The 122,500-nt window shown below is 34.5% G+C and overlaps 1 protein-coding gene and 1 long non-coding RNA gene across 2 annotated transcripts; one reads left to right on the top strand and one right to left on the bottom strand.

Moving 5' to 3' along the window:
• Window positions 1–44,544: 44,544 nt before the first annotated feature.
• On the bottom strand, window positions 44,545–102,005 carry LOC115230369. Its single transcript, XM_029800575.2, has 3 exons — window positions 101,752–102,005; window positions 76,030–76,194; window positions 44,545–45,657 (listed from the first exon to the last, which is right to left on the bottom strand). Exons 1-3 carry the CDS (start codon window positions 101,810–101,812, stop codon window positions 45,437–45,439), a joined length of 447 nt encoding a protein of 148 aa, XP_029656435.1. The 5' UTR covers window positions 101,813–102,005; the 3' UTR covers window positions 44,545–45,436.
• Window positions 102,006–106,352: 4,347 nt separating this feature from the next.
• On the top strand, window positions 106,353–106,649 carry LOC118767929. Its single transcript, XR_005003844.1, has 2 exons — window positions 106,353–106,523; window positions 106,590–106,649. It is a non-coding gene; the product is annotated as an uncharacterized LOC118767929 (long non-coding RNA).
• Window positions 106,650–122,500: the final 15,851 nt, after the last annotated feature.

Here is a 122,500-nt window from a genome sequence, read left to right as displayed (position 1 = left end):
TTTAGTGTTGGAGAAAGCTATCCTAACTTTAGTGAGTTAACCGTGGAGTAATATTTGGAATTTCTGGGAAGTTATTGGCGATGGCTTGTCTAAACATGAGGGGAGGTTAGTTCTAATCTGCTTACCAAAGGGGATTAACAACCATATAGTTATTCCTATCAGTGTGATGGGTCGGGACGCCAGCTCTCGCATTCGGGTGGGTGATTCTCGGATTAATACGGGTCTTGGGTTAGTGTAAGACCTCCCGGACCGATAATTATCCTTGTTCGCTAAATTAAATGCGGGAGCGACTACCCCGGCATCCGCCGCGCTCCCGTCCTTACTTAAAATGTTAATGTTATTATATACGGCCCTATCCTGATGACCGAATAACTTCCCCAGAAATTCCAAATATTACTCCACGGTTAACTCACATAAAGTTAGGATAGCTTTCTCCAACACTAAAAACCTCGACCAGATAATCGCCTCCCATAATAATAGGCTACTTACTAAGACCCTATCACCTTTTTCCGGAGGCACAGCCTCTTCCGCTCCCGGTTTAATGCTCAGTAGGAATAATTATAGTAGTAATAATGATATAAGAGCCAGTAGTGACACATAATCTCAGCTCCAGCCAGGGAGTACCCACTAGGGGTATAGTTATAAATAGGGGTGTTGTGGTTGACGGTAACAATGGGAGTAGGGTAGAGAGCCCCATTAGCATCCCCAGCATCATTTCCCGCAATAGCAGTACCACGGGCAGTAGCAATGACAGCACTCTGATAGATAGTGGAGAATCAGGGGTTATTCCTATAGTTAAAAGTGACGTAGTGGAAAATAGAGTAGTAAGCGGCTGCAGGTCTCGGAACGAATATAGTGACACAGGAACGCAGTTCTAATTTCAGAAACCAATCCTAGCAGATTAAGATTCACGTCGGCGAACTCCAAGATCAAAAACGCCGTCTACCAATGCAAGGTTTACACGGACTCAGATGCCTTCACTTATGTAGGGGCATCATCCTCAAGATTGTCTTTGCGTGTCTCCAACCATTACGCAACTTTTCGGGACGTGAACAAGCGCCAGACCACGGGACTCAGTAAGCTAATATGGCGACTGAAGGATGCGAACTTAAGCTATAGGCTGGAATGGTCAATTTTGTCGGTGGCCCTCCCATTTGATAGGGGCAGAAGACAGTGCAACCTTTGTGTCTCCGAACTCTTCCATATTTTGTTTGCCAGAGGCCGGATGGTAAACGGGCTCTTACAGTCGGCTTTTCGATGCCCCCATTGGCGGCGTTACACTTATCTGGCCTTTAAATAGCGTTTATAAATAAACCGGCACCCATAGCCCTTGGTAACAATTCTGAAATAGCCTTTAAGATATCTACGATTGACCACTGCAAGGGAATTACTCCTGTAAGACAAACGGGGCTTGGTTTTTTCACAGCGGGGGTTTCCTTGACAGGTAGGCTTAGATGAACACACACACACATAAACATAATATATAATATAATTTTTTTATTTTTTTCTTTCTGCCACCCAACGGTTATCACGGCAGTAGCCACTGACAGCCGAACGATCAAACGCACACACGTACACAAAAAATGTTTTCTACCCCTACGCCAACACACACATATATAGAACAGTATACACACACACACGTCTCTAAGTAGATTTTTTCTCGCCACTTATAAAACATCCAATATTCTTTAAATAGTCAGAACTTATTCTCGGTCACAAAGAACATCTATAACACCCTCACCCACATGATTGACCGATGCCTGACCCGTTGAATTCTTCAGCCACCGGTTCTCAACATACACTGATAAACAGTTTCGCATGGGCTCTTAGGAGCACAGTTCGATTTGTTTTTTGCTCCGCCTCTGTTCTGTTTTGTTTTTCCAACGGATTTCCTTTTTTCTTCCTGAAGAGAAAGACACAATATGGTCCCATTATTCAATCGGATTTTGGTAATTTGTGCCTTTCGAAACACGTGTAGAATGAAATAAAACGATTTCTGTTCAATCTGCGTTCAGCTCCATTTCTTCAATTCACCAATAATGTTATACATATATATATATATATACGTATATATATGCATACACACACACGCATATGTATATACACACATATATATATATATATATATTCATACATCCATATATTGACAGGGATTCCTAGAGATTCTTTCTGCATATTTTCCTTGTAATATCGAACGCATAACCACTTTAAGAATAGACTTGATAAACAGAAAATTTTAAAGGGCCCTTACACATATGTAAAAACGGTGCATTACGAGTGAATTGAATTTTCGTGGTAGTGGCATTGATAAATTAACTGCAAAATAATGCAAAATATGATAATGCATAGCAAAGGAGACACAATTCTCCTAATCAGGCACTTTACAAGATTCGCGATGTTGTTAGATATGAAACCTATCATGTATCCAAATTAGGGAACATTTTTAACAATTTCGAACACACCACCAACAATTATGATTATATAATCGATATTTTAGAAGTATAACAAAACAAGAAAATACTTCTTATAAAGATTTCATTGAACACGAAGCTAATGTAACCAGAAATATCTTGTCCATTTTATATATTCAACTGATTTTTATCTTATGTAATATATATTAAACAGATTTAATCAAGTCAAATTTTAGCTATATGCTATATTCTGTTGAGAGCCAGTGAACGTTTCCATAGAGCTAAAAGAGAGAAAATTGTTTGTTTTGTTTTGTTTCAGTAGATAGAAATATATGGATCACCATAGGATTCTAGATGATTTACGTCAAGAAAGTATGGTTTGTGTGTATATTATCATTTGCGCGGTCCTGAAAAAGAAATCGTGAAATTTTGATAAGGATTATAAAGTATCTCTTTCTTGAAATAGAAGTATCAAAATAACCAAAACACACACACACACACACACACACACACACACACACACACCACACACACACACACACACACAAACACACACACACACACACACAAACACACACACGCGCGCGCGCACGCACATCAATTTTATCTAATACTACTTTCAGATTGAAACTACTGGCTTAAATATATGAGGCAATGTGATGCATAGCATTTATGTAAGATACTCTAGAGGAATGTTCTCTGTTAAATATCTTTTAAATTATAGATTCTTTCAAACGTAAATAGACATCCATAATTTAAAAGGAGAAAAATGTTTAAAATGTTTCTAAATCTGTTGCTGAAATCATAATTCTGACTTTATTTTTAAACAAAGTTAATGATTAGTTTATAAAATATATCTTACAGAAACGTCAGTCTCAGCGTTAAAAGTATAAAAGTATTTATCAAATTTCTATCGAATTTCGAATTTTATTGGTTTTTCAGTGTTATATACTTCGTGGTTATCTCCATTGCCTGATTTAACATGGAATTTTACTGAGAGTCTCCCATTTTGATACCATTATCTGATAATTGAAAGTATTTAGCAAACACCTCACTGACGCAAGCATTCGTGTAGTTTCTTGATTGCGACCGCACCTGGTCCTACGTAGAACAGAATCCCCCATCAGTGAATAAAGTAATAAGTCACACGTATTTCGGTGTTGTCTTTTCCACAGTACAGATTTTGGAAACCTCTACCGGCTACAAATGACTTCCAGATGGGATATTTGGGGGAATCAAAGCATTGATTAGTAGTAACCCGCTCTGCCTTCACCCGAAAAAAAAATCCATTATAAAATTATAGAAACAGTTAAACACCAAGAGGGATCTATCCACGGTATATTTATTCTCTCTCTAATACCAACATCCACGGACACCGGCACCTAACGCCTACCTCCTACTAAAACTCAAACCACTCATTTTATTTTCTATCATCAACTCATCATTGCAGAGCATAATCCACTACTTTCTGTATCATAAAGTCAGTGCTAAGATAGCCTCAACCTGGATATCAGTCTCGTTTCCTCGGACATGTAACTTTATTTGTTGTCCCTATTATTTTCCCAGTTCCCAGCCACCTCAATTCACATCTCTTGTATTCTGTGACTGCAATACACGCAACCGTTTTGACTCTCATACTCATTCAACAAATTACGTTATTGGCACCAGGTTGAAACCGCTAAGTATTCTGGACTGTATGCATTAGTTAATATCCACATCTTTCTCTGTCTCTATCGCACAAATTCTCGAAATATCCCGAACTTGTATCCCCCTTCCAAACTCAGTTATTACACCTCCATCACTTTTTATCTACTCATCAGATGCTCTAACCACTCCTTAATCAAGGTAATATACTTAAAATCTTAATTCACAGTACAAATCAACCCTTGAATACGTTAGTAGTTGAAGTCATCAATCGGTCAAGGTTTCACAGCCCAATGTGACTACTACTAACAATACATGTGCTTTTCCCCGCTTCATTTGTAACAACACACCTACCTATCTAAACTATTCTCTTGGGTATGCCCCTCCATATCACTGATACAAAGCCCATAACTCTAAGATTTCCAAACAGTTCGTTTATAACAGCAGTAAACAGACTCCTTCAAGGTCATTACCAAGAGGGTGTCTTCCACCATTTCAGATTTCCCCGAGCAGTTACTGATTTAAAAAAAAATCTGTTTTGCTTCCAACTTCTCGCTGCACAACACAATTTCTCCCAAAATTCATTTTTACTCACAACAACACTTACTAAGTGTGGAATCTGTTTTATTTACTCCAATTCAACGAGGTGACTCACTGATTCTTTTCATCTATGGCCTCCCATCCTCACTTCCAGCTTCTCAGAAAATGAAACATCGGTAAGAGCAAGATTTCTGGTTTTAATACCAACAAACCTTTCGTCTATATCCGGCATGAAAACATCAAAGCTAAATTTCCCTTCTATGGGTTCTCTCCTATTCTCATCTTTGGAGTCGAGAAATTCCTGTCACACAATTTCATTACGCATAATTCTGTCTTAGCTTGTGTTTATTGTTTTTATTTATTTTTTTTTTTTTTTGCGAGTAACTCACCTATAATCAAGCTGAATAGCGACTGCATCAACTTCATTAAACTCGGAGAGACTTCAATCAAAGATCACGATCACTTTCCCACTAACTAAAAGAAGAAAAAATAAAGAAAACGAAAACGATATTCTAATGAAAATAAATGAGGTATTTATATTCGTGAAAACCACAATCAGACAAAACAGTTGATTTTATTTGAACTATTTTATTTTCATTGTTGTTTAGTTGTTTATTTTATATCAACAGAATGGTTAGTTTACAGGATTTCAACGAGCCAATTACTGGTTCATTGCATTGCTTACGACGAAGGAGACCAAGGAATGCCTGTGACCGAACTTAATTCACAGAGAATACCAAAATCAGTTCAATAATTCTATTTCCATGCTCATTAGCCCTTAGGGATTATTATATGTTCAGAAGAATGGCATTTCAGAAGAACCAGTTTCGAGTACAGGTGATATTTTCCGACCTCGACTCTGTTTTTATACCATCAGATCAAGTGACCCACAATCATTCAAATCTCGAATTAGATTGGAGCGCTGTCTCCTTGACTCCTAAATCGGGCTCCATCAAAGTACATATACATCAATGTAACCAGAATCAGATAAAAAAAGTTAATAATAATAACTTTTCCCTTTTTTCTTTTTTTTTTTTTCGCATAACTTGACTTTGTAAATGAACAATCGGGTGTGCTTATTTTAATAGCCTATCAATGTATACAGTGAATTTCTTTGTCCTAGGGTGTCGAGAAGACATTCAGCAAGAAATGGAAACAAAATTGAAAGAAAAGCTCATAATAATAACAATCCGTTCTACTATAGGCACAAGGCCTGGATTTTGTGGGAATGGGGATAGTCAATGACATCAACCCCAGTGCTCAACTGGTGCCTAACTTATCGACCTCGAAAGGCTGAAACGCAAAGCGGAATTTGAGCTCAGAACGTAGCGGCAGACGAATACCTATTCCTTTACTACCCACAAGGGGCTAAACGCAGAGAGGACAAACAAGGACAGACAAACGGATTAAGTCGATTATATCGACCCCAGTGCGTAACTGGTACTTATTTAATCGACCCCGAAAGGATGAAAGGCAAAGTCTACCTCGGCGGAATTTGAACTCAGAACGTAGCGGCAGACGAAATACCGCTAAGCATTTCACCCGGCATACTTATAATAATAATGATGATGGTGGTGATGATGATGGTAATGATGATGATGATGATGATGATGATGATGTTGAGGATGATGATGATGATGAAAGAAATGAGGGGAAACTGCTGATCTGTTATATATAGATAGTATGAGGTACGAGTAAGTAAAGGAGAATTTAGTGGTTGGATGGATAGATTACAGAAAGGCTACGACAATGTCCCACGCAGCAGGCTTTTAAAGTGTCTTAGGACTCTCGGAGTCAGTGAGAAAATAAACAACTTTTTGGAAAAAGCAATGAGAGTGTGAGACGACGAACACACGTACAGATGAACCACTTGCTAACGGGAGGATACACAGGGGCATTTTCCAGAGGGACTCGTTTTCTCCTTTGCTCTTTGTTATTGCGTTAATCACTCTGACAAGTATACTGAGAAACTCCTACCTAAAAGTTTACCAAAACGAAGATGGAAATAAATCACCTACTTTGTACGGATAATCTCATGATATATACACAAGTAAGAAAGACCTAGATTCTTTAATCCAAACAGTGAGAGTATTCAAGTATTCAGTACAGGAATGCAGTTTGGGATATATAAGTGTGTAGTGCTAATTATGAAGAGATGCTAGAAGATAAAGACTATAGGTGTAAAATTACTGCAAGACAACATCATTAGATCACTGTGGAATAAAGAGGAATACAAATACCTAGGTGTGTTGCAAGACGATCGGATAACGGAAAGAGAAATGAGACAGAAAATCATTAGAGAATACAAGAGGAGAATTAGGACGGTGCTCGAAACGAAATTAAATAAAGGGAGTATCATTAAAGATCTAAATACAGGGGTTATGCTAATATTGAGATACTCTGCTCCCTTTCTGAAATGACGGGCAATGTCCAAGCTACAGAACTTCTAAAGAAGTATTAGAAAGCTCACTATACACGGGGCGCTCCACTCTGAAAGTAGTACCGACAGACTCTACCTACGAAGAAAGGAACTTGGTAGAAGTTTACTAAACGCAGAAGACGCTGTTAATGCTACTATAATGGGTCTGAAAAATTGTTGTGTAGAGCAAAGAAAAATTACTATCGGCAACCAGAAACTCAAAAACGGTCTGAAACAGTTGGTGAATTCAACTCAAAGAAAAAGAAAAAATAATAGAACGAGAAAATGGAAAGAAATGGGATTGCATAGTCAATTCTCACTCAACAACAACAACAACACAACAACAATAATAATAATAGTAATAATAATAATAATAGTAATAATAATAATAATAGTAATAATAATAATAATAATAATAATAATAATAATAAATGTGTCGATTCTCTGGGACTTCCCCGTACAAACCGACAAAACTATAAAAGCTAATAAACCGGATATTATTACAAAAGATCAGACAAAAAAGGGGTGTTTATTAATTGACATGAGTATTCCTCGCGATCACAATATAGCGGCGAAAGAATTTGACAAGATCAATAATTATAAAGACTTGCTAATAGAAATTGAAAAAATGTGGCATCTCAAGGCGACTACTGTACCAGTGATTGTAGGATCTCTAGGAATGATAAAAAAAAAAAGGTACTGAAACCTATTTGAAAATAATACCAGGCTTACCATCCCTACAAGAAGTGCAAACAATCGTGTTAACTGGAACGACTCATGTATTGAGAAGAGCATTATCACTGTGAAAACAACATCCATTCATGAATTTATTTATTTATTTATTTATTTTTTAATACATATTTTACCTGTGAATTTGCGTGTGTAATCTAGGAAAGCATACAATGAGCTTCTCTGCCCTAGGTGTACGGAAAACACCTGGCGAGAAATGGAAGAAAATTTGAAGAAAGAAGGAAAAATAAAATAATCAATATCATGCGCGAATAGCTGCGCAACTCAACACCTTGTTAAATGCCGACCAAGTAACACCACAGTGGTTTACATAGGGTAGGACAGTGCTGTGCCTGAAAAATATCGAAAACGGCAATACGGTAGACAATTACAGGCCGATATCCTGTTTGCCATTCATATGGAAGTAATTGACTGGAATACTCGCAGAGTTAATATACAAACATCTGGGAAAAAGATGAAGTCCTGCCACATGAGTAGAAGGGTTGCAAGTGTAAATCCTGAGGTACCAAGGATCAACTCCTGATAGATAAAACTGTACTTAGAGACTGGAAGAGGAGGAAAAGTAACTCAGCCATGTCATGGATGGACTATCGTAAAGGTGTACGATATGATCCCACATTCTTGGATTATGGAGTGTATGAAACTATTTGGTATTGCATCGAATGTTGAGCGATTGCTTGGAAAAAGTATGGCGAATCGGAGGACGGACCTGACAGCATACGGAAGAAGTTTAGGGATAATAGAAATTAGAAGGGGCATCTTCCAAGGGGACTGCCTGTCCCCACTGATCCTTGTACTGTGCTTGATACCACTAACACTGATTCTGAAGAAAGCAAAAGCTGGGTATGTATTTAAAAGCCGCCAACAAAAAGTCAACCATTTGTTATTCATGGATGACCTCAAACTTTATGGTAAAGATGAAGCCCAAGTGAGTTCCCTCGTTGATACGGTGTATACCTTCAGTGCTGATATCAGAATGGCATTCGGACTGAGAAAGTGTAGTGTGTTAGTCTTGAAGAGAGGCAAAATCAAATGTATGGACAGGCTAACGATATCGTCGTAGGAGGTTATGAAGCAGATAGACGAGACGGGCTATAAGTACTTGAGGATTTTGGAAATGGATAAATCGATGGAGAAAGAAATGACAGAGAAACTTGAGGTGGGGTACTTGCGCAGACTGAGACTGATCCCTAAGTCGAAATTAAATGGACGGAATAAGATCGAAGCTATCAACACCTGGGCGGTTTCACTCCTTAGATATGGAGCAGGAGTAATCACATGGACAGTAGACGAACTAAACAGCTTAGACAGAAAGACAAGAAAGTTGCTAACTAGATATGGGTCACTCCACCCAAAAAGTGACACAGACAGACTGTATGTACCAAGAAAACAGAGGAGGAAGAGGACTTATTGGATGCGAACACAGCATTAAAGCAGAAGAAAACGACATAGCATGGTATGTAAAAAAATGCCACAAAATCGCTAGTAAGAAGGTCAGGCTTGTGTAGGATGAAAGATTTCAAAGATAAAGCACTATACAAGAAATTGAAAACGAGTGAAACTGAAAATAGGCGGGTAAAGAAAAGAATGCATGGTCAATTTCATAGGGATGTTGAAGAGAAGACAGATAGAGAAAAAAGATAGCTGTGGATGGCTAAAAGTGATTTAAAATCGGAAACGGAGGCTCTAATCTGTACTGCCCAAAAGCAAGCACTAAGAACAAACTACACAAAATACAGAATAGACAACACAGCCTAAAGTGATAAGTGCAGAATCTCTGGACAAAACGGTGAAACCGTATGGCATATTACCAGCCAATGTACGCCACTTACCCAGAAGGAATATAAGAGACGCCACGACAATATAGCCAGGCTTGTCCATTGGACACTTTGCAATAAGTATAGACTTGACAGAGAAAAAATTGGTAAGACCACAAACCTGAAGGTATCGTCGAAAATAGAAATGCAAAGATCCTATGGAATTTTATGATTCGGTGTGACCATGAGATAGAGAATATGAAGCCGGACATAGTCTTAATTGAGAAAGAAAACAAACTATGCTGGATCATAGATATAGCATGCCCAGCTGACAACAAGGTATGCGATAAGGAAGAAAGAAACGTCGAGTGATATGACAGGTTAGCTTGAGAACTTAAGCAGTTGTGGTCGATGAAAAAGGCAGCAGTAGTACCAATAATTGTCGGAGCCCTGGGAACAGTGAGCAAAAATCTCGAGAAGTACGCGGAACAAATAAAGACTGCAATAAGGGTGGAGCACTTGCAGAAAACAGCATTGCTTGGAACCGCTCGAATACCCCGGAAGGTGCTCTAAAAATAAGAGGTGTTACCTTAGTTCACCGGTAGTGAACAGCTGACACTGTAGTACATCTCCAGCGTTAGAAGCTGGGCAAAGGCAATAATAATAATAATAATAATAATAATAATAATAATAATAATAATAATAATAATAATAAGAGTAACCATAATAATAATAATAATAATAAAAGTAACCATGAAAAGAGGAAAACTAGTTAAGAGTAACAACATCACACTAGATAAAACCAATGAAATAAAAGAATTAGACCAAAGCCAAACTTACAAATACTTAGGAATCCATGAACTAGATAAGACACAACACACACAAATGAAAGAGAAAATAAAAAAAGAATATTATAGACGAGTTAGATCAATACTAAAAACAGAGCTCAATGCTAAAAACAAGATAATAGGTATCAACACTTTAGCTGTCCCAGTTATAAGTTACAGCTACAATATCCTTAACTGGACACGAAATGAACTGTCCAAAATAGATAGGAAAACAAGAAAAATACTGACAGGATCTAGGATGCATCACCCAAATCTGACATAGAAAGACTATATATACAACGTATAGAAGGTGGTAGAGGCCTTATACAGCTGGAAAATTACTATAAAATAACCACCATAGGACTGCAAAAATACCTACTTCAGAAGGAAGGAAAACTGATCCAGATAGCAGCAAACACGAGCAAAACAAAAAACTGTTCTCAGTATTTAAGGAAGCTGACAAATACAAACAAGAAATCATACCACCTAATAAACACAAAGAAGAAGAAGAAGATGATGAAGAAAAACAACAAAAGCTATAAAACAAATGAAATCCAAACTAAAAATAGAACAGCAACGAGCCATGATAAAACGATGGCAAGAAAAACCCCTTCATGGTAAATACTGCACTAAACTAAACGCAAAAGAAATAGACAAAGAAAAATCCCAGCAATGGTTGAGAAGCTCAGGACTCAAAGCAGAAACAGAGGGATTTTTAATTGCAGCACAAGACCAAAGCCTCCCCACCAGAAATTACCAAAAACATGTAATGAAAAGAAATATTACAAGTAACTGCAGAATATGTGGAGATGGACAAGAAACAATAAATCACATTATCTCTAGCTGCCCAGTCCTGGCTAAGAAGGAATATATTCACAGACATGACAGAGTTGGAACCTACATACATTGGAAGCTATGCCAACATTATGGAATAACAACAGAAAAAAGATGGTATAGGCACACACCAGAAAAGGTCACAGAAAACGAGAAAGCAACCATACTCTGGGATATGCCGATACACACAGATAGAGAAATTAAGGCCAACAGACCAGATATAGTTGTCAGAGATCATGAAGAAAAAAAATGCTTTCTAATTGATGTATCAATACCGGCAGATGACAACGTGTCTCTAAAAGAAATGGAGAAACTCTCAAAATACAAAGACCTGGAAATAGAGGTAACTAGAATGTGGAACCTGAAAACAGAAACAATTCCTATCATAGTAGGTGCATTAGGCATGATAAAAAAATATTCAGACAAATACATAACAAAAACACCAGGACTTACAAACACATATAACATACAGAAAATTGCACTACTAGGCACTGCACACATCCTACGCAGAACACTTTCCATACAATAACCATCAGAGCATCACAACAAATCACAGCACATACCCAAGGCACACAGAGCTGCGCTCGGTTATGAAGTGAAAGCACGCTATAAAAATAAAACTACTGAAGAAGAAGAAGAAGAAGAGAAGAAGAAGAAGAAGAAGAAGAAGAAGAAGAAGAAGAAGAATAAGGGAGCATCATAGCCGTGCGTTGAGAGGGATTTTTTGGGGTCTGAATAATTCACCTTTGGAAACATGGGTGTTTCGTTCCACATCCTTAAACAACCCTTATTCAGGGACCTTTCGAGTGGCATGGGTTACTCGACCTGAAGAAAATTCTAACTGGGCCCCCCCCCTGCAAGGTCATGTGCTGTTTACCTTGATATGAGATCACCATATCGCACACACATAGTTGTGATGCATGTGCCTAGTGTACCCTTATCAGACGGGTAGTCATGATGGGTATACTGGGCTTCGTATATTTTACCCCAGTGTCACTTTGATGGCATGCACTTCTCTCTCACTCAATAATAATAATAATAATAATGATAAAAGGGATTTCTAAAATAAGCATTCGGGAGGGAGAGAGAGTAAATTCGATCAATTCGATCTGAGTATTTGTCTGGTACTTTATTTTAAGGAGCCCCCGTCCGCGTAATGATAGATGACAAACTTGACATCGGTGAGTCAAAATTGAACTCAGAACGTAAAGCAAGCCGTCTAGTGCGGAACGCTGCTGTCTCTGACACTCATTAACAACAACAACTACTACAAGTAGTAGTAGTACCAAAACGACCATGACTACCACGCTTTAACCACCAACATCACAAAAACCACCACCACCACAACCATCACCGCCACGTCCACCCCACTACTACAACCATCACTGCCACCACTACCACCACCTCTACTACTACCACCGCCGCCGCTGCTGCTGCTGCTACTACTACTACTACAGCAGTAACAACAAAAACAACCACCACAACACGCTTTTTAGGCTTCAGAAAGAGAGGGAGAGAGTGGGGCAGAGAGAGAGAGAGAGAAGGGGGAAAGGAAGAGAGAGAGGGAAAGTGGGGGAGACAGAGAGGAGAGAGATGGGCAGGAGAGAGAGATTGGTAGGAGAGAGAGATGGGTTGGAGAGAGAGATGGGCAGGAGAGAGAAGGAGAGAGGAGGAAGAGAGTGATGGGCGGTGGGGGATTGAACCAACCCTTAAAACAAATAAAGGGTATCCAACTTGACAAAGGAAACTCTGTTTAGCTACATATGGTCAAACAGACGGTCAAAGCTACGACTAAAGTTTCGTTATGACTTAACAGATGTCAATTCAGATATTCTAGAATAACAAAATTATTTGGCAGCGAATTTCAAAATTAGCTTTACAATAACATTTTTCAGTCTGGAAGTCGTCTTGTCGATAATAAGACATTTTTCAAGCTGAGTAATTCCAGCGGATGTTGGACCTAAAGCGAGTCTGACTGGCCGTTGTGACACTATATATTTACATCCGAAGCGGATTAACCCAGAGATGAGTTGACCTTTGAAGTGGCTTATATAAACAAGAAACCAACAGGACACACTGACATATCGCTAGAACATATAACGATTACCAGATGTGCCCCTGTCCTTTCCCTAAATCTGAATGGATGTATGGATAAACGGATAATGTGCGTAGTCATTGAAGCGTGAGCTCAAAGTGTATATATTCAGGTTTAGAACATTTTTGTTTCAGCAGGTTTAGTGTTTACGTTTCATCAGAGCATGACAAATGAAGAAACGTAGCAGCCTTAAGTGATGTGTACATATAGCATAGCACATATCTATCTATCCGTCTGTTCTCTCTCTCCCTCCCTCTTTCCCCCTCTCTCCCTGTCCCTCCCTCTTTCTCTCTCTTTTCATATATATATATATATATATATATATATATTAACCACATACATATATATACATGTTTAATAAGTGTCTATGAATGAGACTCTCGGTCCGTGAGTCACTGTAACTTCTGTTGGTTAATAATTATATATATATATATATATATATATATATATTAACCACATACATATATATACATGTTTAATAAGTGTCTATGAATGAGACTCTCGGTCCGTGAGTCACTGTAACTTCTGTTGGTTAATAATTATATATATATATATATATATATATATATGTATCTATGTATGTATATGTATACATACATACATGCATACATACATACACACACACACAAACACACACATATATATATTATATTCAGCAACGTCAGCGCCAAGAAGCGTTTAGGCATAAGGGAACTTTAGGTTAATTAAAATATGTTGTGAGCTTTATTTCGACGAAACAATATTTTATCGAAAAATTTCAGTGAAATAAGTTCCCTGTTCAATACTCGCTGGCAGTGTTTAAATTAAGTAAAAAAATGATGAAAATTTCGTTACCTTTGCCGGAGTGGTTCACAGAGAGTGTGAGAAACTCAAATTGAACATGTGTTTAATTTTTGTTCAAGGGTTTACTTCAAACAAAGATGCAGATATAAGATCCCGGATATTAACAAAATTAGAACAGGATCAAAATTTTACTGTACAGACAGTAGCAGAAAAAAGTCAGAGGATTATAAATCTACGACATGACACATAAAATTGAAGAGAAAGATTGCTCTCATGTTCAGCCGTGTCAACCGGTAACGGATAAGAAAAAATATCAAGACCAAATCCATGTTACGAGTGCGGTGGTCTACATTTTAAAAATAACTGTTCCTTTAAAAATATAAAATGCTCAAATGTCGTAAAAAAATGGCCATAAAAAGTTGCATTGTGGGATAGAACCTAAAAGAACGGTTCAACAGAAAAAATCAAGTAAATGGGTTATCGGTGACAAGAATATGAACGAGTCTCAAAGGAGTGCCACCAAACGTGGAGGCTGAATGGATTGTGGCGGCTGTGATCAGCGGCCACGAGGAGAAAGTTGATATTCTCCATGCCTCGGTCAGGACCGAGGGCTGGAGAGGAGTAACAGTGGAGCTGAACGTGCAGGCGGAGAGTGAGGTGCTGGCGGACCTGGCGGAGAGCATTAAATTGGGAGACGTGATTATGAGAGTGTGGGTGGAGGGCAGAGCTCCACGTTGTTACAAGTGTGGCCTGAGGGCCACATAAGAGCCTTCTGCCCTCCCCCACCGGGAGAAAAGGAAATTGTTGAGGAAACTCCAAAAGAGGAAGCCCCAAAAGAAGAAGAAATCAAAGAGAAGCAGATGGAAAGGGAAACGACAGATGAGAAGAGACGCAAAAAGAGTATGAAGAGGTCAGAAAGAAGAGAAAAGGAAAGAAAAGGAAAATCTGTGTGAAGCCCCAACCCACCCAAACACCACCCACACCTTTGGAGACCCATCCTGCCCCCGCAAACAGCAATCCCACCCACTCCCCGCCTACAAGAAAAAACGAAATCAGACATACAAAACATACAAAAGCCCCAGTCCTACTTTTTGTGTGTTGTGAGGAAGGGAGATACAGAGAATGCAAGAAGGCTTTTTGAAGACAATGTATGGCAGGAGTATGAGGACGGAAGTTATGCGGTATTCGATTTCGAACTCATGGGCTCTTTGATGAGCAAGTGCAATGAACTACGTATAAATTGTTTGTCAGAATATATGAGAAATGATATGATAGAGAGGTTTGAGAGAGAAATGAAAGGTGAGGTGAAAGACTTTGGAATCGTGATAGGAAACGGAAAGGTAAGTGATGCTGGCGGAGGGGGCCGTTAGCATTGCTTTCATGTTATCATTTTTTCATTTTTAACATTCATTTAATCATAATTTAACCGCATTGTTTTATGTCCCTCATGTTTTGTAATGTCCCCTCTTCGTGGCCCCTAGTGGGTAATAAAGAAATAGAACGAGTCTCAAAGGAAATTTGTGGATGTAAAAATGAGTAACACAAACGTAAAGTTACAATTGGATACAGGCAGTGATATCTCAATAATAAACACAGATACATGGAGAAAAAAAATCGTGAGACCTAGATTGAATGAAGCTCCGAAAATTACTCGTTGTGTTTAAGGAAAAACATTATATCTTAACGGTGAAATGATAAGTAACATTACATTTCGTTAAAAAAGCCTTAAAAGCTAAAGTTTTTGTGTTAAATAATACCGCAAATTTATTCGGTACTGACAAGATGGGATTATTTAAGTTATGAAACCTCCCCATAAATCTTTGTCAATGGTTTTTTCCTCCAATCGTCATTCGAATTGAAAAGAAATTTTTTGATATTTTTCCTGATAAATTAAGTCTGTGTACCTAAATGAAGGTGCGGTTTCAAATAAAAGAAAACGCCACACCAGTATTTAACCAAAAAACGAACTGCACCGTTCGCAGCATTAGAACAGATAAACTTAGAGTTACAGAGACTAGAAAAAATTAGAATATAGTCAACGAGCATCATCAACTATGTTCGTTAAGGAAAAGAATACTGAAATCAGAATGTGTGCTAATTTTTCCACGGGTTTAAACGAATTCTTAAAACATGCCACCATCCGCTACCTACTCCAGAAGATATTTTTGTGAATTAAACGGGGACAAGATCTCTCGGATGCTTATTTACAAATTAGAGCAAACGATGAATGCTCTAAATGCCTAATAATTAACACACATAAAGGACTGCATAAATACAGTAGGTTACCATTTGACTTAAAAGTTGCACTGGCGATTTTTCAACAGATTATGGATGCAATGGTAGCGGACTGTAAATTCGCAATTCTATATCTCGATGGTATACTCATTAAAAGCGAAGCCAGGGAGCAACTCGCAGAGCACGTAAAATATGAGTTCGAAAAAAAATCAAGGATTATGGCTTAGTTTGAGTTAATAAAAGTGATTTTTTTCTTACCGAAAATAAGATATTTAGGACAAATAATTGACAGGAATGGACGTCGACGGCAGACGCAATTAAAGATGTGCCCCCTCCGACAAATATAACGACCTGACAAGCATTTTAGGACTGGCAAATTATTACCAAAATTATATTCCAAATATGCATAAAGTGAAGGTTCCACTGAGTAATCTACTGAAAAAAGATATATAATGTTATTGGCCGGAAAATTATCAAAAGGCCTTTGACGAAATAAAAGAAATATTAACATCTGATTTGTCGTTAGCACACTTCGATCCTGCAGCGGAGACAGTTGTAGATTCAGACGCTTCTGAGTACGGTATAGGAGCAGTAATGCTACATAAGCATAAAGACGAAGACCGTGGTTCATGCCTCACGTTCTCTGATATCAGCAGAGAAAGATTATAGTCAAATCGAAAAAGAGGCTCTAGTGATTATTTTTGTCGTGAGAATTTTCACAGATTTTTACACGGTAGAAGTTTTCGTCTATAGATTGATCATCATCTATTATTATCAATATTTGGGTCAAAGAAAGAAATTCCTACCCATACTGCTAATAGGTTGCAACGCTGGGGTACGATATTATTAAAATATGATTTCAAGATGAAGCATATACCATCCAAGAGATTAGGTCATGATGACTGTCTATCAAGACGATTTCGAAAAATGCAGAACCATTTGAAGATACCGTGATTGCTGCTTTGCGAGTAGAAAATGAAATTTAAAATATTTTGTGTAACGTCATTCGTGAACTGCCAGTTACTTTACAAGGCACAAAATTAAAATCGGAAAGCTATAAATTTATTATAAAACTGAAAGAAATACTAGAGGCTAAAAGCGATAAAAATTTGCGCAAAACAACAGCGATCCATTTCTCACTGTCTGACAATGTGTTGAAGCATGCACAAAGAGTCGTAATGACAAAAGCGATTATTAAAGGAATTTCATATTAGTTACCCAGGTATTTCGAGAATGAAATCGTTAATGAGAAGTTATTTATACTCGCCCACAATGGACCGTGACATTGAAGAATCGGTGAAAACATGCAGAAGAAAACATGCCTTAGCTGCAAAAGCACCTACCACTAAATGACAACCGTAGCCAAAAACAAGTTCTATGGGCCAGATTACGCAGGTCCACTTAAGGGTTCATATTACCTTGTTGTGGTGGATAGTTTTTCAAAGTGACCGGAAATGCATGAATGTAAAAAGCCAGCATCTGCGGTTACACTAAATGTTTTACATGAATTGTTTACCAGGTATGGTTTTTACGGATCCCATTGTGTCTGATAACAGAGTACTCAATTTACGTCAGACGAGTTCATAAAATTTCGTAAAATGTTCGTCATCGAATATGTCACTACCCCGCCCAATCATCCTAAGTCAAATGCACAAGCGGAGCGTTTTGTTGACACTTTCAAGAGGGCATTGAAAAGGGCGAACAATAAAGTGATGGGCAATTTTGCCCTTCAGTAATTTCTAAGAGTGTATCGAGTAACACCCAATCCGAATACACCGTCGGGAATGTCATCTGCAGAATTGATGTTTGCTAGAAATGTCAGATCCGTCTTTGATAAACTGATATCTAGTGAAAAAAAAAACGCGAACAACAAAAAGACTTCAAAATTCTTCAAGTTAGGTAACAAAGTTTTTTTTTAAACCTAAAGATACGGTAAAGAAAGCTGGGAGGGCGGTGTAATTATTAAACAAATTGGAAGAATGATATACTTGGTAAAAGAAAAAGTGTCGAATATAATAAAAGACATATTAACAAACTTTAAAAAAGATTGACGGAAAAGACAGTCACGAGAAATTAATTCTCCTTGAAAGTATTGTACGACACGTTTGAAGTACCAACACTTAAACAATTCGAAACTACACTTCTAGCAGCAGAAAACGGAAAAGAATGGAAACACTGGAATTGAACCTTAAGTGTAAGAGATATTAAAACTCTAGGCGGAGTTCAATTCTCAAAAAGGGAGAAGATAGGGGAGACTGATTCTAAAAAGGGGGAGATGTTGTGGAAGGATTCCGACCACCCACCAAGTGGCTAAATGTAAACTGACTCATTGTTATAAAACAAAGAACTGTGAGCGATTGGCACTTTGGGTTGGTAAGCAGTTCACTGTGAGCCGTGGCAGAGAGCGTTGAGTCTCATGTAATAGTAATAGTAGTGCGTCGTGTAAACACTTTTTCCCTGCTCCATTATATTATATATCCAATACAAAGATAAAAATTTATCGAGCAAATACTCCTGAAAACCACGAGGAAAACTAATTCCTATTTAAGTTGTGTCTTAATTCAGATATAACATTCGAAATTCATAATAGTGATTCTCACAGTGTCATAAGGCCACCAAATTAAGAAGTGTGAGGTTGAGTCTATCAAATGCTACTGGCATTTAATTTATTGTTTTTCAGGGAGGAAAGATAAAGTTCATAATGGTGGATTTTAAAATGAAAACTTAAACGAACGTAACGAAAGTACCTTTCCGAATTTTATCAATTTTATCAAATTTTACTTACTGGAACGATTGTAGAGATGCCGTTTTATTCACACTGAACTGCTTTCCGGATATAACTTACATAAATATCTACTCGAGAGTAGGGATATGGCCTCCACACTCACCCTCGGTTAAGTTTGGAGACATTACTTTGACAAAAGCTGATGGGAAAGAAAAAGCATTACCTCCGTGCTTTCGGTCCTGTCTACAATATTACTGCATCTCTTCGACCCACCATCATTAATGGATGGATGGATGGATGGGTGTATAACTACCATCTTGTCTGTCTATACTTTTTCTTCACTGGGCATACTTACGCATCGATTCTCAGATCAATATATACGCTCGCACATATATATGTTTAGAGATGATTATTGAAATGTTCATTAGTTACTAAAGCAAAAATAGATACGAAAAATATCGATATTGATCATGATTAAATACACGATCAGGAAAACTGCCATGTACCTCCGTGTTCTATCCTCACAAAAAGAAAAATAAACGTAATAGAGTGGCCTTCGAAATTGATTCTGCTGAAAACAGGATCCATCTACACATGATAACATCCATTGGTTTTCATTTCACAAGTAAACAACAACAAAATCATTGAAGGGAAGAAACACTGGTCTTAAACGTGTACATGGAAGCTGGTTTGTCATCTTCTTCACAGATACTTCTAGATGGTTTCATTACCATACCTATACAGCTTATCCTAAACTAAGAGTGATCCTCAACGTTAGCATAAGCCAAGTGTACTTTGCCAATTATTCTGAAAAATATTCAAGAAAAATATGCTCACACTATCCTCGTCAATCCCCGAAGGAACCTCTAGTATATCGTCACTTATGCTCTACGCTAACTTTCTATAAAATACAACCAACCATATTATTATCAAGATAGTAGTGGTATTTAAATGTTTTACCACAAACCAGATACCAAGTGCTCATTATTGATCTACAGCGGTTGAATCAGTCAAATAAATCGTGAGGAACAAACCAAATCTAGTAAAGTACAAGTAGACTTAATCACCTTCCAGAAATGTCTGGATTTTGTAACCTCATTACATACTTTCTCATCATCAGCTTTGGTATTCTAAGGCTCCCATGAAATCAGTGTTACAGCAAATGAACTTTCTGACCAAACCTGTTCTTTTATTGCAACCAATGCGGTAGGTATTTGGATCTCGTCAGATATTTCATTGGGTAAGAGGGATATGGGGTCCAGAGAGTATCACACCACTAAATTAATGGAGAGGTTAATCATCTTAACGTGTCATTCCAGAAGCAACAGCTTCATTTTAGTCCATTTCTAAGAATAACCATCCTGCTCATCCCTTCGTCATCGTTCCTATCCATCTGGTGGAGTTTTAGCATGCAAGAGCAAAATGCTTAGCGGCATTTCGTCCGTCTTTACGTTCTAAACTCAAATGCCGCTAGGGTCGACTTTGCCTTTCATCTTTTCGAGAATGATCTAAGTAGCAGTTGAGCACTGGGATCGATGTAATCGACTTAGCCCCTCCCACGAAAGAAACCAATATTGTTTTAAAATATGAACAGTTTTACTAAGTCATCTGCCTGGCGACAAATATTATTGTATAGTAAAGTGAATCACTCAATTCCTATCCAAGAAGAAAAGAAATATCTAGGTTGCTAGTCAAAAATAATATTTATACAAATATAAAGGCGGCGAGCTGGCAAAATCGTTAGCATGCCGGGCAAAATGCTTAGCGGCATTTCGCCCGTCTTTACGTTCTGAGTTCAAATTCTGCCGAGGTCGACTTTGCCTTTCATCCTTTCGATAAATTAATGGTCGATAAATTAAGTACCACTGAAACATTGGGATCAATGTAATCGATTAGTCCCCTCTCCCAAAATTTCAGGCCTTGTGCCTATAGTAGAAAAGATTATTATTATTATTATTATTATTATTATTATTATTATTATTATTATTATATTATTATTATTATTAAGGCAGTCAGCTGGCAGAATCGTTATCGAAGCGGGCACAATGTTTAGCGGCATTTCGTCCGTCTTTACGTCCTGAGTTCAAATTCCGCCGAAGTCCATTTTGCCTTCCATCCTTTCGGGATCGATAAAATAAATACCAGTTGAGCACTGGGGTAGATTTAACTGACTTACCCACTCCACCGAAATTGCTGGCCTTCTGTCAAAATTTGAAATTAGTTGAGATGCGATCCTTTTTCTCTCAATCTCTGAAGATCTAAATTTGAAAAGCATATCGTGAAATCAACGTGAATAATATTCGAGTCCTTTTACGTTGGTCAATGAACACTTATTCATTGTACTCTTTACATTACTTATGCAGCCAAATATAGTCAGACTTAATGTTGGTAATAGCTCTAATACATTGCATACGAATACGAGTTGGAAAGAAATAAACACGACTTTGCACTCTCAGTAAATTAGCTTAAATCTTACATTGGTATTTACGAATTATTTCGATAAAACTGTAAATTAAACAAAAAGAAGTCTAGCTTTTAATTCTTTCAATTCGATATTTGCATTTCTATTTTCTGCTGAGTTAGTTACTCCATAAACTTCTTTTTTCACTAAGGATATGTCGTCAAATAATTTCCTTAATAGATTATATAAAAGTTTCTATTTCTTTTTTCTACTTTGTTTTAGAGAAGCTTTAAGTGCGAATATTTACGTCACTAATTTCGTATGAAAAGTGATGGAAAAAGTCTAAAGAATTTAACTGATTTTTCAATGACTTTTAATCATGTTATTTCAGAAACTTTTCTCCTTTCTCAAAACAAACTACGACCCAAAGTAAATAAAATAAAGAAATAGAAGTGTAGTAAAATACTAAGTAAAAAGAAGATAGAAAAACAAAATAACTAAAGACATTCATACTTTTAAAAGTAAAAGTAAATATGTCTAGATTTGTAAAATAAATAAATAATGAAGAATAAAGTCTCCGAGAAAGCAATTTGTGACTACATTCAATTAGATATGTTCAGAAAGTATTCATATATCTACGCACATCATATGTAACTACTCTTTTAAAGAATAATGCATAAACGCAAGCACACGCATACTCACAAACAAAATGTAAATGCTAAAATAATTTTATAAAGAACATTTCAGTACCGGTTTCAGTCATTTTGAGACCTTTTCAACTGTAACGATTATATAATTAAATTTAGAAAAATTAAAAGTAAAGTCTTTTTAAAAGAATATTTGTATAGTGTTCAAGTATAAGTGGCATTTTCCTTGTTTCTGCCTTTCTCTGTCTCTCTTGTTTACACTTGTTGGTTCCAGGTGGTTGTGAATTCTTCGTAGGGAAGAAGAAGAAGAAGGATAAGGAGAAAGGGGTGGGGGTAGAATTTGGGAGTGCCTTGATTGTCGTATTTTGAGTGGTCAGTGGCGGCTAGCAGTTTCAGTTCAATTCATGAGAATATTTCTATTGAAAGGTTTGTTTATAGAATTTGCGTAGGTGTTATACTAAAAAGCATTAGTGATAAAGTTAGGAAGTAGAAGAGGGAGAAGAAGAAGAAGAAGAAGAAGAAGATGATGATGATGATAGCGATAATGATGAGGATGACGATGATATATATATATATATATATATATATATATATATATTGGTAAATATATATATATTGGTAAATATATGTGTGTGCATATATATGCACACGCATAAACATACATATATACATATATGTATGTATGTACGTGTATATGTATGAGTATATATATATATAAGATTTATATAGTTTATGCTTACGTATCTACAATATACACGTAAGCATGTGTGTACGTGTGCGTGTAATTAACGCACATCTTTTCGTTATGCGTCTGGTTAAAAAGCTTGTTGGAAATCTGTTAACCAATTTCATGCTGAGCCGTTTGAATCTAATTTCGGGTACCACTTATTAGTTTAAGAAGAGTATGTATGCATGGAAAACGAGTCAGAAAAATGACATTTGCGACATTAGTAAAACGTCATACAATACAAACTGCAAAGTCGCTCTAATCAGTTCTCTACTTTAAGGAGACTTATGCGCATTATTTCCTCAGCGAACATTCAGCTTCTGAGTTAAATGCAATATATATGTGTATATATATATATAAATACTAAATTGAGCCCTACGCTGTTGTTTCATGAAAGAGTTCAGCTACATAATTTTTCATTACCTATATATATATATAAGTAGTTGAATGAATTATCTTATTATGGATAATTCGGTTAACCGATACCTGGGTAGCAAATTCACGTCAGAAAAACATGGTTGAAGCTACATGCCTAGGGCAGAGATCACGTGCTTTCGTGTGGAAATTTGTGTGTTTTTTAAATACAAATAAATGAAAGAATGGAGTTGAACGACGAATTAACAAAATTCCTTTATTATCGCTATGGGCTCCGTGTGGGCAGTCATCTAAAAGTTTTTGTGCATCTTGATGCTGACATAAGTTCCTTGTTTTTCCCGATGAGAAGGCGACATAATGCACCCCTTATTCCTTCGAAATTATATATATATATATTTAATGTAGGATAAAATTTTATCAATGGCCAGCATATTAAAAAATACCTTTAAAGGTTAAAATTATAAACAACTTATAAATAAGGGCAAACGAAAAAATTTCTAATGCCAAATATGCTGAAAATTGGACATATTGTCCATTACCATATAATTTATCACAATACGCACACTACTCGAAAAAAAGCCGACAGAAATTTCTAAAAGATTCCATTATTACCATATCGGACCGATTTCAGGGTTAGTTCGTAAGAACCCTCCCTTCGTCAGTGATAAATGTGGTAAAGAAATAAATATTTATTTCATTTATTTCTTTACCACATTTATCACTTACGAACTAACCCTGAAATCGGTCCGATATGGTAATAATGGAATTTTTTAGAAATTTCTGTCGACTTATTTTCCAGTAGCGTGCGTATTGTGATAAATTATATGGTAATGGACAATATGTCCAATTTTCGGCACATTTGGCATTAGAAATTTTTTCGTTTGCCCTTATTTATAAGTTGTTTATATATATATTTATATGTGTATGTGTGTGTGTGTGTGTGTGTGTGTGTGTGTGTGTGCAGGTGTGGCTTTGTGGTAAGAAGCTTGCTTTTCAACCACATGGTTTCACATTCGGTCCCACTGCGCGGCACTTTGGGCTATTGCCTTTTACTATAGCTTCGGGCCGACCAAAGCTTTGTGAGTGGATTTGACAGATAGAAACTGAAAGAAGCCCGTCATATGTATGTGTGTGTGTCTTTGTGTCTTTTTCCACCACCGCATGGTGTTGGTGTGTCAGCAAAAGAAACCGATAGAATAAGTACCATATATATATATATATATATATATATATATATATATATATATATATATATTCAAATATGAATTATGAATACGTACATACAAGTATATATATACATATATATATATATATATATATATATATTCAAATATGAATTATGAATACATACATACAAGTATATATATATATATATAATATATATATATATATATATAATATATATATATATATATATATATATATGGGTGCGTGCTTTGTGCTTGTCCCCGATCTGATATTGCTTAACAACTGGTGTTGGTTTGTTTATGTTGTTGTAATATAGCAGTTCGGCCAGAGAGGTTGATATAAATACCAAACTTTAAAAAATGAAAAATAAAAAATAAAAATATATCGAGGTCAATTTGTTCAACTGAACCCTTCGAGGAGGTTCGTAGCATGGTTGCATTCCAAAGCTCGAAACAAATGAATGCCAATAATTTAATACCTTTTAATTCACATTTTGTGCTAGTATTTCCAATTTTCTTTATACGATTTCAGTACTCATATCTATAAGCTCACCACCGACAATCGACCAACTTTTCTCTCGCTCAACTTCATCCCACAATTCCACTTACTAGTAAGTCTTCAAATATGTGGATCTCCGTTGGTTTCTAAGATGAATTAACGTATCCGTGGGTGAATTTTCCACAGACATGTCAACCCTTATCGTGGGGGTCACAAATTTTGGCTTTGCCCTAGGCGCCATTTGCCCTGGCTACGCCATTGGTGGGTACTCATTTACCAGGAATAGCAGTAATTTAACCTCGCTTGCAATATATAGAAAATACAGTGTTACACAATCACTAATTTTGTAACAAGGAAACTAGTCCATTACATATATATATACGACTAGCTTATTTCGGTTTCCGTCTGCCAAATTCATTCACAAAGCTTTGGTAGACCCGAGGTTATAGTAGAAGTCACTTGCCCAAGGTGTCCTGCAGTGGGACTGAACACGGAACCATGTGGTTGGGAAGTAAACTTCTTACCACACAGCCACATCTGCCTGTGCTAAAGTTCTTAAAAATTCTAATCCCCAAATTTTTCTCAACAAAAAGTATGTGCTGAATTTAATAGCCAATAACTCCATTTAAACTATTTTCCATTTCAATATAAAACCTATTTTATGTTTCACTGCCCTATCCCCACCTTTGAAATCATCCAGCTCTTTAAACACACCTCCCACTACTACCAACCAAATTCTCTCTGATTTTTTATTTTATTTTATTTTTTATTTACCAACCAAATTCTCTCTCACACAGCTTAGCGTCATAATTTCAGTTGTCATTCTTTCCCTGGTTAGTAAATCCTTAAGTAGCTCAATAAATAACTCGCAAATTCTTGCATATAACTAATTTTAACATGTATAATTATCATTCCAATTTCAATTTACCTCTAATCCAAAACTTCTTTCTCTAAGAAGTTGACAGCGTACTGCCCTTGAACGTCACCTTCGTTCTTTGCTTCGTTAATACACGATTCCTTTTCCAGTCTCGTTTACTTTGCTCGCATTAAATTTTTACTTCAGTTATTATTATCATTATTATTATTATTATTATTATTATTATTATTATTATTATTATTATTATTATTATTGTATTTATTATTATTATTATTATTATTATTATTATTATCATTGAGTGAGAGAGCAGTGCATGCCATCAAAGTGACACTGGGGTAAAATATACGAAGCCCAATATACCCATCATGACTACCCGTCTGATAAGGGTACACCAGGCATATGCATCACAACCATACGTGCGCGACATGGTGATCTCATATCAAGATAAACAGCGCATGACCTTGCAGGTGGGGCCCAGTTAGAATTTTCTTCTTCTCCTTCTTCTTCTTCTTCTTCTTCTTCTTCTTCTTCTTATTATTATTATTATTATTATTATTATTATTATTATTAATATAATTATTATTATTATTATTATTATTATTATCATTGAGTGAGAGAGCAGTGCATGCCATCAAAGTGACACTGGGGTAAAATATACGAAGCCCAGTATACCCATCATGACTACCCGTCTGATAAGGGTACACTAGGTACATGCATCACAACCATATGTGCGCGACATGGTGATCTCATATCAAGGTAAACAGTGCATGACCTTGCAGGTGGGGCTCAGTTAGAATGTTCTTCAGGTCGAGTAACCCATCCCACTCAAAAGGTCCCTGAATAAGGATTGTTTAATGATGTTGAACGAAACACCCATTTTTCCAGAGGTGAATTTTTCAAACCCCAAAGAATCCCTCTCAACACATGGCTATGATGCTCCCCCACTACTTCTGCTTGTGATCAGAGATGCACATAACTCCAGCCACTAAAAGACATGCTCAACTGGTTAAGGTCAAACAACTGACAAGCAAATCTGTGGTATTGAGCAGAATATTTGCTGTAGCCCATCTTTTATACCAAGACAAAACAATGTACATGATGACACTTCCATTATTATTGTTATTATTATTATTATTATTATTATTATTATTATTATTATTGTTATTATAAAAGTATTTCGTCTGTCTTTATGTTCCAATTCCGCCTAGGTTGATATTTACTTTTCATCCTTTCGGGGTCAATAAAATAAGTACCTGTCGAGCTCTCGGGTGGATGTAATAGATTAGCCTCCACCCCCAAAATTTCAGGCTTTTGCGCCAACTGTAGAAAAGACTGTCAGTATTGTCAAGATTGTAAAATGGCAGAATCGTTAATACGCCGGACAAAAAGCATTGCAGCATTTTCTTCGGCTCTCTATGTTCTGAGTGAAAATCCCACCGATGTCGACTTTGCCTTTCATCCTTTTGGGGTGGATAAAATAAGTACCAGTTGAGTACTGGAGTCGATGTAATCAACTAATTACCTCCTCCTTAAATAGCTGGCCTTGTGCAAAAATTTGAAGCATTACTATCAATTTCTTTATTTACTCCACTTTCTATTTGTACATTATTTTATTTATATTTTTTTAATAAATATTAATAAAGACTTCAAGTTTATTAATACCAAATTAATTGGACAGTTCTCCCTACCTCTACTCTGTTTTAATTTTCTTTAATCTCTCTCTCTCTCCCCAAATGCATATATATATACGCATACATATATTCAGCAGTGTCAGCGCCAAGCAACGATTAGGCATAAGCGAACTTTAGGTTAATTAAAATATGGTTGTGACATATTTCAGCTTCTGAAGACAAATTCACTGCATTTGCCGTGGAGAACAAAATTCTCTCTTATGATAAAAAGGTGTAAAATCACCATATCTACCAAGTGTTGCCCCTTGGCGGTTACCAGACGAAGCTCTTTAGCCTTCTTCAATGGGAAATACCGAATAGAGATAACTCTGGGCAGATTCAAAACCGTAACTTTAACTAAAACATAGTCAGCAATCTTGACTGAATCGCTCTACTAGACCGCTAGGTTTAGAGAAAACCAGCTGTATCAATGCCAAACAGCTTTTAGGCATAAGCGAACTCTGGGTTAGGTAATATATGTTCGTGACATATTTTAAATTCTAAAGGCAAATTCACTGCAGTTACTGCAAAGAAAAATATTCCCTTTTATGGTAAGAATTGCCGTTGTTTGCGTTTGTCACTATGCCCACAAACTAACGGTCTGAAAGCATTCTTCTTATACATTATAGCATAATATGAATGTGATTAAATTCGTTGAATTCACTAACCGTTTTTCTCTTCTTCATATAGAATTTTTCTTTGCCATTTTCATCTTGAACAGACCGGTCTCATCACCATTAAATATTTGTTTTAAAAATAGAAAACCTATTATTTTAGCAAATTTAGTTAATTTTGGTTCAGGTTTCATATCACTTCATCAACTTCTGTCAAGCAATTTCATATTTCATGTAGAAAGCTTCAGTTTTTAAAATGATCAAATTTTCCGTTACTGCGGGAAAAACCAAGTTGGATTTGATTGAATGTTTCACTTTAATGACGATTTGGCTTAAAATTAATATCGTACTTTGTCCTATAGCAGAAGCTGTCGATAGAAGAGCCTTTTTTTTTTGGTGTTATCTTCTATCCGAAGTAACAGAGCATTAGAAAAATGATTCAGCTTTCGTATCACTTCATCAACTTCTGTCAAGCAATTTGATATTTCATGTAGAGAGCTTCGGTTTTTAAAATGATCAAATTGTCCGTTACTGCTGGAAAAGCCAAGTTGGAGTTGATTAAATGCTTAACTGTAATGACGATTTGGCTTAAAATTAATATCGTACTTTGTCCTATAGCGGAAGCTGTCGATAGGTGATCCTTTTTTGGTGTTATCTTCTATCCGAAGTAACAGAGCATTAGAAAAATGACTGAAATAAGAAATAATGAAAGCTTTTAGCAATACAGAAAGTTTTTAAAACCTTTATATTTCGGCTGCAAAGGCCTATCTTCGGAAGTATAGCCAAAGAAATGTGTTTTTACATATAATCTGCCATTTTGGATAGTCCGGTATTTGAGTTAGCAGCAGTGACTTTCCAAATGTTGGTGTATATTTTTACCTTTTATATTTTACTTGTTTCAGTCAATAGACTGCGGCCATGCTGGAACACCTCCTTCGAGAATTTTTAGTCGAATAAATCGCCCCCAGTACTTATTATTATTATTATTATTATTATTATTATTATTATTATTATTATTATTATTAACTTTTTTAGCCTGGCATTTATTCTATCGGTCTCTTGTGCCGAACTACTAAGTTACGGGGACGTAAACACACCAACACCGGTTGTCATGCGGTGAAGGGGGCAAACACAAATACACACATATATACAACGGGCTTCATCATCGTAGGTGATGGAAGTTACAGTTCGCCATTTTCCACTTCGGTTTGGAATTGTTGCAATGTTTCCTACGTTCATAAAGTTATCTGAGCACAATATCATTATTCGTCTTACGTTATAATAACGAGGCGGTCGGAATCACATGAAATGGAGAGAATGTAAGAATTTCGTAGCTTAATTCTTTTTCATTTTCCTTTCTTCTTTCCTTTCTTTTTCCTTTTTGTTTCGCTGGACATACACTATGTAGAAATAACACAACTCTCTTGAAGCGTCCCAACCAAGAAGCCTTATTAAGTGCACTCGATCTCCAGTTATTCAGAAGGTGAGTATCAGTAACGGTGTACAACCACTGAGCTGTTACTAGTCTGGCTTATAATTTTCCCCCTTTTCACACACATATGTATGTATGTATGTATGTATGTATGTATGTATGTATGTATGTATGTATGTATGTATGTATGTATGTATGTGTGTATGTATGTATGTATGTATGTGAAGACCATAGAGAAATAACTTAAAAACTTGATTTTAGATAATTGAATTAATTAAAGAGTGTGTTCTGAACTTCGTATGCAATATATTAAGTATATCTTAGCTTTTTCTTCTCAGTAAGAGACATCAAATTAAAACCAATTGTTAGAGACTCCCAAGGAGAAAGAGGGTGATAATTTCAAGAAATTAATTAACTTTTCGAATTAATTTGCATACTGAGAAAAGAGTTTGATCTTTGCTACAGGAAAGGCCTGTCAGTCTATCTTAATAAAAATATATGTATGAAATTATTTTAATTATAGTTGTGACACTAGACGACAGATAATCTTCATTCAAGTACCGGTATTCTAACATAACTTTTTAATTTCACTTTATCATTAAATTCATTCGGTACAATGTCTTGTATGTATGTTTGTGTACGAGTATGTGTGTGTGTGTGTGGAGTGTATGAACACCGATTCACAAATAAACACACACACACACATGCACACACACATACATACATACTACATACATACATACATACATACATACATACATACATACATACATACCCTGTTGCTGCAGTTGAAATTCCAATGAAAGAACTTTAGCTTTAGGTTAGAGACCGGTTTTTTCTCTATTGGCAAAAAATCTTGAAATAAACTGAATAATAACATACATACATACATACATACATACATACATACATACATACATACATACATACATACAAAATAACCATGTTGTTGATGTTGAAATTCCAATGAAGGAACCTTAGATCTAGGTTAGAAACCGATTCTTTCCCTGTTGGCATGAAATCTCGAAGTAAACTGAATAACAACATACATACATACAACCATACATATGATCTTTTTCTGTATCAGTCGAGACGAAATTTGTCTGAGCATGAAGTATAAGGTGTATTGTGGATACTTGCTAGAGACGACCCGTAGAGACGCTGAAATCTGGATTTAGAAAGTCCAACAATGCTGTGGAGGTTTTTCGTCTACTACTGATATACTTCTGTGCCTTTTAGGACATTAAGTCTGTAAGAAATATTTTCTTAAGACGAATACCACAATGTTGTGGATTTGTTCAGCATATCCAATTTCATTAAAATTTACAAAATAATATTCTGAATTAAACTGCTTGCGTCGCTAATAACGGATGTGTGTGTGTGTTTATGCGTATGTATATATATATATATATGTATATATATATATATATATATATATATATATATATATATATATATATATATATATATATATATATATATAGAGAGAGAGAGAGAGAGAGAGATATGGATATATATATATATATACATACATATATATATGTATGTACATATGTATGTATGTGTCTGTGTGTATATATATATATATATATATATATATACATATATATGCATATATATACACATATATATATGTGTGTACAAGTGTAGAGACTATACTAAACAACATTGGCCCAATATTAATTATACCACAAGAGCGGTGAGCTAGCAGAACCGTTAGCACGTCACACTAAATGCTTAGCGGCATTTCTTCCGGATCTTAGTTTTGAGTTCAAATCCTACCGCGGTCTGCTTTACCTTTCATCTTTTGGGGAGCCGATAAAATAAATGCCAGTTAAGCACAGGGGTCGAATATAACTGACTAGCCTCCATCCCCGAAATTTCAGACCTTGTGCCAATATTAGAAAATAATATTTTTTAGGGGTGATATCAATCCCCACTTAAACCTGGATGGTTTCTTAGAACAAACTATACTGCGGTAGTTACCACGAGAGAAACTCTCATATTGGATTTTGACATAAAATCCATTCTTGTTCATATTGCTAGTGGGGAGATAAATCCCCGCAGCCTCCAGCGCCGAGACCATCAGAGCACATGATTTCGACCTTCCTTGGTCTTCTCAATGATAGACGCTCGACCGTTAGAGATAGCAATGATTCATCTCCCCGCCAGCGATAATTAGAATAATCGTGCCAGAACAGGCGCTGGTGTCACAGTGAGCAGGTGAGCTTGTTATTAGCAAGATGGGGTAGTATTAATAGCGAAGGATCGAAATCACATGATCTGGTAGTCTCGGAGCTGGAGGTGGCAGGGATTTGTCTGCCTGCAAGCGATATAAATATGAGTGTATTTTGCACCAAAAGTCAATGTGAGAGTTTCTCTCGGGGTCTCTACCGCAGTATAGTTTGTTCTAACAGAACATCCACGTTTCAGTGGAGATAAATATTACCTCTCATTATTAATACTACCTCTGTCGCTAAGAAAAGGAGGGAATATTATATATACCACTGCAATAGTGATGACGATGAATAAACACCCCCACCTCAAAACTACCACTTCCACGCTAGCCCATACTACCACTATAACTACCACGATCATCAGTTACTCTCAATGTTATCACTTCCATCGCCGTCATCTTCATTATCTTGCATTCTATCCACCACTTCTTCCACCACTATGTACACCTCCATTACACCACCACCACCAATATTACTACCAGTGCTTTCATTACAATCCTCAACACCATCAGTAATATCACTGTCATAACAACAGTGCTACACAGGTAAACAACATGTGTCTAAAGATGAAAAAGTGCTCTCTGTAATATAAGTAACCTCAAACTTGAACTATTTTGAGAAGGTTGACGTACACTCAATATCTCTTTAACTGGCGCGCTCTTCTTCCTTTATCTTTCATTGATTTTTTTTCTTTTTTCTTGAATTTCTTTTTTCTTCTTCTTCTTCTTCTTCTCACTGCACAGATGGTCTCAACGTGCTTTCTGAAAAGTATTGAAGGGTGAGTAATGCTAAAGTGTGTGCGGGTAGTTTGGGTTAAGAACTTGGTTCTTAAAAGGGAACGATGTCAAAGAGTATGAGTGGATGGCATAGGTTAAGGGCTGGATTCTTTAAACTAATTTCGAAACTTCTCGTCTTCTGTTTACATAACTTTGCTGTGAAGAATTTTCAACAAGCAGAGGCGTGTATGAGAGCAAATAACGATGATTATTATGAAGACCTATGTGTGTACAAGGGCGGGAAAAATATACGAAACCTACTGTTTATTAAGTGGGTGTAATGGTGTTAAAAACTTTGCGGTGTGGTGAGTTTTATTACACCATTCTGATTGGACGTGAGGCTCGGGCGTATTGCTGCCTTTGTTAAATTTGATTGTATACACGGATCAACAGGGTTAAGATTGTTCGTTTACAAGATAAAGCACAGATGTACAGTCCATTTGCTCATACAGCAGCCATGTTGACGATGATAAATACACTAAGTGCATATATAAGGAAAGAACAAAGAATGAATTAATAATCTTGGTGAAACAGCACTTTTTTTTTGCATATCACCACTAAATCCCTTAATAGCAGGTTTCAATAATTTTCTTTATATGATTAAATTACATATACAATAAAAATATATAATCATGGCAATTTAAGAGCAGTTTCTTTTCTCCACATTTGGATTGCTTACAGTAATAGAAAGAATCCCTGATTTCATAATTATGTAACAAAGATCGTTATACAACAATCTTCTATAGGAGAAGGAGCAGAATTAATAAGATTTACTGAATTTTTTTCATTTAAAGAAAAAATATACCTTTTACAAATGTTCACTACCTTGCAAAAACTATATCAGCGAAGCAAATGATCTTCTCTAAACGCATTAAAAGCATTATAAAATATTCAGAAAACATTTTCAGAAAATTATCACCGTTCTCTTTGAGCATATAAAAGACAAATTTAGTTGGGGCAGAATGAGTAAAAAAAAGATAGATAAATTTGCCCTTTCAATTCTCCAGAATTATATTTGAAAAAAAGACTCATGCACATCATTATCCGTCCTAAGACATCAGGAAGATCATAGAAAAATGGCATATGATATGAAATTAATGAAACTGGACTAAATCTACTTCACGATCTGCTGGAGTGGCTCTCTTCATGATATATTTACACACCATGCAGTTAAAGAAAGGAAATTATTGAAATTAATCATTACTCATTTTATTCCAATTTAGACATTTTTTTAAAGATTAAAAATGATCAAAATAGATTTTAGTGTGAAAGAAATTGACTTAAAATCCAACAGCGAAAAGAATATTAATCGTTAAACACCAAAGATTATCCAGATAGCTATCTCAATTATAATCGCGTCAAACTGGACGAAAAAATTCTCGAAAATAAAAGGACCTGTCATTTGAATATGTTTCAAACTTTCTCATCTCCAACAACTATGCTGACCAATTTTTATTCCCAAAGATGATGCAACAATACAAAATGACGATGCAGTATTTGCAATGTATTGGTTTCAATTATACAAAAAAGGAATTACAAGAAATCAGAAATTACTCATTTTGCCCCGTTTACAATCCCTCATTTCCTTCTTATATATTTTTATGATGGTAGATCGACTGACTGAATAATATGATGAGAATATTTAGTCACGTTCCTCTTCATTTTTATATAATGTACTCTCGAACATATGTCTACATGTGTTAGCCAACACTTTATTGCGACAAATGTAAACAACGTATCTTTATAATTATGCTTGTAAACAGAGAAAGGAACAGTCGTATATAAGTTTCGACTCTGATTTAGAATCGTTCTCAGCAACAGTAAAACCACTTTTAACTATCCACAAATGCATTGTTTCAAAACTAATTAATATTAGGGTTTAAGGGAAACTTGGTTCACCAATATGTATTTTTAATACAATTAAATTAGGATTTCCTTAAGAGCCAACTTTGCATTTCCTGTCTCCGAGGTCGATGAAATAAAATATGCTTAGTACTCGGTGAATTAAATCTATTGCAATCCTTCCAATAGGCTCTGGAATAGGGAATGCCAGCGCACCCGCTAAGACTTTCGAGGGGCAGTGAAAACACTTTGATCATCTTACCTGAAGAACTGGGTTTGCCACCCACTAATCGAATTTCGTTCCGCACTTAAGATCCTTGCTCTAATGTAATTGTTGGTTGGTAGTAATGTTAGAAGCATATCATTTCCTTCGAATTTACGAAAATTACTTCTATATTAATAAACGCGAAATTCTGTCTGTCCGGGACTACTGTATCTGAGTCTACATTTCTTCTACATAGACATATTATACCATTTTGGAATCAGGATGATCCGGGTTTTGAAAAGCTGTCCTTCATTTGGTTCTTGAACATCCAGCATTACGATCTGACTCAAAAGCATTTAGGTTGCTATTTCTAGCAGGTAAAACTTAACTGATTCACACCATCTTGGTTAACGTTTCTCAGATAACGTCAGAGAACAAGGAGGAAATAAATGACATTCGCTTCGTAAATTTTACGTCGAGCTATGAACTTAGGGGCAAATTGGCCAACAGCTGGAATTCAACTTGGGACTGGAGCAATAGAATGATTGCACTACAGGATTAATTCTCATCCGTCCTTAGCCTCTGATCAAATACCACCGGGGTATAGTCAGTCATTATAGACGTATTAGAGTCATGCTATTTAGCTCTCTTTAGTTTTAGGTCCAGTTAGCCCTGTGCAGGAGCCGACTTAAAAATGCGCACTTTTAAGGAGCCAACTTAAAAATCTTGCCGTAAGGTAATAAGAGAGAGCTTGTTTTAATAGTATTACACACAATCACAGAAAATTTTTAACTCTGACATGGTACTAAATTTCTTTTATGAAGAGAAGTGGCTATTTTGATGGGTGTAAGGGCAGCAGTTGATTGATCTGATCCCTCTCTTTAACACCATTGTCTGTTTTAACAGTATCCTTAGATACCTGAAAAGCAAAGTCAATTAGGGTAGGATTTCAATTCAGAATACACAGGAACAAAACTAAATACTGTAATGCGTTTAGTCTGCTGTTAAGCAGTACCTGCCAGTTTTGTCCTTCTTTTCATTCATTGATTGTTGGTGTTAATTCTTTCTAGTATAATTTGCGAAATTATTTATGACGAGAAAAGAAACAGCAACAAGATGAATTTATGCTCAAACAGGTAAGATTTGAAAATGGGATGTAAACATCGCATGATACTGATAATTATCTCAGGATCGTAGCTGTATACAAGAAATAAAACATAGTGATACAAAAGGAGCTGATTACTTTGATAAATTTGTATTATAGAATCGATTGTTCAACCACCCTAGAGATGTGATGAATCTTTGAATCTTTAGTATTATTGCAGTCCTTCAGCGATTCATTGTTCCCTTGTTGATTCAAACAATTATTCTCAAAATAGACTGAATCTAGTGTGTATTGTCGATGAAATGAAATCATCAGTAGCCTGCAATTAAGAATTGCACAATACAATCTTCATTCATTCTGTAGCCAATATATTCCAATAAATCCAATCTTTGTATAGAATAGTCAGATTAAGGATTATAGACAGTTTGCAGAAGTCCTTGGCGTTGAAATGCAACCAGTTCGAAATAAGCTTTGCAGGTACAGTTGGATTGTCAACAGGACCTATCCAAAATGTAGGGAAAATGCCAAAACTTTCCAATGTACAAGAGATCCTCAACCAGCTAGCCGCGGACTAGTACCGGACCATGGGTCCTTTGGTACCGAGTGTCACACAAAGAATAAATTGTAAAATCTCGTTTTATGACTATCGCAGTCTGCTCGGGTGTTTTTGCATTATGCATGCAATAATCAAATTATATATTATGCACTTTGGGTTTTGTTATGCGCCTGATCCCTGATGCGCGAAAAAACTTTCTTCGTGGTGCAAAAAAGTTGGGTTCTGCTGCTCATTCAGTGGCTTTGACTATGTCCAACATATGTTTTTGAGAACAGGACAGATTTAGCTGTAATTCTAGTCCTCTATAAAGATAGTACACAAGTGCCTTCTTTTTGAAAGAAGAGAAGGCTGTTTTATTCTGTCAAACAGCTATAGTAAAATAATCAATGAAGTCTATATCGTCTTTTATAAAATAGTTCGGAGAAGAGGACACTATGATCAAAATAGTCCTTCCTGGATTGAAAAGATTGATATGAACTTTCGAAATTTTATTAAAAGTTACAAAAATAAGAAAAAGTAAAATGAGCTGAGTGAATAAATCCACCTAGCTGATCTTACTTTTTAATAGACCAATGACATTCGTCGTCATCATCATCATTTTAACACCCGCATGGGTTGGACAGAACTTGTTGAGGCAGATTTTCTATGACTGGATGCCCTTCTTGTCACCAACCCACAGATTACCAAGTAAAGTGATGTTTCTCCATGGCTGGACATATTATCACGAAAGACTGGTAAACGTGGGCAATACATGATGACAGTGACACTTCGCTAATAACAATTACCTAGTATCAGGGGAGACACAAACTCACATGCACACTTATACATACAGACAGTCAGTAGGTGAAAGTAAGATAAGCTCAGTGTAGAGAATGCATAGTAGCGGTCAAATGATTTTGAACTTATATTTCGAATTCTTCCTCCAGAACTAGGTCCAAGACATCAAGAGTAGCTATAACAGAAATCCAAGGCAAGCTCAAATATATGTGTGTCTGTGTATCCAACTATCTATCTCTTTATATATACATACATATATATATACATACATATATATATACATATATACACGCACGCACGCACACACACACACACACACACACACACACACACACACACACATACATAGAGGGGTTGGACAAAATAATGGAAACAGCTTAAAATTTCAAACAAATTTATTTTAATATCGGGTAGGACCGCTTTTGGCAGTAATTACAGCCTGAAATTCTACGAGGCATGGACTCGTACTAAGTTTGAATTGTTTCCAAACGAATTTTTGTCTATTCTTCAGCTAAAACAGTCTCCAGTTCTTGTAGTGATGATGGTGGAGGATATCGACTCCTTACTTCTTTTTCTTTTTTTAAATGTTCAATAATATTGAAATCTGGAGTATGTGGTGGCCAGATGAGATGTTCAACTTCACTAGAAAGTTCCTCGTGCCATTCAGTAACAACTTTAGCTGAGCGAATTGCTGCATTATCATCCTGAAAGATTGCGTTTCCCTCCGGAAACAGTTCTGTAACCATAGGATAAATTTGATCAGATAAAATGCTTAGTCTTGACTACTAATTCTCCCATGAAGTTCCATTGGGTTGGCGGATTTACAAGATATAGCCTCACAAATCCTCCTCCATGTTTAACAGTTGGAAGAAGGTAGTCTGGGTCAAATGCTTCTTTTGGCCGTCTGCACACGTATACTCGGCCGGTGGTTGGAAATAAGGTAAAGGATAACTCATCCGAGAAAACAGTATTCTTCCACTGCTCTAAGGACCAATTCTGTAGGTTTTTACTCCACTCTAAACGCTTTGCAATGTTTGTTTTTGAACGTAGTGGTTTTCTGATTGCAGTCCTCCCATGGAATCTGGCTTTGTGCAGCTCCAAGCGAACAGTGTTTGAGGAAACTGGGTTCTCGAGGGGGTCATTAAGATCTGCAGTAATTTTGGGAGCTGTATTTTTGTGATCCTTTCTAACAATTCGCGTAAGAGTCCGACGGTCCCTATCTGAAAGTCTTGGTTTTCTTCCGGAGATTTGTTTCGACGAGGAGGGTTATCCCTCTTTCTCAAAGGCTGTCATTACTTTTCGAGACAGTACTTCTTGACACAACAAGCATTTCGACTGTTTTCGTTACGCTAGGGTCTACCATAAGTGCACCTACAATTTGACCTCTTTGAAAGTGCGATAGATATGCCATTTTAATAAATTTTATATGTATACATATAAACAAATATGCATATAAACAAATACATATATACATATATATACATGCACACACACATACATATATATATATATACATAAATATATACATATATATAAAATTTTACTTGGAAGAAACGCCTCGCGTCGTTTCGTTTCCTCCAAGTAAGTTTTTATATATAATTATGACGCGAAACTCTATAACCCTTTGCTTGACCTTCCCTTCCTTCCTTGTCTTCCTCTTTGCCTGTCTCTCTTTTTCACCCTTTCTGGTTTCCTTTCCTCTCTATCTCTCTCTCTCACCCCTCCTCATCTCTCTCACAGCCGGGCGACCACTTCCTTTTGCTTGCGGCCTCCTACAAGTGAACACTCTTTTTTCCTTAAAAATCTTTCCTCGTCTAGGCCAAAAAAGGCCCTCGTTGTTTGTTTTCTTGTTTGTTTTTATTTCTTGTACTGTATTTTTTTGTAATTGTATTTTTATTTTGTATTTTATTTTGTAATTTTATTTGTATCGTTTTTACGTCCTGTTTTCGTCACATTTTTTTCTTTCCTTGTTTTTACCCCTCTGCAAAGGAATTTTATTTAATTCTTTCGCAGGAAGGGCTAGTTCGACGAGTCGTGTTCTGTCCTCATCTTCGAAACACGCATGGAGTCGAACTAGGGACAGCTGATGAAGGGGAATTTTCCTTGTGTTGTTTGCCTTGTACTCTGTTTTTTCGTTGTTAAAAAAGGTCCGTTTTCATGTTTGTTTTTACGTTTTCGTTTCTCGTTGAGTTCTACGTCTATTTGTGGTGTCCTGTACTCACGTATATATATTTATATATGCATGTATATATACATGTAGATGGAAGTACGTACATATATATGTATGCATATATTTTATTTATTAAATTATTATATACATATATATATACACACATATGCATATATGGGTAAAGGACGTCACAAAACGTAAACAGCATGAAAAACAAAATACGAAAGCAACATGAAATACGAAGATAAATTTGGGTATGCGAACAACGAAACAAATGGAAAACAAGACAAGTAACATAAATGACGACCCTTCATTGGTTGTCGGTTGTCCATCTAGAGAGAATAAAGGAGAAAGAGGGCGAGAGAATGGTGAAGAGCAGAAAGACTGGATTGGTACTATATATTATAGATCTTGGAGAGTTGAAAGGCAAAACTGATTCTAACAGGAAATGAATTCAGAATGTAAAGAACTGGAAAAAATACTGCAATGCAGTTTTTCTGATTGTCTAAGGATCCAATCCACCACCCTTCAATGCCTTATTAGTATTAAAAATAGCTTCCTCTTGTTAGATAATAGATGCCCAATATAAGACATCTCTGGACTACAGTGATATACAGCAGATTCAAAATTCATTATATAATAGTTTTTATTTAGCACTGCCAACCAACCAAGGCTATTAAATAACTATGGATTAAATTACTAATTTTCTTCTGAAGATCTTGTGTTTCAATGTGATTCTGTAATCATCTACATAATGATTATTGCACAGCACACTATTATTCATTATTGAAACACATGTAAAAATTATGTAATTTATGACATTTTAATAAAAAGATAAACTAAATCTGTTTTATTCTGCTTTTGAATGCTACACATATTCTTCTTTAGCTCTTACAGACACATAGTCACAAGGAAACAAAAAATGCTAATTTTTGAATTTTCAATCAGAATCTAACATAAAAAGACAAACACATAAAAAAATGAAATTTAAAAGTGAAAAAAAGAACCAAATTTCTAAAAGAATAATTTTTATTTATTTTTTTTTAAGGAAAACATTTTTATTTTATGCATTTAAGTACCAAAAATAACATTATAGCACTTTATATATGTATATATATATATATAAATCCCTTTTAACTGGGGTTAATTGTTTCATTACTTATATACAGTTTGGAATGTCTTGAAGATGTTCAGTTTGTTTTGGTTTCAGATACAATATTATAGAGAATAAAATTTTTTTAAAAAGATACAATTTTACAATATCATATTGTAAAACATACATATATATTTGTATGTATGTATATAATGGAAAGAATTGATATAAGAATTAATATGTATATATGTATAAATACAAAAGATGTTTCCACAATTATTAAAAGCTGTCTATTTGATATATAAGCGTGTAGTTATATTATGTACATTTGTGAGTGAGAAAATATATGATTGATATATATATATATATATATATATATATATATATATATCAATGCATATACATACATATGGTAGAAATCATTGTACTGATAGCTTTATAGCTACAAAATGCAAATAGTTTTACAATTATTAAAGTAATATAAAAGTAATCTTCAAAGTTTAAAGGAAAATTTTCAGCAAATGCACTGATAATTACAATAATCTTAAAACAATATATTTTACAGAGGTACAAGAGAAAAATTTTGGGAGAAGTGTATAACCAATTACATCAACTTGAGTGCTTGTTTTATCAACCCCTGAAGGACGATTAAAGGATTAAGCAACTCCAACGTCATTCTGACTCTAGAAATAACTGAAAACTGCATGAAAGATTTTGATGGGTGATCTACCGATTCTACCATCCACAACATAAACAACAATAATAATTATAATTGCTTCTAACATAGGAACAAGGTCTGAAATTTAGGGGACGGGAATAATCAGTTATGCTGATCTCAATACTTGACTGTATGGTATTTCACTGATACCCACAGGGGCAAAAGCTAACCTCAGCAGGATTTGAACTTAGAACAGCAAGAGCAGGAAGAAATCCTACTGCAAGAGTTTTTCTTCAATGCTCTTATGATTCTACTAATCTGCCTAATAATAAATACAATAATTAAAATACAATAAGATCTAATAATTACAATAATTATAACACTAACCATTATTTCATATTTAACAATCCTTTAATTTTTTGTGCTTAGGTTCTATGTAAAATAAAAATAATTTTTAAGCTTTAGCCCATTATATTCATATACTATGCATGGTTCAGTGGTTAGAGTGTCAGGCTCACAATCATGAAGTAGTGAGTTCGATTCCTGGACCAGGGTGTGTGTTGTGTTCTTGAGCAAGACACTTTATTTCATGTTGCTCCAGTTCACTCAGCTGTAGAAATGAAGTACAACATCACTAGCATCAAGCTGCATCAGCCTTTCCCTTGGATAACATTGGTGGTATAGAGAGGGGAAGCTGGTATGCATGGGCAACTGCTGGCCTTCCATAAATAACCATGCCCAGACTTATGCATAGGAGGGTTATTTTGTAGGTGCAATCTCATGGTCATTCATGACCGAAGTGGGTCTTTACTCTTCTACCTTATTACTACCAAAAATATTAATAAAGTTGCAAGTGACAATGGTGCTGCATTTATAAATCACATATTTCTAATGACAGGCATTTATCAAAATAGTGATATTGGTTTCAAATTTTGGCACAAAACCAGCATTTTCGGGGTGTGTAGTTAGTCAATTACATCGACCCCTGGTACTTATTTTATCAATCCCAAATGAAAGAAAAGCAAAGTTGACCTCAGTGATATTTGAACTCAGAATATAATGTTGGAAGAAATGTTGCTAAAAATTTTGTCTGATGTGGCAATACAATGTTCACTTCTTTCATTGTTTGAAGAGATGTAATGACAAAACCAATTCAGATTCTAATTGGGTAAGTTGATTGTTTAAAACCCTAACCAAATCATTAACTTTGTAATGACATAAAAAAATTAGAAGCACAATAAGCCAGACCTTCAAGGGAGGATACTGAAACCCAAACTCATGGCTTGGTACAAAAGTTTGTAAAAAATATTGGATTGAGTTCCTGGGTGAGGCACAAAAAAACCATTTGCCCAGTTACTTCGAGTAGATATGTGGCAGAGGTACCATGGACATCCAGCAGCAAAAATAATTCTATCTCTGCCAACATTAAAAAAAATGGATGTTTCATATATATATATGCATATATAGGTATGTGCATGTATATTTATATATATATATATATGTATGTATATATTCATATATAGATAAGTGTGGATGTGTGGATGCATATATAAATATATATATATATGTGTTTTTTTATATATATGTATATGTATATATGTGTGTATGTATATATGTGTGTATGTATATATGTGTTTGTGTGTGTATATATATACATGTCTGTGTGTAAATATGTGTGTGTGTATGTATATGTATATACATATATGTGTGTGTATGTATATATATATACATATATGTGTGTGTATCTATCTATATATATATATATATATACAAACAATATCTGTACACTACTTCTAACACTCTATACATATATGTGTGTGTATATATATATATATATATATATACTAAGTAATTAAGGGTTTAGCAACGAATTGCTTCACCAACACACCGAATTTAGAAATAGCAGTCAAGAGATATAGCTATTCCTTCTACTAAAAGGGGGATCTCTTATTGTATTTTAATTTTAATTTTTGCTGAGATCCCCCTTTTAGTAGAAGGAATAGCTATATCTCTTTGACTGCTATTTCTAAATTCGGTGTGTTGGTGAGGCAATTCGTTGCTAAACCCTTAATTACTTAGTATTACTTAAATTTTCCTCGAATGGGGCTTTTACATGCTGAAATCTACTTGGTGTAATTGATAATTATCCCTAATTAATTAATTTCACCTTTTATTATTACTGATATATATATATATATGTGTGTGTGTGTACATATATATATATATGCATGTATAAATATATATATATCTCTGCATGTATATATATATATGTGTGTGTGTGTGTGTGCATGTGTGCGTGTGTATATAATGCATTTGAAAAAAAATTAATAGAAATGACTTTTCTGATAACTTTTTTCACTTCAATAATTATGTTTATAAGTTATTAACATCTAATTATTAAAGTGGAAAAATTATCAGAAAACCCATTTCTATTCATTTTTTCAAATATATAGCACTGTACGAAGGATTTTGTATTTCTTATTCTATTATATGTGTGTGTGCACATGCACGTGCATGTATGCGTGTTTGCACACATATGCCTCTGAGTGTGTGTGTGTGTGCATGCATGTGTTTGTATATAACAATTACATTGCAGAACAGTTCACTTAATCATTTAAGAACACACAAAATTTGCTTTCATTTAATTCTTCATAGCACAATCAATTATAAAGCTATCATAATTCCACTACATCTTAATGAAGTCAGATACCAGATTGCAGAATTGTGATGAAATTTTTTAACATGTCATAATAAGCTGTGCAACTGAGAAATAATTAAAGTGAGGATGTAATAGATCCTGTGTGATTTTAAAGGTTAAAGTGGCTCTTACACAACGTAACTGTTTCAGAATTCAGTGCATAATCTTCCACCAAGTCACCTACCAAACAACTCATATATATATATATATAATATATATATATATATATATATATATATATTATATATATATATATATATATATATAATATATATATATGTATGTATGTATGTATATGTATGTATGTATATGTGTGTGTGTGTATATGTGTATGGAGAGAGAGGGTTGAGTAAGTGTGAAGAAAAATGTCATAGAACTTGCAAGAAAATTAACAAAAATTATGCAAAAACAAATGCTTAAGTTCTATAAATCTTTTCTAAGACTTAAGATCACTCAATGAAAAACAATGAAGATTTACACAAACTTTTCAAGACAATTTTTATCCACAATCAGTGTATTGATAATTGTAATAATAATAATAAAAAATGGGATATAAACAACTTGAGAAAAAGAACATTCAACTAACACCATATTTTGGTGCAATATTAAGGCAAATATGTGAATGCATTAATATATTTATTTTGTTGGTCACATATCTCACTCTATAAAAAATAGTCATAGTATATGATATCCTATGTTATAACACTAATTTTCAAAATGTAAACACAAGCATACATAATAACATGTGTTGATGTAATTTACAAAGGTTTAGCAAAAATGGAAGTCCTTGATTCATAGACAGATGTAAGACAGCATTATTCATTGGCTAAAATCATTGTTTCCCAACTAGGGTACTTAGGAGCCCTAAGGTTCCATTAAAGAATACTAGGGGTTCTGTGAGAGGATTCTAGGGGCTTCATCAGAAATGGTGATAATAAATGGCTAATAATAATCAAATATATTTCTGAATCATCATTGCATTTAATTTTACTTCTTGTTTGTAGTATTATTATATGGACATATAAGATTATTCCCTAAAACAGGAAAATCCTGGCTGCTGTATGTTGTAAGGTAACTTGATGAAGAAAATAACCTCATAATGGAGAATTTTTAAGGTATTCTAACCAAGCACTTAATTAAAATGGAATTTCTAATATTTTTGTAATAACTGATAGGTTTCACAGTGCAAAATCTATCAAAAACAGTTTTATAACTTGCTTAATCTCCCATGAAATTTTACTTTATGAAAGAGGGGGAAAAAAACCATTAATAAAGATTGATACTAATTATATGTAGGGGTTCCCTGCGATAAAGAATTATTTCAAGGGTTCCCGAGAGAAGGTTTGGGAAACACTGATCCAGATCATTGGAATTACTATGTCTCGTACACACACACACACACACAATATTCAGTCTCACTCATGTATTAACATTGAAACTATGAATTATTTCTGAAAGTTTCACTACCATCTTTGAAAGTAGCAAAACTGTCTACAAATTAATTGACTTGATTAATTATCATTTAATATTTGATAGGAACTGCTTCTCTGAAATGATTCTAATGAAGAGAGCAAAGTATAAAACATATGTATTGTTAAAGAAAAAGAAGACATATATAATAAACTATACAAAAAATATATATATGAAATCTCTCTTAATGCTTCTTAATGATTTAGTTACACATAGGTGTATCTAAATCATTTATTGATGTTATATGCTCACACTTTATCTTTACATTTACAAAAAGAGACAATAGTATATCAGAAATTGATATACTAAAATACATTTTTACCTCACAATTTATGGTAATATGAAATCAATAGAAGAGTTCAAATATACAGTTATAAAATATGAAAAATGTTCACAAACACTAATGTAAATTTGAAGTGAAAAGCATACAGGTAAGACTCAAAATCATTCCTGCAGATATATGGTACCATTTTGTTGAAAGTGTTTCTGCGGCATTACAGGCGTCACCAGTACAAGTGAATATGCAGGATCTGTACATACGCTCATGATCGGCATACCAAATGTCTTGACATTGTTTGCCCATATCACGGGAACTGCAAAATCGATGAGTGCCAACCACACCTAGATAAGAAGAAGAATGAAAGGAAATATTATACTGGAGAGAAAACCAAAGATAAATAGATAAGGCTTAAGCAGAAGAAAGAAAAAAAAAATGAAATAATCTTCTATTCAAGATGTGAACGATACTAGCAAAACAAAATCACCAAACCCATGCTGGTATCATTAATTTGATTTCCTCAACATAATTTGGGACACTGCTTCACAAGAAAATATTTTTGATTAGAAAAATATAGGTGCAGAACACACACAAGGTTGAAAACAGATGGAAACCAGATACACCTAAGTATTTGTATAGGTGTGTGCATGAATTTGTGAAGATGTGTATATGTGTGTGTCTGCATGTATAATGATGTGTTGTGGTATACACACATATACATATAAACATAGCACACATATTTATATGTGTGTATATATATTCCTACCAAATTACTGGATTCCAGTTTATAGTACAAACAGTAATTTGCTGTGCTAGTTCCATCAAATATTATTTTACTCATGTAAAAAACAACAACAACTTGGTATATGAAAAATTTCCTTCTTATACAGTACTTTTGGAATCCTGTAAAAAAAAACCTCCAATGTACAGGGACAAAGTATGCATTTAAGTACAGATTCTAATAACTAATTCTGTTTAACTAGAAAAGTTATATGCCTAAAGACAAAAAAAAAGACCACTGTTCTGGATGCAAATGGACAAATGACGATATTTCCTTTCAGATGAAGAGCTATGCTCAAAACATTAAAAACTCTCTCAAACTAATACATTAAAAACTCTATCAAACTAATACATTTCGTGCGGATGTCCTCTTTATTCTTATTTTTTAATGCTTGATATTTCGATTTGACTATATATATATATATATATATATAGTCACTAGATATATATTTTTCCTAGTCTATAAGGTTTTATTTAATATACATATAGTCATATACTTCTCATTTATTTAGTTTTTCTTTACTTTATCCCTCCTCTTTCTATAGACTACCTCTGACGTTATATCCTATAACGTTTTTTCGAAACAATATTAATAGCGTTCAGTTAATCACTATACATATCCATCATTTTCTGTTAAAATGACTTATTGACGAATTTTATTCTTCACTTTCCTGAATCTCCAATGTACAGTGACAAAGCACGCATTTAAGTACAGATTCTAATAATTTAAATAGAAAAGTTATATGCCTAAAGACAAAAAAAGACGACTGATCTGGATGCAAATGGACAAGAAATGCAAAAGGTGAAAAAAGAGACATGATGAAAATAAAATGAAGCTATAGCAGAGGAATGTCACTGAAGTAACATAGAAAAATAGTGAGGACAGGTCTTATGGTGTCCAGGGTCACAAATGAAGTGATATGGGAATGACACATATGGTGTGTTGGGCTCACACTATATAAGCCAGCATGAAAAATATGTTATAGTTATGATAATGATGTGAAGGAACATAGCCTAGTGATTAGGGGTTGCATTCACAATTGTCAGATCATGGTTTCAATCCTTGGATTGGGTAGTGCGATGTGCTCTTGAAGAAAACACTTAATTTCACATTGCACCAGTCCACTTAGCTGTAAATGAATTCCAGCAATGACTGGGATGTTGACTTTGTGGTGCATTGGTATCCCAGCCAGAGGAAAATGCTGTAATCTCAGTCATTTATATGACATAAAAAACAAACCAGTTTAAGATCTTGGCCTTACAAGTCCTAGAGCTCATGAGAGACCTATGATAATTAATGGTGGTTGTGGCAGAGTGAAATAAAAGTAAATCTTATAAAAGTGAAAAAGAAAGTGATAGGAAGTTGCACAATTGTATAGAGAAAGAGGGAAAGAAACAGTGAGCCCTATGTATTGAAAGGAATGCAAAGCAGTCACATGATTTTTAAATGTGGTATAATAGGATAGTGTGATAGGCAATAAAAATTTCGTTGTTGTTCTAAGTTTTATTGTTAAAATGTTTCTTTATCCTTTTACTGTCAAAATATCTATCTATTCACAAAGATAGATACATTGATGGATAGAAGATAGATGAATGGATGGGCAAGCTAGGTAGATAATGTAGATAGGCATTTAGGTTGTGACAGAAATACAGACAGATAAATCATATAGTTTTTTTTCCAAATAACCATACAAAATTTGCTAAGACTTTACCAATGTACAATTATAGAATAATAATACGGATAATGTTTTTGATTTTATTCCATAGTTAAGATTGCTTACTTCTTGATGATGATTATAAAGCGAAAAATAATAAACAAGGTAGATGGAAGAACATAGCTTTTAGATACTACTAATGTGTCCTTTTTACACTAGCTGAAGAATCAAAGGCTCCAGAAAAATATATTATTCCATCTTACAGTATTCAATACAACTGGAATGTCCACAATTACTTCTAGGTTTTATTAATACAATTGATAGATATATATTTTAAAATTTGTCATACCAACAGATATGTCTGAAAAATATTAACATAATTAATATAATTAACTTGAATAATCAACTCTAAGCATACTACATTCCTATAACTAACCCAGTAAAAAAAAAATAAATAAAAGAATAAAAACAGCAGAGTTGACCTTAAATTTTCTGGGTTTTTTTAATATATATATATATATTTTTCGGTACATTAACTAACTAATTGAAATATTTTATTTTCTCATTAGAGAAATATTTTTTTACATTAATTATATTAATATGTGATGGAAATGTATTTTTTGATATTTTTTTTTATCTGTTTATTTACACGCAGTTACTCATATATTCTTTATGTATTTTAAATCTCTTTTAATTATGAATATTCATATTTCAATTTAAAATTTGTGCAAATTATGATATGGTATGGTTTCTTGTTTTAATTTAAATTTTGTTTACATTTTTTTCAATGCTAATTCATTTATTTAAAATAAAATACCACCTAATTCAGCAGTTTTCAAACTGCCAAATACCAAGTCCCCTACCATCCAACAGTAGTGCAGTTTTTGCCTCCCCAGCTCCAGTTAAGGAGAAGACAAAATAGACTCTAAATCCCTATAATTTTCTTTCTCCACAATGGCACTGGACAAGTTTAACTCTTTAGCATTTAAATTGGTCCTATTTGGCCCAAATATTCTGCCAGGCCACATCTAGCATCTCACACCTACCCTATGATGTCATTCTAAAAATAAACACTCACATCATCGGAATCTCAAAGCTACAAAATAATGCACAATGCATGATTAATTCAAAAACAATGTGAACAAATAAGCATTACATTTTACAGAATATGAATGCTAAAGAGCTACAAAGGTCTTAATTTCATTTGTCATGGCAAATTGTCTACCCACTTTTCAATCCTCACCCCTAAGAAAAGTAGTGCTCTAATTAATAGTCTTTATCACTACTTTGGTAAAAGTAAAAATTTTGAAAATAAATACTGTTTTATTTCTTTTTTTTTACAGTGTATACTATTAGTGTTGGAACACATTCAATTCTTGCTGGCATTCTTGACATGAGCACACTCAGCATGCGTGTGTGTGTGTGCATGTGCATGCATACATACATACGAGTGTGTGTGTGTGTGTGTGTGTATAGGTGTGTATATAGCTTTACAGGCATAGGAGTGGCTGTGTGGTAAGTAGCTTGTTTATGAACCACATGGTTCCGAGTTGTCCCACTGTGTGGCACCTTGGGCAAGTGTCCTCTACTATAGCCCCGGGCCGACCAAAGCTTTGTGAGTGGATTTGGTAGACAGAAACTGAATGAAGCCTGTCATATATGTATATATATATATATAATATATATATATATATATATATATATATATGTGTGTGTGTGTGTGTGTGTGTGTGTCTGTCTGTCTTTGTCCCCTCCCCCAACATTGCTTGACAACTAATGCTGGTGTGTTTACGTCTCTGTAACTTAGTAGTTTGGCAAAAAGAGACTGATAGAATAAGTACTAGGCTTACAAAGAATAAGTTCTGGGGTCGAATTACTTGATTAAAGGCTGTGCTCCAGCATGGCCACAGTCAAATGACTGAAACAAGTAAAAGATATATATAGGTTTATGTATTTGTTTTGCGAGATTCTTGATGTGAAGTCATGCACTATATATAACAGAATATACTGCTTTCCAACATTCTGCCAACCTGGCTGGGGTTCATGATGTTACATTAATGTATAAATTTTGCAAGATTCTTGATGTGAAATCGTGTGCTGAAACAGATCATTACACTTGGGGATGGTCATATTTTGTCAATTAAACACATACATTAGATATTACAACAGAACATCTGTTTCAACACATGATTTCACATCAAGAACCTTGCAAAACAAATATGTAAATGTAACAATGTAAGCCTCAGTCAGGTTTGCAAGATGTTCAAAAACACTATATTCAGTTGTAATATGCATATATATATTTATTATTTATATTAGTATTTGATTGAACAGCACACATCCATTTCCAAGTAAGTTATCTTAATCTTTTTGATGTGACTCTACGCTGTACTGTTTTCTCCCCTATCATTTTCTCTCTCATCCTTTCTCTAATTACCTTTTTTCTCCCCTTCACTGTTTTCTATCTGTTGCTCTCTCTCTCTCTCTCCTTTCTCACTCCATAGCTCACACGTGACCATCATCCATCTTTCTTTTCCACACACAATCCTCTTTCTTTTCTTTCAAGACTGTCCTAAGGACTAGATGTATCCTATCTCTCTGTTCTATCTTTTCTCCTGCCTAAGAAAATATTTCTCCAGCGTTCACTATTTTACCTTCCATGTTTGTTTTCATTTGATTTCCTTGTATGTTTCCACTGTTCTGTTTTTGTTCCCAACTTTGACCCTTCATAAATCCCAATTTTTATTTTGGTACTTATGGGAGAAACTGCCTTCGAAGACTCATATTGTCATTCAATGCTCAAAATGAGTAGATAGACAGCTGACAACTGATGATGGATCGTTCATTATGTTACTTGTCCTGTTTTCCATTTGTTTCTCTCGTTCTTTGCATATTCAACTCTTCTGTTTTCATACTTCATGTTATTTACTGTTGGTGAAATCTTGTACCCAAATATCATCATCATCATCATCATCGTTTAGCGTCCGTTTTCCATGCTAGCATGGGTTGGACGGTTCAACTGGGATCTGTGAAGCCGGAAGGCTTCATCAGGCCTAGTCAGATCTGGCAGTGTTTCTACGGCTGGATGCCCTTCCTAACGCCAACCACTCCGTGAGTGTAGTGGGTGCTTTTTACGTGCCACCCGCACAGGTGCCAGACAGAGCTGGCAAACGGCCACGAACGGATGGTGCTTTTTATGTGCCACTGGCACGGGGGCCAGGTGAGGCTGGCAATGGACACGAACGGATGGTGCTTTTTACGTGCCACCGGCACAAGGCCAATATGCATATATATATATATATATATCTTTATATATAAAAGTCAAGTTGTGTCTGTCTCCTACGATTTAGATTCCTAACTACTCCCACATTTTGCAGTGCAGTTTAACCAAAAGCGGGTATCTTATAGTTGTGATTCATATCGAGCCCTTCTGGGTATTAGCGTGCGTCTACAATGAGTCTACGATTTAAAAAAAAATTTACCATCATTTTTTTCCATTTTAATGCATTTTTTCGCTATTATATAAGGGAAGTAACTCTCTAAAAATGTCTACGATAAGTCAACGATTAAAAAAAAAAATTTACCATAATTTTTTTTCCATTTTTAATGCATTTTTTGCTATTTTTGGGCTATAACTCTCTAAAAATGCTTATATAGTTATTCCCTTACAAACCCGAGCAACGCCGGGTGATACTGCTAGTATATATATATATATATATATATATATATATACATATATATATATACATGTATACATATATGTGCAGGTGTAGCGATGTGGTAAGAAGCTTGCTTCCTAACTACATAGTTCCAGGTTCAGTTTCTGGCATCTAAGATGTATCATAGAGGAATTGAAGCCTGATTCATGTGGTTGTGAAGCAAATTTTCTAAGTCATACAACAATGGCTGCACCTATATAAAGTTATTCATTTATCGTAAATACATATATGTAAAAAAAAAAGTACTATTTTAGAAAACATCTTTCTGAAAGCGTAATTTTCTCCACAACAAATAACACCTGTATAAAATTATTTCTCCATAAAATATAATGTAACTTTTAACATAGATAAAATAAAATTCTATAAAATTCAATGACAAAATTCATACAATAGATTAGAAAAATAGAGGAAGTAGTAAAATATCTATCTATATTGTATATATGTATGTGTGTATGTGTGTGTATATATATATATATGTGTGTGTGTGTGTGTGTGTGTGTGTAAGTATGTATGTATATATATATATATATATATATATAAAATTATATAATATATAAATCATTCTTATATTACTAAGCAGATTTTGTAAGGCTTACTTTTAAAATCTGAAATCTGCCAAACCAAACTTGATACAGCACTTAGACACATGAATAGAAATGAATAGGTGAAGAAAAGGAAAAAAATGAAAATGATTTTAAAATGAATATAAGTATGAAACAGAGAAGGGGAAATGGGAGAGAGAGAGAGATCAACAATTCAGTAAATAAATGAATAAATAACTTGTCACTATAGCAACTTCACCATCTGATTTTCATCACTCTGAAAAACAATTTATTTTTCATTTTTTCCCCCCCAATTCTCAGACAAAGTGTCTATTTTCAGCAATCTTCTATTTATTAATGCATTTCATTTTCCACCAGCTCACCAAACAATTTGCTAGCTAATTGTAGATAAGCACTCTTCTAGTAGTATATTGATGCATGAGGTCTATAAGCTGCATGCACCTATCTCCCATACATGTCTATTTGGATTTTTGTTTCAGCTGTGCAGTTGATTGCATTCTGTCACTTTTGCCAATATATTATCATAGATAAAACTTATACACTTTACATATTCATTCAGAATGTACATATAATTATTTTTAAAAAATTACTTTTCTGTATTGAATATACCAACATACACACACACTCATACTCCAAATTTTCCAAAACAGTAAGAATTTGAAAAGCAATAAGATTGATAAGGATTGAAACTTCTTCATTGGTTTAAATCACCTTCTCTAATCTTTCAGACTTACCTTTATAGTTTGATCAAATTACTTTGAATCAAGATTTCCTTTGACAATATCACATTTTCTAAAATCAAGTCAAGTCTTTTGTAGTGGTAACTAAATGTAGTAATTTGCATAAAAATTCTACGGAGAAATAATTCTTCAAAATCATAACAACCAGCAGAAAACTGCCTGGTGGGTGAGATTTCTGCTAGTAGTAATGAGAATAACAATAATCTTTTTTCTAATATAGGCACTAGGCCTGAAATGTTGGGGAGAGGGCTAAAGCTCCAACTGGTACTTATTTGATCAACCATCAAAAGGATAAAAGGGAAAGTCAACTTTAGTGGGATTTGAACTCAGAACATAAAACTGGAAGAAATGCTGCAAAACATTTTGTCCAGTGTTCTAACTATTCTGCCAGCTCACTGTCGTAATAATTCTTTCTACTAGAGGCACAAGTTCTGAAATTTTAGGGGAGGTGGAAAGTCGGCTATATTGACCCTAAAAGGATAAAAGGGTAAGTCAACTTCAGTGGAATTTGAATTCAGAATGTAAAGACAGAATAAATCCTGTTTGGTATTTTGTCAGGTACAGTAATGATTCTGCCAGTTGCTGCTTTAATAATAATGCCAATTTTTAGTGATACCTATCGTACAGTGCATAACACACATGACTTACTGAGTAACAAGCAGAATTATAATATAACTTACGCACATCTATCTGTCTATCTATCTAAAGTTACTAGGTGCTCTCAGCATAGGGTAAATGTGGAATAAAAATTATCATTATATTATATAAATCTGATAAACCTTTAATCTCTAGTTAAAGTAATAAAAAGGACAAGAAAAAAATTCTTTTTTTTTTTACCCCTTTATTTTAATTCAAGAATAGGGAACACTTGTAATCAAGTCATATGAATTGAAGTGAACAGCTTATAAATTTAACTCTCTTCCTGTACTGCACAATATTTTAAAAACAGCATCTTCAGCTTATAAACATTTATGGTTCTGTATTATCATTCAATGAGTTAGAATTGGCAGTCAAGTCTCTCTCAAATTAAATTGCTGTTTCGGAGAAAACAAACGAGAGAAGGTCACATTGGTTAATGCAATCCTAGATATGCAATGCTTGAGATAAGAATGGGATGGTCATAACTAGAATGCCTTTTGTTGTAGGTCTGATCATGCAGGAGTAACATAATTCAAATGCCATTCTATTTCACTAAATTTCATGAATATTTCTTTTGATGACTAGGAGACACTTCTATGACAAATCCTTCATACAATGGACTATTTCTCATGTTGTGAAGAAGACTAACAATTGATGAAGAATCTTTCCTTCCATCCATTCATCTTCACACCCTCCTACTATTTCTGTGAGGACCACAAGCGCATAATCCTCAGACATGTCCTCCAGAGAGTGCTATCAAAAGCAGCAGTCAACCAAATGTTCTACCTAGATCCCTAAACATGATCAATCAAAGTTATAGATAATATCAACTATCTTGCTTAATGCGTCCACCAACTGGTTGGTCTTGCCTACAAAAATGTATCCTGTGATTATTTCCTCCGGCATTCTAACCCATGCCCCATTATGCTGGAGCTGTGATTTCACAATGCAGAAAACTAGAGGCTTCTCTATGCATCTGTGAAGGAGCACAGATCAGTGGTTAGAGCATCGGGTTCACAATCATGAGGTAATGAGTTCAATTCTCAGACTGTTCTGTGTTGTGTTCTTGAGCAAAACACTTTATTTCCTGTTGCTTCTGTTCACTCAGCTGTAGAAATGTCACTGGTGCCAAGCTGTATTGGCCTTTGACTTTCCCTTGGATAACATCAGCAGCATGGAGAGGAGAGGCTGGTATGCATGGGCCACTACTAGTTTTCTATTAAGCTTACCTGAACTTTTACCTCAGAGGGGAACTTTCTAGGTGCATCTTTTACTCTATGCACTCAATTGAATGACATTCCAATGACCCCATACACTTTTAATCACCACACATCATTCTAATTCATAATCATAAATAAGGAGGCACATGAAAATTGAATAAAAGATAGTGAGTTTGGCCTTTAACCTAACTCACTTTTTGTGAACCCTTCTTTTGTGAGAACAATGTAAGTGAACAGTTTTTAAACCTTCATACCTTGTACCATCACATCAACCAACAACCACTCAAGACTTCCTTGACAAATATAAATTACTTGCAGTCATAGAAGTTTTATGGGAGAGCACAAAGGGGATTTCTTATTTTTTCTTCTTTCAAGCATTTAAATTTTACTTTATTTTATTTTACAAGCAACACTTGTCTTCTTGTCTTGTAACGGCATTCACTCTGGAAGGGTCAAGCTGGCTGCTGTAGAGTTCATCATGTCATGGGTCAAGGTGGCCAATTCTGCAGAGTGTTGGAGCCATTCCTGATTACAGCGACAAATACCAAAGACTCAAGGGCCAGAAATGAGTTCCGTATCTGCTTTGACTGTTGTAAGCCACATCTTCAGCTGACCACCTCTCCACTTATGCAAACCAAAGAGAGCTATTGCCTTCTGAATGAGTTCACTATGGAGGTGCTGCAACATGTGAGCAAACCATCATAGTCTCCTCACCAGAAGAGTTCATTCAAGAGGTGAGATACCATTCCTTTATAGTCAATTCTGAGAGAGTGAATAATGGAAATTGCATATTTCTGTTAGGTACTGCAAACTACAGCAGAAATTACAGAATACAGAACACATTAACTCCTTTCATACCAACCTACCCCAAATCACTCCCAGTTCTATGATATATAATTTGCAGGTATGTGGTAAGAAGTTTAATTCTAAACAATATGGTTCCGGGTTCATCCCTACTGCATGGCACTTTGGGCAAGTGTCTTCTACTATAGCTTTGATCTGATCAAAGCCTTGTGAGTAGATTTGGTAGACAGAAACTGACAGAAACTTGTATGTGTGTGTCCCATCATTGGCTGACCATCAGTGTTAGTGTGTTTACATCCCTGTAGCTAAGTGCATCAAAAGAGACCAATAGAATAAGTATCAGGCTTAAAACAAAAAAAAGTATTGGGTTCAATTTGTTTGACCAAAATTCTTCAAGGCATTGCTCCAGCATGACCTCGGTCTAATGACTGAAATATGTAAAAGATGAAGATCAAAATTCCAAGTTAACCTATATTCCAAACACCAGCTTAATAACAATTAAGTTATTTGACTAAATTCTTCAATAATTTCAAAATTTGTTGAAGATAAAAGCAATATGTTTCAACAGAAATATAGTAACAAAGGCTTCAAGAAGTGGATTTTTAAAAAATTCCAACAAGTGCATAATCTTTTATGAGCATAATTTCTACATATTTTGCAATAACAAAATGGATAAGTATGAAGAAACATGACAACTTGAACCATCTTTCGGAAGGTATGGATGTGTCAATTCTTAGTGAATCAACATTCCTGGATGAACTGTAGGTTATCAACATAATTTTTTTTAAAAGCAATTTATCCAAAACATATTTATTTCATGAGATTATATTTGTATCAAGTATTAATAAACTCAGGTAAGACCAGGTATGGTAGTTAGTAATATGTAATATAATTTTATGTTGAAAATATTACTACTTAATTCACTCTTCATATTCTGTTGATATTTATTAATATTTTTGAATGGTAGCGTTTGAGAATTTAATATTCACAGTCAAATACAATTTAGTGTAGTAAATTAATTTGCATCTATCTTTTATTTCAGATCAGTTTTTTTTTTGCAGGTTAGCTGATCTGTGTTATATTCTATATATTATATAAATATATTTGCACACAGAATTAAACTTAATTTCAATAACGTAATTTTTATGATTCTCAAACACTTTCACAAGATTCATTTCTACACACGAAAGATAAGCAGAAACAGTACATGGGATGCATACACACATAACAGGTTGGGGTGAGGGTATCTATATACTTAACTTCTAAGACTTTCTTAGCAAAATATGGTGATGGAGAAGATTTCCAGTGATTGGAAATGGATATGAAATATAAATAGAAAGTAACAGAAATTGATAAATAAAAAAGGGGAGTAAAATGTGTGTATATTATAGTATATATACATATGTGTGTGAGTGTGTAAGTGTATGAATACGTATACTTATTTGTGCATATATATGTGTGTGTATATATATACATATATATATACACATATATATATGTATGTATGTATGTTTGTATACACACAAACACACACGTGTGTGTGTATAAAATACTGTAAGATGATATACCAGGTGTTAGGACATCGTCAGGCCTAAACAAGCAAACTAAGTGTTAGGCTATTGTATCAACTCTCAAGTTTTATTCAGGGTTCACACAGTGCCATGGAACATATCTCAAAGATGGTTCACATAGTATATCACAAATATTGTTATGACAAATATTTCCTATCCCCTTACCATTTTCCATAAATGTTGAGGGACAAGTTTGATTCTGTATGTATATGTATATTTACTCACACACACACACACACACATCTGAAAGACCTAACTCACCACAGCTGGCATTGATGACACAAATGGAGATAAATAAAGAATCAGCAGGAAGACTCCAGTCTGATCTGACAATAGCAAAGTTATCAAACAGTAACTGAACATTTATAAGGCTAAAAGGAAAGTAGGAGGACAGGAGGAAAAAAACTAAAATAACAAAACAAAAACAAATTATAGCCTTTCTTAACTTTCAGCAAAAATATTCTCAAGGTTCACACATAATAAACAGCTGCTTATTTGATGGAAACAAAATCAGCTTTAGCATTCACTGGTCTGGAAGCTAAATTCTTTAAGAACATTCTCGTTTTGGGGGTAAACTAAAAGGTCAATTTTCCAATCTGACATAAAAGAATAAATGTAAAGTACATGAAGACACACCGAACTAGTTGAATGTTCAAGACATTTGTTATAAGGGATTTGTAAAGAACATTATGCTTCAAGGATTTTATCCTTAGAGAGACAAAGTATTGATACCAGATTTATGATAAAAAGATGTGGACAATATTTCATGCTAAGTACAGGACTGTTATTAATGGAAATGTAGTTGCCGTGATAGTGCCTAATAGAATTTCAATGTTGCAACTAGAGCTGAAAGGGCAGAATGATTCCATGGTTCCAATGTGAGGTGACTTGAGAGATTTGAAACTTCTAAGAGAGAACATGGATGGTCAGGGAGAATATTTCATTCAGAATAAGCTCCATATCAAATTGTTGCTGCACTAAAACTTTATGAAGACATTTATGTCGACATCAGTGTCTAAGCCAGTGATTCTCAAATGAAAGCTCTGTGGACCACAATAGGTCTAGTAAAAATTGGGAGATTTGGGAGTTAAAAATTTAACTGCTACACATATGGTCATGTTCCCATATTTCACTCTATGTACTAATATCAACAGTATGTGTGTGTATGTATATATATATACATATATATTAATCAAACTATACAGTATTATACAGTATACAGTATTTGTCCTTACCTTCAAAATGTGGAGTTGCATGTCTCATTTCTCTGTTTTTTTCGTTGTTCGAAAAAAAAAGTTTGTTTTCTCTGTTTTTGATTTTATGCTTTTGTTTCCCATTGTGTTCAACATTTTTTGATGTCCTGTACCCATATATGCATGTATATATACATATATATGTAGCTATGTACATATTTGTTTGTATATATGCATATATTTATATATTATTTATATTATTATACAGTATTATAGATCTATTTCAATCAATCTTTCTAACTAGTTTCATACTGGATATTAAATGCTTAGATATTAGATAACGGCATGGTTAAACAACACCACGTTGTCTTCAGAGATAATAGGCATGGAAAAAATATATACTCTACACACATATATATATATAGAACATTAAAATAATATACTATTGTGTAATATCCAACAACTCAGACTTAAGATGAAGACAATCACACAGAAACACTAACAATTAGCAATTCTTATTGAAATATTTAGAAACAACTAGAAAGCAGAATAATGCAACAATAGAAGTTAGAATATATTTTAAGTTTTTATGGCTTTTTTGTAAATAAAGTACACATTATTAAAGTTAATATTTGCTCCTTTAAGTTATTATGAGGAGTAATTTTTATTAAATTTATAGCTTATGCACTCTAATGCACATTTGTCTTTAGAGAATTTTTACAAATATGTTCTTTTATCTGCATAGAAATAATTATTTTTGTATAGTTGTTTCAAATGCTTGATTATATTTTTCATAATTCAGCTTCAATTAATAAACAATGGAAAGATAAAATACAATTTTTTTTTTTTACAACTAATAACATCTATGAGAAAGCCAAAGGTATAATGCTGAGTTCACAAGTAGGTCATGAGCAAAAAAGTTTGAGAACCACAGCCTAGAATTATTGTTGAGCAGAACAGTTTTTCCATCCTTGCAAAAGAATAAAACAAGTGTTGAAGAAAAATAGTTTATAAAACTTACAAGATGTTCTGAGGAATTGAATATTATTATTTCTTTCTCTAATCACAGTTCTTTGTATGAAAATTTTACGAAGAATAATATTTAAGGATTTTAGAATGTAATAGATAGTAAACCAATTAATTTGATTAGAATCCAGAGAAACAAAATCAAATCTCTCTTTTGACTAAAGTCAAACCTTTTACAAAATGAAATGAATGCATGTACAAACCACACCAAAATAATCCAGATAATGATAATGGTTCCCAAGTGTCTCAAAAATAAATGTTTCATAGAATAACTGAGAAGATAGCAAACATACATTTAAAAACAAAAATGTTAGGAGGAAGAAAAAAAATGAAAATAAATGGCTAACAAAATAAAAAAAATTCATTGAGAAGCATCGGTTGTAGAAGAAATAATCTTATCTTGACTCAGATCAATGAAAAGAATATTAACTACATAGTACAGCCATTATATTTGGTATCCCAATCTATATAATCCCTTTCAGCTAGGAATTTGTTCAAAGCAATATTTTGACTTTCTTTTTCTTATCTCTTCCAAAAAATAATATTAAAAAAAAAAATGATGTCTGAAAGTTTTCAACTAGCCATGCTCAACTTCATTGAAGCACCACAATTGTAAATTTGTCCTTAATTCTACATAACATGTTTGCTTTGATTTTCTTTTTGTCTTTGGTAAATTTTCCTATTTTTTTTTTTAGAACATGCATTACTTGTATATGTTTCAATTACCACAAGTCTGGCAGCATTTCAAGGAAGAGATAAATCAGATTTCTTTAATCTATAAGCCTTCTAGCTAGAATCCTACCCATTTCCAATTAATACTAAAAAGAAAAATAATTACATTTACATCACATCTTACTAAAACCAATTTGTTCAGCTTAGCTTTTGGGAGGGAGATGACATATAAATTTGCATCATTTCTAAAGATGGAATTTTATGAGATGATGTGAAGTAATGGTTAAAGTGTTAGATACTTGTTCTAGAGTTCATGGATTCAAAGTCCTGGTAAAAGGATTGTGTTCTTGCTTTGATCAACAAACATATACTTTCTTTTAAATTGTATTTAAAATACTTATCTTACCAAATCTAATTTCTAGAAAAAAAAAGAGAGGTAAAAATTACATTCATTTACTTCATGATTGAGTTATTAGTGTTTAAAAAAAAATCTCAACAAATATTTATTGGTTCTTTAGAAAATCAAATAAAATGCCCAAATTTGCATAATAATTGAAATCAAAATAGTAGGTGTGTGGTAAGAAACTTGCTTCCCAACCACATGGTTCCAAGTTCAGTCTCACTGTGTGGCATCTTGGACAAGTATTTTCTATAGTCTTGGACAGACCAAAAGGCTTGTAAGTGGATTTGGTAGATGGAAACCAAAAGAAGCCTGCTGTGTATGTATGTATATATATAAATATGTATATATGTATGTATATAAATATATATACACATATGTGTATGTGTGTGTCTGTGTTTGTCCCCCACCATCACCAACACTTGACAACTGGTGCTGCTGTGTTTACATCCCTGTAACTTAGCAGTTCAGCATAAGAGATCAATAGAATAGGTACCTGGCTTAAAAAAAAAAAAACTAAGGTGGGGTCAAAGAGGTGCCTCAGCATCGCTGCAGTCAAAATGACAGAAACAAGTAAAAGATAAAATTAATTAAGAATTGGTAGTGATCAAAAAGAACTTAGTATCACTGCGTGAATGATGACGATGATGATGATAATGACATTGATGATGATAAAGATGCAGCCAAATAAATAATTAATGGAGTCGAGAATAAAATGTAGAGAGAGAAATAGGGAGATATGGGAATGAAAAGTGTAATTCCATTCACGTCTAGGTTGTATTATTGGGATATAAATTGGCCCTAGTTCCTGTAATGCATCCTATTTGTGAATGATACTTTGTTTTATCAAGCCCAAAAGAATGAAAGACAAAGTGAACATTGGCTGGATTTGAACTCAGAACATCAAGAACTGTAAAATTGAATACTAACTTTGGTAGAGCGGGTAAGTTGATTACTTACACCCCAGTGCTCAGCTAGTATTTATTTTATCAATGAAAGAATGAAAGGTAAGGTCAACCTTGGTGGAATTTGAACTCAGAATGTAAAAGACAGACAAAATGCTAACAATTCTGCCTGGCCCACCACCTTACACAACACTAAATATTGCAAACTATTTTAAGTAAAGTAACCCTTTAAACCTCTAGCATTCAAATTACTGTCAAATGTTATGCTTATTAATTCACATGGTTTTGAATTAATCATGTATTATCTCATAGCTTCAAGATTTTCATGACGTTACTGTGTGTTTTTAGAATAACATTGTAGAGCAGGTGTGAGAAGCTGGATCTGGCTGGTTTGAACATAAAACAAGTAGAATATTTGGGTCAGATGTGACCAGTTGACATGCTAAATGGTTATCTACAATCTATTACTAGTGTTGGACAGAGCACCATTAGTACCAAATACTTTAATGGTATGCAACTTAATTGAACCACACACCTTTAGAAAATGAAAGGCAATGTCAACAGCATCTTCCCAAATAACATGGTTTTCACATTCTGTCCCACTGTGTGGCACCCTGGGCAAATGCCTTCTACTATAGCCTTAGGCCAACCAAAGCTCTGTGAGTGTATTTAGTTGACAGAAACTGAAAGAAGCCTATTGTATATGTATGTGTTTGTGCGTGTGTATTTATGTGTCTTTCTCTCTGTGTTTATATCCCCTATGTGTTTACATCTCTGTAACCTAGCAAGTCAGCAAAAGAGATCAATAGAATAAGTACAGGGCTTTAAAAAATAAGCCCTCAGTTTGATCTGTTTGACTAAAAACTCCTCAAGATAGTACCCCAGTAAGGCCACAGTCAAATGACTGAAACAAGTAAAAAAACAAAAAATGAAAAAAAATTGTGTTATCTGTTTTCTATTTGTTACTATTAACTACAGAAATAATTAGTATTTCAGTAATGCAAAAAAAAAAAAAAGAAGAAAAATATTCTTTAAAAGTACCATCTACTTTCTGCTTTCATTGTCTTTCAATACTCAATGTACTTTCTGATATTTGAATTTTTAAAAAATATATATACTTAAATATTATTTATTTATTTCAAGTGAATAAAACCTGTCTATTTATAGCAGCTACATAACAAAAAGTCCATGAAGATTTTGATGGTGACAGATTTCAGGAGGCAAATTTCAATGCATATATATATATATATATATATATATATTCAATTGCTATACAATCTATATTTTTCTAGAAATCTAGTCTATGATTTTATTAGAGTTATCTGCTTTGTTTACGGCTTTTAGATTTTAAATATTCTTAAATGTTTTCCATCTAATCGCAGCATGGATAAGTACTTCAGTTAATCATTGATTCAAGTCTCTTTACACATTTACACAATGTGTAATGTGCACAATAAAATGTATGTATTATACATTTATAGATAAACATAAATAGAGAGAAACAGACAGAAACAGAGGCACAGGTGTGGCTGTGTGGCAAGAAGCTTGCTTCACAACCACATGGTTCTGGATTCAGTCCCGGTGTGTGGAACTTTGGGCAAATGTCTTCTACTATAGCCTTGATACAACTGAATCCTTGTGAGTGGATTTGGTATATGGAAACTGAAAAAAGTTTCATGTATGTGTGTGTGTGTATATATATATATATACACACACACACACATATATATATCTACGTGTGTGTGTGTATCTGTTGTCCCCCCACACCACTGCCTAACAACTGGTGTTGGTGAGTTTACATCCCCATAACTTAATGGTTTGGCAAAAGACACTGATAGAATATGTATCAAGCATTAAAAAAAAGTCCTGGGTGTCAAATCATCTGGCTAAAAATTCTTCAAAGGGCTACTCCAGCATGGCTACAGTCTAATGACTGAAACAAGTAAAAGATAAAAAAAAAATATATATATATATATATATATATATGTACACACACACAGATAGTGATATAGTGCATGAATAAATTGATTAAATATTGTATTAATTAGATGAGTAATTAATTTTGTTTCATCCATTCCTGTAATACAACGTTTAGTGTAAAAATAGATAATCATAAGATACTGGCTTCTCTACACGAAGTGTTGTGAGTTTCTATTTCCCTACTAACATTATAGTGTTGTGTTAATAATTGAACACACTTTTACCTGACAATGAAACAGGTAAGATAAGGGAGATAACAACCTGCTACAATAAGTACTGAACAGACTTGAAATTGGAATACAGTAAAAATTAATCAGACTTAAAATCTATGATGTTCTAGCTGTAAAAATCCCCACTCAACCTTTTGTTTTCTTTTCTCAGAAGTTGTGTAGCTCATATGTTCTTCTTCCTTGTGTGTGTGACTTAAGAAATATTTGGCTGCTATTTCTAACATGTCAAGTGAATGAGGAAGCTCCCATCTGCTCAGTGATACAGCTGGTAATCTGTTAATCCCCAAAATTTTTTCCAGTGAAAGAAGCACCAGAAATGGAAAATTTCTGAAAGCACTCAAACACATTTTAAGAGAAGAGAAATGGTTTTTAAGATAGAATGTGATGTTTGAAAAGAGCTAAAGTAACCTGTAGCTGACAAACTGAAGTAAAAGTAGAACTGAAGAATTTGTTTTTGAAAAATGCATGAAGTTTTCAAAGTGAAACTGGTAGGTGGAAACTATGCAGAAGTCTTTCATGTGTGTGTGTGTGTGTGTGTGTTTGTTGTCCCCACTCCGCCTCATAAACCAACTGCTTGACAAATGGTGTTGGTTTGTGTAGATCATGATAGCTTAGCAGTTTGGCAATAGAGACTGATAGAATAATTGCTGGACTTAAAAAAGTTAAGTACTATGGTTGATTTGTTTGACCAAAACCCTTTAGGGCAGCATCTCAGTAAGGGTGCAGTTCAGTGATTGAAATAAATAAACGATAAAAGAAGATACCATGAGAAACTTCTCATCTGATCACTAATGTTAAACAACATTTGGGTTTAGATTTAGATGAGGGACTGTTTGAGAGGGCTTGGTACTGTAAACACTTCCCAGTTGCAGTGTGTAAATCCTAGTTTTTAGAATAAATACACTGTCTCCTTGTGTTTGAAGAGGTGACTAAAATTGTTGGCATCAGAAGGGGCAGCCAGCTGTAATACACAGGTTGCAAAGAGTTTAGTCCAATCCTTACCAACATGGAAAAATGAATAAAAAAAGAAAGAAAAAAAACCCACAATGCGGAGGAAGATTGAAAATGTTTGGAATAAATAGTAATTTTTCACATTTTCCTTAAAGTAGTTATAAGGGTGTTTTTACTTATTGAAAAGTACAGTGAAAAGTAAAATGGAACTGACAGTAAAAGAGGAGTTAGAATAACTTCTGCCAACTTTTTCTTTTTTTCTTTCTCTGATAAGGCTGCAGTGTGAATATATCTAAGCTTGAGCAGCCTTTCCTAACCTGTCTATCTCAAAATATAGACTAATAGAATAGAGTGCTTTTGCTAAAAGGGCTTTTATTTACTAAAATTAGACAACCCCAAATGATATGTCATTTGTAATTATACAACCACAGAATATTTCAAGTAAACAGAAGGCAAAAATCTGAAGCCCGAATCTCTCTCCATACAGCAACTTCATCTAAGTAATTTCCATGACAACATTTTTCTGATAGGTATGCCATTAAAACTGTAATCTAACAACTATTTTTATTTCATTGGACTGCATTCCCTAATGAAACATCCTCTTCAGATATTTAGCATTACAACTCTACGCAATCTATGCTCACATCTACTTTTAATATAATTCAATTTGATAGAGAGGTTTCGTACTAAATGATGCTCCAAAAACAAAGGGAGCACAGAAAATTACAATCAGAAGAGTCATCTAGTTATTACTTATCATAGTTTTACGATATGATCTTGTCCTAAGGTTAAATAAGATATTAAAATAGATGTTCCATTTGCTAAGTTCTATTTCCAAACAGAAAAGCAACATTTGATTTACATTTCTCAATCTACCACCTATCTTAATGGCATACTTATAAAAGGCGAGTTATGATCCATATAAAATGAACAAACTATAGAAACAATAATACAAGCTAATGTGGAAGTTTCAATGTGGTCACCGAAGCTCTGAGAAATAGTAGTCAAATCATCCTCAAATTACACAGAACCACCTTGAAAAGTAGAGGACAAAATGAATAACGAAGTCCTAGGTACATGATACCTGAGTAAAAGTATGGGTTGGTCATTGTTAGAAATCATTGTTTTAATGTCTACTTACCCATGCACCCACACAGAGGTTGGATGGAATTTGTTGAGACATTTTCTGTGGATGCCCTTCCTGTCACCAACTACCACCTGTTTCTAAGGTAACGTTTCCCCATAGTTGGAAATGCTTTTTACACTGAAGATTGGAAATGAAAGACACCACTTGTATGACAGTGGCACTTGTTTACAACAGTCATGCAATGTCAAAACAAGGAGATACCATCACACACACAGTTTCTTTCAGTTTCTGTTTACCAAATTCAAATCCACACACAAGGCCATTGTTGGTCCAGGGCTACATTGGAAGACACTTGTTCAAGGTGCAATTAAAATGTCTTTGATAGAGGATCTGTTGATCAGAGTTGATTTCGGAGCCAAACAATTACAACAACAACTATACCAACCACAAGTTCTGATGTTTGTGAGTACAGATGTAATTGATCAGTTCAAAATGTAGCATCAGATACTCCTCGAAAGGTCTATGCACATATGGAAGCATAGATTAATGATACAAGAAAAAATTTTGACACAACACTGCAACAATCTTAAATAAGTGAAGGGAACAGCAGATAAGCTAATCTTACTACCTTCAAGAAGACAGTATAGTAGTAGTAGTAGTAGTAGTAGTAGTAGTAGTAGTAATAATAATAATAATAATAATAATAATAATATAATAATAATAAGAAGAAGAAGAAGAAGAAGAAGAAGAAGAAGAAGAAGAAGAAGAAGAAGAAAAGAAGAAGAAGAAGAAGAAGAAGAAGAAGACGATAATGATGATTGGTCAATTCTTGAAAAACGTGTTTAAAACTTAACAATTAGACTAAAGAAAAATAAAAATGGTAAATTGTGTGCATTCCATTCTACAACTGAGCCTAAAATTGTCATAGGGCACCATTAACCCTTCAGCATTCAGATTACTCTATCAAACGTAATGCTTATTCATTCACATTGTTTTGAATTAATCTTGCATTATCTTGGAACTTCAAGATTCCAAGGATGTAATTGTTTAGTTTTAAAATGACATTATAGAGATGGTGTGAGAGGCCAGGGCCAGTTGGTTTGAGCATAAAACAGATAGAATATATTTAACGCTATAGGATTAAAGTTTACTAGTTTTTAATCTCTTAGTGTATAACTCCAGCTATTTATTATTAGTGTAGTGTGTAATAATGTTTGGTATGATACAACTGTGATAGGGTAATAATTCTTAATAAATCCTTTTGTAGGCATCTAAATACAGCTCCAGTATATAACAATGTAAGCACATCTCAGAACTATATAACTTGCTACTCACTCCAGGAACTTTACAAAACAAAGCATCATGCAGGTAAATTGTTTCAAATTCTTGGCAAAGATACATTTAGAGAATTTGTAGCTGCTCTTCCAGCTGAGAATACATTTATTACATGCATTCACAGCCCTGCATTTCTCACATCACAAAACTCACTATCTATCCAGCTGCCTTTCTATTAGATTTCTTTTCAGTAATCAAAATTTAGAACTTAGATTTTGGTTGGTCAAAATACCATTCAATCAATATAAGATTCTTAATCATTGTTACTGTACACAGGCAAAATAATAAATTAGTTTACTGATGTAAATGGAGGATTCATTAAAAACTTTTTATTCTGTTCCTTCCCCTTTAACACTGGTTTCTGGTAATATACTAACTTTTAAATTTCTCACATACCAAATCCTAAATTATGAACATGGCTAAGGCAAATGGTAGTAAAAAGATTTTACTGTAGTGCAACATAGGCAAGGAAATTCTACAGAAATATTGAAAGCTGAAGAAATATATATATAAATATATAAACATTGGCCAAAACAAAATTGAACGTAAACAAATTTTCTTGTATCTACATTATAAGTGTTCTTATATTGCAAAAATTTGTTTTGAGTGCCTGAACATATTTTTTTGGTTCATGCACAATAAAATAGGTTTTTATTTTGTACCTGAACAAAAAAAAAGAAAAAATACACATTTGCATAGATTGATGAAATCACTGACAAAAGAAGAGATTATATTGCTAATCTGAAGGATTAGGTAGCAAACATTCATAGAAAGAAGATACAACATGGTTGCAATATTTATGTAAATAAAGTCATTCCTGGGACTTATTCTTTGTAAGCCTAGTACTTAATCTGTCTCTTTTTGTCAAACTACTAAGATATGGATGACTTATTTTGCCTCTTTGTCTTCTCTCCTGGTGCTGTATGAATATTTGATGTGGTTTTAGTGCCAAGTTTTGACTGCTATATCTAGCATGATGGTATCTTTTAGATACCCTTAATTATAATTTTATAATAATTATTACCTATGAGGTTTTTATTCCCAAGCTAGCCACTTGATATGATCGGTATTTTAAATAATGATCTTATCCTTATTTATATAAATTTATATATATACAACCCATGCTAGCATGGAGAACGGACGTTAAACGATGATGATGATGATATATGCATAAAGATATATATACATATGGAGATATATATATATATATACATATATATATACACATATACATATATATACATACACACACACACCATATATATATATACATATATATACACACACACACACCACATATATATATATACATATATATACATACACACACATATATGTATACATATATATACATACACACACACACACATGTATACATATATATACATACACACACACACACATGTATACATATATATACATACACACACACATATGTATACATATATATACATACACACACACACATGTATACATATATATACATACACACACATATATGTATACATATATATACACACACACACACATATATATACATATATATACACACCACATATATATATATATATATATATACACACACACACACACATATATATATATATATACACACACATATATATATATACATACATAGACACATACATATATACATACACACACACACATCATCATCGTTTAACATCCGTTTTCCGCGCTAGCACGGGTTGGACGGGTTCGACCGGGGTCTGGGGAGCCAGGGGCTGCCCCAGGCTCCAGTCTGGTCTGGCAGTGTTTCTACAGCTGGATGCCCTTCCTAACGCCAACCACTCCGCGAGTGTAGTGGGTGCATTTTACGTGCCACCTGCACAGGTGCCAGAGGGGTCTGGCATCGGCCACGGTCGGTTGGTGCTTTTTATGTGCCACCTGCACAGAAGCCAGTCGGGGCGGTGCTGGCATCGGCCACGTTCGGATGGTGCTTTTTATGTGGAGAGGTGCAGGAATATAGGGGAGCACCAGTGGGGAGGGGTGCTCGGAGAAACGATGACAGGTTCTAGACAAGTAGAACGTAGGATATCACGAGAGGGGTAATGTATGGTGAAATAGCGTATTGAAGAGGGGGGTTCGAAGAGTAGACACCTATAATGGTGGTGGGAGAAACGACATCCGGTATAGATGGAGCAAAAATATAGAAATATCCGGTATTGGTGGTGGGGTCGGGTAGGGCGGGCGCGCCGCGAATACGCGAGGGTTGGACGGGCCAAATTATCGCAGCACATAATAATAAAGGGATATTTAGGGGGGACGGTGGAGAAATAGAGAAATTATCGGCACATAATGAGTAATAAACCGATTAACAACTAGAGGTCAGACAATTTTGCATGAAAATATTACTGGTAGAGATACGGGATGAATTAAAGTTCAAAGATTTCTTATCTTGGGATCACTTCGTTTACGGACAGACTCGGCAAAAGGAATTCGAAATCAAGAATGAGGCAGGTTACTAGCTTAAGAATGCATAGCCATGGAGAGGAGTAGGAAGAGGAGTCCAAACAATGTGAAAGAGGGGGAGAGAAGGAAAGAGAGAAAGTGGCCACCCTGCGAAGAATCGGCGGCCATTTCGATCAACCCTGTAAGGGAGATCTTAAATATCTATAACGGTAACTAATGAATTATACAGAATATGCAAAATGAGGCGACGCTGAAATAGACGTATATATATATATATATACACACACACACACACACACATATATATAATGGTCTTCTTTCAGTTTCTGTCAACCAAATCCTGTCACAAGCTTTGGTCTGCCTGAGGCTATAATACAAGACACTTGCCCAAGGTGCCACACTGTGAGACGAACCTGGAATGATGTAGCTGGGAAGCAGGCTTCTTACCACACTGCCATGCCTCCACCTATTCATTGAGATATTTGAAATGACTCACCCATAAATATGCACCATTACAACAAACATATAAAACAGCTTGAATCAGGCAAGAAATTATCAATCAGGAAAGAAAATGAAATATGAGAACAAAAATAATAGGAAACGAAGGCATGAAAAATAAAATTGTGGTTACAGAAACAGAACAATAACAAGAAGGAACGGGATTGGGAGAAGGCAGAAGAAGTAATAATTGCTGAATGGAGAAGAAGAATATTGAAAATGAATTACAATAGCTAACTCAATATAAAGTCTTAGAATAAGGTTTACTCAGTTACAGTTTCTGAGTGCGATGATATATTTTAGTATAATTTAATGGAACAGAAATATAAAAGCTTCAACATTATATATTGCCAATTGACACTGATTTGGTTTCTTGGCTTCAGGGAGAATCTCTGTGTGTATAGATATGTCTTCCTGTATCATTTCCAGGGTAGAAATTTTAAATATGTCATGGAAATCAATAGCATATATGATAACACTTCTATTACAATGTCTCGTTATTAAATAGACAAGAAATTTGTGTTGAGATTCATGAACATGCTCGTGCATGCATGTGTATGTTTATATATGAGTTTGTGTGTGTGTTGCTGAAAACTTGATGTTTAGGTGACTTTAATTTGTTACACCCATAAAAGTTTCCAGTTATTCATAATTTCTTTTTTTCATTTTTCATTTTTCATTAAATCATTATCATCACTTAGGCCCAGGTGTGGCTGTGTGGTAAGAAGTTCACTTCGCAGTATGGATTCTTGAGCAAGTTTTATTTTACTACACCCTGTGTTGACTAAAAGCCTTGTGAGTAAATTTGGTAGATGGAAACTGAAAGAAACCCACTGTGTGTAAGCTTGTTTCCTAACTACATGGTTCTAGGTTCAGTCCCAATGGATGGCACTTTGGGCAAGGGTCTTTTAATATAGCCTTGTGCTAACCGAAGCCTTGTGAGTGGATCTGATAAACAGAAACTGAAAGAAGCTTGTTGTGTGTGTGTGTGTGTGTGTGTGTCTATATATATATATACACACACACACATACACATATATATATATATATATATTACAACCAATGTAGGTGTGCTTACATCCCTGTAACTTAACAGTTCAGCCAAACAGACCGATAGGATAAGTACTAGGCATAAAAATTATTATTATTATTATTGTGATTTAAGGTGGCAAGCTGGCAGAAATATTAGCACACCAGGCAAAATGCTTAGTAGCATTTCATCCATTTTTACGTTCTGAGTTCAAATTCTGCTATGGCCAACTTTGCCTTTCATCCTTTCAGGGTTGAATGTGAGTTACCCCTTCTCCCAAAATTGCTGACCTTGTGCCAAAATTTGAAACCATTATCATTATCAAAATTGTAAAATACAAGACAAAATATCCAGTAGCATTAGATTGTATAGTGGAATTACATTCTTATTTTCAATACTACCAATGTCAGTCAACTCTGCCCTTGATCTTTCTGGAGACAATAAAGTACTAGCTAAGTACTGAGAGTGACTTAATCAACTATCGCTCTTTTCAAAAATGTGCAGCTTTGTATCAATATTAGAAATCATAAATTATTATTGTTATTATTATTATTTTAAATTTTGCTCTTAATAATTATTAATTTCTTTTTAAGACATGACTGGAGTTGATTTTAAACATTTGTGATCCTAAAACATTGTTGGAGCAATTAATTTTATTTTATTTATTTATTTTTTTATTGATAGGATAACTATTCTAATCACTAATCAATTTCCCAAATATCTCAAAAATGCTAAGTTCAACTTGTTAGTCAGGAAATCAAACATATGCAGGAGTTATTTACCTTGCTTAGAAGTATAACGTAATAAATTAACACAATATAATAAACAAACTTTGAAGATTAATAAGGAATTTGTAACCAATTAATAACTAATAAAATAGAAAAAATAACAACATTACTAAAACCTCTAAACTTTATAGTTCACATTAAATTCAGTAAATAACATGGTGTAAAACATGAAAACATCTTCACGGTAAAAAAAGAACAGTGTATTTCACTAAAATGACCAGTAGATGAATGAATGAGGAATTTGATTGAATTCAGAAGGTAAAATGTTATTCTGGTAGATTAATGTTATTCTAGTAGATTCTTGTCTGTATTTTTGAGATAAAAATCAATAAAGGTTGTGTCCAGAATCACAAACAATCTGAACAAACTCTTTCATGTTAGATGTCCAATTTTGAAGAATTTAGTCGCCAAATCATAATATGAATGAATGTATATAAATATATATGAAACACTTTGAAGTCCAGACAGATTGACATATCTGTGTAGTTGATAGACATGAAATTTTTATACATTAAAGAGATTTGGAAAACAAGATTAAATAACAATCACATGAAATAAAGTTTCATGAAGAGAGTATTATCCTTAAATACTTAAGGGCAAAAGTTGAATATTTTTCTCTGGACTGTTTGCCAAAACAGTCTTGAAATGATAAAAGCTTTTATCTAGATATCTAAATATTAAACTCAAACTTGAGATCTAAAAGAAAATTTGGGAACAAAATGTTTTCCAAAGAAAAAGACAACAGTCTAGCAGTGTAGGTACACAGAAAAAAACAGCAAGAATTGATATAAAATAACTATCTTTGTTGATAGGTGGTACCAAGAGAGAAAATTTATAGGTGATTAAGGAATGAACAGAATAAGAATAGGATATGGCAATAAAAATGAATCACAATTATACATGGTGTCAAGTGAAAAACATGTATACATCATGTAAGAATGAACTTAAATTGGATTATTTTTTAATATAATAAACATTGAATATATATAACATAAATGTCAAAGTGTTCCTTTTCACTAGCACCATTGCCATAAACTTTCAATGTACTTACTGTTACCCTACTCTTTTCTTGAAATGCCAAACACCAGAAGTAAACAATCTCCCCTCCTTCTCCAATATCCATGGAATTCCTTCCAATCTAGATGCTGCTCATCATCTCAGACCAAACATTGTATTCCTTCCTCTCTGAGATATCAATCTCTTAATCCCTATTTTTAATTCATCACAGTTGCCTAGGTTACACCCTCTCTTCTAACTTCACCTTGAAAGGCAGGCATCTGCACTTACATAGATACCACTCTGCCTGTTAGTCACCTCTGTCATTTGGATATCATAAATAATGACTTTCACTTACCTTGAATCAAAGTTTCCCACCTCTAAACACATCTGTAACTTCTATTCTTCCTAACTTCTTGACCCACCAGCATCTCTTAGATTACATCTCATCCAGCATTGAAAACATATATCTTACTCTACCATTTTGTAGAATCATCATTCCCAGTCTCTTAAACATTCACAACTTCTCATAGCTCTCTCATTCATTCTTCACTGATGTCATGAACAGAAACCAAATTTATTGCAACCTTTCACTTTCTCCATCACCTTGTCTCATCAACTTACATTTTAGGGCAAAATTCACATACCACCAAACAGCCTTAATTTTTTTCTTAATTCCAAACTATATCTCTGCTCTCATCAAGTCAACTACTACTGCCTCATTGCAAATACTCAAGCCTTAAAGTTTCTCAAACTATGGTACTTCAAGTCAGTCAAATAGTTGGAGTTTTGCTAGTTTGATACCAACCTATCCTTAGCAGCATATATGCTTCTTTCCAAACTCCAGAACAACTAGGAGAGTAACTAAAATCATCCTTTGAAGTTTGTCTGCCTATGACTTGCACACAACAAAAATTCAATGTTCCAAGTGTTCCAAGGAGATTCACTTACAATTTTGGTGAAGTTGTTCAAGCAAAAAAACAAACCAAAGCCTATAACATCTGGCAAAACTCATCCACACCCTACAATGGGGTGATGTTTACCCAACAATGCAACATTTGCAAGGCCATTATCCAACCCATGAATGCTTCAAGCATCTTGTAGCTCTCAAGCTATCCCACACATCAAACTGCAGCTGATCCCTTTGGTTCCTTGACAAAATGATGTCCACCAACTTTTTAGGACACTCTTCTCCTCAGTTCACTACACTGATGAGCAGTATCGCTGCAGAGAAACCCTCCACATTTGTCACTTAGTTTACAGCCAACTCTTCCTGATTGACAGATTTATTTGTTAAGGAAAGGGAAAGAAATGAATTTCAAAAGTAAGTATATTGAAAAAGCTAGCATTGAAAATACAAAAGAATACAAATTACCATTTCTAAGAATGAAGGAATGACAATTAGCATTTCATCAGTTTTGGTCTAAACAAGATTTTTAAAAAATTTTAACAAAGTGGTCCATAGACGTCAGCAGACGTAGAAACAAGGGAAGATAAGTGAGTGAATAAAATATTGGACTATCCATTTGCTCACAGGTTATGAAGATGTAAATTGAAAGGGTTTTGATAGGTTTCTTTATTCAATTGGCCTCAATTCACATAATTCTGAAGAGTAGGCTTAGAAAACAAAACAAATATCTCATTTGTATGATTAATACAAAACAAATGAGGTACAAAATGAACCCTTTTAATTTTGTGCTTTATGAAATAAAAAAATAAAATTATAATGCAGCAGCAAAGTCTAAAATTGTCAGTCAGTATGATAATGGCTTTGAATTCTCTGGGACATTTTCCCTTTTTAATTTTCCAGAAAGAGTTATGATATAATTACCAGGTGTCATTGCTGGCAATTCCAGGAAAGCTCTCTCTACAAGATATCCAGCATTCCAAAGGAGAGTTTCTGCTTTCACTCCCAGTCACACCCTTCGCTCAATTTGAATTTGGCTTTTGTTATGGTTTCCAGCACCAAGAACACTTCATATAAACAATGGCATTCCTAATATTATTTAGGCAGAGGTGTATAAATGTCTAATAGTATATTAGACATTATATATATGCAGATGTCACATTTTGTTAACTCTTTGGAGAAGGAGTCTCATTTGGAGTTTCGGTGCCAAGAAGACAGAGCCCTTATCACAAACCTTAAAGAGGATATGTACTTATTTAGAAAAAAAAATTATAAAAAAATAAAGCAATTACTTTACATATATACAACTATAAATATATATTCTTGTAGGAAATTGAATGAACTAATACAATCTTCTTTGTCATTTGACTTTTTGGCTAATAGATTTGGCCCTGTCATCTCCTAATGGTTAATGTAGTGAGCTGGTAGAATCATTAGCACACTGGGCGAAATGTTTAGAAGTATTTTGTCTGTTTTTACATTCTGAGGTTAAATTCCACCGAGGTCAACTTTACCTTTCATACTCTCAAGGTCGATTAAAGAAGTACCAGCTGAATACTGATGTCAATTTAATCGATTAAGCCTTCTCCAAACTTGCTAGCCTTATGCCAAAATTTGAAATCACTATACTGTTAAATTCACTTCTTTTCAATTTGTAGATCTTCCAACACCTAAACACCTCAGTCAAAACTTGCACTGCTTCCACGACAGCTTGCTTACCAAGCACATGGTTCCGAGTTCAGTCCCACTATGTGACACCTTGGGCAAGTGTCTTCCACTATAGCCTCAGGCTGACCAAAGCCTTGAGAGTGGATTTAGTCGGCGGAATTTGTTTTTGAAAATGCATCTGCATTTCAAAATTATCACATTCTCATTCGGCAGATAGTTGTGATGAATACTCTACCTTTGGTATTCAAGTAATGTTTTTTCCACCTCATTTTGCACTTCTGTGCTCACCTGTGCGTGTCATCATTTTTAGCGTCCGTTTTCCATGCTAGCATATATATATATATATATTATATATATATATACACGTACACACACACACGTGCATGTACTATTTATAAAAAAGGGTATTTTGAAATTTTAACCATTTTATTTACTATATTTCTGAGGCTGAGAAATACAGTTTTTGTTTTAATTAATTTTGAAAAGAACGAAGAATTTGGTAATAACTATATCACTATTAAGCTGATGTTTGAAAGAAATTAACAAGAAATTTTCAAGGAAGGTTTTCTATCATATCAGTTTAAAACAGGAAGTTTGTATCAGGGGACTGGAGGCAGTCTCAGACAAGTTGGTATTAAATTGATTTAAAAGATCATATAATCCTTTCTACTAAAGGCACAAGGCCTGAAATTTGTGGGGGTGGGGACCAGTCTATTATATCAACCCCAATGTTTCACTGGTATTTAATTTAAGGACTCTGAAAAGATGACTGGCAAAGTCAACCTCACTGAAATTGGAACTCAGAATGTAGTGGCAGGCAAAACACCGCTAAGCATTTTGCCCGGTGTGCTAATGATTCTGTTACCTCGCCACCTTAGCACCACATTTACATAATGAAAAGTTTTTATTGGCTGTTAAGAACTTACCTCCCCACATTCCATAGACTTTGATGCAATATTTGGCATTGTAGACATTACAAGGTTCCGGCTTTATTGGGTTTATGTCAGTCTTTTCAAATTTTGCATTGCAGTTGTCATCCAATGTTGAATTACACACATAGCAGTTCAATGCCTGAACAGAATTAATGTAAACTGAAAAGAGAGAAAGAGAAAAGAAAAAACAGAAAAGGTAAGAGAAGGTTTATCTTGGTTTATCTTTTATACTCCTTCAAGTCACTAATCTGCAGTCATGATGGAGCACTGCCTTGAAAGGTTTTTTGTTGAACAAACTGACACCAATATTAAAAAAAATTTATTTTAAGTCTGGTACTGTATTCAATTGGTCCTTTTTGCCAAACCAGTAAATACAAGAACATAAACAAACCAACACCGGTTGTCAAGTGGTATGGGAGATTAAATACAAGCAGAAACACACACATACACACAAGCATGCACACCATTTTTCCATACAGTTTCAATCAGCCAAATTCCCTCACAAGGCTTTGGTAGGCCTGGATTGGAGCTGTACTACAAGACAGGTGCCATGCAATGGGACTGAACCTGAAACCATATGGTCCCAAAGATAGCTTCTTAAAACGTACAGCCATATTTACAGCTATAAATTAGAGAGCAAAAAACAAACGGAAAAGAAATTATTTCAAATAACATGGACCACTTAGATATTTGTCTTGCAAAAACCTATCTTTAGGCATAGGTATTACTTATATACACATATGTGTGTGTGTATGTGTGTGTGTATAGTTGACAAGTTACAATCAATCATTCTATACTGAAATCAATTAAATATAACAACAATAAGAAAAAAAAACACAAAGACATAATCAAAATTAAAAAGACTATCAGATGAAGATGAATGAGATATTGAGTAAAATAAATGTTTTGTGAATCAGTTTAACAGACATTTGGTTAAAAGTCAGTTAATTCTACAAACCATAAGCAAAACACTGAACTATAACTTATCCATTGACTTATAAAACTAAAGTTGGGTTAGATAGATTCTTTCATTTTGTAAATTTCTTTCATGCCTTGAAAAATATGGGTTGTTTTTTTAATTGTTAATTAGTGTTTTCATTTACCAGAATGTATATTACAATAATACTAACAACAATGATGACGATGATAATGACAACAATAATAATAATAGCGAACAATATTTACATTCAACAGATATTTGTCCTCATCTTGTTTGTTAACACAACGTTTTGGCTGATATACCCTCCAGCCTTCTTCAGGTGTCTTGGGGAAATTTCGAACCACTACACCATATGCCCACAGCTTCTTTCAGTGACTGAGACTACCAGTTTTATTTAACCAACCATCTTATTTCTTTATTGCCCACCAGGGGCTAAACATAGAGGGGACAAACAAGGACTGACAAAGGGATTAAGTCAATTACATCGACCCCCAAAAGGATGAAAGGCAACGTCGACCTCGGCAGAATTTGAACTCAGAACGTAACGGCAGACAAAATACTGCTAAGCATTTTGCTCAGCATGCTAAGGTTTCTGCCAGCTCGCCACCTTTACCCGACCATCTTGTTCATGGTCTACCTCTAGCTTTCAGTCAGTTGGCTTTTTCAAATTGAATGTTTAGGAATATATAAATATTTTTAAGTATCCTCAAAGATTTTTGGAAATCTAAAATTAGAATGGCCTTGTTTGTTTTCATAAATTTTTTTTCTTTTCTTTTTTAAATGGGCTTGATAAGTAATTTTACTGACCGTTTTAGAAGAGTGCTATGTATATCACAAAATGAATATTTACTGAACTATGAAAAGCAATACACACAGATGCTCAATCATCAGAATATCTCAGACTGAACGAAAGCAGAAGATAAGAAAAGTAAAAAAGAAGTGTTAAGATTCTTCATGGATAAAGGCAACAACTATCAAGCTGCCAAGACTAGTAAAGATGATTTGAAGAGAAAAATGTTGCTTTGATGGATTGGCTGTCAGATTTGAGATTTTGAATTCTACAGACAGAAAATGTAGGAGATAAAATGGAAAGAATTGTGGAAAAAGTGTGAATCAGAAACAAAGAATGATTACTGGAACACTGATGACAGAATGGAATTACTGAAAAGAAGATGACCTATACAATTACTAAAAGGATTCTTTTTTTAAGAAAAAAATTGAAACTGCAAAGTAGAGTTATTAGTTGATTAATAAGTTGTCAATTTTCATATAAGTTGTACAGACTAAAACAAAATGTTTCTAGAAACACACCAATGTATATATATTTTTTTGCAATAATAGATGGCTGGTGCCATGTAAAAAGCATTCAGTCCACTCAGTGGGGTGGTTGGTGTTAGGAAGGGCAACCATGCCAAAACAGATACAGAAGCCTTGTGTAGTCTTCTACCTGGCTGGCTCCTGTCAGACTGTCCAACCCATGTCAGCATGGAAGGCAGACATTAAACAATGATGATGTGAAATATTACAAACCTAAGTAAAAACAGATACAATAAGAAAATTGTACACTCTTCCATTTTTTAAAAATTCATTTTTATAGACCTGACAAAATTATACCATCTACTTTTTTATGAGAAGTATCATTTATGCCTATCATACCTGAGCATTAAACTGATAAAGGGCGAAAGGTAAAGGTGACCTTGGCAGAATTTGATCTCAGAATGTAAAGCTGAAAGAAATAGTGCTAAGCATTTTGTCTGACACACTAACGATTCTGTTAGCTCACTGTCTCCATGATCTAAAATTTGAAACTGCAGAGCAAGAACAAATTGTTTCCCAGGTTAATGGATGATAGTCATCATCATTATCAACATCATTTAACATCCGTTTTCCATGCTGGCAGAGGTTAGACAGTTAAACTGGGACTGGTAAGCCGGAGAGCTGTATCGGGCTCTGGTCTGATTTGCCTTGGTTTCTATGACTGGATGTCCTTCCTAACACCAACCACTCCAAGAGTGTAGTGGGTGTCTTTTATGTGTCACCAGCATGGTGACATGTGTCACTGGCATTGACCATAACTATGATTTCATTTGGCTTGATGAGTCTTCTCAAGCACAGCAAATTGGCAAAGGTTTTGATGACGATATTAAAACTGGTCAACACTTAGCTAGAAAATAAAGGAATTGAACCAGCTTCTTCACTTAAAAGAGCAAGGTGAATGTGCTGAGGATAATAGTAATTTTACAAAATATGTTGCAAAAAATCAGGTTATTGGAAGATGCACTCAAAAATCCTTTTTGTGAGTTGCTAAACAAGACAACACATCATCATCATCGTCGTTTAACGTCCACTTTCCATGAACACATATTTGTGTTAAAATCCATTTTCACTTCGTGAACGAAAATCATGAAATGCTGCTTGGTAGCATACAAATTGAATTTATTGACTCGAAAACAAGTTCATTATTGAAAATGGGATTTAATGAGCTTTTTCTCGCAGTTCCAAATGTTGCTGACATGATTAATTTCTGGTGATCACAGGTTCTATAAACATTTTTTCTGAACCAAGAAAATTTGCCCAAAGTTATATCTGTCATTTAAGAACAATGTACTGACGTGAACAAACATTTTCCATTCATGAAACTGAGAAAAACAACAGGAAATCGCAACTGACTGATACAAGTTAGAAGAATTCTTTGCTGCTCTCAATAACTTATCTTCAAGCATTAAAAGTTTGGTGAAATGAAAATAGTCACAAAAGCATCATTAAAGTGACTAGTATTTACTACAGTGTAATATTAACCCTTTTGTTACCGTATTTATTTTGAGATGCTCTGTGTTTCTTTAAATTACTTTAAATATAACAAAGAATTTAGTAAAATAACTTAGTTACCATTCAGCTAGTGTTAGGAACATAAATTGGGACTTAGGTTTAGTGGAAGATTTTAATTCAAAACTTATGAAAATAAGACATTTGTACTCAGAGCCAGAGCCGGATTGGTAATGAAAGGGTTAAACATTATATCGGGTGAAATAAAATACAGACTCACTGTACTTATTTTATTGAATGGCTAAGTTAACTTCTGGTATAAAAGGATGCAACTTAACTCAGTATTTTATTACAATATATACAAAAACAGACATGCGTACATACAAAATGATAGGTTTTCACAGTTTCTGTCTACCAAATTCCACCTACAAAATATTCCTTAACTAAAGGCTACAATAGAAGATACTTGTCCAAGATGCCATACCATGAGATCAAATTTGGAACCACTTAGTAAAGTAAACTTCTTAAGCACATAGCTGTCTGCACCTACCTATATTATTTTGAAATGACACATATTTATTTGGCTGATATTGTATTCTCAATGATGAAATCAAACATTTTAAGCAGTTATCTCTAATGTATATCATCATTTAACATCCGATGTCCATGCTGGTATGGGTTAGACAGTTTGACCAGAGCTGGTAAGCTAGGGAGCTGCACCAGACTCCAGTCTGATTTGGCAAGGTTTCTACAGCTGGATGCCCTTCTTAATACCAACAACTTTACAGAGTGAGCTGAGTGTTTTATGTAGCACTGTATGGGCTCTTTCACGTGGCACCACACACACACAGGTGCAGCTATAGTTGTGTGGTTCAGAAGCTTACTTTCCAGATGTGCAGTTGTGGGTTCACTCCCAATATATGGCACCTTGAACAAGTGTCTTTGATTAAAGTTCCAGGCTGACCAAAACCATATGAGTGGATTTGATAGATGGAAACTGAAAGAAACTGTCACACACACAAACACATACATATATAAATCTTTAACTCTTTAAACTGTTTCAGCTTCAAAGCTGCAGTCATCCTGTGGTACCATCACTGGTTGTGCTACACCAATATTTGAAACCTCCTCTGATATGTGACATTTGGTGAATGAGGGAATTTGATGCTGCTGCTCTCATCTGTGTTTCCCGCTATGAGGTAGGCTCATCTGGAACCCTTGACAGGAGGAAATCCAGTTTTGTTTTGGAGACACATCCACACCATGCAGGTTTCTCAAGCATTATTCTTCTTTTTTCTTTTATTTGTTTCAGTCATTTGACTGTGGCCATGCTGGAGCACCGCTTTTAGTTGAGCAAATCGACTCCAAGACTTATTCTTCATAAGCCTAGTACTTATTCTATCAGTCTTTCTTGCTGAACCACAAAGTGACGAGGACGTAAACACATCAGCATCGGTTGTCAAGCAATGTTGGGGGGACAAACATAGATACATACAAACATATACATACACACATATATAATATATATATATATATATATATATATATGACGGGCTTCTTTCAGTTTCCGTCTACCAAATCCACTCACAAAGCTTTGGTCAGCTATAGCAGAAGACACTTGCCCAAGGTACCACGCAGTGGGACTGAACCCGGAACCATGTGGTTGGTAAGCAAGCTACTTACCACACAGTCACTCCTGCACCTATTATATGTATATGTGTGTAACCTTGTTTTGACATTACATATGGTTGTAAATGGACATCATCATTATCATCATAAAAGTGAGGCTGTTTGCTTCCAGCCTTCCACAAAAGCATGTTTGGCTATTTCACCTTGCTGGAAACAGGTGAGGATTGGAGACAAGAAAGGCATCCAACTGACTTATGCAAATATGGAAAAGCGTGGTCATTAAATGATGAGGATGTTAAATCAAGCCTAAAACAAAATCTTTGAAATTTGCCCGAAAGAGAAAAATCTTTTTCAAATCACACAATCTGCTATCTGACAAAACAAAAAAAAACATTTGATAAAGTACCCCTCATTACACAACGAATGAATACAGCAATGTACAAATCTGGATGATTGTAGAAATAACCACCAGCCACAATAACAACTGAAAACACAAGTAAATATTTTTTTTTATACATGAGAGGGATTCTGAAAAGAAAAATAATTAGAGCTAAAGCAAATATTCATGATGTGGGAAGACAAATAGAAAAGTATTACATAAGGAATACGAAATAAATTGGTTTAGAAGCTCCTGAGCATGCTTTTTTTTTTTTTTTTTTTTTTTTTTTTTTTTTTTTCAGAAATTTTTTTTTGCCCTATTTTACTTTAACCTTTTCTAGAGCATTACATCTGAAAATAATTTTCAAGAAGAGGGAGCAGGGTAGAGAAATGCCCATGGGTCACAAAATTCTCATAAAAGTTTCCTGAAAATGAGAACACTATTCATTATCATGACACTTTTCAAAAACTCTTTTTTTGTAACATTACCTAAACCTTGGCATCAGTAATTATAACAGTTTTTTTTTTTTCTCTCTCTCTCTCTCTCTGTTTTTGTGTATATATATATATATATATATATATATATATATATATACACACACATATCTCTCTCTATTATATTTATGGGCAGTGTCCAAGTTCACGTCATAAATAAATCTAATGAGCAATAACAAGCAGAACACTATTACATTATCAGTCAGTAAGGCCTTACTTAGTTGTTAAGAAAATAAGGAAGCATACCTTAAAAGTGAGAACTTGTAAGAATAAAAGTTACATATGATGTATGTGCATTTATGTGTGTTGTGTATGCAGACAAGATTCTGGTTAATTGAATTCAAATCTTGTTAAAAGATATTGTATTGCACACAGACACACACACATGTACATACACAAAGTTGGTATTAGTAAACAAATTGAAAAGCAAAAACAAACAATGACTAAAAATATGAAATCCGACATTTTGTATATTGTCTCATTTTACAAAAACCATTGGTGTGTGTGTGTGTGTAAAATGAGAAAAAGATTATTGCAAGTGAACAAAGTGTGCTACATATTTAACAAAACTGCTTATTATCAACAAACTCATTTTAGGCAAACGTCGTAATTTAGAAATAACAGATAACACTCATTAAGCAGACTTAATAAGGGAGAAGAACTACTCCATAATTAGTGCATTAGGAGTGAAAAAAGGTCACAACATATGGACATCTTAAATGAAAACATATGCCCCCATACGTTAATGTCTAATTTGTTTTTGTATAAAGTACACATACCTAACTAATAGTACATAAAAACAAAATATTCCTTTTTTTCTTTCTTTTCTTTCTTTTTATTTTTTGAAGAATATACAGATGATAAACTACACTCTCTTAATTTATCTAAGCAGGAAGAAAAGGGTCAGTCAGTTTGTGAAAGGTTAGACTAAGAGCGAAGCAGTAATAAGTAAAATTATATAAGAGGTTAACAGAAAGTTTGAGAGAGCCTCGTTTCACTGACTCCCAGTATGACCAAGCTTCTCACATGAGGAAAGAACTGATAGCTAAGAGGAAGGGAAAGGGAGAAAAAAAATTAAATAAAGCAATAATGCTTTTATAGTCCCTGTTATTATGATGTATCTGGTGTGAATTAAGATTGATCACTTGACAATTGATGCCTTGCAGCAGGCAAAGTGCAGATTTTCTCAGGGAACCCAGCCCCATCTCTACACTGTATTTATGTATATATTTTTGATACTATTTTGTCCTGATTATATGCTTTGTGGCAACAAATCTTAGTTAATTATTGCTGATAACTGACAAGGGCATAAACTAACATAGTCTGAATATGAATAATCAGTTTTGTCACTCAAATTCCACTTTTATTCTCTTCTTTTAGTACAGAATACTATCACCACAGAAACAAACAGAACAAGATAGGATTTGTTAAATAATACAGTATTTCTAAGGTTAACATTCTATCTGAGGAGAATATTGCAAAAACTACTAAGAATTATTAAAAAATTCAAAATACAAGAGAAAAAGTAATAATAAAAATGAAAAGAAAACAAAAAAAAATCACATTCTTTTATCTGTTTCAGTCATTAGATTGTGGTCATGCTAGGGTACTGCCAAGAACTTTTAGTCAGATGAATCAACCCTGGTACTTATTCTATTGGTCTCTTTTTGCCAAATCACTAAGTTACGGGGGACAAACAAATACAAGTTGTGGAATGGTGGTGGAGAAGACAAACATAGACACAAAGATACAAATATATTTAAGAGAAAATTTGATGGTTTTTTTCTCTTATGAGGTTTTTCACGCTAACTACTTGTTAAATTCTTATAAAGATTTTATCCTATTTTAAAATTATATATATATATATATATATATATATATATATATGACAGGCTTCTTTCAGTTTCTATCAAATCCACTCAAGGCTCAGGTTAGTTCAAAGATATAGCAGAAGCTACTTGCCCAGGGTGCCACACAGCAAAACTGAACTTGGAACCATGTGGTTGGGAAGCAAGCTTCTTACTACACTGCGACACTTGCACATAAATTTATTCATGATTTTTAAAAAAATAATAAGTCAGAACTGACATTGTCCTTCACCATTGCAAGTTATATAAAAGGTAAAGACACTCTTCAGTCATGAATGACCATGGGACTGCACCTAGAAAGTTCCCCTCTGAAGCACAAGTCTGGGCAAGGTTGTTATTAACGGAAGGCCAGCAGTCGTCCTTGCATTCCAGCCTCCCTTCTCCAGACCACCAATGTTGTTCAAGGGAAAGGCAAAGGCCGATACAGCTTGGCGCGAGTGACGTTGCAACTTGTTTCTACAGCTGAGCGAGCAATGTAAAATAAAGTGTCTTGCTCAACACACAGCCCAAGCCAGGAACTGAACTCACTACCTCATGCTCTAACCTGATGCTCTAGCCACTGAGCCATGTACCTTCACATTTGCAAGTTATACAAGACAGATGAAATGAATCATAAGGTTGATGCTGAGTTTGAACATCTGTAAAACAGTGTCTGTGAGAAAACAAAGACAGAGGGAATTCTAGAGGTGTTGATTATGAGTGGAAAGGACTGGGCTATGCATTTAGTGCAGTATCCAGAGAAATGAGACAAAGGACGTGGTTATAAGGAAACATGGGTTCAAAACAGATAAAACAGCATCTTCTGAGATAGCAGATCTGAAGCTGGTTGGTGACTGACTCTTTCCTCTTCAGTTGAATATCTCTATGTTATTTAAAAAAAAAACAAATTTTCTTTTTAATCGTTTATTGTTTCAGTCATCGAAGTGTGGCCATGCTGGGGCACTGCCTTGGACCCCAGTACTTATTTTTTAAAGCCTGGTACTTATTCTATTGGTTTCTTTTTGATAAACCACTAAGTTATGGGGGCATAAACAAAACAACACCAGTTATCAAGTGGTTGTGCAGGACAAATACAAAACATATGCATGCATACACACACACAGAGTTTCCATCCACCAAATACACTCACAAGGCTTTGGTTATGGATACAGTAGAAGACATTTGTCCAAGGTGGCACACTGTGGGACTGAACCCAAGACCACATGGTTGGAAAATAGGCTTCTTAACAATGTCTGGTTCAGTTTACCATGTTAATATATGTAGACAGTAACACCACCACTGCCTCCACATATATATAGGAATAGTACTCCTGCTTAGATTTTGCTTGAGCTTTGCAGGTGAGCAAATGGATCAGAACTAGCTCTACAAAGGAATTCATGAGTTTATGAAGTTATATCTATGGAATTGCTCAGAGATTGCGAAGACCAGCATTTAAAGCAGCTAGGATTCCTACCCTTTACCAAGATTTTTTCATTTAATCTTATTGGTATTAACAGTCATCTCTTATGGATATGGTAAGTGATACTTTAGATGTTTATGTACTTTTGACAACTCATTTGCTTAAACATACCACTCAAGTTCCCATTACATTTTCAATTAATCATACTGAAGTTATTAACTCTCTAATTAGTGCAAATCTGCTATGCTCCACTACACTCCTGACATTCTTAATATGTTTAACCTTTTGAATAGCAACAGAATCCCTTTCATTTATTTCAAACATATGCTGCAGTTTGTTAATTTTTTTCAGCCACTATAAACTCAACTCCCTATGCTATCGCTAACTCTCCTTTCAGAACCAATTACATAAGCTAGACAACAGAATTTATTTACCAGTTCCAGCAAGCCATTTCAAATGTCCAATGGCATCAGTGCTTGGCAGCTTAAATACATACATAAATATTTATAATCCAGCAACATTCTTGGGCAATACATTCAATAACTTTCACATAATTGCCAGCTCCACCTTACTTACTCTATGAACCAATTCTCCAAATGTTTGGTTATCCTGCAAGCTTCAACTCCAGCACCAGTAGCTGTATTTCAAACATTTTTGCAGTCCTTGGATTATTTTACTTTATAAACCAGACTGCAGTTGCCATATGGAGGTTCAAATAGGCATCTGTTTCTAAAACTCTTTATAATGCTTAACCCATTACCATTTAAACTGGCCATATCCAGCCCAGATATTGTACCTCTTTCATGTTCAAATTGTCTAGATCTGACCACTCACACCCAACCTATAATGTCATACTAAAAATAAATGATCACATCATTGATCTCTTGAAGCTACAATTCATTCAAAACAATATGAATAAATAAGCAATACATTTGATAAGGGTTAAAGTGTAAATACAAAGCAATTTGAATTTCAATGGACTTCCACTTGTACTTTGGAGAATCCATTTTCTTTTCTTAACTTTAAAACTTGCTTAATACCACAATGCTTTCCATCTATATCAAATTTTTCCCCTGACCAAAAGACCACAAAATACACAAGACTTGTTCAAAATGCCTGTTATAATTACAGTAATACTTCACTTCACAAGGACCCACTCTACGAGACCCCAGTTTTATGAGTATTATTTTATAATAAATCATTTTGTGTGTGTGGCAATGTTGCAACATGTGGCAACACTGGCTCTGATGTATCTACACATCATTTTACTGATGGAGTAAAATGAGAGCATAAAATTTCATTGCTACTATGGGAAATTATATCTCTGCTTTACAAGTTTTCGCTTTACGAGCAACCTCCTGGATCAAATTAACTTGTATATTGAAGTGTTACTATACTTGATTCCTCATTTCCCACTATCTCTGCCAGTTGCCTCATAGTATTCGATCCTTGGCACCAGTCCAGGGCTACTGAGATACCCTTCTGGTTGCTTGTTGAGGTTCTATAGTTGACCTTCTCTGATCTGAATCTGTGATGCACCCCATGTTAATTTCATTAGCCATACTTTTCTGTGCTGGTTTAGGGCAAGTTGGAAGCTGATATCAATTTTGAAGTTTTGTTTCTCATAGAATGATTGCTTTCACTACAGCTACGAAACTCAATCTACTCTTACAAAAATCTATTTAACCCATAGATGGGGCCCTAACAGGTATTAATGTTCCCGGTCAGAATGGACCGGGGAGCAATGATAATTAAGAGGTGACTACACGCTCCCTACAATTACAGAAATGAAACCTCCTCACCAGATTTAATGTCGCACCTATTACTTGATTATTGCTAAATATTTATCATGAAGCTTTATTCCTACAAACATGGCATTTGTGGGCTTATATGTTGGAATTATTTGAAACCATATGAGGGAGTGCCAAAAAATTCCTGACTTTAAGGCTATTGTGAAAGTCCTGGTTGGAGGCCTATATGTTAAAAAGAAATTATTTTTATGGAATGAAAATTTAATAAAATCTCATCATAAGTAAGTGAAATTGTGCTAAATACAACTAAATTGAAAACCTTTTCCCTATGGCCATAACAACAATTCTGAAAACTTTTGGAAGCAAATTTTACATGAGTAGAAGCTTTTTTTAACAATTTTTATCCTGAAATCACCTGCATAAATTACACAAATTACATGAGGTTTTACAGTTTATCAATCTCAGTACTTGACTGGTACTTTATCAAATCCCATCATCCCCCTTAGAACAAATGCTGCAAATCAATTTGTTTGTCGTTCAAACAATTCTGTTACTAAGCACAAGATCTAAAATTTTGTGGGAAGGGTGCTAGTCAATTACATTGGTCCTAGTACTCAATTGACACTTATTTCACTGACCCTGCAACTGATGAAAGGGAAAGTTGATCTTGGTGAAATTTGAACTCAGAATGTAAAACTGGAAGAAATGCCATTAACCTTTCTTCCCAGCTTCCACCTTTGTTTCAAAATTTGGTGCAAGGCCAGTTAATTTTGCAGGAGAGGGCTAGTTGATTATATTGATTCCAGAGCTCAACTGGTATTTAGGTGAATGTAACTGATTTACCCCTCCCAACAAAATTTGATGCCTTGTTCCTATAGAAGAAAGAATTAGTATTCATGAGCAAAGAATATATCCTAACTTTATTAATTTATCTACTGAACATTATGCAATTTCTCATATATTAAGGTAAAATGTGTCCCTTACTCACTGCCTGTTATATTTAGCCTTTAAACAAACCAGTGAGGGTACCTCTACATGGTTGCTCTACCTACTAGAAACAGAAGTCAAATCTCTCTTTATCATCTTTAAAAAAAAACAGAGGTGTATAGAATACAGTAGTTTGAGATAAACTATGTTTGAAAACACTATTTGTCTATAGTTAGAATACTTTTGATCACAAGTCTGCTCAACCAGGGTTTTAACAACAAGAACTAGACAGAAGAAATAAAGAAATAAAATCTGTGTCAATTGAAAACATACAAGTCATATAATTAATCAAAAATCAAATTTCTCAGAAAAGCAACATGAAAATGAGAGAACAAATTAAATAATATTAATTTAAAAGCAATAAGAACTGAAAAATCAAAATAAATACAATTATTCTTATAAACAAAATAATGTATTACAAAGTGAAACAACTTACAAAAGTGTGGAATGTGAAATAAAATCATATTTGTTCCATTTGATAGTTTTTTTTCCTCTTAATAGTAAGATGTAAATTCTAAAGAATATTAAACAATACGTGATTACAGCTTCACAGACTTTTATATGAATGTAGTAAGTAGGATAGCAAAAGACTAGTATTTATACGAAAAAAAAATTTAAACCGGCGACTTTGAAACAATAGGAAATAAATTACTTGGATAATTAGCTTTTGTTCAAAACATAAAACCAGATAACAAAGTTGATTCTATGTAAAATGATATGCTCAGATATCTCAGTAGGGAGATACTTCTTGTTCCTTAGCCACAGGTCAGGCCTCTAATCAGTAAAGAATTAATCATCAAAATCTTTTTTCTTTTTTTTTCTAGACATTGTGTATCCAGGACTATATTATCCGAGGTGCATTTTTCTGTTAGTGGGTGGATTAGCTTGTTATATATCTACCAGAACTGCCATCTTATAAAGGTTCCATTTTTTTTTCTCTTTTTAAATGTAGCATTAAAGAATGCTTTTAGATGGCTCTGTAGCAGAGTATTTGAATACTGACCCACACATAGCAAACAGCAGAATACACCCTTGGTTAATCCATGTGGTAGGTGATGCAAGATGAGAACATGATTCCAGTGTAAGTTACCAGGCATATAGATGTTACAAAAATACATTTGGGAGTAGTGGGTGATTCTGGTAGTTGACATTACAAAAATTTCTCTGTGAAGTCAACAGCCAAGATCTCTGCCCATCATTGTGAGTGTGATCATCAGAAGGTGTGACTCTTTCAATAAGACAGCACATATACGATGCTGTTTCTCACAGTCAGACCTGCTGGGTGTTTGATGTTACTCTTTGTCAAACAAAGACAGGCTGTGTTTAGTCATGGATTGCTTATTTCTGTATTCACCGCTAATCCCAGTATCAAGAGATCATTACTCTATCTACTACATAGGGACATGTCAGGTAAAACTTCTCTTTCCTGATCCATTCCCAGCTTTAAAGGAAGCAGACAATATAATTTATTAGTCTCATTAATTTGGATATCATCATCATCATCATCAATATAATGTCCATGGGTTAGACAGAATTTGCTGAGGTAGATTTTGTGAGGAAATATTTCCTCAGGATCAGATATGTTTCCATGGATGATTGGAAATGAAGACCATCATTTGGATCATGGTGACACTTGTTTACAACTAACACACTATGTCAAAGCAAGGAAACAATACAATATATACACACACACACACACACACATATAAATATATATATATATATAAATATATATAAATATATATATACAAGGTGCCCTGAAGTTGCGCACCACCCTGGTTTTTAAATAAAAACACAACCTTATTGATTTCAGAAACACTTTATTGAAAATAATAACAAATGCTCAAATTGAGCAGCCTCCGCAATTATAAAAGTAAAATGAATTGTGTGAATTATTTTTAATGAAAACCAGAATGGTGCACAACTTCTGGAATACCCTGTATATATATAAATACATACATATATATATATATATATATATATATATATATATATATATATATATATATATATATATAGATAGATAGATAGATAGATGGATAGATAGATAGATGGATAGATAGATAGATAAGGGGGCTTTTGAGGCTCTTGACAGATTACTTCAAGATATGAGGTGCAACTCAAGGCTAATGGGCGGCCTAACAGTACTCCTTGCAGGTGACTTTCAACAAATGCTCCCAGTCATTCCAAAGTGAACGAGAGCAGATGAGGTAAATGTGAGCATCAAATCTCTATACCTTTGGAGCAAGGTTAGAATGCTGAAACTCACAACAAACATGAGAGTGCAGTTGGGAGGTGATGCGCACATGGACAACTTCTGCAGGCAATTAATAGATATTGGAAATGGTACAGTAATTGTTGAAAAGGATGGGAAGATTAGTTTACCCTTTGGCAATTTGGTGTCAAATATACACGAACTGTTGGCGAGAGTTTTCCCCAATCTGAACACACAATTCACAGACCATTGTTTGCTGAGAAAATGTTCAATTTCGGCACCAAAAAATGTTGCAGAACCTGCTTTCTCTCACAGACAGCTCTATGTCAGATGCTCTAGAGTTGGAAATCTGGAAAATTTATTCATCTATGCACCCAATGGCAAAACGAAAAACATTGTGTATCACAAAGCCCTGCAAGACTGAAATTTTGGAACAAAAATGCCTCTTCCTCTGAGAACCTCTCTTGCCAACCTATGACAACCCTTCTTGCCAACTTCAGACAACACCTCTCGCTAACCTCCGATGACCTATCTTGCCAACTTCTGAAAACCCCTCTCACCAACCTTTAGCTGACAGTTTTTTGTACTTTTTTGCAACGGAAAATACAGCTTTTGCAGCAGTTATAATGAAATTGCTTTCTTATATCAGAGTAATAAGGCGTTTCAACAGAACATCTTTACCCCCAGGAATTACTGGGTATATCAGCTAGTATATATATGTATGTATATATATATATATATATATAGCATTAACAAATCATATAGACTCGTAGGGAATAGCTATGGACTGGAGCAATGTGAAATGAGGTGCTTTACTCAAGAACACAACACGTCACCCAGTCCAGGAACTGAGATCAGAATCTTACAACCCTGAGTCCAACACCCTAACCACTAAGCTACACGCCTCCATTACTATTTATTATTAGCTTAATAACAAATATTTGTGGCATTACTCTCTAAATATCAGAAGCATTTCATTTATTAGTTTATCACTGTAATATAACAGTAAATAAAATAATAATTGGCATAGATGCAGAGTAATTTGTGTAATTATTTTAGATATAATTCTATTAGTTTTTTGACACAAATACATACATGCATGTGGGTATCAAAAACCCAAAAAATTATGTGTGCATGTGTGTGTGTATTTTAGCAAAATTATTACCATCATTATTGCTATTATTATTATTAATATAGATTAGTTTTTGATGCACATAGTTATGTGTATGTCAAAAACTAATACATATTTGCATATATATATGTGTGTGTATGTATATATATATATAAATGAAATGAAAAGCTAATATTACTATAGAAAAAATAATACTAATTAGTTATTTTGGTAAATTTCTACTAAATCTCAGGAATTTATGGTTAATTCTCTTCGAAAATATTCTGATAATTGAAAATAGTATTTTTTAACAAGCCAAGAATTTGAATATAACAAACTGTTAAAGAATTTAATCAATTTTGCACATTATTAAGCTTAAATGGTATTAACTAATTAGCAAATGGAAAAAATATGTTCATATTAGTGCTTAAATAATTTCACAACGTTTATTATTATTATATTTTATCAAGTCATCTGATTTTCAAGGAAGTGTTACATAAAATCAAAAAAATCAAACAAAAATAAGATTTTAAAAAATGATTTAATGTAAAAATACTAAAAGATTTCCATCTAAAACAGTGTATTTGCAAGACAGACACAAGACAAAATGAGACAATTTATTGGTAAAGGCATAAAGGCATGTATAGAACTGAAGAATGGCACTGACAGCTTTGACAGAGTTACTTACAAGGAAGTCCTCAAGAAAATTAATAACAAAAATAAAAAGTAGAAGAAGGAAAAAAATGACAAAAGGAACTGTAATCCTGTAGTTCTTTTTATTATCTAAGATAAAATAAATTAAAAGGAATGCCATTTTCCCCAAGCAGAGAATTTCAGCTAAGAAAAGAAAAGAAAATTTTTAGAGACTGTTTTGGAGAAGTTAAATCTCATGATAAGGATCTCAGCAACAGCTATGTACAAGCCAATATTTCTTAATTGGATTAGACTTGACATCTTTCCAGCTAGTGAAGCTAGTTTGTCAGTGTCAATATATGGATGGAACTATATATATATGGAATAATCCATTTTTAGTTTTTCAGTTAGGAAAGCTTTTTAAAAACTGAATAAAATACTACCACTGCACTATATACAGGCAGTTAAACTTAATTCTTGTAAATGTCACTTATAATTCTAAAATAAATAAATAAACGGAATAAAAATTCAACCACAAATTGATATTAAATTCTCATGGCTTTTAAAGAGGGAGCCAATTTAAGTAAAGTTATTAAGCTTACAAAACTGTAGAAGGGTAGTGAATAGTTTTTTCCCCTCATCTTTATTTGAAGAGTTGGGGCAGAGAGAATAAAACTATAAAATATAGCCAAGGTATTTATAAGTTTAAATATATTTTCATCAGTCTTGATTTATTATATAGCCAAAGTACAGAGGAACCTTGGTTTACAAATTTAATTCATTCCTGAAGGTTGTCACCCAAAATGTTTGTACGCCAAAGCTATTTTTCCGGGGGAGGGGGAATTCAAGAGAAGACATGGTGAATTCAAATAGGGGATGCTCTCCTGCTGATACACAGCTTGTTGCCAGCTTATGTGTTCATTACTCAAACAACGTTTGTCACATGAGACAAATTGTTTGAAAAATTATTCCTAAATTGGTTTGTTCATGATGAGAGGTGTAAGTAAACTGAAGTTCTACTGTATTTATAAGAATAAATATATTTTCATCAATCTTGGTATATAAACTATATGACTTTAATTTTGCTTCAAATATTATAGGCAAGAGTTAGATTGTATCAGTCCAACAACTCAATTGAGATTATGAATTTGTTTCCGAGTTAATCTACCATTCACATGTGGTCTGATCAATAAGTATCCGGAATGTTGCCATACTGTTGCAATGACAATGTTTGTTTAGCTCCAGGTTAGGTAAACACGTGCAGGTGCTTTTGTAGGTTCATTAGATATGACAGCTTTAAAGTTAGTCACTATGATTGGTACAAGATAACTGGGAAGACTACAGTAAAATTTTCAACAAATATATCTACATTTCCAAAAGCAAGACCTAAACTCCACTGTATGATAGACCAAATTCACTCCATCATCAGGTTGAACTTGGTCTTTGAATGCCTTTGGTAGAGATATTTGGTAGTAAACACTCAAGACAGGTTTCTGATCTGAAGATAACTTCTGCTCATCAGAGTCAGGAGCCCTGAAAATTGTCAGAGGTACTGCTAAGTAGTAAAGAAGAAAAAAGAAGAAACTCCAAGACTATATATTGAATTAAGACAAAATTCCTTACACAGAGTTCTTGATTACAAAACTTGGAAACACCGCAAAAACACAACATTTGTAAGCAAGTAAAATGTGATTTCACAATATCCTTTAAGTATTTTACCATAAATTTTAACATCTTCATGAATGGTATTTTGGTACCCTGTATTTAGAGGCCAACAAACTTATTCCCAGTTGGTTAACTTAGTAAGAACAGTAAATAAGAAAATAAAATAAATAAAAGAAACAAATGGGTGATTATGGCTGATGTAAAAAGTTTTGATGTTCTTGCACTACTAGTTGATCTGTCACCATGGAAACCTTAATGGATAAATGATAAGTTGACTTTTCACACTCAAGCCTAAGATTAGCATTTAATAGGATAATATCTCAATTTCTGTGACACCCACCACCAACAGGAAAGTTAACACTGTAATAGTTGATAATTGCATTCCCTAAGGAAAAGATTTATACTAATCTAAGGAGATAGTGTCATCTGACCAATATTATTTATATTTGCAACTTGGGCTTGGTAATTTCATCAGAATATATTTATTATTATCAGTATTATTAAATATTAAATATAAAGTATTTTACAGATAACTCAGAGATGATGAATGAAGAGTGTTTGATTCAGAATTTGAAAGAACCACCGAACTATCGATTGAAACTGGAAGCCTCTGATTTCAAATTTCTGTCATTCAAATTCCCACAAATGAAAACACAATGTCAAGAATATTAACAGTAAAAATAAGTAATAACAGCAGTGGCAACGACATTTACAATGGGACTGCTAAGTTGGTTCGGTACTAATATCAAGTGTGTACAACGTTCATTTAAACTTCTGTCAGAACAACTTGATATTTCAAACTACAGAATGAACAAAAAAAGAACCAGTAAATACATTTATTCTGCCAGAGATTATCTGTGGTGTCATACAAAAATTTTCTTGGGTTAAATAGATAATTTGAAATTCATTGAAGTTAACTTTATTTTTCACTGGAAAATAAAAACTATCTGAAAACTTCCACTCAAAATACTCTCAGGGTGTATTTTGAACTAAATGTTTCAAACAATCGCTAAATATAAACAAAATGCAATGAAGGACTGCAGATATTGGCACAAGGCCAGCAATTTTAGAGAAGGAGCCAGTGAATTACATTGATGTCAGTGTTCAGCTGGTATTTTATTTTATTGATACTGAAAGGGTTGAAGGCAAAACTGACCATGGCAGAATTTGAACTCAGAATCTAAAAAGTTGGAAAAAACGGCACTAAGCATTTGTTGGATGCTCTCATTCTGCCAGCTTGACAACTAAGGGAGTGTAGATAATAAGATCATTTACATACACAAATTAACTCTGCTGTAGAACTTACTTCACATAGGATAATATACAAAGGACATTAGGCATTTGTGAACACATTTTAGTGGGCCATAAAAGGAAGACAACCTAATGTAATGATACACAAAAATCTGAGACAAGAAAGTTAAAAGCATGCTGTACTTGTAATTCTAGCTGCCAACCACAGTGATTTGGAAGTCACTAGATTCTTGAAAATGGTTGAGTACTTGTGTTCAGAATCAGAAAAGAGCTGGAGGCCACTGGTAGGATGTGTTGTGTGGTCAAGAGAAAGAAACATTCTCAGTGATCAGACATTGTCAGAATAGTCAAATTGACTTGTGTCCATAACACAAAAAACTGAATTTTGATTCAGGTTTGCTTACGTATGATCATTCACTGGCTCCAGCTTTGGGCATTGCTCTTCAGTATCATATTTGAATATAGTCTGGTATTTTCTAATGGAATTTTTTATAGGCTTGATTTCATTATATTTGCTATTAATAATTTAACCCTTAACTTTCTGTATGACACAGTACTGGATGGTACTGCATCAGTCATCCAGTTCTGAAATGCAGGATATATCAAGATTCATACTAATCTTGTTATAGAAATCTTCTCTTCTGTCATTCATTTATTTTTTTGTAAGAATCATTACAGGACCAAGTTTTTGACTTTTCACTAGGATAAGAGTTAATATTTCTCAAAACTGGCCATTTTCTATTTTAAAAATAACAATTCTTTTGATTATACTTTTGATATTGGTTTAATTTGAATCTACAATCATTCCAAAATTTACCTGTTTTATGGCATAAATTGTACTCTAATTTTTCCCTATCTTGATTTTCACTTGTACAATTTTTAGCTTGGAATCTGTGGCAATTTTGCCTTTGATTCCTATCAAATATATTATTCTTTCCAGACATAGTCTCAAGCTTTCCTGTGGGCAAATTTCAAATGTTTGCTATAGCTCTTTCAACTGTCCCAGCAATTTTCAATGCTTATTTCTAGTACTGGGTCTATTTCTTCCAAAACTGTCTGTTGCACATTTTTCGTACATGTGCACACTCATAATCAGTCTTCAAGAATTACAATCTGTATCTCTGAAGCAAACGTCAGCCAATTTTTATTTTTATTCTGCCACAAAAATCAGCGACACCGATTCCATTCTTTTCATAACGACTGTAAAAATTATATTGCAACTTTACAACATTTTTCCTCCATCAGTATTTTTCATGATTTCAAAAACAAAAAGAATTACATTTTTCATAATCTATTGGCATCATTAAAGCATTAGCCAGTTTAAACATTTTTATAAGTCCCATTAATAAAATATTTTATTTTATTTCTTAGCAGGTAATTTTATTCAGCTCAAATATGTCACTATTCTGATCATAAAATCTTAATCATCTCCATAGCAAAATATTGGAAACTTTTTTTTTTCCACAAAATAATCTGAACTTCTTTGTCCAGATTCCTTCAGCTTTGGTAATGATATAAAGTTTCTTGCAAAAGTAAAAAAAATATTCTTTTTCAATTTTTTTAAAGAATTATTTTTGTAGTTCATTTTTGTTGAAAATTCTTCAGAGCTAATTTTAATAATCTTTGTTGCTAATTCTTTGTGGCATATATTTTTTGGTGGCTGTGCAATCCAAAATGCAAGAAGAATGAAAGCAAGTTTTGCAATAACAGTCAGAAAGGCATAATATAAGAATGAAAAAGGGCAGTAAGATGGCAGAATCATTTGCATGCCAGTCAAAATGCTTAGCAGCATTTCATCCATCCTTACATTCTGAGTTCAAATTCTGCCAAGGTCAACTTTGCCCTTCATCCTTTCAGGGTCGATAAAATAAGTACCAGTTGAACGCTGGGGTTATGTAATCAACTTACACCCTCCCCTGAAATTGCTGGCCTTGCACCAAAAATTGAAACCAATATAGGAATAAAGGAATGACCTTGAATAATTAGGTGACACCACTGAACAGCATTTCAAGTAAAAAAGACAACCTTTATAAAAATAATTACTTTATACATGTGAACAGAAGGAGACCATATAGTAACAATGAGGCAGTATACAAATGGATTTTTCCAAAGTATGTTTAAGACAAAAAATAAACATAGGACGAATCATTTGTCAGATCCCATTTAACTTCTAATTAAAATTTAGAGTCTCATGTTGACTCCACATGTCTTACCTTTCATCTTACACAACACTGGATGAAACATTCTCTTTATGATTTTTCTAAACTCAGTTGCTGCCATTCTTGCTCTTCAAATGCTTTCAGCTTTTATCAGTTTCACTCTTGATGACTATAACTACTTCTAGCTCTCTATTTCTCACTCTGTTAATGAAGTTTACACTACTAGTTAGTCCCTTCTTTAATCTCAGAATCCAGCCTCTACTCTTTTATAATAACTGCATCCACAGGATCATCTATTAATCCTTGAGACACACTGTGTTTTGGTATCTGTAGCCAAAGAGACCAATTATTTTTTTCTCTTATTGATGGTAAACATAAGTAAACAAAAACTTCAAGTGTAGTAATTAAATTCAATACTATAGGAGATAAAAGTGAGATACATAGAAAGAGAATGTGTTGCAGACCAGGTCAACTCTTACAAATATAGAAATGACAATAACAATTAGAGATGTACTTGCATAGCAAGTGACCTGATCTGAGATCGTGTGCTGGAACGAAAACAATTGCAGTGTGGGAGATGTTTATAAGCCATTTAAGAAACACAAAAACCGTTAGATTCACTTCAACATTTAAATTTAATTTGTCAAAATATTTTCGTCGCTTTGAGACTGCAACCTGTTCACTGACAAAATTCTGTGCAGCACGGAATTTTGTCAGTGAACAGGTTGCGGTCTCAAAGCAACGAAAATATTTTGACAAATTAAATTTAAATGTTGAAGTGAATCTAACGGTTTTTGTGTTTCTTAAATGGCTTATAAACACCTTCCATGCTACAATAACAACTATTAATTTATTAGTACCATAGAGTAATCAAGAAAAAGCCAGTTGACTACAGGAATAATATCCTTCTTAATATTTAAACATATCTAGTTGAAATATCTCATCTTTAACTTCCCTAACAAACACATATTTAGAAAGAATTTTATTGAGTTCCAAAACTGGCTTTTTGAATACTGACCATCTTTACAACCACCAAAATTTTATTATTTATTCTTTCATTTCTATTAGTTATTTGCACTTACAAAATAAATCATTTTCCTGAATATTTGCTTCATAGATATATAACTAATATTTCTTTTCTTTTTGTTTCCACATTCATTTGGCTTAGACAAAACAGACTAGCAGTCCTCACTGTATCCCATTTCAGCAATCTTAGTTCAGTCATATTTAACCGTTGTTGTTTCTCTCCTCAAAAATTTTGATTTGATTCTCAGCAAATACTACATTTGCATTTTTTCCTCCTATTTCTATCTTACTTCGCAATACCTCACCTTTTTCTTTTTTTTATTTCATCAAATGATACTCATTTTCTTTTCTTTCATTTCCAATCATCTTCTTTCCATATCTGAGCTCATTCTGTTTTTCAGACACATCATTTATCTAATGAACCATACTCAGTTATTTCTTATCAGAAATGTACACATTTTAGCATAGCACTGTATAGTTTCTATAATTGACCTTTCAGTGCAGAGAAAAACTGCAGCCTTGCCAACAGGAGCAGCATGCATCAACTTCACATACACATTCTTTCTTCAAATTGAATAAATCTCTTCTTATTCTTACACATTAGATATTGTTTTGTTTGTTTTTTTTTATTCACTCTACTAAGTTCTGCTGGACACTTCAGTTTTTATTGCAATAAGATTCCAATTCTTAATGTTAATTATACAGCTGTGAAATAAGTGTAAGACAAAATGAAATAGTTATAGTCTTTGGCTCAGGGCAAACCATAGAGGATGTGATCAAGTTTGAACTTATGACCAAGTTAGTTAATAGTTCAGTACTTTAACCTCAGAACAATTATGGTAAGACTAGAACTTTGAAAAGCTTGGCTGCTTATTTTCTAAAAGACTTGGTGGATTCTTTATTTATTTATTATCACAATATTTTAGCTTCAGTCTCACCTATCAAACATTGAATACCTGTTTCTGCACATCTATCATACTTTAACAGTTCATCACTGGTATAAAGCAACCTCTTTCAATATTGCACCCAACTCAGTTGAGTAGTCTTGTAAGTGACTCAGTGACTTCATTAGTGCCTTGTGTCCTGCAAATAGCATTCAGTACACTCAGTAAAGTGGTTTGTGTTAGAAAGGGCATCTGGAGCTTGGTGCAGTCAGTTCTCTGGCTCACCAGCTTCTATCAAACCGTCCAACCCATGCCAGCAGACATTAAATGATGACGATGATCATATAAAAATGCTAATTTTTCAACTTCAAAGAAGCAATACTAAACTCAAAACTAACGTTTCCTTTCAAATTATACCACTTCTGTGAATATCATAAAAACACCCGAAGACATTAATTTAATGTTTCGTTTAGAATGTTTGAAGATGTTAATAAATCTGCGATGTATATATATGTATATGTCTGAATCACGAACAATACGATAGCAAATAAGTTTGATTTGCACAAATGTTTTGGGTAGATACAAACTAGAACTACAAAAACGATGCAAACACGAAAACCTTAAAATTCTTAGTTTGTCTCGTCGTCAGTAGAGGAATAATCTGGGAGACATTACAATATTGGATTGTCATAGTTAAATATACATTTTACACCGAAATATATTATCATTATGATTATTAAGAAATATATTTGAAGTATTCTTTTTTTGTCTGTTTAGAACAGGTAATGACCATCGTGTATACATTTCACTCTCGTTTTCTGTTAGTATTTCCTTTTAGAAGGATCGAAACGATACATCATACTATGTATTCCAAATTCTACGGGCTGGATGTTACTACCATTAAGTCTCCCACCTCCGTCTATGTTTGTGTGTGTATAAATACACACACACACACACACACACATATATATATATATATATATATATATATATATATATATATATATATATATATATATATATATATATATATATATACATACATACATATATACATACACACAAGTAAATCTTCACCGAGAGGGAAAATATTCTGTAACTTTCGATGTTCTACAAATAGTATCTGACTAAATGAGAGCTTTTTACAATTTTCATTAAAAAATAGGAAGGTTACTGTTTTGTATACGTTAACTGTGGACATGTAAAACAAAGCGAATACTTTTTTCGTCAAATAATAACCAACAGTAAAAAGCTTCACAGATGCATATGGGCAAGACATGTAAAATTATTCAAAATATGTTGTTAACGATCAGTAACTATTTGCACCCAAATAATTCCAGAATGAGTATATAAGAAATTTGGTAAATTTTTTTTACCGAAATTTGTTTAATTTGACTAAGAGTAACCTTTCAACAGACTTTAATATTCACAGTAATCAATCTATCTATGTATATAATAAAGTAATGTATGTTAGCTTAAGAACCGTATACTGATTCTCAATGATTTCATAAGCTCACTCACTTCCGGTTTTCAATGAATTAATGTGTGAAGTAAATAAAATATATCATTATAATTTTATAAAGAGTTTATTATCATAGCAAACTATTTCAGAAGAAGTTTAAATGTAAATCTAAATCGACGAATATCATGCAAAGAAAGACATTATTTCAGGTTAGCATATAAACTTTTGGAGAGGGAAATATACGAAATTAGGTCAGAAGATCTACAGGTGTGGCATGATCAGATCTAACCTAAATAGGTGAGGTACTTATATATAAACAAAATCAGTCACTTATTTTATATTCTATAAAAGGTGGATGAAATCTATAAGCAGTGAAGCTACAGAAATTAATCAAGAAATTAAATTTTGGTATTAAAGGCTTTGTAAAACTGTGTCTATTTTCTTATACGCACACATAAAAACATTAAAACGTAAATGCAAAGACACACATATACGCATGGGTGTATATAAATTCTAATGAATATATATATATATAATATATATATATATATATATATATACATATATATATATCCTAATGAATTAAAATCAATTTCGCACGAGACATACAAAAATGGGACAAGTTAATAACTATTAATTCAACAGGCTATTTCTACAACTTCTTTCCAATCCGAAAGATATTTCGAGGAAAATTTGACTATTCGGAATATGCTCCCAGTGTGTGTGTGTGTGTGTGTGTATATATATGTATATATATATATATACATATATACATATATATATATATATATATATATATATATGTATATGTGTGTGTGTGTGTGTAAGTATGTATATGTTTGAGTGTATCACCGTAATTAAATGCGCAAAATATAAACGAACGCAAAAAAGACGAATAAAATAAAAAGCCAGAATAGTACAATGTAGTGTCCTTCGTTTAAAACATGACAATAGGTAGAAAGTTAGTAAAGTTATTCATGTTTTATTACTTCTTTTTAGTCGTTTTTATCAATTATATATACATATATATTTTAGTAGGTCTGTCTTAATATCATCCATATTGAATTAACCAGCAAAGGTGAGAGAAAGAAACTTACCTAACAACAATACTGTTAAATATACCCAATGACCCCTTCTCATACATTGATGAGCTGTCATGATTCGGGAATGCGAAAGTCTTCGGTTTAAAACCAATATCAGTGTTAACGAAACAGATCTAATTACCCTTAGTTCTAAGGGTTTTTTCTTGGACTGAGATAGGAAAAAAATGTAGTTAACGGATGTCCACTTGGAAATAGTGTACACCTAGATGGCGCTGGTGACGTCCTTCACCTGCTTGCTACTAGAATAATCAGCTACAGGTAAGTTGTCAGTTACTCTCTAAGGCGGTTGATTGTTGCAGGTAAATAACTTAGATTAATACGTCCCGGGCTCCTAACACTAACAACTTTTTGTTTTTACTTGGACGAATTCTTTTATTCTTTCCCTTTATTGTTTTTTAGAATAGAGAAATGAAATCTTTTTGTAATTATCGTATGTATATGTGTGTTACACACACACACATATATATATAGGATGGGTGTGTGTATCGGTCAGTAGCTCTTATATTAAAAAAGAAAAATCAAATTCTAAAATATAAAACATTAGAACAGTAGTATTGTTTAGAAGGTTGTTTATTGTGACTGGTCAGAGAGTGACCATTGGTATTGCACCTATAAAGCGCTTAGTTGTATAGGCGAGTCATCAGACTCAGATGGCCAGAGACACTTAGAGGTTTTGTACCACTGCTCGTATAAGTCTGACGAATCGCCTATCCAACTTAGCGCCTTATGGTTGGGAAACCAATGGTCACTCTTTGACCGGCCATAACAAACAACTATCTATCTATCTATCTATCTATCTATCTATCTATCTATCTATCTGTCAGTCTATATATCTATCTATCTGTTTGTTTTCATGTTGAGTTCTACTATTGGCACAAGGCCTGAATTTATGGGCAGGAGACTAGTCGATGTCATCGTCTCCAATACTTAACTGGTACCTATTTTATAGACTCCTTAAGGATGAAACGCGAAGTCGAGCTCCACGGCCTTTGTACTCAGTTTGTGAAGACCTGAAAGAAATGCCGCTAAGCAATTTTTCCGACTCAATATTTTTAGTTGTGCACATATTTATTATTCTTTTACAAGGAAGAATAGTGTTAACAGTGGCTTCGAAGTTTCATCGTTAAGGTAGGATCAGCATGCCGAAACTACGAAGTCAGTGTTAACACTATTCTTCCTCGTAATATATATACAAGAGTTAAGGAATGGAATAGATAAGATCCGGGCTAGATATGTTAGTTTTCATTGTTGCAAGGAGGTACATGTTAACACATAGATGCTAACTTTTTTCTTACACCTCAATCCCTGGATCTTATATATATATATATATAATATATATATATATATATATATATATCTGTGTGTGGACATGTTTTATCTGTATGTTTGTGTGTGTATTATTATCATCACTTTTACGTTCCTGTTCCATGCTTGCATGGGTTGGCGGAAGTTTTCTGTAAAACAGCGACTTACCATATACATATGTTGCAGTCTCTCATAATCACTATTATATAGACAACCACTTGAGATATAAATCTTCATGTTCTCGTCTCCAGGCCATTTTTGCCATGCCCGTCGCCAAGTTAGAGCACTGGACGGCACTTCACCCGCACTATTTAATGATTCACACTCGCCTGCCGGTTAAGGGCGTGCACTGGACGGTACTTTCCACTCATTATTCAGTGGTGCACCCTCAGATTTAGAAAATACATTTTACGAAAATTTTCATGCGGTATAAATTAGTGCTCACCCAGAATATTCTGAAGTACCCATCAAGCATCAAAGTCTGGTGACGGGCCTGATTTTTGCTCTTCTTCACGCAACTGGCCTCGTCCATAAAGAACATATATCAGTGCCATCTTCTTCCTTGGATGCTACGTCTGCTTCCTGTTGTACCCAGTTTTTTCTCAATTCAGTTGTGATCTATCGATCATGTAGGTACACAATAATAATACTCTATTTCCAAAGGAGAGAATTCGCTTCATTTCTTTCAGCTTTCGTTATTCCTCTGTATTCAGTGTCCATATTAGAATGTAACATCGCACTTCGTACACAAATCTACCTTTCACTCTAAGAGAGAATTCTCTTGTTGCTATCAGAGGTGATAGCTCCCTGAATTTTCTACAGATCATCTTTACAATGGCTGCAGTGATTTTGGAAAGCCTACTTTTGCTGCTAATCAGATTTGTAGGGTAACGAAATCTATGAACTTCAGAGCATTTGAAAGAATCTATTTGGCACATCTGCTACACATGAAATCATATCTACCAGCCTGTCTGTAATCCCACCGCATATCTTGTGTTCTAACGTATTATATTTGGCACATAGTACAGAGTTCTGAACATATTCCTTTTCTACTGACTCTGGTTACCTTCCTGATGATAGAAGAGTCTTGTTTTTCCTGGTTATTTAACTTTCGATTTTGCTAAGTTTACTTCAGAGTCTTTTGGCTCTAAGCTTTATCTCCACGTTTGGAATTTCTTCTCTAATTTTTTTCAACAGGTTCAGTTATGAAAAGTAACTCGTTGGTATAGTAGAGTTCTCACGAGTACTCGGTCTGAAACTTTTGTTTAGCCTGGAGAACTATGATAAAAGGAGGAGGCTGAGAAGTGATCCTTGATAGACACCTATATGCATAGTAAATTCTTCGCTAATTCATCGCTAAATCTCTCATTACTAGTAACATCTCTGTATATCACTCGACTTAATGACTTCCAGGTTACGAAGTGTGATACCCTGCCTGATTGACAATAATAAATTTAAAAGTTTACTCTTACGTGAGGTCTCTCATAGTTGTCTTACTAATATCAGGATTTCTGTGGTAAGTTCTGTTTCACATTCGAACTGCATTTCATCTCAGTGAAATTTCTTCCCAATTTATTGTATTATAATTTGGTTTATCAGTCTGAGGTCTCTGTAACCGAATCTTACTTGGACATCTTTTTTGGCCCCATAAGCTGTTCATAATAACAATGTTGCTGCATCAGTCATTGTGTACGATACATCCTGGTACTACTTGATTTTCTATGTGAACGATAGGTGCTTACTTCGCCGGATATTTTAATTATGTAAGTGATTATCTCTAAAATCCAGCTGTTTTCCTAATCTTCATTCCACATCCTTAATTGTGCTTTCGACTGTACATCTGTCAACTTTTAATGGTTGGCACATCTGTTGAGTTCAGGTACAGCAGACCAGCTGTCCATCCATGTATTCCCCACACTTAGCAACCTGTATATGTTATATTGCTACTTGTATGGATCTTTCCGTCACGTACTGTCCGAGTCGCTTATCACGCTATACCATAAACAGGTTGGATACTTCTCCAGCAGTGCCGACTTCGATAACTGCACCGTTCTCTTCAATGTTTATTATTACATTTTTATTATCATCGAACGTTTGTTATTACATTTTAATATGTCGCCATTCAATGTAAACAGCATCCGTAACCGACACTTACACAACAAATTGAAATGTGCAAAACAACGGAAGCAACAACAGTAATATCATCAATTAACCAATGGGAAACGAAGATACTCTGTAAGTATTGATGGAATTGTTATGACTAACAACGCGCTACCCAGCGCAAATAAGCATTTGTTTAGGGTATCAAGGGAAGGGGAGACCACAGAAATGGTAAGTGATTTACGGCATCAGAGAAACCACTGTAGCGTAGCTCGGTGATGTCCTCACTGTTTGAGAGAGATAATAGAAATGATGTCGTGGCAAATAGCAGCCATCTTTCGGCTGCTTGGGACCTGTTGTGTCCGCTGCCCTGATTGGTTGGTTTTGGTGCAGTTTTATTTCGCGCCAGTGAGTAAACCAACTACGGCCTTCGGATAAGGTCCCATGACACAGTCTTTTGGATTTTCCCTGGAGCCTACCTTTTGCTTTAAAAGGCTTCAGCAATTCACTATATCTTGTCTTTGGTCCTCGACCATTGATCACAACCAAAACCTACCAATCAGAGTAGCGGACACAACTGAGCCTAAGCAGCCGAAAGATGGCTGCTATCTGCCATGACATCATTTCTATGATCTCTCTCAAACAGTGAGGATATCACAGAGCTACGCTACACCACTTTATTATTTATCTCTTCAAAATCTAGAAGCAGATGTGTTACGTAAGATTAATTTTAAAGATCTGATCAAAGATATTGCAATTAAAAAAAGTAGGAGCAAACTTTTCAAGCATAAAGTGGAAGTATGCAAAAATAAACATTATTTTCTATCTTATTTAGTTTTGCTTCATTTTGAAAAAATAAAGAAAAATATTTAATTGTTTATATTTTGAATTTACATATTATATGAGGGTACCAAAATCTTAAAAGTGTTTGGGTCTTGGTCCGGCACTGACACTACCTCACAATTTCAACACAGGCACACAAACAAAAAAAAAAAAATACATCATAATCTATGGCGCTGTGCAGTTGGACACAGAAGAAAGATCTGGTTTTAAATTACCACCGAAGCATGCAATACGTGCTCTGATCAATAAATATCCGGGCTGTTGCCATAATAACGAAGGTAAAGCACACAGAGTGAAGCCGCTTGGCACAGATTGACCTTGAACTCTGCTGTGCATGCGCACAAAGTTTTAACATTCTAGCTCACTTCTGCAACTTCACTCTGTATGTTTTAGCTTCGTTATTATAGCAACAGTCAGGATACTTATTGATCAGACCTCGTATATAAGAAAATCCATAACGTTGATTACCTATCTGATATTGAAATAGAAACTTTCGTAGAGAATAGATGACAATTAAGGTATAGAAGTTGTAACAATAACTCCTCAAGGATTACAGATAGTGATAGGAACTGACATAATGACAGCAACACAGATAGTGACAGCAACTACACTGGTCGTAGATTTTAAGTAATTTTTATAAATAGAAAAGAAACGAATGAGGTTCCTGCTAAGTCGCCTTCGAGGCTCCATCAGCTTCCAAAAAAAAAAGTGGTTTGTTATAAATATATAAACCATCGATCGATTCGACCTCGCCTTTTGAATTTTTCGGTTGATGTTGTCTCAAGTTAGCTAGCGTAACTAATATATAAAGTACGCAGGAAACTCTTGTAGCTGGTAGTTATGACAAGATTTGGTGTCAGTTTATATACATTGCTGTAATTGTATAAGGCTTCATGAAAAACAGATAGCGTCAAATTCTAAGAACATTGTATTTACAGGAGTTGAAATCTTGATAAAGTGATCCGCACATTCCTGCAAATAAATACGGTGTTGATTCTTCATCATCTCAGGTTGGTATTTGTGTGTGTGAAATGAGCTAATTGAGAAATCAAGCTGGTTTGATTAAGTATTAAATAGTGAAAACAGTTTTGAGAGCAGAATTGTTTGGGACTGAAGCGAGTGAAGTCCGAATTCTCTCTGATTAAATGCGCCAGAAAACGTCTGCTTATATCGCGGTTGCAGAAGGAATTTTCTAGAATTATCACGTGAACACAGTCCTCATTGGTTGAAAATTGGGTCTTCACACATACACGCGTGATCCATATATGATTGAAATAAACCCTTACTAACACCTTCGACTCACTTACGACTGAAGAAATATATTGAACTTCTCATGTGCAGAAGCACTGTCAGTATCGTCCGGATTTACGAAGTTGTCCCTGTTCTGAAATCTTGCAAATTAATTTTAAAATATTTTATCGAGAACATTAATATAAATTTATATCACGTTTGGCGGAATTAAGATAGATTCTGTGAAACCTATATGTATTTGTACCTGTATCGAATGCTGTCAACTGAATGCAGAGTTTCACAAATTAAAGTATATATATAATTTTATTGATAAGACAAGGTATAAATAATGATCATTATACATTCTTGTTTATTAGAGTAAATTTGGCTTACAGCTGTTTCCGGTAGTCATTATTGATAAATTGGGAAAAATTGAACGACCTAAAAAAAGGAGGGGGAAGAAGGGAGAAAGGGGTTATCATAAAACATTAGTCATTTTGAGCCCTAACGAAATCCCAAAAGCATCCGAAAAGAAGTGGCTTTTGGTTATTGACAGAAGTGCTGATCGATTCGAATCGGACACCACATAAATCGCAGGAATAGCGCTAACTCAACGAACTATTGGTACCAATATATGACTGGTTGGTACTAAACCCTAACTAAATGTTTTTTGATATGGTTGAAGGAGATTGAAACAGAATGCCTAGTAGAGCTCCTACACAAAGTTTGTCTCTTAGGGACAGCAAAGATTATCAAGAGGGTTCTAAGCATTTGAAAGACTGCTGAAAACCTGTGGATACCTAAGGTTATATATAGGTAGTAACCCGTTATCCACATAATTCCTACCAGGAATAAGACCGAACCTGAGCCAAACCAAAATAATCAATGGCTGCATTTATAATTAAAATACATACAAAATTCCATCCATAGATTATTATCATTAAGATATATATATATATATATATATATATTTCGTTTTGGGATTTGGTTTGCAAGATTCTTTATATGAGTTCGTGTGTTGAAGCATATTCTGTTGTGTCTGGGGAGAGTCATTCTCTTAAGGCACTAAAAGAGAATGACTCTCCCCAGACACAACAGTATATATATATATAAGAGAGAGAGAGATTGTGTATATGGTCTGGTAACATTAAAGTCTTGAGAGGTCGCAACAGCGAGGCCCTTCTATGCGTCTCGAGGAAAAGGGAGCTGTGAAAACTGCCGACTAACAGAGCGTCTGGAATGGTACCTCGACGTTTATTTGCGGCAGTCGCAACAAGAAGAAGGAAAAGATGTGTGTGTCTGTGCGCGTTACGAGCAATGATATAGCTCTTGGCAGATTAATAGTCTTTGAACAAGCTTTGAACTACTGTCCTAACGGTCCAGCTCTTGAATATTTATGTACCACTCTTTTTCTCCCTTTTATTGGTCAAACTATCCATGCTGTAAATTGCTTTACGATTACTTTCAACGAGAATTTCTTTATTGATTCTTCAATAAATCTATTGTGACATGTCCAAAATGCAATTTTTCTTTTCGTTTATTTAATTTTTTCTTAAAGGATTAATATTTCAAACTACATCAATTTAACATTTCGCTATCATGCTGAACATTAGCTTTGTAGATGAGATGAAAAGCTATGGAAAATTGAACTTGGACTTCATCAAAACATTAAAGGAAATGAGCTGAAGAATGAGAGATGATAAATTTTAAAGGAAACAAAGTAGAACTTTTGTTTCTGTAAGGCATTATGCATTTCGTTTAGCCAGTGAAATATAATAACATGACATTTGATGAACAGCTGTCACAAAGACAAAATAGGATATGCTAGCAACACTAGCCCAACACTATTCTTCATTAGAATTCCATCGTTTCAGTCAGGGATTTAATGGATTACATTAATTAAAAAAGAATCTCTGATTAATATTGAACTTTTACACTTGTTAAGGCATTTAGAATGTGAATTTTGCCAAAATTTATGTTTTTTTTCTTCTTCAGAGCTGTTCTATGAATGCTGTAAAGTTCTTAAAAGGCTTCTGATAGAAGTTTTCTTCACCTCGCAAGCTTTAATAGCAATAATTATATTGTATTTTACAAAGATCAGTGTTAGCTGGACGGAATACGGAGCTGAATACAAACAAGCATTTGGTTTATCTTTTGTTATTTACTTGTTTTAGTCATTCGGCTGCCGCCATGCTGGGGCACCACATTGAAAAATTTTTAGTCAAACGAATCGATTCAGTACTTATCTTTTTAAAGCCCGGTACTTATTTTATAAATCTCTTTTACCGAACCGCTAAGTTATAGACTATAATAACACCAACATGAATTGTCAAACGGTGGTGGGACACACAAATACACACACACACACACACACACACACACAAACACACACAATCATGCCAAGGACCTATAATCCTGTAAGGGATGTTTACATCCCTAGTTCTCCGGTTTATATCAGTGGTCAGTGAAAACTAAATGCTTTAATTTTGCATTGATGTATATTAATATTTAAAATACTTATGAATGAGAAAAAAGAAGAAAATGGAGAAATTGATGTACCCTATATCTGGCAACAGGACTCTGCACTATGCTACACCATCAGGGGAACCCAGTCATGACTGTCAGACAATTTCTGCGACCATATCACCCCTAACATCTGGCCACCTAATTCCCCCGATCGCAACCCCTTGATTATTATGTGTGGGGCGCAGTTGAGCAAGAGATCACCAAAACACTTAGTAACACCAAAGATGAGCTAAAGGCAAGGATAATGGCAGCATTCACCAACTTAAACAAGGAAACCGTCCAGAAGAGTTGCAGGAGATTCCGAAGTAGTCTGGAGGCCGTGATTGAAGCCAATGTTGATTATATTGAATAAATTTACTCTTTAGGGTTTCACGATATTTTTATGTAATTTTGGTAAATATATCTGCTAAAATGAAATGTCAGTGTTATTTTCATTTTGGGTAATTTAGACAACAGTTTATACACCGCACCCTCTATACATACATACATACATACATACATACATACATACATACATACATACATACATACATACATACATACATACATACATACATACATACATACATACATACATACATACATACATACATACATACATACATACATACGTGTGTGTGTGTGTGCATGTGTATGTGTATGTGTGAAGGCACGTGGCTTGGTCATAAGGGGTATTCGGCTCACGATCGTAAGGTTGTGAGTTCAATTCCCGGCGACGCTTTGCGTCCTTGAGCAAAACACTTTATTTCACGTTGCTCCAGTCCACTCATCTGGCAAAATTGAGTAGTACCTGTATTTCAAAGGGCGAGCCTTGTCACATTCTGTGTTGCACGAAATCTCCCTGAAAACTACGTTAAGGGTACACGTGTCTGTGAAGTGCTCAGCCACTTGCATGGTTATTTCACGAGCAGGCTGTGAGGGGGGGGGGAGGGGAAAGGGAGGAGAGATGTCGGTGAGTGAAATGTTTTTTTTTCTTCCGTTACATAGTTCGTCTATAACGCTTTCACGTCATTAGTTGAAAGGAAAGACGAAGCACGAGAGAAAAAGGAGAAAAAGAAGGTAAGGTGAAGAGTGGGAGAGAAAGAGGGAGAGTGTTGTGTATTAAGTTTATAGAATTGTGTATAAATATAAAACGTGTATATATAAAGTGCATTAAGGAATCATCGTATTCCAGTTTCCCTCACTTTTCAATGATTAGCGGATGAACAACTATCGTTTGATACAGACACAACACAGGCTACGCTTTCAGGTTTGGGGATAAAGTTTTCAGAAATAACTCAATAAGTTTACCGTTAATTCTGTGAAATATTCACGGGTCCTCTAGTCTATAATGAAACTCTGAAAAAACGTATTATCAAGAAATGTGACCAGAGTATAGGGTGGTCAGAAAGTCTTGTCACCTGCTACCGAAAATTAACAAGAACAATTGAGGAACAATATTACAATATCAAACACATGTACTGGTTTTAGTAAATTCACTTTCATTGATGCTGACACTGTCACACATCGAGAAGGTCTGTATGAACACCATCACTTTCGTGGTACAAAATGATGAGGCACCATGTCCTGTGTGATATTTTATGAAGCTATGCTTTGGTGATTGTTGCAAAGGCTGTCAAAACAGCGTCCTTCAACTCTTGGGTATTCTGATATCGCTCTTGTGAAACTTCTTGATAATAGAAAAAATTAAAACAATATTTACAGGTGGTGAGAAGACTTTCGAACTACCCTGTACATTGAATTAAACTGAAGCTTTATTCAGGCTATTTGCTAGTCATCCGCTTGTATAGACTAATAAAACAGCGTCAAGGTTGGTGTTTATGATCTCTACAAGCCTTGACTAGTGAAAGTTATAGAGTCAATGCATAGTCCGAATATCTACAGATCAATGACGGCTTACCACACACTGAACTATGTACCCCAGAACCAACTGATAGCATTTAAACCTGACGATGTGTTAGATCTACCAATCCAAGTGTTTTAATTCGTTATACGTCATGTACATACAAGGAAGGGGTGAAAGTGTGAATGTTTGCGGGGGTTGGAAGGTAGGTATCTAGATGCACCACAACGGGTATCTAGCTGCATCACCACGGGTATCTAGGTGTGTTACATTAGAAATCTAGATGTACCGCAGTGGGTATCTAAATGCAACACGGAACTTTTCAAAATATAATCGAACGCCCAGAAAATGCATGTTAATGCTTAAGTATCTCTTTTAATTTTAATCTTTTACTTGTTCTAGCTACTGAACGGGTATCATGGCCTGTGATAAAAGTCAAGCAACGATTCTTAATAATTTTGAGTTCGTGACACACCGAGGCCTAATTAAAAGTTACTAGTTCACTTTGCATAGAATGTATTTTTTTTAATGTTTTAAAGCTTAAAGTTTAGTAAGTTCCTTATATTTTATATAAAAAAAACTTTTCCTAAGTTTGTTTTATTAACTATAGTTGTGTGTAACAGAATTATTGGTTTCAAATTTTGGCACAAATCAACAATTTTGGGAGTAAGTCGATTACATCGACCCAGTACTCAACTGGTACTTATTTTATCGACCCCAAAAGGATGAAAGACAAAGTCGACCTCGACGGAATTTGAGCTCAGAGCGTAAAGACGGACGAAATACTGCTAGGTATTTTACCCGGCTTGCTAACGATTCTGCCAGCCCGTCGCCTTTATAACAAAAAAAAAATAATAAATAATAATAATAAAAACGACAACAACAAAAAAACTGGTGCTTAATTTATAGACCTCGAAAGTATGAAAGGCAAAATTTTAAAAAATCAAACTCGGAAGAATTTGAACTCAAAAAGTCGAGCTCAGCGGAATTTGAGCTCAGAACATCAAGATGAACGAAATGCGCTTGCCCTTTCGGCCGGCGTGCTAACGATTATGCTAGCCCGCTGACTTTATATCAAAGAAGAAATTATTGGTAACATATTTTATGAGGTACCTCTCAATGTGATGTCCCAGCATGCCCGCTGTTCAGAGACTAGAACAAGTAAAAGATAAAAGTTGCAAGCATTAACATGCATTTTCTGCGCTTTTAATTATATTTTGAAAAGTTCCGCGTTGCACTTAGATACCCCCCTGCGGTACATCTAGATTTCTAATGTAACACACCTAGATACCCGTTGTGATGCATCTAAATACCCGTTGCGATGCATCTAGATACCCGTTGTGATGCATCTAGATACCTACGGCGAGGCTCCTAGATACTCTTTGTGGAGCACCGTTTAAGAAACTATAAAAAATCATCGTGCCGGAAACAGGAGGTGCAAGCGGTGCAGGGATCTGAGAGCAGCTCCTAAAATTTTGATGGGGCGATGAAAACGCTTGTGGGTAATGAAAACGCAGTGGACATCCTCCTGAAAAACATCATCGCGAAAACGAACAAACATTTTTGGGTGTATTTGAAACATTACTTTGCCGTTATTGGATTTATCTGATGTGAACGATGTACAAATATAATAATAATTATTTCAAATTTTTGTCACAAGGACAGCTTGGGGGAGGTGGGATGAGTCGATTACATCGACCTCACTGTTTAGCTGGTACTTATTTTATCGACCTCGAAAGGATGGAAGAGGATCTATTCCATCTCAATCACAAATTGTTTTGATCGAATTTGAACTAGGAACGTAAAGACGAACAAAATGTAGCTAAGAATTTTTGTCCGGCGTGCTAACGATTCAGTCAGTTCACCGCCTTAAAAGCAGGTATAATGATAATAATATTTATTATATTTGTAAAGGCGGCGAGCTGGCAGAAATGTTAGCACGCCGGGCGAAATGCGTAGCTGTATTTCGTCTGCCGTTACGTTCTGAGTTCAAATTCCGCCGGGGTCGACTTTGCCTTTCATCCTTTCGGGGTCGATTAAATAAGTACCAGTTACGCACTGGGGTCAATGTAATCGACTTAATCCGTTTGTCTGTCCTTGTTTGTCCCCGCTGTGTGTAGCCCCTTGTGGGTAGTAAAGAAATAGGTATTGGATGTATTCGATCTAAATTATTGATTTTTGAATTTTTTTTTACTAAACAGTTTGAATCTGCTAAATGTCACCACTCTGTTCGAAGAATCAAAACCATCGAAAAATCAACACCAAGAAGGAAGAAATATCATTTACATATATTTATTCGTTTGCCCGACGTCGGTGTTTAAAAGACCTATCGAGCAACGAGTCCGCAGCTAGCTTCTTTTGTTTTTGACGTATATGTAGTTTCAAAATGCTTTATTTTACAACTATGTGATTGTATTGTTATTGTCATGATTTTATCTTACTATAATTAACAACAAACACTTTTCGTCAATATAAAAGTCTTTATTAGATTAAAAATAACATTATCAAAACATGAAGGTAAAACAAAACAAATAGCAGCTTATACACCAGAAAATACGGTAATTGTAGTGGCAGTGACAAGTTCGCTCGTTGGTTGCTAGTTGATAGTGTAGAAGGCAGGGAAAGAGTAAAGGGTGCACGGTGCTGACTAGAAAGGAAGAAAGGATAAAAGTGGTATCGTCTTCGCTCGCCATACGAATAGAACAGAGTGGTGACATTTAGTCGAAAGGACCCGGAAGTTGTTCCTGTTCGATTATTATCACAAACAGCAGCAACTTTCTTCAACCGAATACACGTTGCTGATTGGTGGAAATTAACCAAGTACGACAACTTTAACACGAAATAACTTCTAAAATACGAAATTTTGTAAAAAAAACGTTCAGAGTAAACCGTGTTCTACGTGAGACATTCTACCAGTATTCGGAGTTTCAAACTGTTTAGTTAAAAAAAAAATTAATTAAAACATCTGTGACTGAGATGGAATAGATCCAGGTCAACTTTGCCTTTCATCCTTTCGGGCTCGATGACCCAGTTAAGTATTGGAGCTGATGTTATTGACTTAGCTCTAACCCCTAAAAATGTCAGGCCTTTTGCCTATAGTAGAATGGATCATTATATCAGTGCTTCTTTTGAGATCAAGTTTGAAAAAAATCGGCCTTGTTTGTAAAAAATTTCAGACCTGGGTTTGAATCACGCTGAAAAAATTTGTTCCTGCACTTACTATAAGAGTGTAGGATGGTTGATTAGATGACTGATAAATTGGTTACATCAACCCCAGTGTTCATCTGGTGCTCAATTTATCGACCCCGAAAGGATAAAAGGCAAAGTCGACTTCGGAGGAATTTGAACTCAGAACGCAAAAATGGATGAAATGCAGCTAAGTATTCTGACCAGCATGTTAACGATTCTCGCCTCCTTAGATAACTCATAAATTACCGATAAAAATAGTAATCAACATCAAGAATTACTAATATGAAGAATATCACATTAACGGGTGGTAGACTCCTCATCTGGATTCTTATTTAAAGCCGTCTACTCCAATAATTTATATGAAAAAAAAAAAAGAAAACAGAAAGCGGTTTTAGTTTAAAGACCAAAATAGTAATTTAATATTAGATTTGGAATTGCAAAATTAAAAATCTATTTTTCTCAACACGTACGTGCTCTCACAGATTCTCATGTATTTGAAAAAAAGCGCTGGGTACCAAAAAATTTCTCAAACCTGCTCTAAGCGGTCGCTTGACCTAGTGGAAATAGCAGCCAAATCTCCAACAAATTACATCCTGCTATTTTAAAGGAGAAAGGATACATTCGATAATGTAGTTCTGGATGCTTTATGTCTGCGTAAAAGAAGGATTAAATAACATTTGTTTTGTTGCTTATTAATAACGACGTGTGAAGGCGCATGACTCAGTGGTTAGAGGTGAGAGCTTACAATCGTGAGGTTGTGAGTTCGATTCTCAGACCGGGCTGTGTGTTGTGTTCTTGAGCAAGACACTTTATTTCACGTTGCTCCAGTTAACTCAGCTGTAGAAATGAGTTGCGACATCACTGGTGCCAAGCTGTATCGGCCTTTGCCTTTCCTTTGGATAACATCACTGGTGTGGAGAGAGGAGGTTGGTATGCATGGGTGACTGCTGGCCTTCCATAAACAATCTTGCCCTGACTTGTGCCTCGGAGGGTAACTTTCTAGGTGCAATCCCACGGTCATTCATGACCGAAGGGGTCTCCTCCTAATAACGGTGTTTATGAACTATTGCTTTTGTTGTGCAGCCCTGGTCTATCCTGGCTGAGCGGACCTCTGAGTGAAGTTATTCCAACAGTGATCATCGGGTATCATACATTTACTGCAATTTCATTCGATCCCGTGATTCAAATCTTCTAACCAAGTAACCATAAACGGCCTGAAGCCTATTCAGGATTTTCATTTTAACTGTCACGCATCCAAAAAGATGTGGTTTAAAACAATGCAGCTATATATTAATTCTACGTTTTGGATAAAGCGGCGAACTGACAAAATCGTTACTACTCCGGGCAAAATGTCTAGCGGCATTTCGTCCGTCTTTACGTTCTGAGTTCAAATTCCTCCTAGGTTGACTTTGCCTTTCATCTTTTCGCGGTCGATAAAATAAGTACCAGTTGAGCTTGTAATCGATTTATCCCTTCCCCGAAATTGCTGGCTCTGTGCCAAAATTTGAAACCAATTCTACGTGTTGGATAATTGTTTTTGTCAGCATCTTCATATCATAAAGCCTTTGGCCTTTTTACAAACCGCATCTATTATTAAAATCTGAAAATAATCATGTAGATAAAATATTGTTATTCGTGTTTTATATGTAATGATTTATTACTCATATAATATCTCGCTTGGTTATAACGAAATCTTCACAATTTTTTTTTAAATATGAAATTTTGACATGGCTTTTATTTTCTTCATGCGGTTACGCCAAATTCTAAGATACGTTTTTTTTTCCTTTTATCTAAGTTGTTTTGTGTTCCACATCACATTCTTTTCTTCTAGTTTCCATTCTAGAGACACCTAGATCCTTCCATTTTCTCTCCTCTCTCTCTCTCATTCACCGTCGCTTTATTTTCATCCAGTCTCTCCTTTCTAATTTTAGTGTGTTTGTGAACCGAGTAACAACTTTGCTTTTCTTTATCTCAACTTTCCAGAATAGCATTAACTTGGTATTTTTCTCTCTCTCTCACTCCCCCCTCTCTCATTTTCTCTCTCTTTCCTTCTCAACAGTCTTTCGAGAAAATTAAATTCTTATCGAAATTTCCAGCATATGGTAAATGATATGTTTACCGAATTCAGATTTCTTTACACCGTTGATCGATGTATTCCTAAATTATAGTTTTACGCTCCTTGTTTTTTTTGTTTGTTTTTTTTTTTTTTTCATCTTATCAGCCTTCGTTTCATTCTTTCCAATTTCAACAGTTTATCCATCATTGTATTTCGAATACTTCGCCTGTTTCTGTATCCATCCATCCACCAGCATGTATATGTGTGTGTTTCTTTTCTTTTTTGTTGGCCTGCCCCACTATCTATGCTTTGCTATTTTCTCTTATCTTCGTATGTATCCATTTCCTTCTACAGCTTTCAGCTTGTCTGTCTTTATAGATATATATTCTCATCCTTCTTAATTTCGTCGATGCTCGCTCAAGAGGATCAAGAATCGGTCTAAAAAAATACTTGCGTCGGTACTTAGAAGAAAAAAAATACAATGATTTGTGTTGTATGCAGAACTTTCGAAGTTTTAAAACTATTTTTTTATACGTTTGTTGGCTTGAATTTACAAACCATGTGATTGTATTTGTTAGACAGAAACCGAAAGAAACCCGTCGTATGTATGTATGTATGTATGTATGTATGTATGTATGTATGTATGTATGTATGCATGCATGCATGCATGCATACATTTATATATATATATATATATATCAAGTTATCCCATAAGTTCTGTCCGATTTTACCTATTTTAAAATTGAATGAAATTTGATAGTATTTTAGAATGTCTAATGGAATAATTCACTTTGAATTGTTATCACCTAATGCAACAATCAATGCTCAAGTCTACTGTCAGTAATTAGAGCGTTTGAACCAAGCTTTGAAGAAAAAAAAGACCCGCTTTACTGAATCGAAAAGGAGTGTTGTTTCATCAGGAAAATGCGTGACCCCACACAACAAAGATCACATCACAGAAGATCGAAGAGTTTGGTTGGGAAAAAATTCCTCATCCACCTTTTTCTCCTGACCTTGCTCCTTCACACTACCATTTGTTTCGTAGTTTACAGTATCATTTAGGGGACATAACTTTCGCAAGCCAGGAGGAGGTCGAAACTAACATTTTAGAGTTCTTCGCTTTGAAACCAAAAGAATTTTACACTGATGGGATTAAAAGCTTGTAAATAGATGGAAGGAAGTCATAGATAATCAGGGAAAGTACATTGATGATTAAATTTCAATTAAATATAACATTTGATCACTTGTTTTCTTTATTCAAAATTCGGACAGAACTTATGGGATGACCTGATATATAAAACTTACTTGGAAATTGATGCGTGGCGTTCAGTCATGAATTGGTCGAAATACGGAGTAGAAAAACAGCCGATAACTGATGAAGGGTTGTTCTTTCTGTTGCTTGTCTTATTTTCCATTTGTTTCTTTCGTTGTTCGTAAAAAAAAATGTTCGTATTCCATGTTTTCGTATTCGTATTTCATGTTATGTTCTATGACGTCCTGTACCCATATATACATATGTATGTACATATTATAATTAAGGGTATCTAAGAGATACCACCATGCTAGATATAGCAGCAAAAACTTGACTCTAAAACCACATTAAATGTTCATACAGCACCAGGAGATAAGATAAAGAGACAAAATAAACTAGCAAAAAAAAAATGGATAATTCCAGATCCCGGATTTCTGACTTTGCATAAGGAATGCTTTGCCTTCATCAGTGGAATATACGCAAATGGTACACATATATATATATACACAACATACGAATACTTACATATACGCACGTATACATACACTTATATGCATGTATGCACACGACCAGTTTATGCAGAGCCAACAATTGGCTTTTTTTTTGTTAGTTTATTTTGTCTCTTTGTCTTCTCTCCTGGTGCTCTATGAACATTTGATGTGGGTTTTAGAGTCAAATTTTGGCTGCTATATCTAACATGGTATTATCTCTTAAATACCCTTAATTATAATTTTAATAATAATTATTACCTTTGAGGTAATAATTCCCATGCTAGCCACCTGATATGATCGGTATTTTAAATAACGATGTTATCTTTATTTATATAAATTTATATGTATGTACATATACGTATATATGCATATATAGATACGTACAGATATGTATACACACACACACACACAAACACACACACACACACACACATATATATACGCGCGCACGCTCACACGTATATGTAATTTATAACACAAATGAGGTGAGGTTCACTACAGCTGTTTCAGACGTGTTGTTATTGATGAACAAATCAATTCCATCATGTAAAAAAAGTTTTCTGCGGGTGAATTTAAAATAAATCTAATATTTAGGATGTTTCACACAAATGATACAGGATGCATATTGACTCTCTCACCTCGGTGCCGGTTGAGAGAGTCAATACTTATCCTATACTATTTGTGTGAAAAAATACCGATAGAATAAGTACCAGGTTTTAAAGATTAAGTATTGGTTCGCTTCGTTCGGTTCGACTAAAACACTTCAAGGTGATCCCTCAGCATAGCTACAGTCCAATGACTGAAACATGTGCGTGGCCATGTGGTAAGAAGCTTGCTTCCTGACCACATGATTCCGGGTTCAGTCCCACTGCATGGCACCTTGGGCAAGTGTCTTCTACTACAGCCTCGGACCGACCAATGTCTTATGAGTGGACTTGATAGATAGAAACTGAAAAAAGGCGGCGAGTTGGCAGAAACGTTAGCACGCCGAGCGAAATGCTTAGCGGTATTTCGCCTGCGGCTATGTTCTGAGTTCAAATTCCGCCGAGGTCGACTTTGCCTTTCATCCTTTCGGGGTCGATTAAATAAGTACTTAATCCGTTTGTCTGTCCTTGTTTGTCCCCTCTGTGTTTAGCCCCTTGTGAGTAGTAAAGAAATAGGTATTTCGTCTACCGTTACATTCTCAGTTCAAACTCCACCGAGGTTGGCTTTGCCTTTCATCCTTTCGGGATTGATAAATTAAGTACCATTTACGCACTGAGGTCGATGTAATCGACTTAATCTCTTGTCTGTCTTTGTTTGTACCCTCTATGTTTAGCCCCATGTGGGCAATAAAGAAATAAGAAACTGAAAGAAGCCCATCATATGTACATATATATATAAACGATGTATTTCATATATATATATGTGTGTGTGTGTGTGTGTACGTGTGTACGCGCGTGCGTGTTGGTATGTTCATGTCCCCGTATCTTAGCAGTTCGGCAAAATATATGTTATTATGTGTGACCATAGTGTCTCGAGGTAACTCGGTATATATCTATAAAATTTATCAAATTGCTATATAACCGAAGTAGAATTTGTACATTCTGGGCAACTGATCTTGTTTTGAGTATTTATTTTTATTTATATTTTTGTGTTTTTAACTGTCTCGGAGAGCAACATCTGGAGTGTTTTTCTCTTTCCATATTCCTTACGTATTAAATCAGAGAAGCATTCAGATTCTTATTTAAAAACATAATTGTTGCCAGTTACGACGAGTGTTCTGAATAAAATTTGCAAAGATGTCATATTTATATAAAAGTAATTATTCTGTAGAATTTTTTGAGCCAGCTGTTGATAGTAAATAACATCTTTACACCCAATTTTACCTAATTAGTTCCTATTATAGCACCAGCATGATGGTCTGGAGATATCTCTTGATAAGTTACTTCACTTGAAATATAATGAAGAACTACTTTGATTTCACATCCTCCCATTAGTTGATAAGGTAAGTTTAATTAATTTGCCGGTGAGGATTCAGTCTGATATACTCTCTTTTTGTGGTCACGTGGCATTAATAGAAATCTTTGGTTGATTAGCAAAAACTCTGTCATAGATGAACTGTTCCTACACTTTTTTTGCCTATGGATGGATCCCTTTGATTCTTATTTTACTCTACTGGGCTCCCACAGTCTTCCAATTGTGAACTATTTTATTGCTTATAAATTTTAACAACAAAATCTTATATGGACCCCGGTTGAGAATCCCTGCTTTATATCATCTACTACCGCTACATTACTCTCTTGAATTAGAAAAATCCAAACTCTCTTCACCCACTCCTACTTGAAATCACACGTTTTCCCTCTTCTCGCCTTTCTTAATGTCTTTTACTCTCAAGACACCGCGCCAAACATTTTTCATGTATTCCTTCTTCCCCAGAAATGCAACCGTTTGAAAATTCTCTCCTCGATATTCATTTCGTTGTTGTTTGGTCACAAACACCGTGATCGAGCAGACCTTAGATCAAAGGAGTGACTATCTAATCATTTTACCTCGAGTAGCGAAATATATATGCTTCCTTTTTTAAAGACAGTGGGATGTAATTTAAGGAAATTTCCTATTTCCTCAAAATTTTTTAACAGGTTGAGAAACCACTAGAAATTTGATGTCTTGCAGGCATGAGGAAAACAACGTTCTAGCGTAGTTCCCCATCGATAATGATCAACTTCCCGTATCTTAGCGACAACTTCTTCGATTCAGAGCATTTGGGCGAAAAATTTAAAACCGCTTCCTTCTGTATTTGAATGGATAAAATAATAATGTTTTATAATCAGGGCATTCAGCTTCATACATAGCCGAAGACATACAGAGCTGTCTGCGAATCAGCCCCTTTTGTATGGCTGTGAGACCCGAACTCTGTATTGTCGACATGTGAAAGCTCTTGAATAATTTTACATTCGTTCCTCATCTGTGCATTCTTAGGCTAACACGAGGTAGGGAGGGATAAGACCTCTCAGACTGTTATCCACTTTATATCAAACATAGCAAGTGTCGTAGCATTTCTCTTGGCGCGATAATTTCGTTGTATGAATTGCCAAGTAACTTTTCTTCGAAAATCTGGACCTTATTTCCGACAGCTAAATGATCTAAAGCACGTAGAATTAAACAATTATCAAAATTTACTACTAAACGTCGAAAAACCTTTCAGCCAAGAACCCCTGTTCGCTTGTAGAGATTTGATGCTACAACTGCAGTGGTTTAGGTTGTATTGAGGAATGATCTGTCTTATATCTTAGCTTGCCGTAGCTATATCATCGGTTCTGTTTAGTAAATGAAATTGAGTTGGCAGAACCGTTAGCACGCCGGACGAAATGCTTTGCAGTATTTCGTCCGCCGCTACGTTCTGAGTTCAAATTCCGCCGAGGTCGACTTTGCCTTTCATCCTTTCGGGGTCGATTAAATATGTACCAGTTACGCACTGGGGTCGATATAATCGACTTAATTCGTTTGTCTGTCCTTGTTTGTCCTCTCTATGTTTAGCCCCTTGTGGGCAATAAAGAAATAAGTGAAATTGAACATACCGGCTGAATCTCAATAAACTCGATTTGCTAGTCCAGCAGCTTCGATGGTTCGAGGCGACTATTTAACTTCGGCAGTCATAAATTTGCGTGACCGTAGTTTGACTAGCTGTGAACCACCAGTACTCTGTACTGGTTATGTCTGACAAACTTTATATACAGTGTTTGACACAGGTACAAACATACAGATACAAATATTAGTACGAGTGGCGGTAATGTAGCAAAGCATGTGTAGAATATGGTATAAGTTAAACGACTGATAATACAGAATATTTAGTTTACTCTGAAGCTACGGAAGTTATCAAAAACAGAAGGAAAAACAAACCATTATAAGATAATACTGAAATTTAA

Source organism: Octopus sinensis, linkage group LG2 (genome assembly GCF_006345805.1).
Source record: "Octopus sinensis linkage group LG2, ASM634580v1, whole genome shotgun sequence".
NCBI lineage: Eukaryota > Metazoa > Mollusca > Cephalopoda > Octopoda > Octopodidae > Octopus > Octopus sinensis.
This window is presented reverse-complemented; position numbering and strand designations above follow the sequence as displayed.

What these genes read in the sequence shown, in the direction of transcription:
- LOC115230369 (XM_029800575.2), bottom strand. Translation starts at nt 101,812, where the DNA reads ATGACAGCTCATCAATGTATGAGAAGGGGTCATTGGGTATATTTAACA. An exon ending in TTTAACAGTATTGTTGTTAG is followed by an intron (nt 76,195 to 101,751) that starts GTAAGTTTCTTT and finishes CTCTCTTTTCAG; the next exon opens with TTTACATTAATTCTGTTCAG. An exon ending in AGTCTATGGAATGTGGGGAG is followed by an intron (nt 45,658 to 76,029) that starts GTAAGTTCTTAA and finishes CTTCTTATCTAG; the next exon opens with GTGTGGTTGGCACTCATCGA.